Below are 138,131 nucleotides of genomic sequence, written 5' to 3'. Positions count from 1 at the left end.
GTCCAAGGTAAGAGAAACCCAAGTAAGATGGTAGGTGTTGCGAGAGGGCATCAGAGGGCAGACACACTGAAACCATAATCACAGAAAACTAGCCAATCTGATCACATGGACCACAGCCTTGTCTAACTCAATGAAACTAAGCCATGCTGTGTGGGGCCACCCAAGACGGGAGGGTCATGGTGGAGAGGTCTGACAGAATGTGGTCCACTGGAGAAGGGAATGGAAAACCACTTCAGTATTCTTGCCTTGAGAACCCCATGAACAGTATGAAAAGGCAAAATGAATGGATATTGAAAGGGGAACTCCCTGGGTCAGGAGACGCCCAATATGCTACTGGAGATCAGTGGAGAAATAACTCCAGAAAGAATGAAGGGATGGAGCCAAAGCAAAAACAATACTCAGCTGTGGATGTGACTGGTGATAGAAGCAAGGTCCGATGCTGTAAAGAGCAATATTGCATAGGAACCTGGAATGTCAGGTCCATGAATCCAGGCAAATAGGAAGTGGTCAAACAGGAGATGGCAAGAGTGAACGTCGACATTCTAGGAATCAGCAAACTAAAATGGACTGGAATGGGTGAATTTAACTCAGATGACCATTATATCTACTACTGCAGGCAGGAATCCCTTAGAAGAAATGGAGTAGCCATCATGGTCAACAAAAGAGTCCAAAATGCAGTACTTGGATGCAATCTCAAAAACGACAGAATGATCTCTGTTCGTTTCCAAGCCAAACCATTCAATATCACTATAATCCAAGCCTATGCCCCAACCAGTAATGCTGAAGAAGCTGAAGTTGAACAGTTCTATGAAGACCTACAAGACCTTTTAGAACTAACACCCAAAAAAGATGTCCTTTTCATTATAGGGGACTGGAATGCAAAAGTAGGAAGTCAAGAAACACCTGGAGTAACAGGCAAATTTGGCCTTGGAATACGGAATGAAGCAGGGCAAAGGCTAATAGAGTTTTGCCAAGAGAATGCACTGTTCATAGCAAACACTCTCTTCCAACAACACATCACCAGATGGTCAACAGTGAAATCAAACTGATTATATTCTTTGCAGCCAAAGATGGAGACGCTCTATACAGTCAGCAAAAACAAGACCGGGAGCTGACTGTGGCTCAGATCATGAACTCCTTATTGCCAGATTCAGACTTAAATTGAAGAAAGTAGGCAAACCACTAGACCATTCAGGTACAACCTAAATCAAATCCATTATGATTATACAGTGGAAGTGAGAAATAGATTCAAGGGTCTAGATCTGATAGAGTGCCTGATGAACTAAGGACGGAGGTTCGTGATATTGTACAGGAGACAGGGATCAAGACCATCCCCGTGGAAAAGAAATGAAAAAAAGCAAAATGGCTGTTTGGGGAGGCCTTACAAATAGCTGTGAAAAGAAGAGAAGCAAAAAGAAAAGGAGAAAAGGAAAGATATAAGCATCTGAATGCAGAGTTCCAAAGAATAGCAAGGAGAGATAAGAAAGCCTTCCTCAGAGATCAATGCAAAGAAATAGAGGGAAACAACAGAATGGGAAAGACTAGAGATCTCTTCAAGAAAATTAGAGATACCAAGGGAACATTTCATGCAAAGATGGGCTCAATAAAGGACAGAAATGATATGGACCTAACAGAAGCAGAAGATACTAAGAAGACGTGGCAAGAATACACAGAAGAACTGTACAAAAAAGATCTTCATGACCAAGATAATCACGATGGTGTGATCACTCACCTAGAGCCAGACATCTTGGAATGTGAAGTCAAGTGGACCTTAGAAAGCATCACTACGAACAAAGCTAGTGGAGGTGATGGAATTCCAGTTGAGCTATCTATCATGGTTCATTTTATCAACTTCTGGAAGGACAGAAGTTGAAGGTGACATCAGCTTTCTCCTTAGGTGTGTTCAGGCAAATTGTACAGGTCCTTATATTTTTGTGGTGAAAGGCTGGGAGGTTGAAGAGGGAATTGGGGCAGGGCCTGTGTGACTCTCAGGTCCTTGGTGACTTTCAGCACCTGCAGGCCTCTGAGTTGTCTGTGTCTGGCTGGGGTGATTATGAGGAACTGAGATCCCTGTGCGCAGCTGACTCAAAGGAGGTCCTCACTCAGCCCCACTCCTTAAGGTCTTTAAGACAGAGTAAGGGTCTCTTCCTGGGGTTCCCAGTGTGGAGGGGGGAGAGGAGGCACTGCTCAGTTGGTGAGGTCAAGCTGGAGAGGGTAAGGGAGGCATGGAGGACTTCACCATCATCCTGGGGGAGAAAGAAATGGGAGGGGTGAGACAGCAGAGGGGAAGGGGTCCCATCTCAGAGCCACGATCCCACAGCTGATGCCCCACTGACACCACAGTTCCTCTGTCCATCCATCCCACCTCCTCCAAACTTCCCTCTCATCCTTTCAGGCCCTAACTGGAGCTGATTATGTTATTGTTGTATTCTGGTTTTATAATGTTGTCTTAGAAAAAAACTCAAGATGTACTGGAACCAGGTGACCAGGCAGCCAGGGTAGAGAAATGGGCAGGGGCTCCAGCAGTGAGGTCATCTCTAGGTCAGGACCAGGGTCTCAGGGGAGGGTGGGTGAGGCAGGGGAGAGAGGAGGATGCTGAGGGCACCTGTGTGCGGAGGGGGTTTGGGGAGGAAAAGGAAGACCCAGGTGACAGTGGGCGTGATGGTGGCAGGACTTACCTTTATTCCCGGTGTTCTCGTAATTCTCTTCCGTGTTTTTGAAGGACTCCCTGAGTGGGAACAGGAGGGCAGTGATGTGTCAGAGTCTGGGCAGAAAAGAGCTACCACCTGCTTCGGGCTGCTCCTCTCACTGGAGGCTCTGTGACCTGCCTGGTCACACTCGGAGATGAAGGCAGAGGTTTGAGGCTCTCAGACGGAGGCTGTCTGGACAGGGATGAGGGGCTGTTTGCAGTGTAGCCCCGTCCCTGAGAGCTGACTGGGGTGGACTCTTGCAGAGAAGCAGCTTTACTGAGGGGAGCAGGGAGGAGAAGCAGGAGGGGGTGCCCGTCCTCTGCGGCAGCACCTGGGTCCAAACCGGAGCGTGAGAACCAAGGGAGCTTCTCTCTGGTCCCCTGGGTGGTGCTCAGGCCTTGGTCCCCGAGGAAACGCCATTTGGGGAGGGGTCCCGGGAGGACACTGTCAAGAGTCAGGAAGGCAAGAAAGGAGGGAGGGGCTGTGAGAAGGAAAAGCCTGGATGTGGCAGAGAGGATGAGAAAGGAAAGCGGTGGGCGGTGAGGAGGGTGAGAGGAAAAGAAGAGGAGCTGGGGCCAGAGGAGAGGGAGCCAGGCAATGGGCTGTGAGGGAAGCCACTCTGAGGAGAGACAGGGCGGAGCAGCCGGAGGCTCCGTGTCACAGGGCAAAGGACAGAGGAGCAAGAAAGGGGACAGAGCGTGGAGCAGGTGGGTGTGTTCTGGAAGGACGGTGTTCAAGGGGGAGACAAACCAGGATGAACAGAGGGAGAGGCTGAGACCTGGGGATGGAAAGAGGAAAGGCGGGTGCCAGAGACAGACAAAGGGAGACGTTCTGGGAGAGAGTCAGAGAAAGTGCTGGGCCACGGCTCTGACTGTTTAAGGATCAGGAGCCTCAGGAAGTGAAGAGCCTGGCCTGTGGGGACTTGGGAGGATGTGGATGGAGGCCCAGGAGGGGAGGCCCGTGAAAGGCTCCCTGGTGCTGCGCACGGGAGGAAACTTCTTGCTCATAAAATAGCACCGCCCCCCACCCCCCCATACTGGAGGACAAGCACTCACCTGGCTGGGGTCCTGGCTTCAGTGTGCACACCTGCAGGAGGACCAACAGCGAGTCACTGTGCCGTCCACGGAGGCCTGCCTCCTCCTGGCTTCTCTGCCCCATTCCAGCGGAAACCTCCCTGGGAAGGGCCTGGGACTCAGCTGACCGCCCCCGCCCCCGTGGCACCCCGAGGCTGCCTGCACCTGTCCTGCCTTGTCTTGCACACCAGTCAGGAGAGCAGCTCTTCCCGCACCCAGAGCCCCGTCACTCTCTGACACGGTGGTTTTGACCTCCCCGATTCACGCTACCTCGGGTCCACTCAGCCAAACCCTGGACTCATTTTCTTTCCTCTTTCTTTTCAATCACTGGGACTGAGAACTCTGACAGAGCAAACACTAGCATTTTTATGCTCAGCGATCTCTCCTTCCGACTCTCTTCGGTCATCATCCCTTGGTACCTGTGTGTGACCTCGCTGCACTCCTGTCCTGATGGTCCACTCTCTCTCAGGTTACCCAAGGCCCCTGCTGAGCCCTCTCCTCTCCACCTGTGCCCTCTAACGGGCTCCCGGACCCCCTGGGGCCTCCTGTGCTTCTGCCACACTTGCTGACACGTCTCCAATCGTGGATGCTCCCTGAGGCAGGGGATACCATTTATTGCCCCATATCCACTCCTCCTTGTTCGGTTACAGAAACTTTTTATCTGGAGTGGCTGGGTGCGCCCCAACAGACAGATGTAGGATCTATAACTAAACCTAATCTATAAGGGACTTCCCGAATAGTCCAGTGGTTAAGAATCTGTCTTCCAATGCAAGGGACACAGGTTCAATCCCTGGGTGGCGGGGGTGGGGTGGGGTGGGGTGCAGATAACTAAATTCTACAAGCTGCACAGGGCAACTAAGCCCGAGTGCCACGAGGAGAAAGCCTGTGGGCCACCACGAAGACCCTCCTCCCCCCACCCCCCAAAAAATGACAGCAACCATCATTTAAGTGAAAAAAAATTTTAAATCTCACCAATAAGACATAAGGGGAAGTTGTGGGTAGGACTTAACAAAGGCTCTTAAAAGGAGAACAGACAGCTGGGGAATAGTCTTTTTGTTCTTTCATCCTGATTGGATTCAGAAATAATGGCTGGAATTCTAGCAGCCATAATGAACCATGAGGCGGCCTTCGGGAGAGAAGCCAAAATGCAGAACAGTGAACAGAAAGGTAGGAACCTCAGTGCTTATGGATGGCAGCTTCTGCCCCTGGCTCCACATTCTTTTATACGAGGGGAAAAAAGTAAACTCTGTGTTATTTAACTTAACCATTCCTTCTGGATTTTGGTGCTAACAGCTGTACGCAAATTCTAACCAGTAATTCCCAAACGTTTCTAAACCTGTACGCTGTAATACTGCTGGGGGAAGATATAACTATGTGCAATGATGTTTTTACCCATTTGTGGATTCTCATCTGAGCTGATCCTCAAATATCATTTTGCATTTCCACAGTGACTATGTCACATTTTCTCTTCATCTCTGACCCTCATCCTCACTCTCAGAGACAACCACTGTGGTTTTCACTCTGCAGAATTAAAAAACCAATTGGTATGTAGTTGAATTTATAAATATTTTTATTTATAGCTTTGGATATTTTGTCATACTTGGGCCAGTCATCTTCAACTCATGGTTGTAAAAGTTTCACCTGCTTTCTACTAGCACTAGGGTTATTTTTTCCTCATTTATATCTTCAATTTTGGTGCAAATTATAAGGCAGGGAGCTAATATTATTCTTTCTCAGCTGTGACTCCATTATTCCAGAAATACTCATTCTTCCCCCTGGATTAGAAATGCTTCCTTTTAACCTGCTAAATTCCTGCATGTATTTGGATCTCTTTTTACCCTGCTTGTATCTGATTTTTCACTTTTATTCCGTTTGTTTACCTATATAATCCAGAATTACATAATTTTAATTGTTGTAGCTTAATTATTAAGGGCTCATGCTCATATAGTGCTTACTCTATAAGCAGAATCTCTTCTAAATGCCTTTTGTTTGTCATGACAACACCAGGGAAGTACTGTTTTCATTCCCATTTTACTGATCAGTATAGTCCAGGCTCACAGCAGTAGTATTAGTGTGCCAGAGTTTACCAGGCCAGAGTGTGAAGCAGGATTTGGCTGCAGGAATGCCCAATTCTGTGCTTTTCAAGCTCTGAGCTTTACAGTCTGACGGGGCTCATCGCTCTCTACAAATTTTAAAAATTATTCATGTATTTATTTTGCTGTGCCACGTCTTGTTGCAACAAATGGGATCTTTGTTTGTCATGCGTGATCTTCCTTGTGATGCACTGACTGTCTAGTGGTGCGTGGGCCTCAGTAATTTTGGCATGCAGGCTTAGTTGCTCTGCGGCATATGGGATCTTAGTTCTGCCACCAGGGATCAAACCTGCATCCCCGGCATTGCAAGGCAGATTCTTAACCACTGGACCACTAGGGAAGTTCCCATATAGCAAATTTTAAAAAATATATTTTAAATCAGTTTTGCAGTTTGTTGTGGCATAAATAGTTAATGCCTCTAGCCCTGTGGTCTCTTTCAGCTGTAAATGCGTACATCCAAATTTCTGATGGGCATCTCTACTCAGATGCCACACAAACATAAACCATCCCAAACTCAAGAATCATTCTTCTCTCCCAGTCATGGTCCTTGACCGCCTCTGCTCCCTAATTTACTTGGTGGCCTCAGCATGCCTCATTTGCCCCAGTTGGAAGCATGGGACTTATTCCCACTTCTTCACCCTCACACCAATGCAATCACCAAGTCATACTGGTTTTCTCTCTTAAACTTTTCCAGGATCTGGCCTCTCCCTCCATGCACAGAGACACGGTAGGTCCCAAACTTGGTAACACAGGAATGCCACCTGAGGAGGTCACTAAAAATGCAGATTCCCAAGCCCAGACCTCAGGTCCGGCAGGAACTTGTATTTTAACTGAGCACCGCTGGTCATCTGGTGCAGTAGGTTCTGAGAAACACCGAGCTGGGAATCTTGGGGAGAGGTTAGGGGTCCCGGATCACTTACCTTTGCTTCTCTTCCACCAGAGGTACACAGTCAGTCCCATGATTAGGATCTTGAGCAACACAACGCTTGCCAGTGCCAACCCGACTGTAGCTTCCATGGTCAGGGCCCACAGCTTGGAACTCTTTTTGCCCTCTGAGCCCCCGAGGCCAGCTGTGGAGGTGGTGGTAGGACCCCAGGTGATTGTCTTGCTGCCTGAAAAATAGGCAAATTCTTCACTAAAGGGCTGGAGGTATCTGGGTGAAGCTGTCACATCTTGTTCCCTAGTTTGGGGAAAGTAGCAGTGGGGAGCAGGTCTCTGAAGCTCTCCCACAGGGAGTGGAGTAACAAGAGGTGACGCTGGAAGCTCTGAATCCTCTTCACTTCTTTTAAATCCTGACTCTACCACTGCTCAGTGCTATGACCTCAGAACCTCATTTTACCACCTACCCATAGGTGAACTAAATCACAGGATAAAAATTATTTATTGTAGTAAAAAACACATAACATGAAAATTACTATTTTAACCATATTTAACTGTATAGTTCAGTGGCGTTAAGTACATTCACACTATTGTACAAGTCTCACCTCCATCCATCTCCTGAATTTTTCACCTTCATAAACTGAAGCTCTGTCCCCCTATCCCCCTTCCCCTGAGCCCCTGCCCCAGCAGTCTGCTTTCTGGTTCTGTAAATATGACTGTTCTAGGGACCTACTGTAAGTGGAATCAAACAGTATTTGTCTGTGCCTAATGTATACTGGAATCCATTTCTAAGGTTAACTTAATTTCTAAGTCCTACCAATAGATTGTACCTCTTTTAATAGACAATTTAAAAATTACTCAATACCCCACTAAAGGGAAGAAAATCCCAAACTCCAATGAAGTCTTCTGGTTAGTGTGGACCAAATTCATGTCCACTCTTATTAGAAATTAATAATAAAAGTGTAAATACCATCCCTCAACTAAAACTTTCAAATTTAAAAATTATTTAATTTTACTAACATATCAGATAAAGATGATAGGAATGCACGTTAAAAACCCTACAAAACTAAAGCTTCTATAAACTTTCATTATTTTAAATGTGAAGATGTTTTAAATGAATGAAAGATTAGCATCCAAGAAACGAGTCACAAGAACAGCGAGGAGGCAGCTCGAAGGACACTCATAGTTTGAATGAAAACCTAGACTGGATACATATTTAAGGAAATAGAACAGCAGAAGGAATAAAAAATGCAGAGAAAACAAACCAGAAAGCAGACAAGACTCTTATAAATCTAACAGTGTCAAAAGGGTATTGAAATCATACATGCATTGAGAAAATCATTGAGAAACCTACAAAGCTCTGTGAAATGGCTGATTTCCTGAGACAAACACAAATTGAAAAGAATTAAAAAGTAGTAAACTTTAATGGGCAGACAAAGAAGAAATTGAGGACAGTTTTAAAGAACTACCTTTTGTAGAGATTTCAAGCTCAGAAGGTGTAATGGCTAAATTCTTGTGAAAATTCAAGGAGTGGATAATTCCCAGACAGAAGGTTCCAGAATATAGAAATACAGAAAATGATGCAATTCTAATTCCAAAACTTCCAGATGTACAGGCTGGGTTTTGAGGAGGTAGATCATGGAGAAAGTAAGGGAGTTCCAGAAAAACAGCTTCTTCAGGTTCATTGACTACACTAAAGCCTTTGACTGTGTGGATCACAACTAACTGTGGAAAATTCTTAAAGAGACGGGAGTTCCAGACCACCTTGCTTGTCTCTCAGAAACCTGTGTGCGGGTCAAGAAGCAACAGTTAGAACCTGACATGGAACAAATGGACTGGTTCGGAAAAATTGAAAAGGAGCACGACAAGGTTATGTAGTGTTATCCTCCTTATTTAACTTCTATGCAGAGTACATCATACGAAATGCTGGGCTGGATGAACCACAAGCTGGAATCAAGATTGCTGGGAGAAACATCAACAACCTCAGATGTGCAGATACTATCACTCTAATGGCATTAAGTGCAGAGGAATTAAAGAGACTCTTAATGAGGACGAACGAAAGACAAGAATGAAAAAGCTGGCTTGAAACTCAATATTAAAAAATCTAAGATCATGGCATCTGGTTCCATCACTTCATGGCAAACAAAAGGAGAAAAAATGCAGGATACAGCATGCTTGGGGCTGGTGCAGGGGGATGACCGAGAGAGATGTTATGGGGAGGGAGGTTGGAGGGGGGTTCATGTTTGGGAATGCATGTACACCCTTGGTGGATTCATGTCAATGTATGGCAAAACCAATACAGTATTGTAAAGTAAAATAGAGTAAAAATAAAAATAAAAAAAAAATGAAAGCAGTGATAGATTTTATTTTCCTGGGCTCCAAAATCACTGTGGATGGTGACTGCAGCCATGAAATGAAGTTTCCTTCCTTGCTCCTTGGAAGGATAGTTATGACAAACCTAGACAGCATATTAAAAAGCAGAGATGTCACTTTGCTGACAAAGGTCCATATGGTCAAAGCTATGATTTTTCCAGTAGTCATGTACAGATATGAGAGCTGGATCATAAAGTAGGCTGAACAGTGAACAATTGACACTTTTGAACTGTGGTGTTGGAGAAGACTCTTGAGAGTTCCTTGGACTGCAAGGAGATCAAACCAGTCAGTCCTAAAGGAAATGAAGCCTGAATATTTGTTGTAAGGACTGATGCTTAAGTTGAAGCTCCAATACTTTGGGCACCTCACCTGATGTGAAGAGCCAACTCACTGGAAAAGACCCTGGTGCTGGGAAAGATTGAAGGCAGAAGGAGATAGGGGTGGCAGAGGATAAAATGGCTAGATAGCATGAGTGACTCAATGGACAGGAATCTGAGCAAACTCTGGGAGATAGTGGAGGATGGGGGAATCTGGCTTGCTACAGTCCATGAGGTTGAAAAGAGTCAGACTTGACTTAGTTACTGGACAGCAACAAAAACATAAACCTTATGCTAATCTGCAATCATAATCTGGACTGCTTCATACCCTCCTTCAGGGATATTCAGATCAGCTCAGTTGCTCAGTCCTGTCCAATTCTTGGCAATCCCATGGACTGCAGCATGCCAGGCTTCCCTGTCCATCAGCAACTCCTGGAGCTTACTCAAACTCATGTCCATTGAGTTGGTGATGCCATCCAACCATCTCATCCTTTGTCATCCCCTTCTCCTCCTGCTTTCAATCTTTTCCAGCAGGGGTATTAAGGGTTCACATTTATGACCCTTTAAGGGGGTTTGTGAGAGTTGGACTATGAAGAAGGCTGAGCACCGAAGAATTGATGCTTTTGAACTGTAGTGTTGGAGAAGACTCTTGAGAGTCCCTTGGACTGCAAGGAGATCCAACCAGTCCATTCTGAAGGAGATCAGCCCTGGGATTTCTTTGGAAGGAATGATGCTAAAGCTGAAACTCCAGTACTTTGGCCACCTCATGGGAAGAGTTGACTCATTGGAAAAGACTCTGATGCTGGGAGGGATTGGGGACAGGAGGAGAAGGGGTCGACCGAGGATGAGATGGCTGGATGGCATCACTGACTCGATGGACGTGAGTCTGAGTGAACTCCAGGAGTTGGTGATGGACAGGGAGGCCTGGAGTGCTGCAATTCGTGGGGTCGCAGTCAGACACGGCTGAGCGACTGAACTGAACTGAACTGAAGGGGGTTTGTAGCGTGAATTGCTTTCCTCCTGGTTGTCCCTATTGCTGGCTTAGGGTTTAACTCCTGTGATCTCCTGAGTGAGTTACATACATCTATTTCCAGCTTCCCCAATTTTGTTTTTGTCCTCTTAGATCACAAATTTTTTGTTGTTGCTAGTTTTTGTCTTAAAAACTCCCTTCGCTGTCATTCATTAGATTTTGAGAGGGAGTGGAGATAAACATGTGCATATAACTCTCCATCTTGGTCAAAACTTATGCTTTACTTCTACAACTTTAATTATAAAAAGTAAACATTCAAAAGATACTGTTACACACTAATAATAAAAACAAAGAATAGAGAGGAAGTTAGGGAATTAGAAAAGGAAGAAGAGGGATCTAAGGAGGCCAAAAACCTCTCAGAAAATGTCATTTAAGGAAACATGGAGGAAACACAGGAAATATTAATCCAAGCCTGTCTCGGTGAATTCAGATTCTGAGTCACTATCTGTTTGCTTTGAAATCAGCATAGTGGTCAAGAAGGGGCAGTCGTGTTCCAAGGCAGGAGTCAGAGAGAGTGCCCTTCCCAGCCCAGAGCCATCATCCCTTGTGGACACTGTTTAGAATTTCCAGCACAAGTGATTATATAAAACAAACTCTCTTAGTCAATCACTAGTTTTCTAAAAAGTTATAGACAACAACCCCCTTACTGCCTGTGACTGTCAGAGAGAACCCACCCTCGTTGCTCTGAGGACAAATAAATTGAGGTTAAATAAACTGAGGTTCAAGTTCCGACAGCCCATTGAGTGACAGAGGGAGATCTGTTAATGCAACTTGTCCACTGTTAGGTTAAAAATACTCAAGACAACGAAATGACAGGTCAGTAGGTGAGGTTGAGAGGCTCATGGTTTAGAGAAGAGGTTCTGGGATTAAACTGGGGTCAAACCCCACCTGCACCAGGAGTGACTTGGGGCAGGTGTTTGCTGTGCGAGCCTCAGTTCCCCTTCCTGTGATGGGAGGACAGCAGCAGGACCGCTGTACTGGGGGTCTTGGGGAAGGTCAGCTGGGGCGATGCTGCCAAGGTGTCCACCCGGGATGCAGGGCACAGTCAGGGGAGCTGCTGGGCCTGCTGCCTCGTCATGACCAGGACAGAGGGGCATGGTCAGGGTGGACACGGGGACAGGGTGACTGGAACCACATGGGGGGATGCTGGTGGGGAGAGAGGGAAGGAGGTAAAGGGGATGGAAGGAGGGAGAAGGAGATGGAAAGCGAGGAGAGATGAACCGAGGGAAGGATGGTTGAACTGATGTCCTGGGGTTCAGAGCAGAGAAGGAAGGGGAGATGGGAAAACAGGTGATGGGGACATGGGGCCCCTCGGCACCTGCTGTGTGTGTGGGCTGAGCTCATGGCTGTAGGGGGACAGACATGGGGTAGCTGTGGCTCCACACAGGACTCAGGACAAAGGGGAGGAGCCACACTCCGAGGGTGTCAAGTCACCTGGAGGACGTGGGGCGAGGGCAGGGGGCTGGGTGCAGCACAGCTTGGAGCAGGAAGGGAGGACAGCTGGGAGCACAAAGGGTGTGGGGGCCTGGGATAGGGGAGGGGCTGGATCTGGAGGGCGGAGAAGGGGATGGGCAAGGGAGGTGGTCCTGGGTTGGGGAAGATTAAGGTGAAAAGGGTAAAGTTGGCAGAGCCCTGGGGAGGAGTAGGGGGTGGGCAGGGAGAAGAGTTTGAGAGAGGAGAGTCAGGAAGAGGGTGCCTGAGCCAGGCCTGGGGCCCAAGGCACCAGTGGCCTCCAAGAGCCTCAGGCAGGACAGCTGGACTCACGGGGGGTGATGGTGAGAGTGGTCCCCTCGATGGACTGCAACTGCTGCTTCCTGTGTCTCAGTGTGTCCAACTGCACCCGGCAGAAGTACACAGACTGGTCCTCCCTCCGCAGGTTTGAGATCCGGAGGGAGCCGTTCTTCTCAGGCTCTGTCCAGTTTAGGGAGAGCCGGTTCTTAAAATTCTTATGGATGAACAGAGGAGTCGTGTTGTAGATGAACTCCCCATGGAACTGTTTCCATCTCCAGGATATTTTCATGTTGGGAACCTTGGCTAATTCCCAGGAGTGAGAGAAGGAGAAGGGGATGAGGATGGAGCCACCCTCGGGGGCTGAGAGATCCGTTGGTTGCTTCATCTCAGGGTGAGGCTCTGAATTTCTTTGTGACCTGTGACCTAGAGGAGGGAGGGAGAGACTCTGAAGCCACGAGGAGAGACACAGAAGGTGACCCCAGACCATCAGGCACCCTCACCTGCAGGGGGACGTGTGATGGGGTAGGACTGGCCCTCTGGCCTGCGTGATCCCCTCTCCAGGCTTGGGGCAGGCAGGAGGGTGAAGGGTTGGGGGACCCAGCACTGTGGGAGCCGCCCTTTGTTTGTTGGGGGTGGGAGGCCTGGCCGGCTACCCCAGGGGACCCTTCTACACACACCCAGCCGCAGCCCCTCCCTGGGGTCCCTGGCAGAGCAGGACAGTTTCGGCCACTCACCAGCCTGCAGAGACGCCGGCAGCAGCAGCAGGGGCAGCAGCAGGGGCAGCCCCATGGCCTTGCCCTCCTCCCGGGTGAGAAGACAGGCAGAGCCCTCAAGGCCAGACGGGAGGCCTTGGGGGGCCCTTGGGGGAGTCTCAGCACCGGGAGTGAGGACCAGGCTCCTTCAGAGGACGGAGGAGGGTGGGGGCCTTCCCCAAACCCGCCCACCCCGACAGTGACGGGCACTTCCTTTACCAACCTGGCTTCTTCTTTTCCTTTATTGCAAAAGGGCCTCCCTGTGGTCAGTGCACAGGGAGCCGTGATCTGGGGCCCCCCGCCCCCGTCTCCACGCTGAGGGGCTGGGCCTGACCCGCGCCCGCGGGGCCTCCTCCCCCTCAGCCCCTGCCCGCCCCCCTCGCAGCTCCCTGGCAGTCGGCCTCTGCGTCTCTCCTGTCTCTGCTTCTCTGAGCGTCTCTCCTCCCAGGGGAAGGGGCGGCAGCAGGACCAGCTGAGGCTCCTTCAGGGAGAGGTGGGGGCCGAGTCCCTGCCCAGCTGCAGCCCCTCAGGGAGGAGCAGGGGGAGCCGCTGGTGGTCATGCTCAGCCCGCCTCAGACACGGGGCGCCAGCCCACTCTGGGCCCCTCTCCCTCCAGGCAGGGGCTCCCCTGCAGTGTCTCCCCCCTCAGTCTTCAGGCAGAACCAAGGTCCACGGCCAGGACTCCGAGAGTGGGACCAGCACTTGAGCTCCAGTTCTACTGAGCCCACAGAACCGTCTGCTCCCTCTGGAAGCTTCCTCCTGGTCGCACCTCAGAATCTCTGGGCCTCACCCTCTGAGTGCAGAGCTCTGGGAGGTGACTCCCAGGAGGCTGTCGTTAATAACATTCCTAGGGAATCTATCTGCAGCTGTGAGTCCCTGGCTCATCCAGGGCCTTCCTGGACAAATGGGAGGAAGGTCAGAGCAGTCATGGGTCATCCTGGTGACAGTCCCTGGGATCATCTCTGAGGAAGACATTGCCAACTGTGACTGGTGGTGGGTGGGGTGAGAGACCAGGGGCTGGTGATCTTGGTGACCCCAGGGCTGCCTGTGAAGGAGGCTCCGCTCACCACCTCCACGATGAGCTTGGCATTGCGTACTGAACGGACCATGGTGGTGGGAAGACACGGTTTTGACTTCCTTTCTCCTTTTCTCAGTTCCCCCCATGCAGTCCTAGTAGATTTTTCCACACTTCTCTCGTGGCCAGCCAGGCAGCCGTGCTATCTCTATGTACCTGTGTTTCCAGGCTGGAGAGGACAGATTCTGCGCTTCCATGGAACCCTCTTATCTGACTCAGCCCTAAACATGCTTTTTCTCACTTCCAGCTTTAGGACATTCTTTGGTGGATGCATCCTTATATCCCTTTTATCCCTGGGGGAAACTGAGACACAGACCTTAATGTCATAGCAAGTCCCCAACTCTCCCATTCCTATCGTGGGAAGGGAAGATGAATTCCTGTTATCAATTCAGCCCAAACATCTTCAAGATCCACAGAGAGGTCACCTTGAAGGCTCTTGCTTCCTCCAGGACTGGACTTGGGCCACACTCAGGTCTGTCTGCCTTGTGAACTTGGCTCTTACCCAGACTGCCCCTCCCCCATCAATCACCCCCAGTTAACCTCCCGCATGTCCCCTTCCTCCCATAGCCCAGGCTAGAGGGGGTCATTCATTGTGCTCCATTCAGCTGCCCACTTCTCAGGGTGTGGGGAAACAAAGGCAGGAGGGATGTGAGCAAGGTCCAGGCCCAGGCAAGGCAGGATACACGAGGCACAGAAAGATGACAAGAGGTTCTCAGAAGGACAAGGACGGAGGGAGAGGAGGGTCAAGGTCTTGGTCCCTACTCTCTCCCATGGATGGTCTGTGGGCCTCTGCTGACATCAGCACCCTTTATTTCCTCTAGTTTTCCCTGGGGAAGGGGCCCAGAGAAGGCTTGTCCTGCCTTGGTTGGGTGCAGGTGTGCAGTGAGCCCTCCAGGACCTACAGTCCAGCTGGGAAGGGAAGACCCACAGCATGAAACAAGCAGAGGGAGACCCAGGCCCCACAAAGTTAATGTTGAAACAGGCAGGAATGGCATCTCCCACTTACTGTGTGCTGGGTGCCTTGTACTCACATTGACTGTGTTTTCTTATTCACTGTGTTCCTGATGCTCTGACATCTGGGGCCTCAGTGACCAGGGAGAGACTGTCCCTGCCAGGGCTGCCAGTTCTTAGAAGAGCAATGGACGTGCCCAGGAGCTCACCTGTCAAATACAAACCAACAAGTCCAGAGCCCATGCTCCCCACCACTTCCTCCATTTGGCTCTTATGCTCCGTGAGGCCCATATTCTTCTGCCTTATTCACTCCAGGGCCAGGTACCAGGTTACCAGTGAGAGGCCCTAATCCCCAGAGCCTGCAGACGTTGTTCAAACCAGCCAATCCTAAATCTCCCTGCCCACCCTTGCCTGATTTTCTCAAAGAGCCTACAGCAAAGGCTCCTGCCCATGATTCCCCCTTCCTCTCTCTGCTTCCTGACTGATCCTGGTGCTTCCATGCATTGAGTGATGGGCATCTCATTTTTAAGGAGTTGCAAATATAAACTGCTTCCTTCATAACAGTTATTTGTGTGCTTGTCTTAGCATACCTTTTTAAAACAGATCCAGGTTTTATTTTAAAATATAAAAATATTTTCTATTAGTATTTTAATAATATCAATGTAAGTCCTAAAATTATACAACTGAAGAAAAAGAAAACAGGAGAAAGTCATTGAGATCTTAGGCAAAGATTTCTTATATTCAAGGCCCAAAGTATGACCCATAAAAGAAAATATTTAAGAATTAGAGTTCATCAAAATAAACAACTTCTCTTAACTCTCCCACCAACCCCAGGAAGTAGGCAGGGTCTATTTTGATCCTCATTTTGTGCGGGAAGAAACTTGGGCCCCAGGTGAGACTATGAGATTCAACCGAAGTCACACTGCAAGTGAATGTCGGTGGTGGCGTTGGGTCTGAACCCAGAGCCCATGCTCCTGACCACTTCCCCATGCAGTGACAAAGATCAGCAGCCCTCTGGCCACATTAACAACCAATGCTTCCCTTTTCTGTATTGTCTTCCTGCTACACACAGAGATGCTTGAGGATATAATGGGACAGTGGCTCAGGGGGCTTTGGGTCCTTGCCACCCAGCACAGGGTGTGGGGTAGTTGGTGCTGACCTAAAGTTTATGGAAAGAAGGAGAGATCTTTAAAGGACGGGTATCGGTGTGAATGATCCATGTAGATATCCAGGCCGTGTGCAGAGCCCTCTGTGTTATCCTGTCCTCACTGGGCCCCGCCCAGGGAGGTCCTGTTACTACCCCCACTTTGCAGATGAGAAAACAGAAGCTCAGAGGAGGGAAGTCCTCTGCCCCACAGTTGGCTCCAGAGCCTGCATCTGCAGTTCCTGCCTCTGCCACATTCACGAGGTTCATCTCTGTGTGACTAGGTTTCCTCACGTCACTAGGATGCGTTTCAGCTCCTGATCCACCTGACAAATGCTGCTTGGGCTTCCAGGAGATGAGAACAGAGGGCAAAGAACTGGGGAGTACAGGCTGACCCCTGACCTTGCTGAGCTTCCGGGCTGGGAGACGTGAAGGACAATCACAAGAGTGGGACCAGGGGGTTGTTTCCTGCACTTCCCCTCAGAGCAGTGTGCTGGTGAGTGTTCGCCAGTTTTCAGAAAAGGTGTCCTGATTTGTAGGCTCTTACAGTGTCCATGTGTAAATACTCCCACAGAGTCAAGTTAACTATTGTGTGGACTGTGTCCCCCCTACCCCAAATTCATATGTTGAACCCCTAACCCCTCCGTGTGTATTTGGAAAGGACGGCCCTAAAGAAATACTGGAGGTTTAATAAAGTCATAAGGAGGGGGCCCCGGCCCAATAGGATCAGTGTCCTCATCAGAAGTGAGCCCAGAGCAGCCCCTACACTCAGGCCATGTGAACACATGGCAAGAAGGTGGCCGCCTACACACCAAGGGGAAGAGGCCTCAGAGTGAGACCTGCCTTGTGAGCACCAGAGTCTTGGGCTTCCCACCCTCCAGAACTGTGGAAATCAATGTCTCGTTCTTAGCCACCCTGTGTGTGGCATTTTGCCCTGGCAGCCTAAGCAGGCAATACAGCCACCAACAGGAAGTCACTGAACGTGAGTCGGGAAGCAACGTGCAGCACGTGCCACGTGTAGCCTCCCACCACGCAGGTACAGTAAGTAGCGCAGCAACCTCGAAAGCATAGAAAGTAGAGGAATATGATGGAGTAAGTAGGCAGGGATGAGCGTCCCTCATTTTTAATACGATTTGTTTAATTGTAGGGCTTCCCAGGTGGCACTAGTGGTAAAGAACCCACCTGCCAGTGCAGGAGACTTAAGAGACGCGGGTTTGATCCCTGGGTCGGGAAGATCTCCTGGAGGAGGGCATGGCAACCCACTCCAGTATTCTTGCCTGGAGAATCTCATGGACAGAGGAGCCCGGTGGGCTACTGTCCATGGAGTCACAAAGAGTCAGACAGGACTGAACTGACTTAGCACATGAACACATTTAACTGTAAGTTCATATTTTTTCTTGATTAAGATTTTTTGTTATGTAAAATATACCTAGCATAAAATTTACCATTTTCACCATTTAAGTGGCATTAAGCCACGTTGTACAGGTACTATTTAATTTTTAATAAGGCTGTGTTTAACAACTGGCTTTCAACATTCCCACAAATTTAATAATCAGCTCCAGCACAACCCTGTCAATGTGGTCTCCCCACCAATCCTCAGGTTGGTTGACAAATTTAGGATAAAAAGCCATGAAATTATCTTGTTTATGTGCATTTCAAAGAATTCAAATTTATGATGAATTATGATTGACATAAAAATCCTCTTTTTTCTTCCTCTTCCCCTTTTCTTCCTCCCTCTCTCCCAACCTCTCCTTCTTTCTTTATAATATCTTTTTAAGTAAACTCTCATTCTGAACAGCTGAGTGAGAGTTGCTTACAAGGCCTGATTGGCAAATGGATCTCAGCCAAGGTCCTGGACCCCAGATATATTTCATCTCAGCCCACAAAATGTCGTGTTATTGCATGTCGCTGGCCCCTCATATTTATCTGTTTTTGGTTTAAGACATCAGAAATTTGTTCTGTCACAATTCTGGAGGCCAGAATCCACAATCACAAGGCTAGCAGTGCCATATGCCTCCCAACAGCATATCGGAAGAAGATGCTTCCCAGCCTCTTTCAGCTGCTGGTTCTTCCAGCGTCCTCAGCATTCCTCTGCTTGTAGATGCGTCGCTTCAATCTCTGTCTCCCACGCCTCTTTTTGGAAGTAGTATTATCATTTGGCTGCTCTGTGTCTTTGGTGGGGTGCACAGGCGCTCCCTTGCTGCGCGGGGGCTTTCTCTAGGCAGCGAGCAGGGGCTGCCCTCTAACTGCGGCGCACAGGCTTCTCACGGCACTGGCTTCTCTGGACTCGAAGGCGCTCGGGTTTCAGGAGTTGCTGCCCTTGGGCTCTAGACGCGGGCTAAGTATTCGTGGCACTCAGGCTTAGTTCCCTCACGCCTGGTGGGCTCCTCCCAGACCAGGGATAGAGCCCGTGTCCCCTGCACTGGCAGGAGGATTATTAACCAATGGACCCCAGGGAGGTCCCCAGGTCTACTCGAGTGTTACGACTGGGCTTCGTTGCATTCCTGGTTCACAAAACTGGACCAATGGCTCTAGCGTGATCCTCTGAAGGGCAAATCGACATTGTGAGGAAAATAGTTAACCCTGAACTGCAGACAACACAGGCGTGTGAAAGCTGAGGAGACCCGGGGGAGCAGGGAGGGAGTTTGCTTCCGCAGAGACGAGTGAGTGAGGGCAGCAACACCAAGGACCAAGGGGAGAAAGGCTTCTCCGAAGCCCAGGGATGATGCCTGAACGTTGGGAGAGACCCATGAAGTAGCGGCCCCCACACAGCTCTCGCTCCTCCCCCTCAGCGTGGCCCACCGCCCTGTCTCTCAGCGTCCGCCGGTGGCTCAGTGGTAAGGAAGCCGCCTGCCCATGCAGGAGACGCAAGTTCGATCCCTGAGTCAGGAAGATCCCCCGGAAAAAGAAAGAGCAGCGCACTGCAGTATTCTTGCCTGGGAAATCCCACGGACAGAGGAGCCTGGCAGACTACCGTCCATGGGATCTCAGAAGAGTCAGACACAACTTCACAACTAAACAACAGCACCCTGCCCACCCCTTCTTCTCTAAGCACCCCTTTCTTCAGCTCTCTTCAACTGCCTTCATCTGAGAGAGCCACTTGGTTCCAGCCAGGACCCACCCCCCCAACTTCATGACAGAGTCTGAATTCACCGTTGGCCAGTGTGTGGTAGGTAGAGAGAGAGGTGCTCCGATTTTTGTCTTATTTGTTGCTGAAAACCCCCGCTGCACGAGAGCACAATGTAGGCTGGAAAGTGTGGGCAGGAGGGAAAGGGCTCTGGAGCCTCCTGAAGAAATGGCGGCTGTGTTTCTTCAGTCTCAGACCTGGAGCGCTCGGGTACGGCAAACGCGTCCGAGTGTGTGACGGACAGCCCAGGATGCCCGCGGGTGACAGACAGCCCAGGATGCCCGCGGGTGACGGACAGCCCAGGATGCCCGCGGCGGAGCACAGCGGGCGCTCTGCCCTGGGTCCTGCAACGCTCCAGTGCGGATGCTCCTGGTCACAGGCTTGCAGGGCTCTCTGCTCCCATCGGTGACTCAGGGAGCCAGGCTCCTTCCGTCTCACCTTCTCTGGTTCCTTCGCGTCCTCTCTGTTCACCTGGCAAATGGGGGACAGAGCTTGGAGGGCTGCTCGGGGGAGCCTGCACCACTTCCTGTGGAGGTTACATACTTCCCTTCCTTCCACACTGCATCAGCCAGGGATCAGACGCCTGACCGCAGTCTGTGTGTAGAGAGGCTGGGAAATGTGTTTAGATGTGGGAACGGGATTAGGGTGAGGCAGGCGGAGCCCTCACCCCAGACTGAGGGTTTCAGGGGATGCCAAAGAACTCAGTCGGCTTTGGGTGTCTTACTGGTGCTTTCTTCCATTAAAGCCAGGGCTTCAAATTATAATAAATTCTGGTTTTGGTATAAATAGAAACTTGAAACTTAAAATAATGTGAGTTTTAATAGACCTTTTCAATTTTTCAATATTTTTTCAACTCTTTGGTATTCTGTTAAAAGTTATCCATTAAATATAGGTGATGGACTTCCCTGACTGCGCTGTGGTTAAGACTCCCTGCTTGCCATCCCTGGTTGGGGAACCAAGATCCCACCTGCCATGTGGTGTGTCCAAGACAATATTTTTTTAAAGCACATGAAAGCGTGTACCTCAAGGCCCACACTCCTGTGTGTCTGATAGGAAAGGGAGCTAGATCTTAAGGAACACATAAGAGTCTCTGCCAAACCCCCACACTTTATGACTATTCAAAGCAAAATTATAAAATTTGTTGGTGGGATTTTCCATGATTATAGGTTTAATACATATGATAATTACCACAAAAAGTGAATGGTAAAGAAAACTCTATTGTTGTGAGATGTCTTCGTGTCACTTAAAATTGTAAAATATTAATTTTAAGTAAACTAAAAAATTAAGTACCTATTATCATCTTAGAGCCCAAAGTATTCTCATCCTTTACTTATTTCATCTTTCTCCTTTTTTTATTTTTTGGCCTCAACACACCAAATGTGGGATCTTAGTTCCCTGTCCAGGGATCGAGCCTGCGCCCCATGCACTGGAAGCAGCCTTAACCACTGAACTGCCACGGAAATCCCTCATCTTTCTTCTTTGATCACAAATGCCTTTAACTCAGGACACTTTCCTCTGCATACACGCTCATTGTGGGTAAGGTCTTGATGACATGTTGTCCTTCTTACTGCTTCCTGAGAGGTTTGTTATTTCCCTTTTAATTTCTTTTTAATCCCAGAGTTATTTAAGAGTGTGTCTCTTCATTTCCTGGCTTCCCTGGTGGCTCAGCAGTAGAGAATCCATCTTCCAAGGCAGGAGATTCAAGAGACATGGGTTTGATCCCTGGATCAGGAAGATCCTCTGGAAGAGGAAATGGCAACCCACTCCAGTATTCTTGCTTGGAAAATCCCATGGACAAAGGAGCCTGGTGGGCTACAGTCCATGGGGTTGCAAAAGAGTTGGACATGACTTGGTGAATAAACAATGAGAACAAAACAACTCTTTGTTTCCCAGTATATGTAGTTAAGATTTTTTGGTCCCATTAAAACAAAAAATCAGCCTCATGAATGGTGTATAGTTCTATGATTTTGGTATACTACATTATTAGGTTTTAATACTTGTGGTAAAATATACACAACATAAAAATTTTACATTTTAACCCTTTTTTAGAGTACAACTCAGTGGCATTCTTACACTCACAATGTTGTACAGCCATCACCACTACCTCTTTACAAGTTTTCCATTACACCATACAGAGACTTCCTTCTTTTGCATGTAGATATTCAGTTCTCCCAGCACCATTTATTAAAGAAAACATGTGTAGTTTTTAGTAGTTGCTCTAGGATGATAATATGAGTACTTAATTTTTCAGTTTAGTTAAAATTAAAAATATTTTAACATTTCAAGTGACATGAAGACACCTCACAACCATGGAGTTTTCTTTACCATTCACTTTATGTGGTAATTATTATATGTATTATATCTATAATCACGGAAAATCCCACCAACAATGTTGTAATTTTGCTTTCAATAGTCATATATATTTTAAAGAACTTAAGAGGAGAAAACCACCTCTTCTATTCACCTGGATAATTACCACTTTTGTCACCCAGGGATCTAGAATCGCACCAAGTTTCCCTGGAATTTCGTTTCCCTTCCCTGTGAAGAACTTCCTTTAGCATCTCTTTTAGGGCAGGTTTGCTGGCCAGGAGTCCGTTCAGTTTTTCTCTATTTGAGAGCACCTATTTCATCTTTATTACTGAAGGATGTTTTTGCTGGAGGTGGAATCCGGGTAGACAGCGCTTTTCATTTGCACTTTTTTCATTTGCAGTTCTGCTGTCTTCTGTCCTCCACGGCTTCTGATGAGAAATCTGTGGTCATTTGAATCTGTCCACTGTGTGTAGTGCTTTGTGATTTTCTGGCAACTTGTAAGATTTCTCTATCTTTAGTTTTATCTGGTTTGATTATGATGTGTCTGGACATGGTTTTCTTTGAGTTTGTCCGCTCTGGAGTTCACCGAGCTTCTTACATCTTTAAATGGATCTCTTTCAAGCATTTGAGAAGTTTGCAGCCATTGTTTGTTCAAGTGTTTTCTTCTGCATCGATCCCTTTCTCCTCTGCTTCCAGAATTCCAGTGACACATGCGTCAGACCTTTGTATATTGTCCCTTAGGTCTATAGGCTCTGTTCATTTTTATAAATCTTATTTTTCCTGGCTGTTCAGGTTGGATAATTTCTTTTTATTTATTTTTAAGTTTACTGACTCTTTCCTCTGTTATCTCCATTCTGCTACTGAACTCTTCCAGTTAGCTTTTTGTTCCAGCAAGATCCTGTTTGTCAACTTGAATGTTTTCATTTGGCTCTTACGGATTTTATTTTCTGCTGAGAATGTCTGTCTTTCTATTCATTTCAAGACTGTTCACCTTTATTTCGTAGAGCAAGGTTGTCATCGCTGTGTTAAAGTCTTTGTCTAGCAATTCCAACATCTGTGTCATCGAGGTGGGTGTGCCTTGTGGGTTGTTGAGATTTTTCTCTTTATTTCTACCTCCAGTAATTTTGCTTTATATCCTGGACATTGTAACTATTGTTCTATGAGATGCTGGGTCCTGTTACAATCTTTTGGAGAGTGTTGATTTCTGTTTAGGCAATGAGTTGCCCTGAGTCTTCAGCCCAGAGTCCCAACATGCCTGCTGTGGGCTGTGGTTCCAAAGCCATTTCCATTTTCAAACACTTGGCTGTGGAGTTTGTCCTGTGTGTGCACCCACCCCCTTCCTCTCCTTCACCCACTTCTTCTCCTTCACCCCCTGCCCCTCCACTGCCCACGAGCCACCCTGGGACTGGGGTGGGGCTCTACATCACAGTTTAGTTCTCAAAGCCTTTAGTATGTTCTTTAGGATCAGTTCCATTGATGTTTATCTTGGGTGAGAACTTGGGACTCCATATGCAGCTGATGGAATCCCTCTTTCAAGCTTCTTCCTCTTAGAGAAAGAAAGCCCAGGTTTTAGCTTCCTCATCACTTCTTACATGCACTTTCTGTGACTGCATCTGCCTTTCAGGGCAACAGTGAGAGGGAGGGGAGGGAGAAAAGCAAGGGAGTTCCTCTCAGGCTCCTTCAACCACAGGGTCTCCCTTTCTTAGTTTCTGTGGTCAGAGAGAAGAGTTGGTTTTTTTTTTCTCTCTCTCTCTCCTAGTGTTTCTTTCTTTTATATATATATATAAATTTATTTATTTTAAGTAGAGGCTAATTACTATACAATATTGTATTGGTTTTGCTGTACATTGACATGAATCCACCATGGGTGTACATGTGTTCCCCATCCTGAACTCCCCTCCTACCTCCCTCCCCATCCCATCCCTCTGGGTCATCCCAGTGTACCAGCCCTGAGCACCCTGTCTCATGCATCAAACCTGGACTGGCAATTCGTTTCACATATGATAATATACATATTTCAATGCCTTTCTCCCAAATGATCCCACCCTCGCCCTCCCCCACAGAGTCCAAAAGACTGTTCTATACATCTGTGTCTCTTTTGCTGTCTCACATATAGGGTTATCATTACCATCTTTCTAAATTCCATATATATGCATTAGTATATTGTATTGATGTTTTTCTTTCTGGCTTACTTTTGTGTATAATACTCTGTATAATAGGCTCCAGTTTCATCCATCTCATTAGAACTGATTCAAATGTATTCTTTTTAATGTCTGAGTAATAGTCCATTGTGTATATGTACCACAGCTTTCTTATCCATTCCTCTGCTGATGCACATCTAGGTTGCTTCCATGTCCTGGCTATTATAAACAGTGCTGTGATGAACATTGGGGTACATGTGTCTCTTTCAATTCTAGTTTCCTCAGTGTGTATGCCCAGCAGTGGTGGGATTGCTGGATCATAAGGCAGTTCTATTTCCAGTTTTTTAAGGAATCTTCACACTGTTCTCCATAGTGGCTGTACTAGTTTGCATTCCCACCAACAGTGTAAGAGGGTTCCCTTTTCTCCATACCCTTTCCAGCATTTATTGCTTATAGACTGTTGGATAGCAGCCATTCTGACTGGCATGAAATGGTACCTCACTGTGGTTTTGATTTGCATTTCTCTGATAATGAGTGATGTTGAGCATCTTGTCATGTGTTTGTTAGCCATCTGTATGTCTTCTTTGGAGAAATGTCTGTTTAGTTCTTTGGTTCATTTTTTGATTGGGTCATTTATTTTTCTGGAATTGAGCTGCAGGAGTTGCTTGTATATTTTTGAGATTGATTCTTTGTCAGTTGTTTCATTTGCTATTATTTTCTCCCATTCTGAGGGCTATCTTTTCACCTTGCTTATAGTTTCCTTTGTTGTGCAAAAGCTTTTAAGTTTAATTAGGTCCCATTTGTTTATTTTTGCTTTTATTTCCAATACTTTGGGAGGTGGGTCATAGAAGATCCTGCTGTGGTTTATGTCGGAGAGTGTTTTGCCTATGTTTTCCTCTAGGAGTTTTATAGTTTCTGGTCTTACATTTAGATCTTTAATCCATTTTGAGTTTATTTTTGTGTATGGTGTTAGAAAGTGTTCTAGTTTCATTCTTTTAGAAGTGGTTGACCAGTTTTCCCAGCACCACTTGTTAAAGAGATTGTCTTTTCTCCATTGTATATTCTTGCCTCCTTTGTCAAAGATAAGGTGTCCATAGGTGCATCGATTTATCTCTGGGCTTTTCATTTTGTTCCATTGATCTATATTTCTGTCTTTGTGCCAGTACCATACTGTCTTGATGACTGTGGCTTTGTAGTAGAGCCTGAGGTCAGGCAGGTTGATTCCTCCAGTTCCATTCTTCTTTCTCAAGATTGCTTTGGCTATTTGAAGTTTTTCGTATTTTCATACAAATTATGAAATTATTTGTTCTATGAAAAATACCATCGGTAGGCTTGATAGGGATTACATTCAATCTACAGATTGCTTTGGATAGTATATTCATTTTCACTATATTGATTCTTCCAATCATGAACATGGTATATTTCTCCATCTATTTGTGTCCTCTTTGATTTCTTTCACCAGTGTTTTTAGTTTTCTATATATAGGTCTTTTGTTTCTTTAGGTAGATATATTCCTAAGTATTTTATTCTTTTCATTGCAATGGTGAATGGAATTGTTTCCTTAATTTCTCTTTCTGTTTTCTCATTGTTAGTGTATAGGAATGCAAGAGATTTCTGTGTGTTAATTTTATATCCTGCAACTTTACTATATTCATTGATTAGCTCTAGTAATTTTCTGGTGGAGTCTTTAGGGTTTTCTATGTAGAGGATTATGTCATCTGCAAACAGTGAGAGTTTTACTTCTTCTTTTCCAATCTGGATTCCTTTTATTTCTTTTTCTGCTCTGATTGCTGTGGCCAAAACTTCCAAAACTATATTGAATAGTAGTGGTAAGAGTGGGCACCCTTGTCTTGTTCCTGACTTTAGGGAAAATACTTTCAATTTTTCACCATTAAGGATAGTGTTTGCTGTGGGTTTGTCATATATAGCTTATATTATGTTAAGGTATATTCCTTCTATTCCTGCTTTCTGGAGGGGTTTTTATCATAAATGGATGTTGAATTTTGTCAAAAGCTTTATCTGCATCTATTGAGATAATCATATGGTTTTTATCTTTCAATTTGTTAATGTGGTGTATTACATTGATTGATTTACGGATATTGAAAAATCCTGCATCCCTGGGATAAAGCCCACTTGGTCATGATGTATGATCTTTTTTAATATGTTGTTGCATTCTGTTTGCTAGAATTTGTTAAGGATCTTTGCATCTATGTTCATCAGTGATATTGGCCTGTAGTTTTCCTTTTTTGTGGCATCTTTGTCTGGTTTTTGTATTAGGGTGATGGTGGCCTCATAGAATGAGTTTGGAAGTTTACCTTCCTCTGCAATTTTCTGGAAGAGTTTGAGTAGGAACATGGCCCTGAGCTTCAATATACAGGCTGCCCAAAGTCACACCAAACCCACTGACATCTCAAAACTCACTACTGGACACTTCTTTGCACTCTAGAGAGAAGAAATCAAGCTCCACTCACCAGAACACCGACACAAGCTTCCCTAACCAGGAAATCTTGACAAGCCACCCATCCAACCCCACCCACAGCAAGGAACCTCAACAATAAAGAGGAACCACAAACTGCAATAATAAGGAAAGGCCACCCCAAACACAGCAATGTAAACAAGATGAAAAGGCAGAGAAATACTCAGCAGGTAAAGAAACAAGATAAATGCCCACCAAACCAAACAAAAGAGGAAGAGATAGGGAATCTACCTGATAAAGAATTCTGAATAATGACAGTGAAAATGATCCAAAATCTTGAAAACAAAATGGAGTTACAGATAAATAGCCTGGAGACAAGGATTGAGAAGATGCAAGAAATGTTTAACAAGAACCTAGAAGAAATTAAAAAGTCAATATATAATGAATAATGCATTAAATGAGATCAAAAACACTCTGGAGGGAACCAACAGTAGAACAACAGAGGCAGAAGATAGGATAAGTGAGGTGGAAGATAGAATATTAGAAATAAATGAAACAGAGAGGAAAAAAGAATTAAAAGAAATGAGGACAAACTCAGAGACCTCTGGGACGATGTTAAATGCCCCAACATTCGAATCATAAGAGTCCCAGAAGAAGAAGACAAAAAGAAAGATCATGAGAAAATACTTGAGGAGATAATAGTTGAAAACTTCCTAAAATGGGAAAGGAAATAGTCACCCAAGTCCAAGAAACCCAGAGAGTCCCAAACAGAATAAACCCAAGGCAAAACACCCCAAGACACATAGTAATCAAATTAACAAAGATCAAGCACAAAGCAGAAATATTAAAAGCAGCAAGGGAAAAACAGCAAATAACACACAAGGGGATTCCCATAAGGATAACAGCTGACCTTTCAATAGAAACTCTTCAGGCCAGAAGGGAATGGCAGAACATACTTAAAGTGATGAAAGTGAAAAACCTATAGCCCAGATTACTGTACCCAGCAAGGATCTCATTCAAATGCGAAGGCGAAACCAAAAGCTTTACAGACAAGCAAAAGCTGAGAGAATTTGGCACCACCAAACCAGCTCTCCAACAATTGCTAAAGGATCTTCTCTAGACAGGAAACACAGAAAGGGTGTATAAACTCAAACCCAAAACAACAAAGTAAATGGCAACGGGATCATACTTATCAATAATTACCTTAAATGTAAATGGGTTGAATGCCCCAACCAAAAGACAAAGACTGGCTGAGTGGATACAAAAACAAGACCCCTATGTATGTTGTCTACAAGAGATCCACCTCAAAACAAGGGACACATACAGACTGAAAGTGAAGGGCTGGAAAAAGATATTCCACGCAAATAGAGACCAAAAGAAAGGAGGAGTAGTAATACTCATATCAGATAAAATAGACTTTAAAATAAAGGCTGTGAAAAGAGACAAAGAAGGACACTACATAATGATCAAAGGATCAATCCAAGAAGATACAACAATTATAAATATATATGCACCCAAAATAGGAACACTGCAATATGTAAGGCAAATGCTAACAAGTATGAAAGGGGAAATTAACAATAACACAATAATAGTGGGAGACTTTAATACCCCTCTCACACCTATGGATAGATCAACTAAACAGCAAATTAACAAAGAAACACAAACTTTAAATGATACAATAGACCAGTTAGACCTAATTGATATCTATAGGACATTTCACCCCAAAACAATGAATTTCACCTTTTTCTCAAGTGCACATGGAACCTTCTCCAAGATAGATCACATCCTGGGCCATAAATCTAGCCTTAGTAAATTCAAAAAAACTCAAATCATTCCAAGCATCTTTTCTGACCACCATGCAGTAAGATTAGATGTCAATTACAGGAGAAAAACTGTTAAAAATTCCAGCATATGGAGGCTGAACAACACACTGCTGAATAACCAAGAAATCACAGAAGAAATCCAAAAAGAAATCAAAATATGCATAAAAATGAATGAAAATGAAAACACAGCAACCCAAAACCTATGGGACACTGTAAAAGCAGTGCTAAGGGGAAGGCTCATAGCAATACAGGCTTACCTCAAGAAACAAGAAAAAATTCAAATAAATAACCTAATTCTACACCTAAAGCAACTAGAAAAGGAAGAAATGAAGAACTCCAGGGTTAGTAGAAGGAAAGAAATCTTAAAAATTAGGGCAAAAATAAGTGCAAAAGAAACAAAAGAGACCTTAGCAAAAATCAACAAAGCCAAAAGCTGGTTCTTTGAGAAGATAAATAAAATTGACAAACCATTAGCCAGACTCATCAAGAAACAAAGGGAGAAGAATCAAATCAACACAATTAGAAATGAATATGGAGAGATCACAGACAACACAGAAATACAAAGGATCATAAGAGACTACTATCAGCAACTATATGCCAATAAAATGGACAACTTGGAAGAAATGGACAAATTCTTAGAAAAGTATGACTTTCCAAAACTGAACCAGGAAGTAACAGAAAATTTTAACAGACCCATCACAAGCATGAAAATTGAAACTGTAATCAGAAATCTACCAGCAAACAAAAGCCCAGGACCAGGTGGCTTCACAGCTGAATTCTACCAAAAATTTAGAGAAGAGTTAGCACCTATCCTTCTCCTAGTTTTTCTCTCAGTGGTCACGGCTGCTCTGTGACTGGGTCGCCCCTACTGCATGAGTGTGCTTTTTTGGGTCTTACCCCAGGGCAGGGCAGGGTGCGATTACAAAAAAACCACGGTTCTCCTTCTAGTCTGTCTGTTGTAGTCCTCTGATCAGTAAAGGACGGTTTCTGTTGGAGTTTTTCTTCCTGTGTCTGCGGTGCAGTTCTGGGATTCAGGATGCTCTGAGACACGGGAAGATAAAACAAAACCAAACCAGAAACTCACCACCATACCTTTCCATGAGTTCTGATTTCTCTCTCCCAGTCTGCTGTAATTGATTTTCAGAGTCCTCCAATAATTTCATGTATTCTGTCCAAGCCTTTAGTGGTAATCTGGGGGAGAGACAGGGTGGAGTGTGTTTACTCACCTAACTAGACCTGGGACTCCTACCTTGGTATTTTCAATCACAAAAATTAGATATCATGTTACTGTTTTATAAGCTCAGTATTGCTTTTGATTTACCTGCATGCTAACTTATATGCAGAGTACATCATGAGAAATGCTGGGCTGGAAGAAGCACAAGCTGGAATCAAGATTGCCAGGAGAAATATCAATAACCTCAGATACACAGATGACACCACCCTTATGGCAGAAAGTGAAGAGGAACTAAAAAGCCTCTTGATGAAAGTGAAAGTGGAGAGTGAAAATGTTGGCTTAAAGCTCAAAATTCAGAAAACTAAGATCATGGCATCCAGTCCCATCACTTCATGGCAAATAGATGGGGAAACAGTGGAAACAGCATCAGACTTTATTTTTGGGGGCTCCAAAATCACTGCAGATGGTGATTGCAGCCATGAAGTTAAAAGATGCTTACTCCTTGGAAGGAACGTTATGACCAACCTAGATAGCATATTCAAAAGCAGAGACATTCCTTTGCCAACAAAGGTCCGTCTAGTCAAGGCTATGGTTTTTCCAGTGGTCATGTATGGATGTGAGAGTTGGACTGTGAAGAAAGCTGAGTGCCAAAGAATTGATGCTTTTGAACTGTGGTGTTGGAGAAGACTCTTGAGAGTCCCTTGGACTGCAAGGAGATCCAACCAGTCCACTCTAAAGATCAGTCCTGAGTGTTCTTTGGAAGGAATGATGCTAAAGCTGAAACTCCAATACTTTGGCCACCTCATGCGAAGAGTTGACTCATTGGAAAAGACTCTGATGCTGGGAGGGATTGGAGGCAGGAGGAGAAGGGGACAACAGAGGATGAGATGGCTGGATGGTATCACCAACTCGATGGACATGAGTTTGCGTGAACTTCGGGAGTTGGTGATGGACAGGAAGGCCTGGCGTGCTGCGATTCATGGGGTCGCAAAGAGTTGGACACGACTGAGCGACTGAACTGAACTGAACTTGCTTCTTTTTTCTCACCATTCTCTTTTGTACCTCAGAGCTTACTTCTTTCTGTTGTTTCTTATTTTGTTTAGAAATATCTTTATTTTGCTAATGTTCTTGAAAATAGCTTATTTGGGTACATAATTAAAGGTTGGCATAGTTGTTTTTTTTTTTTTCTCAACACTTCAAAGATAATTTTGCACTTTCTTTTGGGTTCCAGTGAGAAGTCTGTTTGTGGTGCTTCTGTAGATACTGGGTTTATTTTGCCTATTATTAACATCTCCTCTTGGTCTTTGGTATTTTACCATTAAACTAGAATGTTTCTGGTTGTGACTTTTTTTATTTGTTATGCTTGGAATTTATTGGGCTTCCTGAGTCAATACTAGAAAATCTATTGTCTCATCAAATACTGTTTATTTCCCAGTTTCTAGAGTCCATATTTCTGAAGTCATATTATTTGACACATCAGACCTTTTTCACTCTGTCTTTTGTTGTTGTTGTTGTTCAGTTGCTAAGTTGTGTCTGACTCTTGCAATCCCATGGACTGCAGCACACCAGGCCTCCCTGTCCTTCACTATCTCCTGGAATTTGCTCAAACTCATGACCATTGAGTCAGTGATGTTATCCAACCATCTCATCCTCTGTTGCCCCTGGCTCATCCTGCCCTCACTCTTTCCCACCATGAAGGTCTTTTCCAGTGAGTTGGCTCTTCCCATCAGGAAATTCCAAGATTTTGGAGCTTTAGTATCAGTCCTTCCAGTGAATATTCGGGGTTGATTGCCTTTAGAATTGACTGGTTTGATCCCCTTGCTGTCCAAGGGACTCTCAAGAGTCTTCTCCAGCACCACAGTTCAAAAGCATCAATTCTTTGACACTCAACCTTCTTTACGGTCCAATTATAACATCTCTACATGACTACTAGAAAAACCATAGCTTTTTATTTTATATTTGTCCTATCTATTTGACTTTTTTTTTTCCTTTGTATTTTCCTTCTCTGTGCATCCAGGCTGCCTTCTGACAATTTTGTCTCCCATTGTATTTAATTCGCCTATTATTATTTCAATTTTTATATTTTACATTTGAAGAGTTTCTATTTGTGCTTCCCCCCACCCCCAAACCTGCCTGGTCAGTTTTATATTCTCTCATTTCATCATACTTCCAATATCTTATTTCTTCACACCTATTTATTGATTTATGAACAGTGTCAGATAATACTAATATTAGCAGCCTTTAAGGTCTAACTCTGCAGTTAATTGTTTCTGTAGTTCTTTTGCTCATGATCACTCGTTTTGTTGTGTTTGATGATTTTTTAAATTTATATTTCATCTTACATTGAACTAGTCCCTGTGAATTCTTTGAGACCTTGGTGTAAGTGCCCTCCTCCAGAGGTGATCTTTATTGACATCTGCTGGGTGCAAATGTACACCCATCTAGGGTCACTTTAAATGACATTTTGGCTTATATTTTTCAACAGCCATTGTAAATTTTGGCCTAACCCCCAACCCCACAACTCCCACAGTGGCTCCCAGGATGCTCTTCTCACCCACGGCGGAGCTGGCGCCCTCTGCAGAGGGACCTCCAGTGAACTCTTGGGTGCCTGCCCCAAGTGACCACTTCCCGGCGGGTGTCAGTAGCGCCACCTAGTGGTGCCCCACAGCTGGCTCTGGGCACCCGGTTCAAGATTCTTCTTAATTAGGTTGGTTGCAAAATAATTGTGATTTCAGACCTTAAATTTTAAATTACTATAACTAGGCTCAAACACATATTTATTAATCAAAATAGGAACCATTAAAATCAACACATTTTTGCCAACAAAAAATAAAGTGATTTATTCCTGTAGTGTAAAAATCCGTGCTTTGGGATTCAACGAACTCGAAATGTAAAGCATTTTCTGCCTCCTGCTGGTTGTGGAAGTGTTTTACCTGCAAAAAGTTGTCAAGATGCTTGAAAAAGTGGTAAATTGTTGGCAAGGGGTCAGGTGAGTATGACCGATGAGTCTAAACTTCATAGCCCAATTCGTTCAACTTTTGAAGCATTGGCTGTGCGACTTGTGTGCGACGCGTGGTCAGACATTGTCATGGAGAATTGGGGCCATTCTGTTGACCAATGCTGGCTGCATTTATTGCAGTTTTCCATGCATCTCATCAATTTGTTGAGCATACTTCTCAGAGGTAATGGTTTCGCTCTGATTTAGAAAGCTATAGTGGACCAGACAGGCAGCAGCCCATCGTCAGTGACCATGACCTTTTCTTTTGGTGCAAGTTTAGCTTTGGGCAGTGATTCGTAGCTTCTTCTCAGTCCAGCCACTGAGCTGGTCATCACCAGCTGTGTAAGATCCACTTTTCAATGAAAAGGTCATGGTCACTGATGGTGGGCTGCTGCCTTTCTGATCCACTATAGCTTTCTGAATCAGAGCGAAACCATTACATCTGAGAGGTATGCTCAACTTCTGTTCGGCTCATGAGGCACACACATATTGAGCTTTTCCACTCTTCCAATTTGCTTCAAATGCAGAATGATCATAGAATGGTCCATGTCGAGTTCTTTGCCAACTTGTCATGTAGTTGTAAGAGGTAACTTTCAATGATTGCTCTAATTGGTCACTGTCAGCTTCTGATGGCTGGCCACGACATGCTCCTCTTCCAGGTTCTGGTCTCCTTTGCAATACTGCTTGAACTACCACTGTGTTGTTCCTGAGCCAATTGCGTTGTTGATGTCGCGAGATGTCTCCAGTGTTTTATGACCCATTTTGAACTCGAATAAGAAAATTGCTCAAATATGCTTTTTGTCTAACATCATATCCATAGTCTAAAATACATGTAAAATAAATAGCAATTAATTAGTCATTAGCAAAAAAATAAAGTGAGAAATGTGCATTAAAATAATGTACAACATAACCACGTTTACTTAAGAGTGTATTCCAATGTCAAATGGCAAATTTCACAATGCAAAAACCCCAATTACTTTTGTACCAACCTAAATACAATACTTTATGTCATTGTGTGATAACAATTTTAATCTTATTTCTATGTAAATGACTTGCTCTCACTTGGAAAGTTCTTAAGAGTTTTCTTTGATGTGCTTATCTTTTGTTATAATGCATTTACATGTTTCTCTTACTTCTCCTAGTTGGTACTCAACAGGGCCTTGAAATCAAGTCATTTCTCTTTTTAATTAAGTAAAGTGACTTTAGTAAATTCTGGGAAATTAGTTTCTATATTTGTAATCAGTCAGGGGAGCAGACAGATGACATTCTCAAATGGAGGGATTGGAGGAGAGTTTAATAAGGGGATCATTTCCAAAGGAGTGGGAAGGATTATGGGATTCCGGCAGGGGAGGTGGAGCACATTGGATGGGCAAGGGTGGAGGCCCTGTTGCCCATATGCTTGAAGGAGCAAAGAGAGGGAACAGTTACCAGAACGGGCAATAAGTAGCCCCAGGTATAGTGAGAGGGACATTGGTGGAGGAGAACAGCAACCCAGGGTGATTCAGTGAGGAGGGTGGTCTTCTCCCCCTGATCAGCAGGTGCCTTCCACTGGCAGGTCCCAGTAGGAAGCCAGAGGGTGAGGGCACCTGGGTGACGTGGTCCACAGGAATGAGCCTCCTGGGGAGTGTAAGGTGGAAAAGTTGGGAGAGTGGATGGGTGGGAGAAGACGCAAATGGGAATCTTAGCATTTTTTTTTCCTCCTTAATTAAAGCAGTTTAATAGACTTTTCTTTTTTTTTTTTTTTTTTGGCTCTGCTGGGTCTTCGTTGCTGCCTGGGCCTTTCTCTAGTTGCAGCAAGTGGGGGCTACTCTCTGGTTGCGGTGCTTGGGTTTCTTGCGGCTTCTTTTGTTGCAGAGCACAGGCTCTAGGGCGTGAAGGCTTCGGTAATTGTGGTTCCCGGGCTCTGGAGCACAGGTTCAATAGTTGTGGTGCACAGACTTAGGCACTTGGAGGCATGTGAGGATCTTCCTGGGTCAGGGATTGAACCCATGTCTCCTGCATTGGTTTGCGGATTCTTTACCACTGAACCACCAGGGAAGCCCTTAATAGACTTCTTTAAAGAGCAGTTTTAGGTTTACCAAATACAGAGAGTTCTGAGCATGAGCCTCAACTTCCCCTGCTAAAAACTCTTTAAGGGTTTCCTATGACGTGAAAGACCAAACCTTTAAAGCCATGGCCTTCAGTGTCCGTGCTTGTCTCACCTTCCTCACCCCTCCCTTCATCTCCCCATCCTTCCCCTTGTTCTCTGGGTCCAGGCAGCCTGCTTTTCCACTTCTTCGCACTTTCATGCAGCTTCCTGCCACAAGGTTCTTGTCTGATGTTTGCATTACCTGAAATGCCTCTCCTCTCTAATCCGCTTTCTCCTGTTACTAACTCCTGTGGTTTCTTTAGACCTTAACACAAATATCACCACCTCAGGGAAGTCTTCCTGATCCCCCAAACCCAATCAGTGTGCCTTGTTATGCACTTGGTGATGTACTTAACATTGACCGTAATTTACCTTTTTTTCCTTGAAGTGTAGTTGGCTTACGTTATGTTAGTTTCTGGTGTACAGCAAAGTGATTCAGTTATACATATATTCTTTTTCAGATTCTTTTCCGTTATACTTTATTGCAAGATTTTTTTAAAAAGTATCTGTGTATTTATTTCTGGCTGTGCTGGGTCTTTGTTGCCGCACGGACTTGCCTCTAGCTGCAGCAAATGGGGGCTACTCTCTAGCTGTGGTGCATGGGCTTCTCATCGTGGTGACTTCTGTTGTTGCAGAGCATGGGCTCTCCAACGCTCGGGCTTCAGTAGTTGCGGCATGTGAGCTCAGAAGCTACAGCCCCCCCGGGCTGTAGAGCACAACAGGCTCAACAGTTGTGGCCCTTGGGCTTAGTTGCTCTGCAGCATGTGGGATCTTCCTGGCTCAACGATCAAACCCACGTCTCCTGCATCGGCAGGCAGTTTCTTTACCACTGAGCCAAGAATGAAGCCCTAAAAGATACTGAATTTAGTTCCCTGTGCTATGCTGTAAGCCCTTGTTGTGTATCTATTTTATACATAGAAGTTTGTATCTGCTAATTCGAAACTCCTAATTTATCCCTCCCTCCTCTTTCCCCTTTGGTAACCATAAGTTTGTTTTCTATGTCTGAGAATCTGTTTTTGTTCTGCAGACAAGTTCGTTTGCATCATCTTTTTAGATACCACGTATAAGTAATATCATACAGTGTCTGTCCGGGCCAGCTGCAGCGGGTGGGGGTGGGGCTGAGGGACCCACCATGAAGTGGTTGGGGGTTAGCGTTGCTTTGTTTCCTGTGGCCCCAAGATGTCTGCTCCCTCCCAGCACCATAACTGCATCTTAGGAGGTCAAGAAGAGAAAGAGAAAAGGGCAAAAGATTCTCCAGCCAATACTCTCTGCCTGTTAAAGAGCTTTCCTGAAGCCCAACTCAGAAATGTCACTGGCTTGAAGTATGTCACATGGCGTAACCCCTGGTTGTGAGGAAGTCTAGCAAATGCGGCTTTTACACCAAATACTTTTCTGAGGGGATTCACGTGCAGACTTTATTTACTTTCTAGCCTCCATAACACACTGGGTTCATCTTACAGAAAATAAAAATATGTGAATTTATAAAATGATCTGAAAGAAGGAACATAATAATTGGATCAGAAATCAGTCCCTAAGGAAACAACCGTAACAATGCTTAACTTTGGAAATGTAATTTTCCCTAATGTAATTAATTCTTGTTTATGATTCATGAACTGTTCCTTAATTTTCTGCTGCAATGCGATTCTGTACCATTCGTGTAACAAGCAGAAAACCTCCTAGCTACCCTGTGTGCATAGAGACTTTCAATAAATATTTCTGCGGTCAGTTTCATTTGCTTTGCCCAGGATTCGTTGGTTGACTGGCGATGCCTTGATTCATCACAGGGCAGATTCTCAGGAAGCCTTGATCATCCTTAATCAGATTCACACTGGGGCTATATGGACACAGTGGCTCCACAGCAGAAATTTTAGTGAAAGTAGGGGACTTCCCTGATGGTGCAGTGGTTAAGGCTCTGCACTTCCACTGCTGGGGATGTGGGTTTGAGCCCTGGTCATGGAACTAAGATCTGGAGAAGGAAATGGTAACCCACTTCAGTATTCTTACCTAGAGGAGCCTGTAGGCTACAGTCCATGGGGTCACAAAGAGTCAGACAGGACTGAGCGACTTCACTTTCACGGAATTAAGATCGCACGTGCTGTGTGACGTAGCCAAAAAGACTTTTTTTAGTGAATGTAAAAATATGGGATCCATTTCTGTTTCTTTCTCTAATATTATAAAATGCCTAGACTTTAATGCTTAGGCAGGGAACGGGAGCCAGCACACCCTAGGGATTCTTCTGTAACCTGATTCTTCAACATTTCATCCGTATCTATTAGAAAACAGCGGCTGTATGGTTCACTGGAGCAACAAGGGTTATCAACACATCATCTATGGATTCCCTGTAAGGAAAACAGCATTCATCTTTCACCTGAGCATATCAGTTCACTCTCTGGATGGCAATCAAAGATTTCCTTGTTCATTTTTTGGTACTTTTTCAGTTTTTTTACAAAGAGCATATGGTTACTATTTACAGTTAGGAGACATATTTTATTTTACAAATCAATATATAAAAGTCTTTATATAGAGAGTCAGGCTTTCCACTTGGGTGGCCTCTGATAACTGAAATGGAACCCATCTCCTATCTTTGCAAGGCTCCTTGATGCTCTAAACAGAAAGACCCAAACGGACTGCCACAGTGCTCATGCTCACTGATGGAGCAGGCGCGGCTTCTGCCCCCGGACTCTCATCCCCTGCACGCGGCTTTTCACATGGGGACAGAAGCTCTTAAGACGCATTGGAGGACTGCCAGGCTTCCTGCATTGGAAGGTGGTGAGAGAAGACATACCGACAGCTGAGGGGAAGGGCTTCCAGGCTTGATCATCCTACCGGTTTCTTCATCCACAGCCCCAGGACAGGCAGGAGCGCTCAGGTGGGGCAGACATGGGAGAGCAGGAAGTCCACCTCGTTTCGGACGATGCACCTACCCGGGTGGATGCTGTCAGGCAGGGCCAGGCTGGAGGTCATTTCCCAAGCATCCACAAAGGCCACACGGAGGTCGACAAAGGCAGCTCGGAGGAGCCGGTTCACCTGGAGGGTGAACCAGTCGCTGCCATACACGGACTTGTAGCCGGTGTTGGCCAGTTTGATGACCACCAGGGTGCCGGGCTCCCGGGCCAGCAGTGCAGCCACAGCAGCCCGGACCCCTGCCAGTCGTTGCACGAAGATGGATGGAGGGAAGGTGGTGAAGTGGGCACCCAGGCTCAGCACCACCACAGTGTGGGGGCCCCCAGCCAGGCCCCCCAGTTCCCGGACCACGGAGTGCAGGGCAGCCACAGGGGTGCGAAGAGAACGCAGGGGCCAGCTGTGTGTGCGCCAGTGCAGCACTATGGCCCGGGTGGTGTCCACGGCCATCAGCGGCCCCGTGTGATATGTGGCATGTAGATCCACCGGCTTCAGGGCTACATGGAGGACAAGAGAGGAGGCTTAGGGGTGAATACAAGACCCTGCACCATCCTCCTGGATGGAATGCTAACGATAGCCCCCACTTCCCAGGACATAAACCTTCTCCCCCCAAGCTCTAGGGCTGCCCCCGGCTCAAGTTTTCAGGGTTGCCAAGGATCTCCGTTATCCATGCAAACTCCTATTCAGTTGGCTTTTAATTCTCTGGCGTTTAATTCCCTATGCTGGTTGCCTTTCTCCTGAAACCTTCCTTTCTTGCCTCCTGTCACACTACATCATCCCACTTTTTCCCTCCCTTTCGGGTCAGAACACGCAGCTGAGTGAACACACTGGGTCTCCAGACCTTCTGGCCTGGCCTGGCCTGAGCCTAGTCACCACTGGGAAAGTGCATAAACTGGGCAACCAGAATCTCTAGCCTGAGGCCAGTCTTTAGGATGAATCCAAGTGGGAGTGCTCAGTCAGAAAGCAGAGAGGGACAAGACACCACAAAGAAGGAGACGGTTCCCAAAGAAAAGTCAATGGCACAAAATGCTCCAGGGGGCCGGGGAGCCCAAGAGCTAGGACTGGGTCCTCAGACTTGGTAGCCAGGAAGTCCCTGGCAGCATTCTAGCTCAGGGACAGCAGACCAGTGCTGCCCTGCCCCCTCGCGGGTGCTCACCAGGCACGGTGTCTCGCAGGTACTCCCACCACTGCCGGACCGTGGAGTCCCCCATCATGTGGACGACGTGGCCAGCCAGGCAGCGCAGGATGCTGTCGGCGGTGGAGAAGGAGCGGCTGGAGCAGGAGAGTGAGTGCCACACATTTTGGTGGTAGAATCCAGAGGGCCTCGGGGCTGGGATCCCAGGGCGGCAGGGTTGCGCAGGCGACAGGACTGTAAGCCATTGTTCAGGAGTGAAACAATCAGTGAGAACACAGGAGGTTAAGGCCATGACCCTGAATCAGGGCTGCCCTTCCCGCCAGCCCCGGGGCCACTCACCCAGACTTCTGTTGTTCTCCTGAGCCACCCAGACTGGAGGAATGCCCTGAGGGAGGGTCTTGTTTGTCACATTCCTGGAGAGAAACCGGTGGGCAGAGGGGAGTGTGTGATGAGAAGGAATCCTGGACTGAGGTGAAGGAGGGGTCCTTGGAGGAAAGGAAGTTTTCAAGGGTGAAGGTCATCTGTCCAGTGTCAGGGCTCCTGGGACACAGCGCGTTAGGGCCCTGGGGAGGGACTGGAAACTGGAGGTCAGACATTTCAGAACCTCAGGGATTGCATCCGTGCAGAAAGCAGAATTATTTTAAAATATACCCTGGGGACTTCCCTGGTGGTCCACGCTGCTCTCAGTGCAGGGGGCTCAGGTTCGATCCCCGGTCATGCTGCAACTGACAATCCCATATGATGCAACTAAGACCCAGCGCAGCCAAATACGTAAATACTTTTTAAAAGGTTGTTGTAAAGAAAACACCTGACCTTGGGGTTGCAAATCCATGTCCACTACACACTCATGCGTGTGTGGTTGCCCGTTGAATGGCTGTCTTCAATGGGCACAGTGTTGGCTCCTGAGGGACAGGGCCCCGCTGCCCTGCTCTCCTGCCCAGGACCCTGGACAGTGTCTGGTACAGAGGCGGTTTCAGGGGTGCTGCTCAAAAGCAGCAAATGCCTGAGAGCAGGTTCTCAGAGCCAACAGGGCCTGCTGTGCTGTCCCTGATCTAAGCACACAGCATACAGCAACTTATTTGAACCTCACCACAACTCGACAGGGGAGGAACTAAAGTTATCCTCCTCTACCAGTGAGAGACTGGAGGTGCAGACAGGTTAAGTAGCTTGCCAGAGATCCCACGAACAGAAGCTGGAGTATAGTAACAGGTGGAGCAGGAATTTGAACCCAGGCAGTCTCACTCCAGAGATGGCTGGTCTTTACCTCAAAAGACATCCTGAGATGGCTCCTGTATTGAATCTTAGACTTATTTCCCACTGATCAATGCAAAAAAGGATGTGTGGTTATTTTCTTCTGACCAAAGGGAGTACAAAATTTGGTTTGGAATGAACCAGGTTTCCTGGTGCGGAATCCTAAATGCTGTGGTTGGTGGTGGTTTAGTCACTAAGTCGTGTCCGACTCTTGTGACCCCATGGACTGAAGCCCACCAGGCTCCTCTGTCCATGGGATTTTCCAGGCAAGAATACTGGAGTGGATTGCCATTTCCTTCTCCAGGGGATCTTCCCAACCCAGGAGTTGAACCCAAGTCTCCTGCATTGCAGGCAGATTCTTTACCAACTGAGCTATGAGGGAAGTCCCTAAATGCTGTGGGAAGTGACTAATCAATGCAGAGAGCCTCTGGCGATGGGTGTCTGGTGGAGCTGGCGCCTCGGGGGTCTCCAGCTTAGCTGCCTCAGTGCTTCAAGCCCACCTGCCTCTCCCGTCCTCATAGAGCCGGTGGGAACCTCCACGCTCCCTGGGCCTCAGAGCTGCACCTCCTCGCACCTGCCCACCTCCACCTCTCCCAGAGCTCCTTCTCCCCCCTCCGCCTCCAGAGTGGGTGTCCCTCCCCATCTGCCCCACCCCCAACCATCCTCTGGGACCCTGTTTTTGCCTCCTTCCCCTACTGTCTCTCCCAGAGACCAGATGCCCAGCTGCTCCTATCTTTAAAAATGCTTATTTCCTCTCTGGGGTCTCTCTAGCCCAGTCCCAGCCTCGGATCCTGGGGGCAGAAGCCAGTCCAGTTTCACTGTCTCCTCCCCATCACTCCCAGTCTTGCCTGTCCCAATCGTCCCCTGGGACTGAGGACGATTTGCAGCTTTGATTTCACTTGGTTTCTAGGCTGCAACCTCTGCTCCACTCTCACTCAGTGGGCTCACATCCATCCCCCCCTGCTCCCTGACCACACCTGCTGGTAATTTTCAACGGACACTTCTCCCTGCAGGCCATCAGCATGGCAGAGGGGCCAGGACACTGCTCTGTGGCAGGAGATCTGCAGGTCTCCTTCAAGCTTCAGCTCACCTGTCACTTGCTCTGACCATCCTACACCAGGTGGGGTACTCTGTTCTGTATCCTTAGACCCCTTACCCCTCAGTGCATGCTCCAGTGCATGTTTTAAAAGGTCCTGTGTTCCCTCACTGAAAACTAGAGGGCAGGGATGCCAACCATTACATAAAAGTTTTCAGCACTTAGCATCAGACCTGGTATATAGTAGGTTCTCGCAAATATGTTTAATAGAAGTGAGTAGATGAATGATAAGGGTACGGACTCAGGCAGAATGACCACAGGGACTGGATTCAGGGGTCAGACATCTGGATGACACTGGGTCTCCTACCGTGCCAGCAGGGCCTCCTCATGTGGTGTGGTCACGTTCCAGTAGCGTCCACTTGAATGTCCTACCAGTGAGTCACAGGGCAGGGTCGGAGGTCGAGCACAGAACCAGAGCTCACCTGAATCTTCATCCCTGTAGTGACAGGTGCCCTCTTCCTCCCCAATTAACAGGGGGTTAACATTGCAAGTCACAGTTTCTTCGTATCCCGTGGGCCCCCGGAAATAGCCCGTGAAATCAACCGTGGCCCATTGGTCTCTCCAGATCCCCCGCAGAACCCCGACTGCCTCGCTGGAGTGGATCAGCCGCACTTGCACCTGGGCCTGCCCAGCCCAGAGCAGGGGGAGCGTCAGCAGGTACGTGCCATTCTCCAGGTCCGTGACATCTCCAGGGACACCTGCCTTCAGGTCAGGACCCAGCAGCTGTGCCCGAAACAGATCCCCACCGTGGGCCTTGGGCCTGCCCTGGTGGTCTCTGGCGATGAGGATGGCCTCCAGGTAGCCTCCCAGGGTGTAGCTGGTCTGAGCAGGACTCCTCAGGTGGTAGGTGGAAGTCTGGGGGCTGGTGGAAGCCAGAAGGTCCCCCCCATCTCCTGGGGTCAGAGGCCAGTGCAGAAGATGGGTCAGGCCTGAGAACCCCTGGGGGAGAGAGCCAGGAGACTTGGGGGCAGGGCGGGGCCCTGGGGGCAGAGGGACAGCGCGGTCAGGCCAGGAAACCCCGATGCAGAAGATCTGTGGGCAGAGAAAGAGAAGCCCATCAGTGGCTTGTGTCTCCTCTCCTTCTGGGAAGAAGTTCTCAGTTCACCAGACTTAGTGCCTGGTGGTCTCAGGCAGAAGTCCCACCTGCCCTGCTTCATGCTGCTCTGACCCGAAGCTGGTGTCTGAGCCACTATCACACACATCTGCAGAAACCACCTTGTGTTTATTTTGTATTTTTTAATAATTTTTATTGACGTCTAGTTGATTTACAATGTTATATTAGTTTCAGATGTACAGCATGGTGATTCTATATATTTATAGATTATACTCCATTTAAAGTTATTATAGGGACTTCCCTCGTGGTCCAGCGACTAAAGACTGCACTCCCGATGCAGGGGGCCTGGGTTCAATCCCTGGTCAGGGAACTAGATCCCACATGCTGCAACTAGGAGTTCACATACCTGTGATTAAAAGATCCTGCATGCTGCAACAAAGATTCAAGATCCTGCTTTTAGGGGGACATTAGGATTTGTTAAAAAAAGAATGCAAAGGAAAAGATGACATGTAAAGGCTGTGATGAAGGAGAGGAAAATGGACTAATCTGAAAAGCATGTAAGAATATTAGAAACTTATTTGAAGCTTTTTGAAATGATTAGGGAACAGTAGAGAGGAAGATAACACCAGAAATAAACCCTCTTCTACAAAGAAAGATGTGACACAGAGAAATAACACGTTACTCCAACACTGGAAAATTCAAAAGCAGAAAAGCATACGTGTTAGTTAGGAATTGCTTTTGGCTGGTAGTAACAGAGACTATAGGACTTCAGTGGTGTGAGCAAAGAAGGGCTTACTTTTCTCACAGTGAGTGTCCGGTTCAGTTTCTTAAGGAAGTCAGGGCAAGGTCTCTGTGATTCTCTTGGCATTTCTCTCATGGTCCCAAGAAGACTGCTGGAGCACCAGCCATCATATTTACTTTTGGAGCAGCAGGAAGAGGAAAAGCAGAGCACCAAAATAGCTTTCAAAATCCCACCCAACAACTTTTGTTTGTAAATCATTGGGCCCCTTGTGCCTGCGAAGGAGTCTGGATGTAGGGCCCTCCCCCTTTTCCCTGCTGGTAAGGAAGAATGGGAGCATATCTCTAAATGCTAAAATGAGGCAAAAGCCGTGAAGCTACAAGATGTACTCTAGAGATCTGCTGAAAGTGAAATCAGTGGGGGCTGAGAGAGAAGCCACAGCCAGGAGGCATGTTTCACGCGACAAAGCAATGCTCTGTCACGTGAAACATCGAAGAGAAGAAGAGGCCACAGCCTTTGAACCGGGCACAGAGGATGCCTACACACAAGGTACGGTAATATATTTGTCTCTGTCGCGCTATTTGCAGAACCCACACCTTATGCAGCAATTGAATGTCTGGACCATGGAAGCTGATGGGGAACAGGAAATCAAAATATTTTAAGCAGACATGACAGTAGGGGACGATGGGCCCCTCAAGTGATCTGATGATGAGGGTTTTGTTAATGCACATTTCCACATTTTTCAAAAAGAAAGGAATGTCCCACACTCCATTCTCTTGTGAAGGAGGCAGCACACAGATGTGGGTTTCCTCTACGACTGTACACTCAGGAAACAATCACTCTCATTTCCAATGACATTTATTCATTTATCTGATTGCGCTGGGTCTTTGTTGCTGCACTCAGGCTTTCTCTAGTCGTGGCGAACAGGGGCTACTCTTCACTGCGGTGCACAGGCTTCTCGGCGCGGCGGTTTCCCTTGTTGCGGAGCACAGGCTTCTCGTCGCGGCGGTCTCTCTTGTTGCGGAGCACAGGCTTCTCGTCGTGGTGGTTTCTCTTGCTGCGGAGCACAGGCTCTGGGTGCACAGGCTTCATCAGTTGCAGCCCGCGGGCTTCAGTAGTTGCGACTTGGGGACTCTACAACGTGGGCTCAGTAGGTGTGGTGCACTGGCTTTAGCGGCCGGCAGCATGTAGGATCTCTCTGACCAGGGATCGAACCCGTGTCCCCTGTACTGACAGGCAGATTCTTACCCACTGCACCCCCAGGGAAGTCCTCCCAGGGAAATTTAGGTTCATAGGTTGTAGGCGTTGGACAACCAGTGCAGGCCAACTGGTGATCGGATGAGGCTGAACCTGAGAAGCTTTTCTCTTCTTTGCTCCTCACCTGGTTTCAGCTCCCTCTGAAGTTCAGCTCCCCTCTTTGGCAAAACAAGAGACTGGGTTGTGATAAGTACTGGGCTCTGGGAACACTGTTTTCTGGGCTAACTGCTCAGAGGGATGGGAATTTGCTATCATTCTCTGACTTCCCGCAGGGTGGGCCTGGGGCAATGATGACTGCAGAGTCCTGCCGACTGCAGCTGGTTCTCGTCCTTCTCTCTCCTGCTCCATCTCTGAACCCTCAGGGCTGGTGTACGTGAGACCGTGATTCTCTAAGTGTGTCTCTTGTGTGGATCCAGGCTCTCCTGCAGGCAGGTTTCCTGGGGTCTAGACTTGGGGGAGCTGTTTATGTCAGACACTGTTGTTGCCTAGCCAAGACCTCATTTCGGTTTGGAGCAGAATGTAGCCACAGGTGACACATTATTATCATGTAATATATTATTATTGGTCTCACTCAGTCATGGCATCCACATCCCACACTTTCCCAATCTTCGCAGTTTCTGAGTTCCAATAAGGCATAAGGAGGGGTCTGATGAGAAATACCAGGGCCAGCTTTCAGTCACCTAATAAAAAGGACCAATGAAGCTGGAACTATATTATTTCCACCTGGGATGTGGATTCAGTGTGTAGCAATGCATCAACCTTCTCAAGATAAGAAGGGAAAGGCCATTTCAAACCTGGTTTCTCCTCCACTGCCCACATGCTTCTGGTGCTGGGTGTCAGGAAACATACATGTTGTGATGGGACCTCTGGCTGTCTCTTCAGCTCATGATGCTGAGTTGGCACTGTGTGGCATAGGAGAGTTCCTGGAAGCTGTTCGTATACTGAGACGTTTAGCTGTAACTGAACTATACACAGGAATGACTGAAAACCATGTTAAGTCAAAACTAAATATTCCTCAACTCAAATTCCCCTTATCAGGCTCTAAAAAAAATGCCTGTGACCACTCCAACATCATCTGACATGGAGGAAGTTGTAATGGAAAGATACATAACCTTAACAGAACAAGGTTAAAATATTTTACTGTTGTAAATTTTACAAAAACACATTGACACATAGTGCCTCTCCCAGGGCCTCAGAAGGGGTCTTTGCAAGGGAAGGACTCTGAACCATGAGCCTCTTGGCAAATATGCCTCAGGTTGTAATCACAGCAATGCCAACTCTGCCCCCAGCTGACTGCAATGTGATATACTATAATTTACAAGACGACGTCTCAATTTCAGAGATGTTCAAATGTGAACTGATTTTAGAACTGATCAATGAAATGTGATGTTCATCTTAGAACTGATCAAATATGGTATTTGCAACATATATTATAACCAAAGGACTCCAAAAATAGGAAGGATGGTCACAAGTCAACACGGAAAAATAGGTCAATAGAAAAATATGCACAGTGTATGAATAGACAATGTACAGAAACAGAACTATAAAGATAAAATAAACACGAGGAAAAAAATGCTCAACTATGTTATACGATCTAGGAATAGTTTAGCTGCAAATTAAAGAAACCCCCACACACAGTGACTTAAGAATGATGGTCTTATTTTTCTCACATGACAAGATGTCTGAAATAGAACATCAAGGGTTAAGCATATTTATTAATTCTAGGAATCTTTGGTAGGTTTCTTGTGGTTTTCTATGTAGAAAATATCTTCCATGAATAGAAAGTTTTATTACTTCCTTCCCAAACTCTATACTTTTTTCCCCTTGCCTTATTGCACTGGCTAAGACTTCTAGTTTCAGCAGTACGTGAACCGTGAACTTTCAGATGTTCAAGCTGGTTTTAGAAAAGGCAGAAGAACCACAGATCAAATTGCCAACATCCACTGGATCATCGAAAAAGCAAGAGAGTTCCAGAAAAACATCTATTTCTGCTTTATTGACTATGCCAAAGCCTTTGACTGTGTGGATCACAATAAACTGTGGAAAATTCTGAAAGAGATGGGAATACCAGACCACCTGATCTGCCTCTTGAGAAACCTATATGCAGGTCAGGAAGCGACATTTAGAACTGGACATGAAACTACAGACTGGTTTCAAATAGGAAAAAGAGTACGTCAAGGCTGTATATTGTCACCTTGCTTATTTAACTTCTATGCAGAGTACATCATGAGAAACGCTGGGCTGGAAGAAACACAAGCTGGAATCAAGATTGCCAGGAGAAATATCCATAACCTCAGATATGCAGATGACACCACCCTTATGGCAGAAAGTGAAGAGGAACTAAAAAGCCTCTTGATGAAAGTGAAAGTGGAGAGTGAAAAAGTTGGCTTAAAGCTCAACATTCAGAAAACGAAGATCATGGCATCCGGTCCCATCACTTCATGGCAAATAGATGGGGAAACAGTGGAAACAGTGTCAGACTTTATTTTTTGGGCTCCAAAATCACTGCAGATGGTGATTGCAGCCATGAAATTAAAAGATGCTTACTCTTTGGAAGGAAAGCTATGACCAACCTAGATAGCATATTCAAAAGCAGAGACATTACTTTGCCAACAAAGGCCCGTCTAGTCAAGGCTATGGTTTTTCCAGTGGTCATGTATGGATGTGAGAGTTAGACTGTGAAGAAGGCTGAGTGCCGAAGAATTGATGCTTTTGAACTGTGGCGTTGGAGAAGACTCTTGAGAGTCCCTTGGACTGCAAGGAGATCCAACCAGTCCATTCTGAAGGAGATCAGCCCTGGAATTTCTTTGGAAGGAATGATGCTAAAGCTGAAACTCCAGTACTTTGGCCACCTCATGCAAAGAGTTGACTCATTGGAAAAGACTCTGATGCTGGGAGGGATTGGGGACAGGAGGAGAAGGGGATGACTGAGGATGAGATGGCTGGATAGCATCACTGACTCGATGGACATGAATCTGAGTGAACTCCGGGAGTTGGTGATGGACAGGGAGGCCTGGCGTGCTGAGATTTGTGGGGTCGCAAAGAGTCGGACACGACTGAGCGACTGAACTGAACTGAAGACTTCTAGTACAACATTGAAGGGAAGTTTCGAGAGCAGACATCCTTGCTGTGTTCCTGATTTTGGGGGAAAGCTTTCAGTCTTTCACTATTAAGAATGATTAAGTAGATTCCTTCTATTATCTTAAGTATAGTCCCTTCTATTTATAGTTTGCTAAGATTTTTAATCATGAATCGATGTTGAGATTCATCAAATGCTTTTTCTGTGTCTATTGAGATGATTATTTGTTTTTAATATGGTGGAATATACTTAAAATCCCTGTTGATCTTTGAATGTTGCATCAGCCCTGTACACCTAGGGTAAACCACTTGATAATGATGTATTCTCTCTGGAAGATTTTTAAACTACAAATTCAATTCCCACAATAGATACAGGACTATTCATGAATTATATTTCTTTTGAGTCATTTTTGTTTTTTGTCTTTCAAGAAATTTGTTAACTGCATCAAAGATTTATAATTTCTTGGCTTATATTTGTTCATAGTATCTCATTATTATCTTAACATCTGTAAGGTATGTATTGATGACACCTCTTGCATCCCTGATATGGATAATTTGTGTTTTTATTCTGTTTTCCTGATTAGTTTGTCTAGAGGACAGCCTTCTCCTTCTAGATGAAAGTAACTGGTTCAGGTTCTGTGGATGATAGGACAGGCGGAAAGACGTATACTTACACAAATTGCAATGACTGATGCCACAGCCACAATCCTGGGCCACTTGAACTGTCTGATGAATAGGTCTGTGGAAGCTTGGAGTTGTTTATTAGACATCTGGTATGTGACCAAGACCCTAGGTAGATAAAAGTGTAAAAGTAAAAGGAGTGAGGTCATAATGATGCAGTGTGACTTTCCTACCATTTCCCCACTGAAGAACAATAGTTTGGCAACCCACTCCAGTGCTCTTGCCTGGAAAATCCCATGGATGGAGGAGCCTGGGGGGCTGCAGTCCATGGGTTCGCTAAGTTGGACATGACTGAGCAACTTCACTTTCACTTTTCACTTTCATGCATTGGAGAAGGAAATGGCAACCCACTCCAGTGTTCTTGCCTGGAGAATCCCAGGGACGAGGGAGCCTGGTGGGCTGCCGTCTCTCGGGTCGCACAGAGTCGGACACGACTGAAGCAACTTAGCAGCAGCAGCAGCAGCAGCAGCAACATCACCCATATGGCTGAGAGGGCTTTTGCAGAAGTTTGGGTGTTCAGTGAAGAAGTTCCAGCACATACTTGGGGCAATTATGATCCAGCAATTCTCGTGTATGTACAAAATCATACACGAGAATGTCCATAGTGAAACAGCCAGTTAGTTTCTGGAGGCCTCTGAAGAGCTCTTATCCTTTATGTCTCAATGCAGAAAAAACTCAGTGAGAGGCAAAGTGGTAGATAAGAAGTAAATTATTAGAACAGGACTCTTGTGAGGCTTACAGGTGGGCAAGTGAGAGGGTACCACCCAGAGAACGTAGTGGGCTACAGTTTTAAAATCAGAGGAAAAGTGTACAAGAGGCAAAAACCACTTTCTTCCTCATTCTTGGGTAGATACCATGCTTCCATCATCAACTCCTCTTCCCGGTGGGGAGGGGAGTGTTTCTGTCCCTACATGGTCAAGCCAGGACTTCCATGGGGCTGTGCAAAAATCATTTCAGGTCTCAGTACAATGAGCGCCTCTCATTTTGAAATGTCACCTTTCATAAATTATTTTTTTTTAAAGTATTTATTTATTTGGCTGTGCCAGGTCTTCGTTGAGGCATACAAGGTCCTTAGTTGTGGCATGTGGGATCTATTCATAGTTCCCTGATCCGGGATCAAATCTAGAGCCCCTGCATTGGGAGCATGGAGTCTTAGCCACTGAACCCCCAGGGGAATCCCCATAAATTACTGTTGTCAGGCGCTTAGAGAACACGCCCTAAGGATCATTAACTTACTGAGCCCACTGGGCATGCGGGGCTCATGCCGCCATTGTTTTATTATTTGGGGCCCTGCCTTGTGCTTCTGTTGCATGGTTTTGTTGCTACAAAAATTTGCCTTTTTTTTTTTTTTTTTGCTGCACTGGGCCTTGGTTGCTGCACACGGACTTTCTCCAGTTGCAGCGAGTGGGGGCTACTCTCTGGTTGCACTGCTCAGGTTCCTCGTTGCGCTCACTTCTCTTGCTGTGGAGCACAGGCTGTAGCGTGTGCAGGCTTCACTGGTTGCAGTGCAGAGAGTTAGTTGCCATTAACTAACCCAGGCTTCAGCAATACGTGAACCGTGAACTTCCTGATGTTCAAGCTGGTTTTAGAAAAGGCAGAGGAACCAGAGATCAAATTGCCAACATCCGCTGGATCATGGAAAAAGCAAGAGAGTTCCAGAAAAACATCTACTTCTGCTTTATTGACTATGCCAAAGCCGCTGACTGTGTGGATCACAATAAACTGTGGAAAATTCTGAAAGAGATGGGAATACCAGACCACCTGACCTGCCTCTTGAGAAATCTATATGCAGGTCAGGAATCAACAGTTAGAAGTGGACATGGAACAACAGACTGGTTCCAAATAGGAAAAGGAGTATGTCAAGGCTGTATATTGTCACCCTGCTTATTTAACTTATATGCAGAGTACATCATGAGAAACACTGGGCTGGAAGAAACACAAGCTGGAATCAAGATTGCTGGGAGAAATATCCATAACGTCAGATATGCAGATGACACCACCCTTATGGCAGAAAGTGAAGAGGAACTAAAAAGCCTCTTGATGAAAGTGAAAGTGGAGAGTGAAAAAGTTGGCTGAAAGCTCAACATTCAGAAAACGAAGATCATGGCATCTGGTCCCATCACTTCATGGGAAATAGATGGGGAAACAGTGGAAACAGTGTCAGACTTTATTTTTTGGGCTCCAAAATCACTGCAGATGGTGATTGCAGCCATGAAATTAAAAGACACTTACTCCTTAGAAGAAAAGTTATGACCAACCTAGATAGTATATTCAAAAGCAGAGACATTACTTTGCTGACTAAGGTTCGTCTAGTCAAGGCTATGGTTTTTCCAGTGGTCATGTATGGGTGTGAGAGTTGGACTGTGAAGAAGGCTCAGTGCCGAAGAATTGATGCTTTTGATCTGAGGTGTTGGAGAAGACTCTTGAGAGTCCCTTGGACTGCAAGGAGATCCAACCAGTCCATTCTGAAGGAGATCAGCCCTGGGATTTCTGTGGAAGGAATGATGCTAAAGCTGAAACTCCAGTACTTTGGCCACCTCGTGTGAAGAGTTGACTCATTGGTAAAGACTCTGATGCTGGGAGGGATTGAGGGCAGGAGGAGAAGGGGACGACAGAGGATGAGATGGCTGGATGGCATCACTGACTCGCTGGACGTGAGTCTGAGTGAACTCCGGGAGTTGGTGATGGACAGGGAGGCCTGGTGTGCTGCGATTCATGGGTTGCAAAGAGTCGGAATCGACTGAGCAACTGAACTGAACTGAACTGAACCCTGGTAAAGAGAGACTCTTCACTGCTGTGCCACCAGGGAATTCCAAGCCTGCTTGGTTTTGTGGTTAAGCAAACCTACTTTCTTGAATAATCATTAATCATGATCATTATTATTAATCATTAATAATCATTAACTTACAGGGGTCTCCCATAATTTTTCCTACTTACAATCCCCTAGTGGGATTAACTATTTAATCACCTACTCATCCCATCAATAGCAGCCTTATTCATAATATTTCCAAATTTAAAAAAAGAAAAATATCCACCAGTGGAAGAATAGATAAGCAAGTCTGGGATATTCGTGCAATTGAATACCACTTAGCAATAAAAAGAAAACAATTACTGATAAATCCAACAATATGAATGATTCGCAGAAAAAAATCAGGTTGAGTGAAAAAAAAACAAACACAGAAGAATCATGTGATATGATTCCTTTAATAAGAAATTCTAGAAGAGATAAGTCAATCTATGGTGATAGAAATCAGAAGACCAGTTGGCACTGGGGGAGGGGGTTGACTGGAAGGCAGCATGAGAGAAACTTATGGGATTCTGGAAACCCCTCTATCTTTAATTGGGTGATGGTTATATGGGTATATACATTTGTCCAAATTAATTATACTCTTAAGATCTGTGCATTTGACTTTATATAAATAAAGGATTTTTAAAAACAGGATAATAGAAAAGACAAATAAGTACATTCATAAAACTATTGCCTAAATTCCAGGCAATATCAACATCTAGAGGCGGTGCATTGGGTACAATTAAGAGATGTGAGAGTATATTAAAGTACTCTTATGGGTTCAGGGAGAAATAGAGAGATATTGATAAGATAAATCAACAGGTGTAAGTAAACATAAGAAACCAATATAAGACTAAAAATAGAATGTAAAATGTTTAAATCTGAAAAACATTTGATTCACCTATTGAAAAGTAGGGAAAGAGGAAAAAAAGAAAGTACAATAAATGGGGAACTTGAAACAAGTTGGAAGAAACAAGAAACTATCATTGCAATAAATATAAAGAGGTTTGGGGGGAAGAACTCCAGTACTCTTGCCTGGAAAATCCCATGGACGGAGGAGCCTGGTAGGCTGCAGTCCACGGGGTCGCGAAGAGTCGGACACGACTGAAGTGACTTAGCAGTAGCAGCAGCAGCAGCGAGAAGAAAAGGGTGTGACATTAGGAGAGTAGCATTGATATATACACACTACCGTGTGTGAAATAGACAGCAGGTGGGAAGCTGCTATATAGCGCAGGGAGCCCAGCTAGGTGCTCTAACTGGAGAGGCGGGAGGGAGGTCCGAGAGGGAGAGGATATGTGCACAGCTGATTTACTTCCTTGTACTGCAGAAACTAACATAACATTGTAAAGCAACTGTATTCCAGTAAAATTTTGTTAATGTAAATGAGTTAAACTAACCAATTAGTCAGAATGCAATCAAGAACATATACTCTTGGGACTTGCCTAGCGGTCCAGTGGTTAAGACTCCGTGCTTCCACTGCAGGGACGTGACCCTGGCCAGGGAACTAAGTTCCCACAGGCCTCAAGGCACAGCCCAAAAATAAAATTTGAAAAAAAAGAAAAAAGAACATATGCCCTCAGTGAACATCTCACTTCCCCAGAAAACACAGAGAAAGAGCCAGGTTTACCATACCCAACCTCTCAAACTAAAAAGTATACTTTCACGGAGGAATTGTTTTCTTCCTTCTTTGAGGCTGGATCCCAGAGAAGGGCAGAATTAAGTGGGGACAAAGACAAGCATAACCCTATGTACTGCCTTGGTGGCTGGTGACATGTTTAAGTAGGGGAGGACCAGGTACTTGAGGAAGGAGCTGGAGAAGGACCTGAGGGCCTAGGAGCAAAGCTAAGGGAGAGTTCAGAGGGCTACTTACATGCGGCATATGGGTATGAGGGCTCTTTAAGACTGTCTAGAACTAGATATATAGATCTATATATGGATATATATAGATCTATATATCCATTGGAATCCTGGCCTGGAGCTTGAGAAGCAGGCCTTCCGCTGCTCATCCTGAGTGGCAAAGAGCTAATGCTGCCAGATTCGATGACAACCTGGCTATTTAAGAGGATGGGGGACCAGCAAGCTGGAGAATAGACCAAGACTCCTTGACCTTCTGCACTGATTTCTGCCTGTCCTCTAATCCAAAGCATCAAAGAACTCTGGGCCCGAGGGTCACACGGCAATTGAGTAGTGTCACCAACGTCACTGTAACTATCCATATAATTGATTCCAGCAGTGTCCCTGTGGGCGCTGAGTAAGCATATAATGCGTGCGTGCGTGCAGTCTCTTCACTCGTGTCCGATTCTTTGCAACCCCATGGACTATAGCCCACCAGGTTCAGTCTATGGGGTTCTCTAGGCAAGAATACTGGAGTGGGTTGCCATGCCTTCCTCCAGGGGATCTTCCCCATATGCCAGCACAATTAAAATTACGAGGTCCCATAAAAATGTAAAGCAAGAGCAACAGCGGTAATACAGTAGTAGCAGCAATACAAGGCACCTGGGCAGATTTTAGCGTCCACCCAAATGAGGATGGAAGGCAGGGAGAAGTGTAGGAAAGAGATCCAGTCCCCCGGCTGCTACTACAAACTCCACACAGGCTCCCGTTTTCCTTCTTGCCTTGAAACACAGGAATCTTAGCTCATAAGTTCTACCCACCTACTCACCTCCCTCACCTCCATTTAAGCACCTAGAAATTTACCGCTGCTTCCTTGTACCTGTAATGTTGGACAGACTTCCTTAAAGAAAGAAAGCCACCCACAGCGCTCTAACAAATCCGGTCTTCCTACACTGTCTGCTTCCAGAATTACAGCATCATGTTTATTCAACATCCTAACAAACCTAAGGCAAATACTAGTGAGAAAATTTAACCTGCGACAGAGCCAGTGGTCTCTTCACCAGATTCATAAAGCAACTGCTACCTATTATTTTTCCCCTTTCAGCCCATCTTCAAGTAGGAAGATTAGGTTTTCCTAAGCATGCACTGGGAAGTAAGAACCCAGGAATCCAGACCATCATCCCTTAGAAATTCCAGCCATCCTACCACTCAGTTGACCCTTTTCACCCCTAGGACTAGGTCGCAGGCCTCATTTTCACCCCAGCACAGCCCCAGGATCGAGGTAGGTACATTGAGCTAGAGAAGACTGCTTGGTTATAAGTGATGGTCAGGGCAGAATCAGTTTGATACTATAACGCAAACCACAAAGGGATAAGCAGCAAAGAAAGCCATCTCCAGGAAGCCTGTTCCGCTGATGGATGAAGTCACTGCCTTACGTAGACCTGAGTTCACTGTTGGAATTTTGGTGGCAATCAGTGTGCATGGTTCCCCAGCCAGCGCTGTGTTCAGGACCATCCAGACACTGCTGTACATCAGGCAGTGGTCAGTAGCAGCCAAAAGGGAAAAGGGAACCGTAGTGTCTGGGTGTCCTACCACCACCCAATGTCACCTTCCTCTTCCTTGTGGCCTAGTTCATGTATAAGAATGAGCACACAGGGATATCATGGCATGGCCTACAGAACCAAGGGTCAGCTATGGGCCTGATGGTACAGCCCCAAGTCAGGGAGGATGCCTTGCCATCATTCCAGACTCTACCCAGTTGAACACTGGCTAGTGGCTTTGGCAGGCAGACACCCAGTATCCCATCCTATGTGCATGCGTGTTATGTCGCTTCAGTCATGTCTGACTCTTTGTAACCGCATGGACTGTAGACGACCAGGCTCCTCTGTCCATGGGATTCTCCAGGCAAGAATACTGGAGTGGGGTGCCATTTCCTCCTCCAGGGGATCTTCCCAACCCAGGGATCAAACCTTCGTCCCTTAAGTCTCCTCCATTGGCAGGTAGGCTCTTTACCACTAGCACCACCTGGGAATCCCTAAATCCCAGATATTCCAAATCTTCTGGAAACAAAAGATCCATCCTACCCCTCTCCCAACCACAAATCTACTTCCAGTTCTCCTCAGGTTTACCAGTGTTAACTGTCATCTCTGAGGTCCCTTTCTCCAGTATCTTTCTCAAATTCTCAGCACTATTTTAAACTGTTGACCACTTTCTCCAACCAGAAGCCCTGCCCAGTTCTGGTTTTCATGAGCACCTGAGTCTCCTGTCTTCCTGACCACTCATCTGTGGATATGACCCCATGTCCTCTTTGTTAAGCCCTGTACATATCACTTTGTCAAAATCAGGCACCACATCTTGTGAACTTCACTGTATCCCACACAACACCAAGGACAGAAATTTGCCTGGATTGTGATCTCAATCCATACTGGTTGCACGACAGATGGACTAAGTGCTCTGTTCCCTAAACCTGATTCTGCCAGGAGTCTACTCCCCCAACTCACATTTCCTTTCTGAAACCTAAGCCCTCTTACCTCATCGCAGGATACCCCTCGACTCTTCTTGTTCTTTCTCTCCGTCCTCTGCAAAACCCCCAAAGTCTTGTTTCCTCTCTTCACAGTACCTCACAGGATAACATCTTATTGATGCTGCGGCCACTGGCAAAGTACGGCATCGCCACACAGGGGGATGATATGGCCAGTCAGGCCCCCAGAATGAGGTCAAATGTAGAGCAAGGGCAGCTGCAGTAGGAAAGAGAGAGCCATGCTCCTTAGCAGAATAAACTCAGAGGCTGAGAACACAGTCAAAAAGGAACGTGGGAATAAGGCTGCAGCAGGAGGAAATTAATCACCATAGAACGCTGTGGTCCAAACCCCAGACAAAGCGGAATGACTTCCTCTTCCCACTCACCGGGGAGCCTTTTCTATTGATGTCTGAGGAACAAAGCAATGCCCTGGGAGAGGGCCATACATCGCTCCTTTCTACAAAGAAACTAGACTTGAAGTCCATACCTAAGTGGATGAGGGAAGTGCAGGGGATGAGATACAGCGCTCTTGCTTGAAGACTGAGTGCTTTCCCCACCAATTTTCATTGTCTTCTGTGTAGCACTCAGTACTAACAGGAGAGAAGTGGCTCAAGCTGGAAGCCGGCAGAAGGATTCCAAACGCTGTGGCTGCAGGAAATGGGGGAGAGGTTGGGAGAAAAGAGACATTTTAAATTCCAAGGTTCACAGAGGAAAACATTATTTCGATTCTGTTTCCAAAAGATATTATGCAAATTATTTGATTAGACCAGATAAGAACGATTTACCAAGAAAAAGCTCAGAGAGCAGAGAGGGTGGTACACAGGCATACCTCATTTTATTGCACTTTGCAGATACTGTATTTATTACAAATTAAAGATTGGTGGAGCCCTGTGTCAAGCAAGTCTGTTGGTGCCATTTTTCCAACAGCATTATATTTTGGTTTTATTTTTTAATACAATTTTTAAAGCTTATACTTCAGTTAACAGCCATGACAAAATACTGGCTATATTTCCCGTGTTATATAATACATCCTTGTAGCCTATCTTACATCCAGTAATTTATACCTCCCACTCCCCTATCTGCCTCTACAATGCTCCCCCTACCCCCACCCCACCACCTCTGGTAACCACTGGTTTGTTCTCTACACCTGTGAGTCCAGTTCTTTTTTGTTATATTCACCAGTTTGTTGTATTTTTTTAGATTTCACATATAAATGATAGCATACAGTCCTTATCTTTCTCTATCTGACTTATTTCACTTAGTGTGAAGTGAAGTGAAGTGAAAGTCACTCGGTCACGTCTGACTCCTTGTGACCCATGGACTCCATGCAATTCTCCAGGCCAGAATACTGGAGTGGGTAGCCTTTCCCTTCTTCAGGGGATCTTCCCAACCCAGGGAGGGAACCCAGGTCTCCCAAGTTGCAGGCAGATTCTTTACCAGCTGAGTACTTCGTGGAATGCCCTGCAAGTCCATCCATGCCACTGCAAATGGCAACATTTTCATTATTTCTTGTGGCTGAGTAGTATTCTATTGTGTATATATACACCGTATCTTCTTTATCCATTCATCTATTGATGGACACTTAGGCTGGTTCCATATCTTGGTGATTGTAAATAATGCTGCTATGAACACAGGGGTTGTGTATATCTTTTCAAATTAGTGCCTTTTTTTCCAGACATATACCCAGGAGTAGAACTGCTGGGTCATGGAGTAGTTCTATTTGTAGTTTTTGAGAGGCCTCCATACTGTTTTCCACAGTGGCTGCACCAGTTTACATCCCAACAGTGTATGAGGGTTCCTTTTTCTCAACATCCTTGCCAACATTTGTTATTCGTGTTATTTATGATGGTGGTCATTCTGACAGGTGTGAGATGATATCTCATTGTGGTTTTTATTTTCATTTCCCTGATGATGAACAATGTTGAGGATCTTTTCATACGCCTGTTAGCCATCTGCAGTTCCTCTTTGGAAAAGTGTCTATTCAGTTCTGCCCATTTTTTAATCGGGTTGTTTGTTTGGTGTTGAGTTATATGATCAGTTTAGATATGTTGAATATTAATTTATTATTGGTCATATGATTTGCAAATATTTTCCCCCATTCAGTAGGTTGTCTCTTCATTCATAAAAACTTAGACAAACACTCTTTGACATAAATCACAAGGGTTTTTTGGATCCATCTCCTAAGGTAAAGAAAATAAAAGCAAAAATAAACAGAATCTAATTGAGCTTGGAGAAAACAGTGAGAAAAAAAAGTTTGAAGAGATAATGGCTGAGAATTTCCCAGAAATAAAGACAATGAGGGGCATGGATCTACTGTCTCAAATATCTCAACAAAGCCAAAACAGAAATTTTTGAAAAACCCATACCTAATAACATTTGATTGAAAATATAGGAAAATCAAATGAAAAAACAGAGAAGACAAAAATAACCAATACCAGGAAGGAAACAGAGGCTATGGCTTCAGGCTCTGCAGACATCAAAATAAGGGAATATTGCAAACAGCTTCATGCACATAAATTTGACATCTGAAATCTATTTCTGCTTTATTGACTATGCCAAAGCCTTTGACTGTGTGGATCACAATAAACTGTGGAAAATTCTGAAAGAGACGGGAATACCAGACCACCTGACCTGCCTCTTGAGAAATCTGTATGCAGGTCAGGAAGCAACAGTTAGAAATGGACATGGAACAACAGACTGGTTCCGAATAGGAAAAGGAGTACGTCAGGCTGTATATTGTCACCCTGCTTATTTAACTTATATGCAGAGTACATCATGAGAAACGCTGGGCTGAAGAAGCACAAGCTGGAATCAAGATTGCTGGGAGAAATATCAATAACCTCAGATATGCAGATGACACCACCCTTATGGCAGAAAGTGAAGAAGAACTAAAGAGCCTCTTGACGAAAGTGAAAGAGGAGAGTGAAAAGTTTGGCTTAAAGCTCAACATTCAGAAAACAAAGATCATGGCATCCGGTCCCATCACTTCATGGCAAATAGATGGGGAAACAGTGGAAACAGTGGCTGACTTTATTTTGGGGGGCTCCAAAATCACTGCAGATGGTGACTGCAGCCATGTAATTAAAAGACACTTACTCTTTGGAAGGAAAGTTATGACCAACCTAGACAGCATATTCAAAAGCAGAGACATTACTTTGCCAACAAAGGCCCATCTAGTCAAGGCTATGGTTTTTCCAGTAGTCATGTATGGATGTGAGAGTTGGATTATAAAGAAAGCTGAGCACTGAAGAATTGATGCTTTTGAACTGTGGTGTTGGAGAAGACTCTTGAGAGTCCCTTGGACTGCAAGCAGATCCAACCAGTCCATCCTAAAGAAAATCAGTCCTGAGTGTTCATTGGAACGACTGATGTTGAAGCTGAAGCTCCAATACTTTGGCCACCTGATGTGAAAAGCTGACTCATTTGAAAAGACCCTGATGCTGGGAAACATTGAGGGCAGGAGAAGGGGACAACTGAGGATTAGATGGTTGGATGACATCACCGACTCAATGGACATGAGCTTGAGTAAATTCCAGGAGTTGATGATGGACAGGGAGGCCTGGTGTGCTGCAGTCCATGGGGTCACAAAGAGTTGGATATGACTGAGTGACTGAACTGAACTGAACTGATGAATAAACCAATTCATTAAAAAGCACAAACTAGGGACCTCCCTGGTGGTCCAGTGGTTAAGAATCCACCTTCCAGTGCAGAGGACATGAGTTGAATCCCTGGTCAGGGAATTAAGCTCCCACGTGCTGGGAGCTTATAGCACAGTCACATAATAAGTAAATAAAAATAAATTTTAAAAGTCAAGGGACAAAACACCCAGATTCCAGAATCGATTTGGCTTTGAAAAAACAATTGCATAAACTCTTAAAGGACAATTGAAGAAACTCAATTATGAACTGGATACTAAATGAAAAGAATCTAGTTTTGGTTATGTAGAATCTACTTTTGGTTATCCTTATTTTTAGAGGTTTATACTGAAATATTTCAGAGAAGGCTATGGCATCCCACTCCAGTACTCTGGCCTGGAAAATCCCATGGACGGAGGAGCCTGGTGGGCTGCCGTCCATGGGGTCTCTAAGAGTCGGACACGACTGAGCGACTTCCCTTTCACTTTTCACTTTCATGCAGGAAATGGCAACCCACTCCAGTGTTCTTGCCTGGAGAATCCCAGGGACGGGGGAGCCTGGTGGGCTGCCGTCTATAGGGTCACACAGAGTCAGACAAAGTGACTTAGCAGCAGCAGCAGCACTGAAATATTTGGGGGTGGAACATCGTGATGTCTGAAATTCACTCAAAAATACTTAAGCACATGCAAATAAAGTAAAGAATAACATGTTTATATGCTGATGGGAATGTGATGAAAAGAAGGCTGTTGAAAGGAAAGATGATTTAGGAGGAAGAGGGAGAAACTGGCTGAGTGATGTTCTTGAGTAGGCACAAGGGGATAAGGTGTAGAGATGAAGTCGCAGATGGGAGTGTGGAAAGTTATTGCTTCATTTTGTTCAAGAAAGTAGGTTAGGTCATCAGCTGAGTGTGGGGATACAGAAGGTTTCAAGAGAGAGGAGAAATACAGGGGCACCGGGGCGGTGGCTCAAACTTCAGTGCACGTCAGAATCACCTGGAGGACTTTTTGAAACAGACTGAGCTCCTCCCCGTGTATGCGCGCTCAGTCGATCAGTCATGTCCAACTCTTTGCGACCCCCTGGACTGTAGCTCACCGGATACTAGAGTGGGTTCCCATCTCCTCCTCCAGGGGATCTTCCAGACCCAGGAATGGAACTTGCATCTCCTGCATTGATTGGCAGGATTCTCTTACCACGAATCACCTGGGAAGCCTCAGCTCCTCCTGATTCTGGCGGTCCTGATTCCAGGATTCCTGGTTCTGTAGGTTTGGGGTGGGCCCTGAGAAGCTGTATATCTAACAAGCCGCAGGTGATGCTGACGCTGCCGGCCTGGGGATCACATTCTGAGAACCACTGTGATTACTGTGCAGCAGTAGGGCCCCCTGAGGTTTGTGGTCAGACTCTAGAGTGAGAACAGTCAGTGAGAAAGTTCAGACAACTTTTTCTCCAAGTGTGTTCCGATGCACAGGTGCAGTTGCAAAAGAGGCAGAGGGCTGAATGAACCAGAGATGATCACCAAGATCATCACAGAGCTGGCTGCTTCTTATCCGAATGCATGTGTGTGCTTGGTCACTCAGTCGAGTCTGACTCTTTGTGACCCCACGGACTGTAGCTCTCCAGGCCCCTATGTCCATGGGGATTCTCCAGGCGAGAACACTGGAGTGGGTTGCCATGCCCTTCTCCAGGGGATCTTCTCAACCCAGGGATCGAACCCAGGTCTCCTGCACTGCAGATGGATTCTTTACCGTCTGAGCCACCAGGAAAGCCCTCTTATCTCTGGGCCCAGCCCAGATGAAACTGCTTCAGAAGCATCTTTCCTGACCATAACACAGGAATCTTTTGTTGTTGTTGGTCACTGCTATGTTCCTAGAACCTAGAAGAATGCCTGGACACCACAGGTGCTATTTACTCATGAAAAGTAGAAAGGAAGGAAGGGAGAGAGGAAAAAAGAGAGAGAGCCAAGGAAACACAAGAAACTAAATGACAGTATTTGTTTTGACTATGAAGAGGAAAATACTTATATAATTATAAAATATAAACACAGATTACTATGTCTAAGAGGCTGGGATGGTTAGATAGCATCACTGACTCAATGGACATGAATTTGAATTTGCAAACTCTGGGAGATAATAGAGGTCAGAGGAGCCTGGCATGCTGCAGTCCATGCAGGTTGCAAAGAGTCAGATACAACTTAGCAACTGAACAATAACAACACAAAATTAATGTAAATACATTAGAAAGATGGGAAGGAGGAGCTAGCTAGTTGCATCTTCTTTTCCTGAAGACAATGCTTCCCAAATTCCCTGTTTGGACCACGAGTCGGCTGTGGTCATTGGAACTTGGGCAGTGAAGATGCACACCATTTTCATGCCTGGCATCAAAACATCTCATGCAACCTTTTGTTCTCTGTCTCTGTCTCTCTCAGCTCACCAGTATGCTGAGTGCGGAGGACCCAGTAGTGACCTCTGGGGAGACCCAAGGGGACAGTGGAGTTGCAGGATGAAAGGGACCTGGGTTCCCATGTGGCAGCTTGCAGGACAGCAGTGTAAAAGCCTGTTCCCAGACACTAGCGGGACTTCAGGTGAGTTGGAAATAAACTTTACTTGTGTCAAACAGCCACTGAAATTCCAGGGCTATTTTTATTACTGAGAAAAATAGAAATGTCAAAAGGTGATTTACTAGGAATTACTAGTGTTTTCATTTATGTTCAATCAGGAGAAAAAGAAATCACATGTTACTCTGAACAGGGAAAGTTAATGTAAAGAATTATTAACTGTAACAGTGTTCTAAAGAACACTGGTGAGTTCTGGAGTAATTCTTAACCTTACTAATTCACTCTAAGGTGATATCCCTTCTGCTATGTATTCCATCCACTGAGTATTCTTAAAGAATATTTCCATTTGCAAGCTCGCTAATGGGTTCTCTGTAGGGTGTAAAGAATGCAAAGTAACATACATGTTAATCAAAATAAAATTGACTCCAGGAGGGATCTAAGTGTCTGTTCCCACATGGCAACAAAACAGCAGGGAAAAATGGAATGAAGAAACACTGGTTGGCACTGCACTCCCCCACCTGACATCAGTAGGGCAAGGTGTGGACCTGAACTTGCACCTTCATCTGAAGGCAACAAGGCCATGAGAACTGGTGCTCCACTTACACCAGGGTGGCACTGGCAGAGCCCAAAGGGATGACACATAGCATTTGTAATATACACAGTTTAATTTTTCAAAAATGTAAATACATATAAAAAAATAATATCCTGTGAGTGCTCACTGAGCTTCTTGACAGTGAGTTCCTTGAAGATGAGGACCTAGTGCACCTTTGAAATTCCGGGGTCTACCTCAATACCTAGCACATTGCTACCTACAAAACTTTTTTCCTATATGCCAAATTGTAATTTATTAATTGCCAAGGATAAATATGTTTCCAAGACTTACAAAGGTGTGTATAATTTGGGGCACCATTTTCTTGATTTTAAATAAGGCCATTCCTTTAGTTAGGGCTTGGAGAATTGAACAGTTTCCATTTAAGCATTCACCTCTAGATCCCCAGAATCTATGCTGAGTTGCAAATTAAATGATTTTTTTCCTACATTGTCCTGGCTTTTCTCCCAGGACTTCCTTCTAGTTTTTAGTTTTTATTTTGGCCTCTGGATCTCTAACTCTGCTCTTGCCCTTCTTTTGAAAAGGAGGGAACAAATCCTGACGTGTAAAATAACATATTTTCATCCATCCCAGAGGCAGAGCTGGCCTGCTCCTTCCTGTCTGAGTCCGTTGCCAAAAGATCACAATACCCCCCCACCCCTCAGCCTAGCAGAGCCTCCTGACTGGAAACCACGCATTCTTTTATTCACCCTTAACTCAACCCCTCCCAGTGCACACGGCTTGTCCCAGAGGACTGAAGGGGCTCATCTCTCAAGTGTTACTCTTACTACACTTCACGTGACTCCGCGCCTGCCTTGTTCACTTGCAAGCTGAGCACTCACAGCTCAGGGCTGTGTGTTTTCACCATTTTATTCCCAAAGCACATGATGCTTACCCTGTAGTCCTTGAAAAGTGCTGGTTGAACTGGTGTCATCAGGGTGAAGAGAACCGAGAAAGGCAGAGTTGATGGCTGTTTGATAGGGTAATAATTGGTTCTAGGAAAATAAGAGAAAAGGAGGTTGTGTGTGACAGGCAAGGAGGTCTAGTTTCAAAGCAAACGACGACTCCCAAAAATCAGAATCAAACAGAAAAAGAATGCAAAGGGAGGCAGCAAAGATGCCAAACCCACAGGAACCAGCCATAAGTTAACCACTGTGTTAGTCAGCGTTCTCAAGAGAATAAGGGGATGGGTTTGGTGGGAGAGAGCATATTTAATTTGAGGAATTAGGTCACAATATGTGGGGACTGGTAAGTCTTGAATCTGTAGGCTAGGCCAGCAGACTGGAAATTCAGGGAAGGGCTGATGTTGCAGTTTTGAGTCTGAAATCTGCTGGGCAACAGGCTGGAACTCAGCAGTGTTTCTGTACTCATGCAAATAGTTACTATGGTGCCTGGGCAGGGTGGGCAGTTTCAATCAGTGTGCTTCCCCTAATATTTCTATGTAATTAAATTCTTGATGAGAATTTCTTCTTCTCCAGAAACCTCAGTCTTTTCTCTTAAGACCTTCCGTGGATTGGATGAAGGCCATCCACATCATGGAAGCTAATGTGCTTTATTCAAAACTGAATATTTTTCCTACCTTAAAAGCACCTTCACAGTGTAGGGGAGGCATTTTTTTTTTAACCTCTACCCTCTTAGGGTTTTCAGCTGGGCCTGAGAATTAACTTGACAGAAGACAGATTAGCAGGAGAAAAGCATACAAATTTACTCAATACAAGTTTTATATGACATGGGAGCCCTCACAAGGAAATGAAGACCCAATGAAATGGACGAATCTACGTGCTTTTTATAGCAGGTAGAAGAAAAAGAGGCAACTGAGGAAAAGTGACTAAGCTGTGGGGAGCCTAAGGAAAGATAGAAATTATTTCAATAAGGTCTGTTTTAGAGAATTCTCTAGCTCTAAGTCCTGTAAATGGAACTCTGCTCTGCATAGCATTTCTCACTGGTCAATATACTTATTTTCTTATTTATTAATTTATTATCTGGGCTCACCCTCTGCCCCACGGCTCCTTGAAAACAATTAAAAAAAAATGTCTTATTTGTATTCACTGCTATTATCTCTAGTTTCAAGAACAGTGTGTGGTACATAGAAGGCACTCAATAAACACTGGTTGAATGAAAGACTTTGCTCCCTTCATAAGTAGCATGTTTCAAGCTGTTTGTGAAAATGAAACAATTCTAGCGATGGCTGCTGAGCATTGTCCTGTGAAAGGTTCCTCTGTGTCAAGAACAATGAGAACCGGCAATTTCTGAGGTAAAATCAAGTGTAACTTCAAAAAAAAAAAAAGTTGGCCAGGGGAGCAATGGAAAAAGCATCAGCCTCAGCAACAGCAGACTTAGACTGGAATCTGGCTGTCATTTGCCAGCTGTGTGCTATGAGCAAGGCTCAATCTCTCTCAAGTTTCCACTTCCTCATCTATATAGTATCTTGGGATATTATTACAAAGATGGTTAATGAGGGTTTGGCCAGTGTATAGATGAAAATGCTTGGAACCAGTGTGTGCTGAGAAAAAAAAAAAAGATTCCACAAGGCCACGGAAGGTTTTGCAGACCAAGCATCTCCACAGAACTTTCTCTCTCTAGATCCCCTTCCAATTTAAATTTTATATTATAATCATACCTGATTTGTAAAAAGGCATCCATCTTCTCTAACTGGTTTTCTCCTCAAGCAACAGCACTTAATTTTATTGATATGATTCACATACTGTAAAATTCACCCTTTTAAACTGTACAATTCAGTGGTTTTCATTACATCCACAAGGTTGTGAAACCATCATAACTCTGTAATTCCAAGACATTTTCATCATCCAACACACCTGTTGGCAGTCACTCCCCATTTCCCCCTCTGCTCACCCCCCGGCAACCACTAATTTGCTTTCTGTCTCTATGAATTTGCCCAGTGTAGACATCTCACAGATACACCCAGATGATATGTGGCCTGGATTGTCTGAGTTCCTTCACTTCAGGTCAGTTCAGTTCAGTCGCTCAGTTGTGTCCGACTCTTTGCGACCCCATGAGTTGCAGCACGCGAGGCCTCCCTGTCCATCACCAACTCCCGGAGTTCACTCAGACTCAAGTCTATCGAGTCAGTGATGCCATCCAGCCATCTCATTCTCTGTCATCCCCTTCTCCTCCTGTCCCCAGTCCCTCCAGGCATCAGAGTCTTTTCCAATGAGTCAGCTCTTCTCATGAGGTGGCCAAAGTACTGGAGTTTCAGCTTCAGCATCATTCCTTCCAAAGAAATCCCAGGGCTGATCTCGTTCAGATTGGACTGGTTGGATCTCCTTGCAGTCCAAGGGACTCTCAAGAGTCTTCTCCAACACCACAGTTCAAACGCATCAATTCTTCGGCGCTCAGCCTTCTTCACAGTCCAACTCTCACACCCATACATGACCACTGGAAAAACCATAGCCTTGACTAGACAGACCTTTGTTGGCAAAGTAATGTCTCTGCTTTTGAATATGCTATCTAGGTTGGTCATAGCTTTTCTTCCAAGGAGTAAGCATCTTTTAATTTCATGGCTGCAGTCACCATCTGCAGTGATTTTGGAGCCCCCAAAAATAAAGTCTGACACTGTTTCCACTGTTTCCCCATCTACTTGCCATGAAGTGATGCGACCAGATGCCATGATCTTTGTTTTCTGAATGTTGAGCTTTAAGCCAACTTTTTCATGCCATGATCTTCGTTTTCTCATTGTTGAGCTTTAAGCCAACTTTTTCACTCTCCTCTTTCACTTTCATCAAGAGGCTTTTTAGTTCCTCTTCACTTTCTGCCATAAGGGTGGTGTCATCTGCATATCTGAGGTTATTGATATTTCTCCTGGCAATCTTGATTGCAGCTTCTTCCAGCCCAGCGTGTCTCATGACGTACCCTGCATAGAAGTTAAATAAGCAGGGTGACAATATACAGCCTTGACGTACTCCTTTTCCTATTTGGAATCAGTCTATTGTTCCATGTCCAGTTCTAACTGTTGATTCCTGACCTGCATATAGGTTTCTTAAGAGGCAGGTCGGGTGGTCTGGTATTCCCATCTTTTTCAGAATTTTCCACAGTTCATTGTGATCCACACAGTCAGCGGCTTTGGCATAGTCAATAAAGCAGAAACAGATGTTTTTCTGGAACTCTCTTGCTTTTTCGATGATCCAGTGGATGTTGGTAATTTGATCTCTGGTTCACTTAGCATGTTTTCAAGGTTTATCCGTGTGATAGCATAGATCAGTACTTCACTCCTTTTTACAACTGGACAATATTCCATTGTATGGATATGCCGCATTGCTTTATCTGGTCTTCAGTTTATGAATATTTGGGTTGCTTTCCATTTGGGGGCGATTATGAGTGATGCTGCCATAACATCTGTGTACAAGTTTTTGTGTAAACATAGTTTTCAGTCCTCTTAGGTATGTATGAAGGAGTGGAATTTTTAGGTCCTATTTAACTTTCATTTATAAATATAGTAACTCTATTTAACTTTCAGAGGAACCACCAATCTGTTTCCCACTACAACTGCACTATTTTACATCCCTACCAGCAATGTATGAGAGCCCCAATGTCTCCAAATCCTCATCAAGCTTTTTTATTAGTTTATCATCATTTTGCCTCACATTAATATTGCAGCAGGTCTAAAAACTACTTAAATTAAAACAAAAAATTTCTAAATGACACTCATATATTTAAAAAATTACCCCAAGGTCATTTTCTAATTATTCCTGGCAGAGAATATTCAGTATTGCAGCTGCCTTGGCTGCTGCTGCTGCTGCTAAGTCGCTTCAGTCCTGTCCGACTCTGCGACCCATAGACGGCAGCCCACCAGGCTTCCCCGTCCCTGGGATTCTCCAGGCAAGAAGACTGGAGTAGGTTGCCATTTCCTTCTCCAATGCATGAAAGTGAAAAGTGAGAGTGAAGTCGCTCAGTCGTGTCCGACCGTTAGCGCCCCATGGACTAGGGAGGTATAATGCTCTATCACACAGTTTCTTACAGAATCCCGGGACGAAAAATCGCTTTGGAACAAATTCCTGTCAGAGAGCTGCCTGAAGTAGGCACAAGAGTAGCATCTGAATAGCTCTCTATCTACGTCTTTTGGCTCGGTCAGGATTCCACTTGCGAGCCACCTAGCCTTGTTGGAGTCTGCCCCCCGCCGCCCCCGTGTGCGCAGGCGCAAACTCTCAGCCCGGCCTCCCTCCGGCCCCGCCTCCAGACCCGCCCCCCGCCGACACGCCCCCCTCCTTCGCGCTCTGGGGCTAAGGGGAAGGGAGACGAATGTTCAAGAGGATGTGCGGCCAATGCGCGAGCGTCTCGGAAGCGGCGCTCCGCACTGGCAGAGTAAGTCTGATGACGTAGCCACTCTCCAATCGGCATCCTGGGGGCGGGACTAAAGTCGGGCAGGGCAGGGCCGGAGGAGGAGACCGCTGGGTGGAAGCACGTGACCGCGGTCTGGAGCCGGAACTAGGTCTGGCTACAAGCTCCCCCAGCACCTAGAGCTGCGATGGTAAGTGAGGACGCATGCGCGGAGTTACGCGCCGCGCCGGCGGTTCCTTACCCCTGTACCCCAATCTCTTTGGTTGCGGGGTCCTGAGCGTGCCCTCCGGCCTCACCTCCTATTCTCCCTGGGACTGGAAGGAAATGGAGAAGGGAGGGGTGGTGACGTAGAAGGCCAAGGAGAAGTCGCTGGGAGGGTGTGTAGAAGCTGGGGACTAGTCTGAGGGGGAGGCGCAGGCCACAGGTGGGTTTGGGGAGGGGGCCCTTGGGGTAGCAAAGGTGACGTGTGGAAAGCTGGTGGCGCCCGGGCGGAGGAGAGGACTGACGGAGGCTCAGGAGCATCAGTGTTGAAGGCCGTGTAGAGGGAAGAGGGTCTGGAAGGGCCCTGGCTGGGTAAAGAGGCCTGGAGCGGGGGCAGGGGGCACTGTCAAGAGAGGCACTCTGGTTGCCCAAGGGCCATCCTTTCGGCCTACTGCTCACTAATTGCATCTTTACCCACCAGACTTCGGCACTGACTCAGGGGCTGGAGCGAATCCCCGACCAGCTTGGCTACCTGGTGCTGAGTGAAGGCGCGGTGCTGGCGGTGCGTTCTGGAAACGGGAGGGGGGTGCTCCAAGTACACATGACTCTAGGATGCCTTCTAATGTTGCCCTGTTTGGCCCGATTGGTCTCTGTTCTTGGTCTTTCCCTGGTATCACGCCTGGCGTGTAGGAATTAAATCAATTAATCAATCTCTGGACTCTCAGTCTTGTAACTATCCTGAGGTAAAAGAGGTTTACTGACTTTACCAAAGTCAAGCAAGTTACAGGTTTGTTGATAACTGACAATCCCCAAGTTACTCTTGAGTATGTCTTTATTTGGTATTTATTGAAGAGGCTTGGTATTTTGTTCTGTAGTACAATACAGTGTCAGCTCTAGAAGTTTTCAATCTAGCTAGAGAGACAAGGCTTAAGGCTAAAAGTTCAAAGTAGTGCATGTGGTTAACGCAGCTGAAGGAGTCCAGAAAGTGAAGGATTCAGCCCTTCATACTATAACTTGTGTTTTGGCAAGGAACCTTCCTTGGACAAGGTAAGAATTCATCTGGGCTTAAAAGATGGATGGATGACAGGAAAGAAAGAATATTCAGAGTTGGGAGGTGGACATTTTGCAGGAGTGTAACACCAGCCTATCTGAATTGGTGATGGGGTTATGTTGAAAAGATTTGGAAACATTTGGGGGAAGAAGAGGATATGGTGAGGAAAGGTCCGATTGTGAAGGACTTTCAAGGCTAGGTTAACACATTTGGATTAATCTTGAAGGGTTTTTGAACAGAAACAAGCTGATGAAGTGATTGAGTAGCATTGTTCTGTTAGGCGTAAAGGTAAGACAGAAGGGGCAGGATTCAAAAGCGGGGATGCTGTTGCCAAAATGTAGGTATGAAACCTCTGGTTGCAATGAGAAGCAAGGAGAGAAGGGGTTTTTAAAGGAAGAATTGGTTTGTCTTTGTAATGACTAGAGTTCAGTAATAAAGGGGATACTTTTCTATCCTGTAAGACTTTGACCTCAAGCCTAGAATGATGGTGCCTTAACCAGCAGGGACTTAAGAAAGGAAGTTGACTGGAGAGGGGGAGAGATAGGGGGGATTTTGATAGTGCAGCTTTAAACACTAAGTTTGATATAGAATAATAGGGTAAACTCCAGGAGTTAGTGATGGACAGGGAGGCCTGGCATGCTGCGGTCCATGGGGTTGCAAAGAGTTAGACACAACTGAGCAACTGAACTGAACTGAATAGCCGTTAAATAGATAATGCCAGGAGCTAATCTGAGCATCTTGCCCCAGTACTCTTGTGACACTCACAAGCACGTAAGATAGGTACTGATGTCCCCAGTTTACAGATGAGGAAACAGGTATAGAATCCAGCAGGAGGGCCACCTTGAGGAGGTAAGAAGTTGAGATCATTACCAGAAAAGAGGAAGCCCAGGCCACTGTGACGTCATTATTCAAGGGCCAGGTAGTCCGAAGGGGTTCAGAGAGAAAAGGGATGTTTATGTTTCAGGTTCTGCAGACAGGGTGACAAATGAGAAATGGGAAAAGATGGAGCCTGGGACTCTAGCTGTGGTGGGTGGGCACTAATCTGTAAGAATGTGATTTTTTTCAAATAAGTGGAGACAGGGAGAGAAATGAAGATTCAGGGATTGGGGAAACAGGGTCAGTAATGGACAGAAATGGATGAGAGTTCCTACTTCCTCAGGGAAGCCCAGTATTTTGGAACAAGATGGCATCAAGAGGGGCAACAATATCATAGGAAAGTTTTAAGTTTTTCCAATACTAGGGGTGATGTTGCAGTGTTGGAAAGTGGAGACAGGTTACACAGAAGGGTTCTTGGAATTGCTTCCCAGTCTGTCCCTGATTCCTGCCCCCCTCCCTCTGTGTGCAGTCATCCGGGGATCTGGAGAATGACGAGCAGGCTGCCAGCGCCATCTCTGAGCTCGTCAGCACGGCCTGCGGTTTCCGGCTGCACCAAGGCATGAGCGTACCCTTCAAGCGTCTGTCGGGTGAGCCCCGGCCTCTGGTAGTGGGGAAGGGGGGTGGGGTGCTGCTCCCCAAGGCCACTCTTCTCAGGGAAAGACACCTGTCTCCTACCAGCTGCCCACCATCTCCTCTGGAATCCTTGTCTTCCCTGTGGTATTTACCCCTGTATCAGAACTATGAGAAAAGCAAGAGAAGGGAGGGGATTTAATGGAGACCTCCCATCTTCTAATCTCTGAGCTTTGACCTGTTGAATTCCTTTGGCTTTGGATCCTAGCCAGTTTGTGTGCGACCCCCACTGAGGCCCCCATAACCCACTAACTCTCTGCTCCCTTCCCTCTCCCGGGCTGGGGGAAGGTGCGTCTCCCCTCCAGTGGTCTTTGGAGAACACACGCTGCTTGTGACCGTGTCGGGACAGAGGGTGTTTGTGGTGAAGAGGCAGAACCGAGGCCGGGAGCCCATTGACGTATGAGCCTGCCCGAGGGCGAGGGGCAGAGGAGGAACCTCTGTGCTGAGAAAGATGGGAACCTCCACGGCCTCTCTCTTGGTGCCACTAGAACTAAAGCTGTCTGCTCACCGGCTTCCCCACCCTGACCTGGAAGGGCAGAGGCTCGGGGACTTTGTACTCTGTTAAGGACAGTGAAGGTGAGGGGACCTCCCTTCTTTTCACCCTGCCTAATAAACATAAGTGTGATATTCCTGGACCTGGGGATGTGTTGTGTGTATTGGGGGAGGAGAGTCATACCCCATGTGTCTTTCAGCTTCCGGGCCCTCAGCCCAGAGGCGTGGGGTGGACAGATAAAACTGGAAATCAGAAGAAAAAAAACAGGTGGGAAGGGAGCTATTTGGTGTACAGGCTGGAGGGAATCTTTCTGAGCCCTTAGGTCTCTGCTGCTGCCACCAACACACAAGTAACAGTCTTTTTCTCCCTCCTGAACAGGCATTTAATAGTCTTATTTCAGTTGGAAGCAGTAGTTGGAGAATAAGTTACAGGGACAGACAGACCAAAAAAAAAAACAAAACCCAAATCAAAAATCCCACACAACTTAAAGTGCTTCAGGCTGCAGACGTAAACATGAGGACGAGGGGAGGCCACCTAGCTCTCTCCCCTGACCTGAGACAGGAGGGTCGTGTCATTGTTGGGTCCCTTTACCATCACCACCCTCTGATCTCAGCCCTGCGGGTGGGAGGGAGGGAGGGAATGTCAGAGGCGGGGAAGACAACGTAAGAGGAACAAGGAAAACACTTTGTAAACTTAGAACCAGGGTGCAAGGCGGGGGGCAGGGGAGCTCCTGGAGCCCCTGCCCTGGCCAAGGGGTGGGGCCAGCCCCCCCAGGAAGTCCAGGAAATACTGTCGGCTTCACGCTGCAGCCATCCCCGGCCATTTCACAGCTTCTTCCCTCGTCCCTCATCAGTAGACACAGACAGGCGGCCCTGTGGGGGGCCCCCTCACCCTTGGTGGGAGGCTCCCCGGGGAGGCACAGCCTGCAGGGAGCACCCGCGCTGGGGGCTGTCCATTTCCCGGAGTGTGAGAGGGAGGCGGCCGGATGGTTTACTTGACCGGCTCCACCACCAGGACCTTGCACTCGCGTTTGGCGATCTTGTCCAGAGAGAGCACAGCCTTGTCCGGGGGCAGGTAGAGGGGGCGGCCGACAGGGGAGGCCACAGGGGGAGTGATGGCCCGGCGCTCCATCACACTGCCCGACCTGGAGGAAAGTGGAGGCTGTGGGCTCTGGCCGGACCCCAGGGTCCCGTCCTCTCCCTTCCCGATCCTGGCCTCTACCAAACCCTCGGGGTCCTCCCCATGCAGTTCCATACCTCATGAGGTGGCTGCGGGAGGGCTGTTGGTGGGAGAAGGACTGAGAGCGGCCCAGGCTGGCCTGGTGCCTCTCCACCAAGTCCCGGACGGCAGGGCTGCTGGGGCTGCTCTTGCGAGAGAGGGGTCGGGCCTCGGGTGGCGGGTGGGACACGCTGGCAGTGAACTGCAGCTTCAGTTTCATGTGCTGGCTCAGCTGGGGTGGGGAGACATAGATCAGCCGGCCAGCTCGGCTGCCAGGCCCCCGACCCCCTTTCAGGTCATCTTCCCCACGTGACAGGCCGAAGTCAGATCTAAAGCCTACCTTCCCTCCACCCGGCTTTGTAGCACCCACCCATTTATGCTTCAGCATAGAAGCCAGCGGCCCTGACCCCTCCCACCCCGACGCTAGGCCTCACCCAGCCCACCTCGAAGAGCCCAGTCCGCAGAGCCTGGAAGGCCACACTGAAGGTGAGCGCGCTGCCCTTCCGGGAGAAGCCGAGGTTGTTGAGGGGTGTGTGGCAGACGATGGAGTCCAGGGCTGCCTGCATGGCCCGGCGCTCCTCCTCACACAGCTGCTTTCCTGAGGGGCAGAAACAGGGCCGGGAAACAGCTCTGTGCAGCCTTTCTCAGTCTGCAGAGGGCTTTCATGAGCACAGTCTTGCCTGATGCTCGGAGCCACTCTGTGGAGTAAACTGAGTATATGCTATTGTTTGCTAAACTTTATAAACAACAGTAATAGTTACTGTGTACTGAGATCTAGTCTAACCACTTCACACATATTAACTTACTAAATTGCTATAACACCGCCATGAAGTAGTATTTCCTCCATTTTAGAAATGAGAAATCTGAGGTCAGAGAGGTTAAGTAACCTACTAAAGGTCACATAGCTAAGAAATGGGAGATATTCAAGTCAAACAGGGAACCCAGCATCAGTGTCAGTGCCCTTAAAATCTCTGCCCATGGCCTCTCTAAACTCTCCGTTATGACACTGTGGAGACCATCCAGGTACACAGCTGACGCAGCCTGGCACAAGTCACCTGCCTCCATGACATCTTCCTTTGCCCTCTCCTCCTTGGGCAAGCCTGGCAGCTACCTACCAGCCTGGGCGTGCTCCGGGGTCCACACGAGCCTTACAGCAAGGAAGTCTTGGAGATTGTTGAGCAGCGTATAGGTAACAGTGAAACGCTCATAGGTCCGAACAGGGGACTCACAAGAAGCAGTCATCACAAAGCACGGGCGGTCCAGGCGGATGCTGGGCAGGCTAGAAGCCGTGAGAGAGAGGAAAGCAGGATGTGTGTGTTTCGAAACAGAGATGAACAGGATGGTGTCCAGCAGGGAGCTTGGGGGGGTGTCCCACAAACTCACCGGTAGTGGGTATAGATGCTCTGCGTGAAGGGCAACTTCGGTGTGGACCACTGAACCACAGCAATCAGGGGAACCTCTAGGCCCTGTTGGAGGGACAAGCAGAAACATCACCTGTATGTGATGACCTGAAGGAGAGGTTCCCTCTCCCGTTAGTCAACTCCCTGGCCTCTCTCTTCCCATTGCATTTTCTCAGCCTTTCTCCTTAAACACACCAGTCCCTTGTACTCACCTCCTTGGCCCCTGGAGGGGGCTGCTCACCCGCTCTGAGCTGAAATAGGAAGTTATGTTCCTCCAGGGCACTAAGTGGGCAGGGGAAGCAGCCAGAGGTACCAGGGAGCCGGCAGAAGGAGCCCATGGAGACTTCCCCAGATTGGTGACTAGTTGAGAAGAAAGGGACCAGAGCTGAACTTTCCCTGCCAGAGCCCTGGGCCCTGCGACCATGCCCAGCACTCTGCGGCCCCGCCCCTCCCAGGACCTCACCAGACATTGTCCACCAGCAGCACAGAGCCGTCGGGCATGACAGGTAGATAACTGGCATTGAAGTTTGGGAGAATGCGGATATCCCAGACAGAAATTTCCTCCTGGGAGGAGCTGTTCAGCACTGTGGGAGGTAACCAGCTCAGCTAAGAGAATCTGAACTCCTCAGACCACACCAATTCCCCCCCCCAAAATGGATCTATCCCCACCATATTGTCCAGGGCCACCCAGCCAGTGCCCTTGCTGCCACCCAAGACAGGAGCCTCTAGTCTGCTCACCCTTGAGCACCGTCAAGTGTTTTCCAGCCACAGTGAACTGGCGGCACTTCAGAACCGGAGGGGGCAGCAGAGTCAGCAGGGTGCTCACTGCAGGAGAGGGCGGAGGCTCCAGATGACGGACTGGGCACACCTCACCTCCAACCCACGGGTCCAGTCTTCCTCTCCTCGGATCGGGCACTTGCTGGTGTCACCCCCTCCACCGTCCCCACAAAATTCAGACACTAGCAGGTCCTGTCTGCATTCTCCTCCCCACCTTGGGCCTTGAAAGCGCTCTGCTCGCCCCTGAAGGTCTCCCCAGGAGATCGAGTCTGCAGCAAGCGCAGGTAGCCTTGATCTCTGACCTCTGGTGCCTCAACCTCCCGCTTCCACACGGTTACTACAATCTAAGCACAGGGGACACGGGACCACAGTCAAGAGAAACAGCCTCAGAAAGGGCGTCTCAATTAAGACAGAGCTCCACCCCGTGCCAGCCTTACCTTGGCTTTAGGTGTCCCTGGGGGCAGTCTATCCAGTGAAACGGTGAGTGGGAAGATGACCTCATCTGTGGACACAATTGGTTCCTCCACAGGCAGCTGGGTTGCCAGAGGGGTTGAAGAGGTCAGGAGAGTCAAGGCCGCCCGCCGCGCCCGCGTCCCCTTTAAGACCTACGGTACGTCGTTCTCGCCCTCCCCTCTCCTCATCCGTCATAGGCCTCCAGCTTCCCGCTAGCGTCCCTCTCCCCTCCGATCTTGGGAGCCCAGCAAACCGCCCCTCCGCCCTGTGTCGTGGCGCTCTGGGCTCCTCACCGTGGTCGCTCCCCCTGAGGTAGCAGGGCCCGGGCCGTGGGTGAGGAGGGGGCTGCAGCCTCGAAACAACCCCCCACCGCCAGGGTCCCCGCCCCCCGGGGGTTCGGGATCCTGGTCGCCCGAGCCACCGCCCCCGGGCGCCCCGCCTCCGGCGCTGACCGAGGCCAGGGCGGCCAGGGCGGTCGCCAGTTCCGCCCAGGCCCCTCGGGAGCCCAAGCCTGGGCCGCCCCCGACGCCGGACCCCGCACCGCCCCGGCAGCGCAGCACCAGCAGGAAGCGAACCGTCTCCCCTAGGTAGAGGTGGTTGCGCCGGGGCAGCGCCCGGTACCGGCCCGGGTCCCCCGCCAGCTCCGCGCGCGGCGGCAGCGGCACGGCCGGGAAGTACATCGAGTAGTCGCACTGGGACTCCATGGGCGGCGCGGGCCGGGGGGCGAGGTGGGCCGGGGACGGCGCAGGGCGGAGGGGCCGCTAGGGTGGTTCCGGGAGCCCCAAGTCCCGACTGGTGCTGTGCGCGGCCGGCCCGGCCCGACAGACCAGCTGGGGCCAGGAACCGGGGCAACAAACCCGGAACCGAGACCCCACGGGGCCGGAACCGGGGTGCGGGACCGAATGACTGGTGAGAAACCGGAAGCGGAAGGGAAGGGGCGTGGCTTCGGAGGCGCCGGAATTTGTAGGTGGCTGGACTTTGGAGGAGAGAAGGGGGTGCGGCAGGGGTTAGGCTGCTGCAGAAGGCTAGGGTTCTTGGACTACGGAAAGAACCCCCGACAACCCCGTTTCTCCCAGGAAGATGCTCCATCCCCTTCCCTTGCCGCTCTAGAGCAGGTCGAAGTTTCAAATTGTTTATTCATTGAACTTTTCATTCATAGTGAAATGAGCATAGCCCAGTAACAAGTGTTTCATAGAGAGGTGGACGTATTATTCCGATCCCTTGTGTCCCAGGGTTTCTCTGTCGTACTCCATGGTTAGCTCCTCCAGAAGGCCTTCGAAAGTGCGGCTTGAACCTTCAGGGATGGGGGTGGGAAAGGGGAAGGGGCAAAAATGGGAGGGAGCCTGCTTCTCGGTCTGGGATTCCTTGGCACGGGCTGGAGGATGTAGGACCCATATTCTTGCAAAGTTCCACTGGTCCTCTGGGGAGCAGACATGCTTTCTGAGGGAAGCCGAAAGGGCATCTGGCTTCCTCACACTCATCACTGGCGCCCTATGGCTTAGCTGCTCTTCAGCCTAAGACAGTGGTTTGATGCCTAGGGGGAGGGTCGCCTTGAAGTCTTGAGGGGCAGAGAGACTGTTGGGGGGAACTGCTTGGCATCTAGCTTATCCTTGTACTGCAGCTCGGGGGTAGCCAGGCGCTCACACTCCTCCTGGTCTTGGAGGCTCAGCCCACTGCGGAGCACATAACCCAAAACCTTACCTGACCCAAACTGGAAAGGGCGGAATCGCCGGTCAGTGATGTACTTGGGGTCTAAAGCCTCACCCCCCACCAGACAGTGTTTAGCCAGGGCCTCTCGGCGAGCCCGGAGCTCTGCCACAGCACTGTCCAGCCGGCTCTGGCCATACTGCTTTATCCGGGCCCACAGACTTCGGTTGAAGTGAACATAGAGAGCCCAGTCCAGGTTGTTCCAGGATCGTGCCCGGGCAGTCAGCTGCCTGTCCTCAGTGGTCAGTCCACCATCGTCAGTGGTGCTTCCGCCCTGCCCACCTCCAGCCTGGGCGTTGTGCATAAAGCCCACCACATCATCTAGACCCCAGCACAGCGCATCTGCCAGCAGGACCAGTGACTCATCAAAGTACTCGGCCACCAAGACCAGGTCAAAGACAGAGTCCAGCCAGGCCAGATTCCACTGGATGAAGGATGAAGACCCCAAATTTAAAGAGGCAGGGCTGGACATCTGGCTGTGACCATCAGCAACAGTGGGAACAGGATGGAAGAGAGCATTGGGATCCAGGGTGTGGGCTGGAGGGCCAGCGCCAGAAGGCAACTGGGGAGGGTTGGGGTCTCTGGAGACACGCGAATTCCCTCTCTTGGTCCTCATCTCTGGGGGGAAGGGGAGGCCAAAGTCAAACCATAGCAAGTTGCGTGCATAGTGGTCCCCCCGGGCCCCGGGTCTGTAGAAGGCTCGAGGATTGGCCAAGAAGGCAGCCAAGGATGGTGCTTTGCGGAAGGCTGATGATGTGGATTTATAGTAGGAGAAGGCAGAACGGGCCAGAGCCGCTGGGTCTCGGACAATGGAAAAGAAGAAGCTGTCAGAAGGCATGACCTGAAGTACCTGGGGAGGAGAGGAAATGGGCATAGAGAGAGTGAACTAGGGAGGAGGAAACTAAGAGCAAACCCAGTGTCCACTGACCCCCCCGGCCTCTTCCAGCCTCCTCCTGACAGCTCTGCTGGGAACTCCCAGCTTCCTTCATTAGCTGCACAGATCTTGGTAAGGTACTTGACATCTCCGAGACTCCATTTACGTATCCGCAAAATGGGGACCATCATACCTTCCTTCCCAGGTGATTATGGAGGTTACATGAGATAAGGATAGGAAGGAACCCAGAATATGGGGAGCTCCTGGAGAACATTAATTTCCTCAGGCCTTTCTGTTTGCTTTGGTTGGTAACACTTCTAGGAATCACGCCTTGTGTTCACTTCTCCAACAAAAACCTATAACATGTCCACCCTGGGATTCTTGGTCACACCTCCAAGAAAGGAACTGGCTTCAGGCCTCCTCAGGAGGATCACTGGCAGCAAGTAGATAGCAACCATAATTCTATCTCAGGTACAAGCGTCAGGTGGGCAGGCCCAGCCCAGAATGGCTGAAGGTCAGGGCACTTGTGAGGCTCCTTGGCATCTTGGAAAGCAAGAGACACCCCTGAAATGGGCACTGGGGAGCCATGGCCAATCAATAAGGAGCTGTTCTGAGTCTTGGGACGTAAGATCCCACTTCTTGGCAAGAAGGAAGGTGGGCATTGGGCTGAGCCACACCCTAGTGTGGTCCAGCAGGCAGATCCACACCAGAATCCAGGTCTGGGACTCCCTGAAGGATTTCTGCCTCTGAATGTGACTGTGGTCATTGATCGTGACTCCCTGACAAGTCCTCCAGTCTGTTCTATGGATGTGGGCATGCCTGAAGGACAAGCCTGTGAACTGTGTCTTTGAAGGCGTAGGGGAAGAGTGCAGAGAACAGTCCGTGGCATCAGAGGGACCTGGAATAAAATTCCAATTCAGCCATTTACCAACTGGTGTAACTTTGGGCAGGTTATTGTACTTCTCAGAGCCTTTATTCCTCCATCAATAAATCTGGGTTAATACTCACTCTGAAGAATGTGGAAGTGCAGGGAACATGGGAGGCAGCAGTAAATGGTGGTGACAGTCATCCTAAACTCCAGAGACGCCTGCCTCAGTGATTGCTGTCCTTGCTTAACCCTCAGCAGTGCCCCTCGCTGCCCGTTAGATCAGTTCACGCTGCTGCTGCTTTCTTCAGCTCCAGCTCCAACAGGACTGTCTTTGCAGCCACCGCTGAAGTACTGTCACACACATACACACACACCCCACTGCTACTGTGTCTTTGAGATGTTTTGCTCTGAGAACACCCGATAGTTCCTTTACTACAAAGTCACGTCCATCCTTCCCTATAAAACCCACCTCTTGAGAAAACCCCACCTCTTTTGATGAATATTCTCACCACAATTCCAAAAAACAAATACACGTTCGTGCACACACATACAACAGAAGGCACTTTGGAGCAGCTGGACCTGGGTTCAAATGCTAGTCTGCAGCTTCCTGTTAACAGAGGCCAGTCCCTTAGCCTTTCTGAGAGTGAATCTCCTCATCTGTGTAGTGGGGACGCTTATGCCTTCCTGGCAGGGTGACGGTAAGATGACTACCCAGCACTCAAGACGTGTTCAGTGAAAGTTCGCTCTTAACCTGTGTGTTTTCATTTGCCCACTGATTTTCCTCCTCCGAGAGCTCTGAGGTTCCTGTGTGTGTGTGCAGATGACACCTGAGTGTGTGCACTCATCTCCCCGTTTAGAACTGAGGCTGGGGGCAGGGAAGGGAGACCGGGACTGGGCTAGAGTTTGGCATATAGCTGATCCTCAGAATCTGGCAGACATGGTGAAGGGAGTGAGGGGAAGATGGCTCCGAAGGCAGTGACTGCAGGGACCCTGGTGGGTCAGTGGGAGAGGCCAGGAAGGGCCAGGGGCACCTGGAGGGAGGGTTGGAGTGGGGTGAGAGTTGGCAGGGCACTGATGCCAGCAGGCTAAATGGATCAAGGCAAGGGACTCTAGTAAATTCTAGATGGGAGAAGGCAGAACTTCAGGTGCCAGAAAATTCTGAGGAAGGGACAGCTGAAGAGAACAGGACTGCCACCTTTGTGGCGCGCCCCCCAGCCCAACTTTTGGGTAAGGAGATGCCCGGGGAGCCCCCAGGCCTGGGGTCTCCTCCCCTGGTGGTCTTGGCTACAGGGCCGAGCCCATTTCTCCCCAGTCCCTCCCACCTCCTCAACACTCCTCACCTCTTTCAGGTTGAACCTCATGTGATGACAGAGGATGTGGAAAGGGGGCTGGGTGCCTCCACTCTGAGGCCGGTAGCCTTTGACCCGAGAGGCCTGGAAAAGTCTTGGGTAGCCGAACTGGTAGCGGGCGGGGAGGGCGAAGCGCAGCCCGTGTCGGTCCCCATAGCGGTGAAGCAGACTCAGCACAGAGCTGCTCCCGGATTTATGTGTCTTCAGGAACACAAGGCGCTGCCGCGGTGGGCAGGACGGAACTGCCGGTCCCGGGGATGAGGCCCAGAAATGTCGGAGCTGCAGCCCGGGTAGCCTGGGGAGAGATGGGAGGGGAAGCGTCCTGTCCCTCACCAGCAGGTGGATGGGTGTCTTGTGGAGCCAGGAAGGCATGGCATGTTCTCTGAGTCCCCAAGAGTCACAGCCCCAGGTGGGACAGACAAGAGCATGTGGGGCATCTGGGGGCCATTGGGACAAGATGGGAACTCACCTCCTCTGGAAGGGACCCCCCCAGAGCTGGAGGGCAAATCCGATGGTCATGAAGACTCCCAGAGCCACCCCTAGGCTCCGGGGCCCCCAGAGGCGCATGGTCCTGCTGGGAGACAGAACGCCCATGTGGCACAGGGAAGGGTGACACTAGAGAGGGACAGGGCAAGGGCCAGGCACAGAGGCAGAGACAGCTGGAGACCGCCGTGCAGCCGCGGAAGGCGCTCGTTCGAGTTCGGGGGTTCATTCCCCAGGCCTGCTCGCAGCCCCGGTTGAGTCTGCCCCCTGAGTTAGCAGATTTTTGCCTCCGTCAGCGTCTAGAAGGGAAATGAGGGGGAAGGAGGGGAATCTAAGGAGCGGGTAAGAGCCTTCGCTCATGCTGCTGGGCAGCCGCGACCTCATTGCAGGCAGGGGGGCAGGAGGGGAGCCGTCTCTACACCCAGAGCTTCCAGGTGCCCCATGACTGCGGCTCTGCTGTCAGCTGCAGCTCCCTCCAACCTCCAAGGACAGTTTCACCCCAAGCCCCAGGGATTTGGAAGTGAAAGGGAGGCAGATCAGACCAGTCCACTCATACCAGGGAGATGGACATCTCCAGGCCCCGGGCCGCCTCCTCTGCCCCTCTGACTGTGACAGGTCTGGACGTGGCGGCCCCCTCTGAGGCTGAGAGGGGAAGCCTTAAGGAGGGCCTGACGGGGCACACGGCTTAGAAACGCGGGGAACTGAGACCGCAGGAAGAACTTTGTAAGGAGTAAGAGTCGACTGGCTCATTTAAGCTCAGGCATCCTTTCCCTCCCTCGGCGGCGCCGCGGGCAGACCCCAGTGTGTGAGAGCGACCTGGGGGGTGTAGGGTTGCTTAGGAAGCCCAGATCCCAGCCATAACCACCCCCCAAAAAAACACACCCCCGTTCCCACTTTCCAATCCCAGCAGGGCACCCAGAGGGGATTGAGAGGGTGGGGCTGGGGAGAGAAACTTTGACACAAAGGTAACAAGACAAAAAAAGCGGACGCTGAGCTTTGAATTCCTTCTCAGGCCCCAGCTTCCCAATCACTTGGGAGTCCGGACCTGCCCCTTCATTCCAATCCACAGCCGCGGGCCACAGCCTGCTTTCCAACAAGCCCTGACAGCCCCCCTTCCAGGATGAGCCCAAAGCGACCCCAGGCAGAGAACCCACACTTGCTACCTAGAGACCCGCCCCCTCTGGCATCACCTTCCCCCCGGCTTCCTCCCCCAGCCCAGCCCCAGGGTCCAGCCCCGTACCGCACCCCCTCCCAAGTTTAGATTTCTTGTCTTCCTTCCATCCATCTCTGTCTCCTCCCACTGCCTCCAATTCCAGCCCTCGGACCCCTCCAGCTTTGGGGATTTGCTCAGTCTGTTGCCAGCCCTGGGCTGGCTCCCTCTGGGGTTCTCTGTGAAACCCCTCACGACCCCTCCCATCAATTCTAGAGTCCTTCCGCTGATCTAGGCCTCAGCTTCGCTTGCCGACTCACCAGGCCACCTGAGGAGCAGCTGGGAAATCCGGGTCTGGCCCTCCTGCCCGCCCCAGCCACCGCCCGGTTCCTCGTTCAGCTCTACTTTCTCCATAAACTTTCTCGGCGCCCAGGCTCCTCCCCCTCCCTCCCTTTGTCCCGCCAGTCTGTGCAGCTGATTCGGTTTTGACCGAATTCAGCGTCTCTGGGTCTCTACTTCCCCAAGTCTTTCCTTCTTTTTTAGGGCACCCAGCCTGCTCTTAGGAGACACTTCTACCCTCCTTTTGCAATTGTACTTTTTCTTTCAGCTTTCTGCAGAACAGAAGACTCATTCAGGCGACTGAAAGAAAAAAAGAAAACAAGACGGTAACAGAGTTGAAAGCAGACTTTATCAAAGACATGACAAGGTAGCCAGAGAAAACTTCACAGAGAAGAATGAGGTGGGGGCCGAGGGGGCCCACCCACCCTGAAGGCAGAGAGCGGTAGTATGGTGATATTAATGATGCCTTGGGTCCAAAAGAGTTTTGCTAGTCTCCAGAATTCTCCCCATTTTGCAGATAGGTATTCAGACTCAGAGAGTGGACAGCTTGCCCAAATTCAATCCCAGGGGACAGGTTCCAAGATAAGGAGGCAGAAAATGAACTGCTGGTCACAGAGACTCTGGGGCTAAAGGTACAGAAAGTCACACACCGGGTCCAACAAACTAGCCATTTATTGACAGGATAAACACTGAGTTGGACACTGACACATGAAATGGGGATGCTTGTGAAGGATGTGGGTGGCAGAGACCATGAGATGTGGGTCTTTGTTTTTTGATATTTTAGTTTAAGAAAGTGATACTGAAAAACTCAAAAGAATCCAGGCCCATAGATCCTGACATCCTATTCCCCTGCCCTGCACCCCATAAGCGCCCAGCTTTGTCTATTTCTGAGTTTCTGAGACCGGGTGCCCCACCCATTCCACCTTCAACTTCTTTCAAACCCCACCCCTCCCAACTGCAACTCGAAAACTCCTCCCTTTTTCCCTGTTGGGGCTTACCACCAACCTAACCACGGAGGCTGGGTTGGAGAGACCATACCTCCTTCCTAAATAAATACCCCCAGTCCTTCCTCCCCAGATAGCAAATGAAAAAATAAATATTGTGAACACCCACCCCCAACCCACCAATGGAAATCTCCTGGATTTGGGGCCCCAGCCATTCACCCAAAACGTCCCTCTCTATCCTCTCTGCAGCCGCCTTCGACTCCTCTCTCCCAACCCAGCTGATGGGGGAGAGGGGAAGGGCCATGAACCCTCCCGATGCCAGGGCACCCCTCCCCTGTTATCGAGGTCCAAGCAGGGCTAGGGCTAAGAGGAAGAGAATGAGGAGGGGTTGTGTGTGAAAACCAACAGACGTCCCTCCAGTCCTGGTTCGGTCCTGGCTGTGGCGGATAATGACACCTCCTCCTTTGCCCCCAGCACCTTCCCTTCGAGGAGGGCGCGGAGCTCGCGCTGGGGGGGCCACAGCTGCCGCGCCAGCCATCCAGTCATCTGCATAGTGTTGTCCCTCTCCAGAGCCGCTAGCGTCCTCTAGAGGGAGAGCGAGGATTGGAAACAGACAGGGATGGTGAAGAGAAGTAGCGTGAGAAGGTGCAAGAAACAGCCACAGGCAAGGCGGAAAAGACAAAAACAGTGAAAGGTTGGGGCAGGGGCAGGCAGGGTGAGAGGAGAGAGAAAGTGAGTGACAGGAAGGCGAAGAGAGAGATCAGACAGACATGGAAATAAGGCAACGAGACACAGGAAGAGACGAGACAGAGACAAACAAGAGCGACAGATGGGGAGAGAGGATAAACAGGAAAAGACAGAGAAAACAGACACAGAAGCAGCGAGCAGACGGGAAGAGGAGTGGGGGAGGAGAGACAAAGAGAGACGGTGGGAGTGAAGGGAAAAAAATGTATGTCAGTGCCTTGCATCTCTGGCAAATTCTACTTTGGGAAGCCAGCCCTGTGGCACCCGCATCCCACTTCCCCGCCTCCCTGGATTGCCGTCTCTTCCCACAGCCCACCCTCGGGAGCTTCCCACCCCTCCCTCTGTAAGAATGCTTTGGTGTCTCCCCCAAGGGACCGTGAACTCAAGCGTAGAGATCTCCTTGGTCTTCCACTCCCTACCTTTGAGGTAAGCGCTCAATACCGGCGTGTGAACTGCGTGAGTGAATGAATGAACGGTAACTGAGACGCGAGGGGAGGGACTACAGACGCAGGGGGCGGGGCTGCGGGTTGGCTTGCGTCCAATGAAAGCGCGGCGGAGCGAGGTCCTCGGGGCGTCCGCGGGTCTCACCCCAGTCTTCCAGCTCCAGGTCGCGTCCCAGGGCGGCCGCTTTCATCCTGGTCGTGGTGGCTCGGAGCTGCAGCCGCCGCCTCCGCGTCTGGAGGTCGGGGCTTGAGGCTTCTGCATCCAGCTCTGGGTTGTCGAGCTTCCCGGCCTGGAAGCCGACCACGGGCGACAAGTACCTGCGAGCAGAGCAGCCCCGGAGGTTCCCGCTCCACTCCGGGCCCGGAGTCAGCCTCGCCCGCCCACGCGCCCGCAGCCCACCGCCCGGCTCTCACCGGCCGGGTCCAGCTCCGGTCCAGCAAGGCGCCGCCTCCTGCGAGAGGTCCGCCGCCACGCGGGGGTCCCCGCACACAGTCTGGGGCAGCCCGGCCCAGATGCCCCTCACCCGGCCCAGACGCTCGCGGAGCTCCCACACCTGGACGTAAAGAGAGCCGGCCAGGCGGAGATGGAGCGCGCGCCCCTGTCCCCCGCTCTTGCGCCCCTGTCCCCCGCTCTTGCGCCCCTGCCGTGGCCGCCCGCCACTCACCAGCCGGGGCAGGCTGGCGCCTGCAGCCGTCGTCGGCCGCTCCTCCTCCGCCGCCGCCGCGGACCAGAAGCGACCCACCTCCTCCCTTGGGGCTGGGGCACGGCGGGCGCGAGCCCGCGCTGGCTGGGGGCTCCCGCATTCCTGGAATACCTTCGGCACCCGGAAGAGACCCCACACACAGTCATCCCGCGGTAAAACCCACACCCCAACACGCCAAGCGTCCTTGACACCCCAGTTTATCCAGAGACCCTACAGTGTCTCCCTAACACCCCACATGTCCTCCCACCCCAGGGCCTCCCCGCCATGCTTCTCCCTCCTGTCTTCCCACCAGCTCCCAGTCTGACACTCCCACTCTTCCTGTGGCCCCTGTACCTGGGCTGACACCCCTACACTGTTCTCCTGCAAATGCATCAAGCCTTCTGAGATCTTCACCCCGATGGACTGGGCTGCCAGCTCAAAAGAAAAGGGGCCTTGGATCTTGTCGGCTAGGAACAGGAGACCATCTTGAAAGAGGGTAAGACAGAGAAAGGGTTAAATGACGGGCTATCCAGGGAGGTACTCACTGAAGTGGGATGTTGCCACAAATCCTGACCCAGGCCTTGGAGGGGAGCAGCGGATCTTAGATTGGGGGGAGGACTGACATGAGAAGAGCCCCCCTCATCCTCTCCACTCAACACTGCTGAACACTCCCTCCCCAGTCCACCCTGCCCACCCCACACAGACAGCCATCTCAGGCTTTCCTGAATCCCCTCACCCAGATAGGGCCCCCAGTCAGGATCCAGTCCTTGGCTGCCGATACAGCCATAGGCCACGTTGAGGCAGAAGCCCCGGCAGGGTGGCAGCGAGGGGACCCCCCGGCAAAGGGGGCAGCCTGTCAGACGCATCACAGCCCGCTTGCAGCCTTCGGACAGCGGCATCTGGGAGCAGAGAGCAGGGCTGTGTCATCCACAAACACTTGGCTGCCCTCAGCCAAGCCTGGTGCTGGGCACAGAGAGAAATCAAAGACCCCGTCCCGCCTTTCCCAGGCTCTAAGTGTGGAGCTGGATGTGAATCTCTAGGGTTGATGACCCCACGCAGCAGCAGGAGTGACCCCAGGACTGAGCCAGACCTGAGGAGGGAGGCTCCTAGGGGCCGGGCTGCACATCCTGATTCTTGGGAGAGATGGACCAGAGGGGCAGTGAGGGGCCTGAGAAAAGGTTCAAGGACAAGAGTGAGCCCATCATGGTTGAGTGGAGAATGAGGATGCAGGAAGTAAGGCTGGGAGGCCAAGGAGAGAATGGGCAGTCGAGAGAGGGCCTTGAAGGCCAAGCCAGGAATCTGGCCTCTAGGAAGGAGCCACTGAGGGGCCCTGGAGAAAACCAGGGGGGCCAGTGGGCCAATCTCAGAGAGGCTATGGAGATGAGCAGGTCCCAAGAGGCTAGCAGAGGGTAAGAGTCATCAGAGGGCAGAAGAGGGTCAGAGGTGGGAAGAGTCATGGGTCATCATGCAAGAAAGACTCCAGTCTTCCTGATTTACCCAGGATGCCAGGGCTTCATGGCTGATAAGGGAAGGCCGGGCCTCTCCTGCCAGCTGGCACCTGACTCTTCTTCATGGGGCCTCTCCCACTTCTCTCCCTCCCTGGGCCCCACCCATACTCAAGGCCCTTCTAACCTTAAGTGTTTCGCTGACCACATTTCTTCCAGTCTCCAGGCCTTGGACAAAGGCCCGGGCCGCCACCAGGGCCCGGGTTATCTGGAGGAAGGGAAAGGTGAGAAAAACCACCAGACTGTTGAGGGTCAGTCAACACTGGGGCCAAGAGACTGCACCAAAGGGATGAGCAGTGGGGGCAAGGTTTGTAGGTTATCTTTGGGTGATTAGGAATGTCAGGTGGTTCCAGGAGGCATGTTCAAGAATATCAAAGAATTCAGAGTCTGGCAGGACCAAGGGGAACTGGGCTTGGGAAGAGGTGGAAGGGATTACATTTTACAGGACTTGGAGATAGAGGGACTTATATTGGAACAATGCTTAATCTGAAGCCAGGAGACCTGGGTGTGAAACCTAGCTCCACCCCTTACTGGCTGTGAGACCTTAACCTCTTCAAGGTTCAGTTTTCTCATCGGTAAAATAGGAATGTGAACATCTACTTCATAGAGTTATGACGATTAAATGAGACACTATAAATGAAAATCCTTAAATAGTGTTGAACCAGCGTTCAATACACTCACAACTCACACTCATACTACACAGCTGAACCAGAGGAAATCAAGATATTGGGAATACGGATGAGTTATCAGAAAGGGATGGGGCAGGGAGCAAAAGCAGATGAGTGGGTGAACCACTAGTATGAAACTAAGACACAGAATTGGGAGGTGGGGCTCCAGTCAAAGGAAACCAAGGAGAACTGGGTCAGGCAGAGGTGACTGGGGCTCCAGATAGGGATCATCAGGTCAGGGGTGACTGGGGCATAAAAAGGGGGTCACTGAGTTGGAGGTGAGCGGTACACAGTTCAGAGGTCACTAGGTCAAAGGTGGCTGAAGCTCAGGCCTTGGGGCCCCTCACCTGCAGGCGTAGGCGGCGGGGTGAGTCCCCAAAAGGCTTCAGAGAGTCATCAGCAGAAGAGGCCAGGCGTGTGAGGCAGAACAGGTAGTCGGGGGAGAAGATGTACTGTGGGTGCAGCAGGGGGAACATTTTCTCCAGGAGCTGAGCCCAGAAATCCACCAACGCATCATCTAACCCCTCACCGGACCTCTCATAGTAGTCCCGTAGCCGAGAGAACAGACCACTGAACAAGGGGGTGTGCTGGGCATACAGGCGGCCGAAGGAGCGGTGGGAGAGCGTGGACAGGGAGTGCTCGGCTGAGGAGAGCATCTCCCGGAAAACCTCTGTGGCAAGTGCAAAGAAAGAGATGTGAGGTGGGGTGAAGCCAGGGTAGGACGGAAAAGTGAAAAGGCAGAGGCAAGAAGAAATGGGCATGGGGAGAAAAAGGAAAGACAAGTGAGTTAGAAATTAAACAACCCTTAGAGGTCTGGGCAGACGGGGGGTGGGACAGTACCCTGTGAGAGCGTAGGGTGGGGATGTGGGGGCTAAACTGCGGCTGGAGTGCCTTGGGGTTGAGTCAGGAGTAGGTACAGGAAGCTTGTGGGGGTCATGAGCTCAGAGAGAAGGTATAAAGCCAGGTTTGGGGGCGCCAGTTCCTCACCATCAAATTTTCTGTGTCGGGCAGCCAGTGTGTGAACCAAGAAGGAACCATTCTCCTCCACCAGGCCTCGGAAGGTGGCCTCAGTTTCCCAGGTCAGCCTCTGCTCTATCTCACTGGAACAGCAAGTGTACTCCTGGGGACAAATCCGGAGGTGTTCACCTGGACACAAGACATGAAGGAATGGTGGGAAGTGATGTGAAATTCCTTCCTTCTCCTGCCCATCTCCGGGGGCCATCCTTTCTCTTCCAGGTGTCTGGTTTCTTTTCTATTGTCTGCCACCTCATTCCTACCTGGTCCTACCCCCTCCTTATTGTCCCCTCACCCATCCCAAGTTCACTGCCTTTAGGCATGGGATCAAATAGGAGTGGGCCAATTTAGTGATCAGAGGGTCCTCAGGTAGCCTGCCTAACATCACACACCCCAGGCCTCAAAGGACATACAGATGGTTTCAATGGGAAGAATGGGGTTTAGAGGGGTGGGGCTACCTGGTAAGAAAGCAAGCATTATCATACAAGGGACTCATGGAAATAGCGAGGGAAACAAATTAGGCGGTGAAGAAAAAAACACAGAGGGGTTGCTAATTATTAGAAAGGGATTCCTGGGGTGAGGGTGGAGTAAGAGAGCTGTTATGTGAAGGGGAGTGTTATTGTGATCCTGGTAAGTTCCGGAGGAGAAGAGACATTATTACCGTGAGAGGAAAAGATTACTATAACGGCCACTCTGAAAGGGAAGAGAGTTATTGTGAGATGGGGAGAACCGGCCCCCGCCCCCTCCCTCGCCCCCAATTCTCTAGTCTCCCTCTTTCTCCTCACCTGAGATCAGGGCGGGAGGGAGTACGCTTAAGCTATATCCCCGGGCCCCCAGAATCTGCCGGGTCTCAGTGCAACTCCGGGTGATCTTTGCCTCGATACCGGGTCCAGGACCAGGACCGGGACAGAGGGGCAACAGCAGAAGCAGAAGAGAGCGCAGCGCGTACATAGCTGCTGCTGCCACCTTGGGACCGCAAAGCGGGTCGTAAGGAGGAAAGAAGAGCCGCCCGAATTCAGAAAGCCGGTTCTCTGCCACAGGACCGTACCGCCGGCCAGAGAAAGAGCGCGACCTCCGAAAAGTGGACCGGGAGCACGATCGCTGGACCAAGGCGGCATCTGCCGAGACAATGGGAGCCGGGAGCCGGACAGGAGGCGGGGCCCGGGGCGGGGCCCCGCCAATAATGGTAAGGAGCCGAGTTTAGGGGCGGGGTCAAGGAGAAATTAAGCCAATGTACTGGGGAAGCTCGGCCGCGGGGCGGGACTCGGCAGGACTAGGAGGTTAGGGGAGGGGTGTGGTCTTCCTCTGAGGCGTGGCTATCTACATCGAAAGGCGGGGCCTGGGTGGAACCCAGCCTATGGTAGTTGAGAAGCCAGACTAAAAGAGTTACTACTAGGGCAGTGTGAAGCCCAGCCAATGGAGGGGGAATTTGGGGGCTGGGCTGGGGTGGAGCCAGGAGGAGCCGAGTTAAAGCAGGTGGCCAGCGCGCGGGAGCCCACGTGATACGGCTGCAAGCTTGAGAGCTCGTGGCTGCACGAGGCTGCTGGAGTGGCGTGGCTAGAACGTGGTGAGCACGAGCTAGAACACGCTCAAGTCTCGCGACAACTTGCAACCCTAGGACGAGCCGTTGGGCTAGCGCCTGCGCACGACACGCCTCGCGCCTTCCCGCGTTTTTCTGGATTCGTCTGCCACCCAGCGGGACGGGGGCGTGACCACAGAGACCTGAGGGACCGGAGACGGTGACTTTTCCTCAAAGCTGCTCGGCCAGAAGTCGCTGTCCCGGGCTGTCACAGTGAGGCTCCCCTTTCACCCAGGCGTTCTCCGTCCCCCGCACTGAAGCCCTGAAAGAAGACCCTCCCTCCCCCATGGCTTCTTCCACAGAGGCCAGGAATCCCAGCTCCGGAAGACAGATAATCACTCTTTTGAGCGGTTAGACGGCTCTGTAACCCAAATAAACTAAACCAGGGTGGGGTACAGAGCCTCTTCTGGAGAAGTGAAGAACGCGAGCTTTCCGTGACTCCTTCAGCATTTCCGGCCACGTTTTGATGGCGCCTCCAGCCCCAAATCGTTAAGCGCGTCCCAGTCTGGTCCTTGTCAGGGGGAGGTTCTTACCTTGCAGAGATGGAAGTTTATGTGCCTTTGTAGGGGGATGAGGGGTTATTTTCTTATTTTTCTTGTCTTTTGTTTGCCCCGTGGGAGCTGGTTCCGTTTTACAGGCTCCTCTGAATCGTGGGGAGAGAAGGGTGTGTTTTAAACTACCCTGGTGTGTGCCTTGCTCGAGGCTTGGGGAACATCTTCAAACCCAAGGATGGCGGTGGCGTCTTGAACTCCCTGATGCCTTGGGTCAGGAAGCTCTCGGTGGTTTTTTAGGCTTTTTTTTTTTTTTTAAACGTGTTGTGCCAATCTCTGCTGTACAGCAGAGTGACTCAGTTATACACAGACATGCATTTTATTTTTGCCGTGGATTATTTTTGAAGTCTTTAAAAAATAATTCGTTATTTATTTTTGGCTGGGCCTTCGTTTCTGCGAAGGCTTTTCTCTAGTTGTCGCGAGCAGGCGCTACTTTTTAGTTGCCGTACCAGGGCTTCTCATTGCGGTGGCTTTTGTTGGGGAGCACAGGCCCTAGGCTAAGTGGGCTTTAGTAGTTGCGGCTCCTGGGATCTAGAGCACAGGTTCCGTAGTTGTGGCGCATGGGCTTCGCTGCCCGACAGCATGTGGGGTCTTCCTGGACCAGGGATGGAACCCATGCCACCTGCCCTGGCTGGCGGATTCTTTATCACGGAGCCACCAGGGAAGCCCCATTTTTGAAGTGTTTTTTGGTAACAGTATTGCTTCTGTTCTATGTTTTGGTTTTTTTGGCTGGGAGGCATGTGGTATCTTAGGTCCCTGACCAGGGATAGAACCGCTGCCCACGCCCCCACCCCGACCCTCATTGGCAGGTGAAGTTTTAACCACTGGACCCGACGGGAAAGTCCAAAACATACACATTAAAAAAATTTTAGTCTTTTCCGTTATGGTTTATCCATAAAGCTGTGCTTTTCTGTTTTTTTTTTTTTAATTGACGGATAGTTGATCTACAGTGTATTATCCCTCTTATTTTGCGCCCCCACCCCCACTCCCTGAGTTCCAGAGCCATTCCCATGTAAAGAAGGGGGATCATTGGAGCTGGGAATGGAGACGTGATGGGTCAGGACGCCTTCCTCCCTCTTCCCTCTTCCCCGAAGCTGGACCACCATGCCCACCCTTCGGTCGTCGTCCTCCCGGTACCAGAGCTCCTCCTCCCCAAGCAGCGCGTCCTCGCCGCTGCGCAGAGCGGTAGCAGCTGGACGGAGGAGCGTGTCTGCTGCTTCTAGTTCTTCTATGTCTGTCGCTATGCCCTGCGATGACGGGGACTCGAAGCGGACTTCAGAGGGGTGAGTGGAGTTGGTGAGAAATGGTTGCGTCGTCCTCGGCTTTTGCATTTTCATTTTCCAAACGAGCAAACTGGCAACACGTGTGTGACTGTGAAAAGGTAGGAGATGCTGTGCTGGTTCAGAACAGTGACCCACGCCTGCCCCCAGCTCTGCTGGGTGCCTTTCAGCTGCCCTAGGTGTTGGAATCGTCAAGAATAATCCATCCTGTTACAAAGCCATGATCCATCATGTCTAAACTTTTCTTGAACACGTCTGTGTATGTTCAGCAGGGACAGCCTCTGGTAAGGGCCCAGACATGGGGAAAAGGGAAAAAAGTTCTTTATTTGGTGCCGGAAAACTAATATATCCTTTTTAGTTGGTGTCCTGTAATTCCTTCATTTAGGGTTATAGAAACAAGTCATCACCTGTTAGCATTTATGAGCTTATTCTGTGACAGTTATAAGAGTACATCCTCGGTTAAAAAAAATTTTTTTTTTTAATCTTTACAGGAAAAAAAAGTCTCATACAAGGTCTAATTTATCCCCTGGTAATTTTTTTTATTGAGGTATAGTTGATGCATGATATTATATAAGTTTCAGATATACAACATAATGATTCATCATTTTTTAAGTTTATATTTCAGTTATAGTTATAAAAATATCCCCTGGTAATTTTAGTTTCTTGTAAAATCATTGTGCTGTTTAGGACCAGGTTATATATATTCTGTACATTTTAATCAGTAAGAGGTGAATTTGTTTTAAGGGCTGAAATTTAGCACCAGACACACATTAATCTCCTGTTTGTGTATTAGTATTAATCAAACACGACTTCCTGACCCATGCTAATTTTTCTCTACACAGCAGTGATCTCCCTGACTGCCTATGTGAATATCTTTATCTTTTCTTTTTAATGTGGATATTAGGAAAGAGTTTGGAGAAGGAAATGGCAACCCACTCCAGTGTCTTGCCTAGAGAATCCTGTGGACAGAGGAGCCTGGTGGGCTGCTGTCCATAGGGTCACACAGAGGCGGACATGACTGAAGCGACTACGCAACAGAAGCAGGAGTTTTGCTTCATCTCCCTCAGTGCCTCATTCTTCATTTCCAATGCTTTCTTTAAGTGAAAGTTTTCTTTTAAGACATTGTCTCTACTTCCTGGCAACAGTCAGCTCATCTCTCCTTAAAATCTGAATATATTTTTCTCATGGAGAGGAGTGTACAATTAGAGAAATTATAATTCATTTACCCTTTTATATATAGGGACTAGGGTGTTGTATCTAAGCAGAACCACACTCCTTCATAGGGATAGTGAATCTTTGTCAGCTGGTGAAGGCAGTGATTTCGAAGACAGCTTGAGACGAAATGGGAAGAAGAGAGCAGCAAAACGTCCACTCAAACCAACCCCAGTGAGTCAGTTTTGTTTTTGAACCTGGTCTGGGAAGCAGCAAAAGAAAACCTAGAAGAGGCTCAGGTGTTATGCTTGATGAAAGGACAGGGCTTAAAGAGTATTAAGGGACAGAAGTAGAAAGCAGGCAGATTTTGAAGAGCAGAGAATACAGTATTAGGGTATAGAGGAACAGGAATTGGGTTACAGAACTTTTAAAAGGAGATAAGGCTAGAAATAATAAAGTTGACAATATAAAAATCCTTGATTTCTAAGCTGAGTCAGTAACTCAAACTCTGCTGTGGAATTGGCAGCTTAAGCCTAACTGATTTTGATGAGAGTAAGTGTTAATGTCACTTTACTTTTTAAAAACATTCATGATTTCTTTATACTAACTAGGCAAAACTTCCAAAGAAGAGGTCCCGAACAGTACGTGCTCATGGTCAGAAAGAGTCAGAGCCACCAGCCAGTGATCTCTTTGATGCTGTGAAAGGTGCCAAAAGTGACATGCAGGTAAAACAGTATCTCACCTCCGTTTCTTGATACCATCACATTCCTTGCTGGGTGGGATGATAAGAACAAATGTCTACAAACTTGATTTAGTGAACATAACTGGTATCAAGAAAGGCAGATTAGGCCACAGGGTGAATCCGTAGAGTGATGTAAGGGAGATCTTGCATGAGGGGCAATGTTCCTTTCCTAATAGTATCACAGATGAGGGTAGGTCTTGCCTTTATTGATTGATGGAAGGGACATGGTAAGGCATTGGATAATTTAGAGAAGCAGCTTGGATTCTGGTGGCAATGTGTTCACCCCTGTCACTTTTAGCTCCACTTTGACAATTATACCTATCCATTCTGCCTGTGTCTCCTTGAACAAGAGAGATTGATTTATATTTATTGTCAGTACTGAGATATTTCCATTTATTTCTACCATCTTATGTGGTTTCGCTTTATCTTGCCTTTTCTGTTTCTCTTTCCTCTTCTCTTTTTTTCCTTTTGAATGTTTTATTTCATACAAGAACCTAAGCACATTTTAATTCCAGTTAGACCTTACAGTTTACATACTGTTTGGGTTTTTTGTTGTGTTTTTTTTTTTTTTTTGGCAGTGCCAAATGACTTTCGGGATCTTAGTTCCCTGACCAGGGACTGAACCCAGGCTGCATACAGTGGAAATGCAGAATCCTAATGACTGGACTGCCAGGGAAGCCCCCGTACATGCTGTTTGTTGTGCAGGGTTTTAGTTCTGTCCTTTCCTTCTCTTCCAAGTAGACATCATTGTTTTAAATAATGTTTGTTTATACTTATCTACATTTTAATCACTTTTTGTTCATCATTTCTTCTTTTAAAAAATACTTATTTGACTGTGCTGGGTCTTAGTTGTAGCTCTCAGGATCTTCAGTCTTCGTTGCAGTATGCAAACTCTTAGTTGCATCATTTCCTTTCAAATCTGAAATCTTCCACACAGAATCATTCTCTTGCTGTCCAAAGTTTATGTTTTAAAATCTCTTTTAGATAGAGTTTATTAACAAACTCATTGTTTGCTTGTATAAAATATCTTTTACCCTTGTTCTCAAAAGGTTTCTGGGTATCAAATTCTAAGATGATTTTTTTTCTCTCGGCACATTAAAAAGATTATTCCACTGCCTTCTAACTTCCTGTATTGCTATTGAATGTCAGCAATCAGTCTAAGCGCTATCTAATACAGCAATCTCTAATGATGGAGGTGTCTGTATCACTGTTGTCTGGTACAGTATTCCACCAGCCACACATGGATTTTTGATATGTGGCTGGTGTGACTGAGAAACTACATTTTTAATGTTTGATTTAATTTAATAACCATATACGGCTGGGACTGTTTTTGTGCATGTCTAACTTGTAAATGCTTTTGTTTGTAAATGTTAAATGCATGTCCTTTGTAAGTAATTTATTTAGTTTAACAGTTTTCAAGACTGTTTTGCTTTTGTGTTCTTATGTATTGTCAGATGTTCAGAGGTATAAACTTTTCTTTTCATGCTTGAGATCAGTTAGGTTCCAGGCTCTGAGGACTGGTGTCTTTTGACAACTATGCAGAATTCTTTTTCAATGTTGCCTCTTTCTCATTCTGTGAATCCCCTTCTGGAATTCAATTAGACATCATTAGAAATTCTCTCTCTTCTCCATGTCTTAATAACTTTTTTCCTTACTTTTATTTGTCTCTCTGGGCTACATTTCGGATACTTTCTTTGACTTAATCTTCTACTTCACTCATGTTGTGCTGTATCTAATCTGTTTTTAATCCATTCATTGATGTTTCAAATTTTATTTATTATATTTTGCACCTCTACACATTTTGTTTGACCCCTTTCCAAAGTTAATTGTTCTTTGCTTGTATTTTCAAGCTTCTCTTTTATTTAATCATGGAAATAATAATTTTATAATCTGTGATAACTCCAGTGTTTGAAGCCTGTGAATGTAATTCTGTCTGTTTTTCGGCTAGTTGTTAGTTTTAGTGCCTTGTTTCTTTGTTGGGGTCTTTGTTGCTGTGTGCAGGCTTTCTCTAGAGGTGGCAGGCAGGGGCGGGTCTCTAGTTGTGGTGCGCAGGCTCTTCATTGTGGTGCCTTCTCGTTGCAGAGCACGGGCTGTAGAGTGCAGGTTTCTGTGGTTGTGGCATGCATAGGGTTATTTGCCCCATGGCATGTGGAATATTCCCAGACAAGGGATTGAACCCACGTCCCCTGCATTGCCAGGTGGATTCTTAACCACTGGACCACCAGGGAAGTCTGAAGAATCACTTTTAATTAAATTCTGATTGAAATTATTTTTATTTTATTGGTAAGGTGGATCTGGACTGCAAATCCAGATACAGGAACTGGCTTATGGTTATGAATCCTGAAGGAACAATTCTTTTTTTCTTCTACCCCACACTAAGGTCATAACAAGCTAGTTGTCTTGCTTCCCTTCTGACCTGTAAATCTATTTCTCATTCTTGCTCTCATGAAGGTATGCCTCTCTGCAGGAGCCTCCTTTTGGACTACTCGCTTTGGAAGCCCTTTAGCCTTTGTCTCCTGTGCTCTACATTCTGTGCATCCATCTGGACAGAAAGTTAGGGTTCCCGGGGTTTAGTAGACCCTCAGCGAAAGTCAGCTTGCTTATCTCCCAGAGTTGCTACCTTCACTTCCATTTTTGGTTTTATGGAATTCTACCTTTCATTTAAAAGATGTTTTTAATATTTTAATCAGAAGTTTAGATGTGTCAGTTAGGAAGCTTATACAGAATTTCTAGTCTATCATATTGCCAGAAATAGAAATCATCCATACTGTTTTCCTAGTCTTTGGTAGATGAGTGGCTGGATAGCTACAAGCAAGACCAGGATGCCGCATTCCTGGAGCTCGTTAACTTTTTCATCCGGTCTTGTGGATGTAAAGGTGAGGAAACTTTACGCTTTTCTAACCCCCAGCCTTTTTCTTTTATAAAACTTTTTCTTTGTGAATATGAGTAGAATTAGGCATTCCTATAAAGAGAGGGTAAAGTGTAAGAAAAGTTTCCCTTATTTAACTAGTATCAACTACACTGTTGATTGGTAAATAGGGAAGTGATCCAGTAATGAAATGTATTGGTTTGGAGACAGAATCCTTTGGAGAAAAATAGACATACTAATGTGATGATGTTTACAGATTTGGACCATCAGACTTTTCTTTTCTCTAATCTTTTATTTTCTTATCCCTTATTTCTCAGCCATTTCATGTCATATTTCTCTGCTTAAACTGTGGCCCCAGGTCCCCAAAGGCCATGACCTAATTTGCTGGGGCAGATAGTCTTATAAGACTGCAGGTTGTATTATAAGAACCTGGTATAGTTTTCTTGCTTTCTTTTTGTTTGGATTTTTTTTTTTAACTGTAGTTTTCTGCTGTTTGATTCCCTGGGGTTTTTTAGACAGGTTGCCTTATATCAGATATTCTAGTTAGATGGTAGCACATTTATGACTAGGATTCAGGTCTTCTGATTCCCCACCTGATCTCTTTTCAATATATTTTTAAGATCATCTTCAAATGTTTATGTAAATGGTCATGGTATCTGTTATTTTCCTTCTAAGTATCTCATCTCCTCCATTCCTCAGGCACTGTGACCCCTGAGATGTTCAAGACGATGTCTAACTCAGAGATCATCCAGCACCTAACTGAACAGTTTAATGAGGTGGAGGAAGACTGTCCAGGATCCTCTAGCCACTGTTATTGCAAAATACAAGGCCCATTACCCTCTTCTTTTCGATTCTGGGAAATAGGATAGCTTTCGGAAGGAGGGGTTTAATCTCTTGGGAGCAAAAGGGACCTATATACATTATCTAAAAATGCCTACAGAGTTGAGAATAAGATGTACATTTTACTATATGGTTGGGTTTTGACATCCAGTCCCTATGACTCCATGGATCTGGTAGTAACTCTCCCATCTTTTTCATGAACTCTTCTTTAGGATTCAGGAGACTATCCTCTGACAGCTTCAGGCCCATCCTGGAAGAAGTTCCAGGGCAGCTTCTGTGAATTTGTGAGAACATTGGTCTACCAGTGCCAGTACAGCCTCCTCTACGATGGCTTCCCCATGGACAACCTCATCTCCCTGCTCACTGGCCTCTCAGACTCCCAGGTCCGTGCCTTCCGTCACACTAGCACCCTGGCTGGTAAGTGGTCACTGTTAACTCTGTAAATGTTCTCATGGGGGTTGGTAGAATGTCCTTCTGTTCTCTAGTCCTGGATCTTCTTTCCTGCCTGCATTCTAGCTGTTTATTTCCAGGTCATGCTTATTTTGTCCTGAACCTTCATCCAGTTTCTCACTAGTGGGATTGTTAAAAAGGGTAGATCATAGTGACAGTTTCCAGCTTTAACATGTTTCTCAGAGCTCACTGAGAACAGGCTAAGGATTAAAAGAAGCCCAAAAGAGGGAGAGAAAAAGCCCACTCCAGAACAGTGAGTCTTAGGATTTTAGGGTCACCCTGCTGTAGCTTTTCTTTTTCACTGCCCCTTTTTCCTTCTTTTTTGAACATACCATCCCTCCTCTCACTTAATGATTTTCTTATCTTGTTCTTACCGACTCAAAGCCATGAAGCTGATGACCTCCCTGGTAAGAGTTGCCCTCCAGCTGAGTCTGCACAAGGACAACAATCAGCGTCAGTACGAGGCTGAACGGAATAAGGGCCCGGGACAGAGAGCACCTGAGCGGCTCGAGAGCCTGCTGGAGAAACGCAGAGAGGTGAGACGTTTCCCTGCCTCCTGCTCCGTTCTCGCTTCCGTCATAGCTGCTTATCATACCACTTTATCAGCCCCCAAGCTTCTCTCTCCCCGGCACAGTGCCCAGGCAAGCTTTCAGACTGTGAATGATGGAGTCTGGCAGTAGTTTAATAGACCCATCCTGTTGGAAGTCATTGTATGTTCAGCTTGTTTCTGGGATGTGGGTTCGAGAGAGCATCTCTAGTTTAGAGTAAATTTTAAAAGTTCTCTGTAATTCCACTTTTGCTCAGTTTCTATTGTCTGCATTCATTATCACGAGTGTTTAAGTGTTGTGCCTGCATGTTGTGCAAGGAATTGAGCATTGACTTTTATCTCAAGTGTATGGTGTGCAGGAGTGCTGGGAGGCCAGCTGCTGGTGGAGGAAGCCAAGTTTTCAAGGAATGGAAAGGACACAGGCCTGTCGTTCACTCCTGGATTTAAATTCTGTTCCAGTTAGCTACTAGCTCCATGGCCTTATGTAACCTCTAAGCTTCAGTGTCCTTTCCTTTTAAAAGGAGGTAATTGTTTTTGTGACGACTAAATGAGACAAGTAAATTGCCTACCTAAGCACATAGTAGGTACTTGCCTTGATTCCTTTTAAACCTGAAGAAGACCACCAGAGGACATAACCCCCCCCAAAAATCTCTTACACTGTGCAAACCTTCAAACAGCTGTGTATGTCATGAAACTTAACACTGATTTTCCCCTTACTTCTCCAGAGTATCTGAGACCTCCCCATCCATGAGGTTGGCAGGACTCACCATGTCTAACTGTGCCAACTGACAGTTTTCCAGCTCTCATCAAAGAACTCTTCCATGCTAAATCATTAGAGGAGGGAACGTTCTACTTCCCGGATTCTCTTTTGCTGTTTTCACTGTCAGTGTGATCTTAAACAGTATATGTATTAAGTCTGTCTCAAATCTTATATACACGTGTGTGATTATTTTATTTGGACTTCTCTGGCTCTTGTTTCATCAGTTGTAGTTTTACTTTCTGTCTTTAATTTCTCCCTCCCCACTGGTTTCCCTCTCTCCAGTTATAAATGTATATAAGCGTTTGAATCTATCCTTAATCCTTCTCTATAAGTTACTCCATTTCTATCCTTTTAGTATTTCCTTCTTTCCTTAATATCCAACTGAATCCTTTTTGCCACCTAGCTTCTATCCCCATTTTTTTCTTTCCAGTTGTTCTCTCCAAACCAGTAACTTCTTAATCCCTATAGCCAATGGCCTTTTTTCAGTCTCCCTTTTTGACTTACGTAAAATTTGGTATTGATAGACCACCTTTCTTCCTTCCCTCTCTTTCCTTTTCCGTTAATTATGAAAATATGCAAATGTTCAAAAAGATATATTGGTAGAATGAACACAACATATGAGCTATCTGGATTTAACAACTATTATTTCGTTCAATCACTCAGTCATATGTTTCACTATACTTCATCTATTTTTTTTTTCCCTTGATATTTTTTTACTAAATTGTGGATGTGTATGTGTGTTCTCAGTCATGTCCGATTCTCTGTGACCCATGGACTGTAGTCCTTTAGGCTCCTCTGTCCATGGGATTTTCCAGGCAAGAATACTGGAGCCAGTTTCCATTTCTTACATCAGGGCATCTTCCCAACCCAGAGATCGAACCGCATCTCTTGCACCTCCTGAATCGGCAGGCAGGTTCTTTACCACTAGCGCCACCTGGAGATATTTTAACCTAAAGATTTGAATATGTCCTCTAAAAAAACATGTTCCTGTATTATCCCAATACTATTTTCCTATCCAAAAACATTAACAGTGATTCCCTAATATTTTCTAATCCCAACTCATATTTTAAAATTTCCATTTGTCCCCAAAATGCCTTTTCAGTTCAGCTGCGTCCAACTCTTTGCAACCCTATGGAGTGCAGCACTCCAGACTTCTCTGTCCATCACCAACTCTCGGAGTTTGCTCAAACTCATGACCATCGAGTCAGTGATGCCATTTAACCATCTCATCCTCTGTCGTCCCCTTCTCCTTTCTTCAATCTTTCCCAGCATCAGGGTCTTTTCCAATGAGTCAGTTCTTTGCATCAGGTGGCCAAAGTATTGGAGTTTCAGCTTCACCATCAGTCCTTCCAATGAACACTCCGGACTGATCTCCTTTAGGATGGACTGGTTGGATCTTGCAGTTCAAGGTACTCTGAATAGTCTTCTCCAACACCACAGTTAAAAAGCATCAATTCTTTGGCGCTCAGCTTTCTTTATAATCCAACTCTCACATCCATACATGACCACTGGAAAAACCATGGCTTTGACTAGATGGACCTTTGTTGGGAAAGTAATGTCTCTGCTTTTTAATATGCTGTCTAGGTTGGTCATAGCTAGTCTTCCAAGGAGGAAGCATCTTTTAATTTCATGGCTGCAGTCACCATCTGCAGTGATTTTGGAGCCCAAGAAAATAAAATCTCTCACTGTTTCCATGCCTTTTATATCTGGTTAGTTCCAGCCAGACTGTGGCTTCGTTAAGGACTGTGCATTTCACTTGGTCTTTTGTGTTTCTTAAGTCTCCTTTAATCTTGTACAGAACCTCTGCCCCGGCCTCCACTTTCCCCTCAGGATATTGAATTATTCAGTTGGGTCGGTTGTCTTCAAGAATGTCGCCTTGCAATTCTGCTTCCCTGTTACCTGTTAGGGTAACAGATAACATCTGATCTCAACAGTGCCATTTAGGAGGCTGTCCTGGCATTGTTTCAGCATATGGGCTCAGTTGTGTCCAAATCCTTGCCATACCATGGATTGTAGCCTGCCAGACTCCTCTGTCCATGGGATTTTTCAGGCAAGAATACTGGAGTGGGTTGCGATTTCATCCCCCAGGGGATCTCCCATCCCAGGGATCAAACCCGCAGCATACCTGGCCTGTATCCACTAGGTGGCGGTAGTACCCAGGCCGTAATAAACAAAACTGTCTTCAGACTTTGCTAAAGTCCTGTGGGAACCCCAATTGAGAATCACTAATCTAATTGCTGTGGCCTAGTCAATAAAGCAGAAATAGATGTTTTTCTGGAACTCTCTTACTTTTTCCATGATCCAGCGGATGTTGGCAATTTGATCTCTGGTTCCTCTGCCTTTTCTAAAACCAGCTTGAACATCAGGAAGTTCACGGTTCACGTATTGCTGAAGCCTGGCTTGGAGAATTTTGAGCACTACTTTACTAGTGTGTGAGATGAGTGCAATTGTGCAGTAGTTTGAGCATTCTTTGGCATTGCCTTTCTTTGGGATTGGAATGAAAACCGACCTTTTCCAGTCCTGTGGCCACTGCTGAGTTTTCCAAATTTGCTGGCATATTAAGTGCAGCACTTTCACAGCATCATCTTTCAGGATTTGAAATAGCTCAACTGGAATTCCATTACCTGCACTAGCTTTGTTCGTAGTGATGCTTTCTAAGGCCCACTTGACTTCACATTCCAGGAAGTCTGGCTCTAGGTGAGTGATCACACCATCGTGATTATCTTGGTCATGAAGATCTTTTCTGTACAGTTCTTCTGTGTATTCTTGCCACCTCTTAATATCTTCTGCTTCTGTTAGGTCCATACCATTTCTGTCCTTTATCGAGTGCATCTTTGCGTGAAATGTTCCCTTGCTATCTCTGATTTTCTTGAAGAGATCTCTAGTCCTTCCCATTCTGTTGGTTTCCTCTGTTTCTTTGCATTGATTGCTGAGGAAGGCTTTCTTATCTCTTCTTGCTATTCTTTGGAACTCTGCATTCAGATGCTTATATCTTTCCTTTTCTCCTTTGCTTTTCGCTTCTCTTCTTTTCAGAGCTATTTGTAAGGCCTCCCCACACAGCCGTTTTGCTTTTTTGCATTTCTTTTCCACGGGGATGGTCTTGATCCCTGTCTCCTGTACAATATCACGAACCTCCGTCCATAGTTCATCAGGCACTCTATCAGATCTAGTCCCTTAAATCTATTTCTCACTTCCACTGTATAATCATAAGGGATTTGATTTAGGTCCTACCTGAATAGTCTAGTGGTTTTCCCTACTTTCTTCAACTTAAGTCTGAATTTGGCAATAAGGAGTTCATGATCCGAGCCACAGTCAGCTCCCGGTCTTGTTTTTGCTGACTGTATAGAGCTTCTCCATCTTTGGCTGCAAAGAATATAATCAGTTTGATTTCACTGTTGACCATCTGGTGATGTCCATGTGTAGAATCTTCTCTTGTGTTGTTGGAAGAGGTTGTTTGCTATGACCAGTGCATTCTCTTGACAAAACTCTATTAGCCTTTGCCCTGCTTCATTCCGTATTCCAAGGCCAAATTTGCCTGTTACTCCAGGTGTTTCTTGACTTCCTACTTTTGCATTCCATCCCCTATAATGTAAAGGACATCTTTTTTGGATGTTAGTTCTAAAAGGTCTTGTAGGTCTTCATAGAACTGTTCAACTTCAGCTTCTTCAGCATTACTGGTTGGGGCATAGACTTGGATTACTGTGATATTGAATGGTTTGCCTTGGAAACGAACAGAGATCATTCTGTCGTTTCGGAGATTGCATCCAAGTACTGCATTTCGGACTCTCTTGTTGACCATGATGGCTACTCCATTTCTAAGGGATTCCTGCCCGCAGTAGTAGATATAATGGTCATCTGAGTTAAATTCACCCATTCCAGTCCATTTTAGTTTGCTGATTTCTAGAATGTTGACATTCACTCTTCCCATCTCCTGTTTGACCACTTCCAATTTGCCTGGATTCATGGACCTGACATTCCAGATTCCTATGCAATATTGCTCTTTACAGCATCAGACCTTGCTTCTATCAGCAGTCACATCCACAGCTGGGTATTGTTTTTGCTTTGGCTGTATCCCTTCATTCTTTCTGGAGTTATTTCTCCACTGATCTCCAGTAGCATATTGGGTACCTACCAACCTGGGGAGTTCCTCTTTCAGTATCCTATCATTTTGCCTTTTCATACTGTTCATGGGGTTCTCAAGGCAAGAATACTGAAGTGGTTTGCCATTCCCTTCTCCAGTGGACCACATTCTGTCAGAGGATGAGATGACTGGATGGCATCACCGACTCGATGGATGTGAATTTGAGTGAACTCCGGGAGTTAGTGATGGACAGGGAGGCCTGGCATGCTGCGATTCATGGCGTCGCAAAGAGTCAGACACAGCTGAGCAGCTGAACTGAATTGAATTTAATTGCGTCCTTCTCTTTTTTTTGTTCCATTTCTTTTATCAAACAAATTGCATTTATTAAAAAAAAATTTCCCCAATTAATGTTTGTAAAAAACTTGTATAACCACCAGCTAGGACCTCTAAATAGCCAAAGATGGTAAAATAACAAGACACAGAAGGGATATTATTTTTTCAAAACACAAATCTCTCAGGCATTAGTTGACTATACAGCTTCTTCCAGAATTAGAAGGTTTAACCTTTTTCTATTCTGATAACTTATTGGCTACATTTTCTTTTTCTCTGCTTTAGACTGATTAGCTTAATTACTTTCATTTGCCAGCTTTCTCATCAGCTTTGTGTTTTAGAGGTATCTTACTGCCTAACTTCACTGCGGTATCCACTATCACGTGTGGATGAGTGGGTGATATTCTTTTCCAAGGTATCTAATCCATACCCTCAAAGGAAAGAGAGAGAGTAGCTTGTAACTTTCATACCTTATTTATAGATGTGTATTTTTCATGTGGAGAAAAAAGTGATTTGGGGAGATAGAAGTATTGTGAACATGTGGGAAATAAAGCCACATGACCTGAAAACTTAAAAGAAAAGCTTTAAAAGGGAACATAGGATACAAGAGGTTCAGACTGTGCCCTGTAATTAATAGGAAACAGGTGAATGTCATATTTTTCTAATATTTTTGTGGCCTTATACTGCTGGGGGACATGAGAGATTGACCTGTTCCTCCCCATCCTCCAGCTTCAAGAGCATCAAGAGGAGATTGAGGGGATGATGAATGCCCTTTTCAGGGGTGTCTTTGTACATCGGTACAGGTGAGTTACTGTGCTCCTCTCATTGAAGCAGCTGGGTCCTCAGTTACGGAGTCTGTAGAAATAACAAGGTCCCCTGCTAACCTTGTTATCTGGTTAGTCCCACAGCTCGGAAAAAACTCTAACAAATGTTCCAAATTAGGTTTAATTTATTCCTGCCTACAAAGGGTTGTATAAACTCTTCTGGGAGGGAAGATAAAAGCATCAGGCATTGATGAGTATTATTCTGCTCAAACTTTGCCTAAGACCTCCCCTCCCCCATCTTCCTGGGGCTTGAGCCTTGAGAGGACAAGAGGAGAGAGCCAAAAGCAGGGCCTTTCTGAGGGTGTACAGCTCTACAGGCCTTTTCCCAGCCCACTTCACCCTGCCTTTCACTGTGCTAAAGGCAGGGGAGTTGTATACTGGGTAAACAACTGGTAGAATTAAGGAGTGTCCGTGAAGTGGAATCCACACACACACGTGGATATGTTGTACAACATAGAGAATATAACTCATCGTCTTAGGATAAATGAAACATAGTCTTTAAGAATTATGAATCACTGTTGTACACCTGAAAATTATGTTGTACATCAGCTGTATTTCAGTTCACCACACACGCAGTTTGGCCGATAGTTAAGATTCCAAAATCAGTTTAAAAGGGGCATGGAGGATAAGTTTTAATGATTGGTTATAGAAGGGAACTGTTCACTTTTTAATGTATTTTATTTACATTGGGAGGAGGAAGTGAAAGAGCTAGTAATTGATGTTTAATCAAGAAAATAGACTCTTCTGTGACAAAGAGATAATCTGCTAGGATAGAAAGTCAGTTTGGAGAGAAGGTGAAAAGGGTCAGTTTTCTCTCTGTGCCTAGGGATGTTCTTCCTGAGATCCGTGCTATCTGCATCGAGGAGATTGGATCTTGGATGCAGAGCTACAGCACCTCTTTCCTCACTGACAGCTACTTAAAATATATTGGCTGGACCCTGCATGATAAGGTGAGAGTTGAGTCAGTCTTCTTCCCTGCCCCAGGATGCTTCAGCTTTTCCTGATCTTGCCACTTGGGTGTTTCACTAGTGATCAGTGATGAACTCATCAAGACACTGAACCTCAAAACTCCCCTAGTACTGGGGAGGGTAAGAGAAGTTAGGGGAAGGAAGGGTATATTTAGGGGAGTAAATGCCTTAAAACAGAGTTGAGGGGAGAAAGACTTTCCCTATGAAAGGGCAAGAAAGTTATTGATAGGGTGGTAATACAAGTGCTGGGGTGGTAGCCAAAAGATCCTCTTAATCAGGATTGCTTAATTCTGCTGAAAAGGAGAGTTTGGGGTTTTAAGTGAGAAGACAGTTGTTCATTCTCTTTGAGACATCTCAGAGACTTCAATATCGAGGACCCCAGGCCCAGGATAAGCAAGCTGAGGGGGAACGATGGGGATCCAGCAGGGGTAAGGAGAGGAGGAGTCATTCATGTTTCCATTCTCCTCGGTAGCATCGAGATGTGCGTCTGAAGTGCTTGAAGGCTCTCAAGGGGCTGTATGGCAACCAAGACTTGACTGCGCGCCTGGAGCTCTTTACCAGCCGCTTTAAGGTAAAATCAGGACCGTGCTCCTGTGCTTGGCTCTGTCTGTGGTTCCCATTTCCTCACCTCATTTTCCCACTTCTATTGCTTCTATGGATCTGTGGCTGTCCCACTGTCTGCTTCTACACCCTCTCTTTAGGAATCTCTCAAATTCTAAGAGGATGGTGTTTGGGGATGGATACAAGGAGGTACTAAGTGATGTTCTCCTTACAGGACCGGATGGTTTCCATGGTCATGGACCGGGAGTATGACGTGGCAGTGGAGGCCGTTAGGTTGCTGATACTTATCCTCAAGTGAGTCCTGGGAAGTGGAGAGACAGGCATCTCAGGGTTTTTTTCAGTATCAGACAGGCCCTTCCGGAGTCTCTTTCCCTTCACCCATTGTAGGTTGACTCCTGTCTGTGTACAGGTTGAAAGACTGAGATCATCCCCAAGTTGCAAGAGCTCAGGGGGAAATTTCCTGTCTTCTCTAACTCCATATCCCTCTGTCTCCCATTCTTCTATTTGCAAGTTCTTTGTGAGTTAATCCTTGTTGGCTTTGCCTCCTTTCTAACCTCAGTTGTGCCAGAGGACAACATCGATATCCACCTGCTCGTTCTGCTTTTCTCCCGGCAGGAGCATGGACGGGGTGCTGACAGATGCAGACTGTGAGAGCATCTACCCTGTCGTGTACGCCTCTAACAGAGCCCTGGCCTCTGCTGCAGGGGAGTTTCTGTACTGGAAGTGAGTGGGGCTCCTTTTCTTTGTTTCTTTAACACCGTCTTGGTTTCTCTCCATCATCTGCTGCTGCTCTAAGCTCCCCTCCCCAGCCCCTTAGTCTCCCTTGGTGCCTCCTTCCCTCCTCAATCCCTGGAGATTTCCCTTAGCTCTGTGTCGCTTTCTCCGTTAAGCCCCTCCCTCCGTGGTAATTTGGACTCTTCCTTTCTCCTTTGCTGTGCCTTTTCCCTGTGTCCCTTCCACCAGGCTCTTCTACCCTGAGTGTGAGACAAGAGCGCTGGGCGGGAGGGAGCGACGCCGAAGTCCACGCCCCCGGAGGACTTTCTTCTACCTTCTGCTGTCCTTTTTTGTGGAGAGTGAGGTGACGTATGGAAAGGAACTGTTGTACTAAGATGTGCAGGTAGAGAAGGATGGGAGCTGGCTCTACATAAAGGGGAGAAATGATTCATCAGGAGCCACTTCTAGCGTGTTAACATATCACTTAACATCTACCTTCTCCCACAGCTCCATGACCACGCCGCATACTTAGTTGACAGCCTGTGGGACTGTGCGGGGCCTCTGCTGAAGGACTGGGAGAGTCTAACAAGCCTGCTGCTGGAGAAGGACCAGAGTGCGTGCCAGCTGATAGCCAGGGAAGAGGCCCTCTCCCCTCCTTATAGGAAACCAGGAGAGATTTCTCTCTTGACTTGTAAAAGGCATAGGTCATGGGTGATGGGGGTGCTTGAGGGGGTTCTTAGGGATCGGGTGTGGCTAATCTATGAATCTATTTTCCATCCGCCTGCCAACCCAGACCTGGGCGATGTACAGGAGAGCACGCTGATAGAAATCCTTGTGTCCAGTGTCCGGCAAGCTTCAGAGGGCCACCCACCTGTGGGACGGGTCACAGGGAGGAAGGTACAGCGTGAGGGGTGCGGGGGTGAGGGGTGTTGGCAGTGTTAAATCCAGGCAGGTACTGTCTGTCCTCATCTTTTGAGAGGCAGAGGAAGGAGCATCCTTAGGGTGCTCCTTCCTCTGCCTCTCAAAAGATTTCCATTTCTAGCAAAAGAAATCTGAAGGGAGCTGCTTATCTTCCTAGGAAGATAGGATTATCACGCAGAGGAATACACATACATACACCTTTCCCCCATCCCAAATGATTAATTTCAGGGCTTAACCCCCAAAGAACGTAAGATCCAAGCCGACGACAAGGTGAAGCTGACTGAGCATCTCATCCCCCTGCTCCCCCAGCTCCTGGCCAAGGTAGAGGTGCCTCATCGCTCAGCCACTGGGAAAGAGCGGGTGGAAGGAAGTGGCCTCCAAATTAGCAGTGTGGCAGGTTGTAAGCAGGCTTCCCTCTGAATCACCGCAGTTCTCAGCTGACGCAGAGAAGGTGGCTCCCCTGCTGCAGCTTCTCAACTACTTCGACCTCAACATCTACTGTACCAGGCGTTTGGAGAAAGTGAGGGGAGAGGACAACACATTCCCTCTGGCTTGCTGCTTTTGTCCCAGAGCCAGAGAGTCCACTGCCAGTACCTGGTTTTTCTTAAGGACATAGATTCTAGAAAAACCAATAAGCCTTCCTTCTCTTAGGCATCTTATCCTTGAAGTTTAATGTCAATGCTGTTTCCTTTCTCCTGTCTCTAGTCCCCTCAGGAGGAGTTCTCTTCCGCAGCTACCCCACGACACTGTTCTCCCACCTTTTCTCTCTCAGCATCTGGAGCTGCTCCTGCAGCAGCTCCAGGAGGTGGTGGTGAAGCACACGGAGCCTGCGGTGCTTGAGGCTGGCGCTCACGCCCTCTATCTGCTGTGTAATCCTGAGTTCACGTTCTTCACCCGGGTGGACTTCGCCCGCAGCCAGCTGGTGGATCTCCTGACCGACCGCTTCCAGCAGGAGCTCGAAGAACTGCTTCAGGTTGGAAGTAGGGCCACGTGACAGGACTCCCCAGACTTGTGTGGGAGAGGCCACGAGATATGGGGGTGTGCATCCGCGAGTTCTCGGGGAAATGCCACGTGGACCTCCTTTCTTCCTCAGTCGTCCTTCCTAGATGAAGATGAGGTATACAGTCTGGCAGCCACTCTGAAGCGCCTCTCTGCCTTCTACAAGTGAGCAGCTCCCCTCCTGCTCCCTCTTCTATTGCTGCTGGTGTCTGTTGGAGTGTAACATTTCCCTCTTCCTGCCTCCACCCCCCACCAAGTGCCCACGACCTAACCCGCTGGGAGCTTTATGAGCCCTGCTACCAACTCCTCCGAAAGGCTGTGGACACAGGAGAGGTTCCTCACCAGGCAAGTAGACAAGTTGGAAATGTGGAAGCAAGTGGAGTTGTAAGGGCCCCATGTCCTAGGTGGCCACCTTGCAGGTGGTTCCAGCCCCAGGGACGTGGAGTGGACAAGAGAGCTCCGTCGTGCATGTTGTTCCTCTGTCCCACTCTTGGAACGTGAATGTACTTTTCAGCACCTGAAAACAGTCATTCTCTTTGGCTCCTGGGGAGTCAAGAATAATATTGAGGGATTATAGGAGACTTTAAATCAGGAAGAGATGGCATTCCTGCTCAGGATAGAATCCTCTGAAGACTGTCCAGAATCACTTTTTTCCTCACCAGAAAAGGAAGTAGGTCTCTCCTCATCTCATTCTCTCTCTCCTGGTCTGCTTTTTTCTTCCTTGTTTCCTTCATGTGTATCTGCCTATCTGTGTCTCTCCGCGCCTGCCCGTTACTCTACTGATCTTTGCTCTTTAACATGTGGTTCTTACAGGTGACCCTGCCAGCCTTGACTCTGGTCTATTTTTCCATTCTTTGGACACTAACCCACATTTCTGGATCAGATGCTTCCCAGGTGAATATGGGTCTGAGGAGGGGGAACAGGAATGGAGTACCAGTGTTTTCCTTCATTCCTTCCCCTGAAGTCATTGTCTCCACAGAAGCAGCTGTTGGATTTGAAGGGCAGGATGGTGGCCTTCTGTGAACTCTGCCAGAGCTGCCTCTCAGACGTGGATTCTGAGATCCAGGAGCAAGTGAGCATTTGTCAAGGATGCATGTCGTCTGTAGCCCCACTCCCATGGTCTGAGGAAACCCATTCTGAGGGGAAATTAGCAATATAATTTCTGTTGTGGTCAATTTTCTGTCCTTTTTAAGCATTCTTTTTTTCCCCTGACAGGCTTTTGTCTTGTTAAGTGACCTGCTTCTCATCTTCAGTCCTCAGATGACTGTAGGGGGACGAGAGTTCCTTAGGCCTCTTGTCTTTATTCCTGAAGCCACTCTGCAGTCTGAGCTGGCCAGCTTCCTCATGGACCACGTCTTCATCCAGCCTGGGGAGCTGAGCAGTGGTACCGGGGCTTGGGAAGGGGTTGAGGCTCAGGCCTGCGGCCTTGGAGGGCAAGAGGCCTGAATTGTGATTCTGACGCTTCCACTCTGCACTTGCGGGGAGCCAGGTCATTCCCAGGAGGATCGCTTACAGATTGAGCAGCTGCACCAGCGGCGCCGCCTCCTGGCTGGGTTCTGCAAGCTGTTGCTTTATGGGGTGCTGGAGATGGATGCAGCCTCGGATGTTTTCAAACACTACAACAAGGTACAGCATGGCGCCAGGCTGAGAATGGCTCTGACCCCTGACCTCAGACATTGTAGTGCTATAGAAAGGGTGGGGGAGATGATAGTACCAAGCTTAAAGGAGAAGTCAGGGGAAGGCCCGTAGTTTAGAATAAAGGGACAAAGAAAAGAGACTTAGTAGTAAATAATTGTGGAGAAAAAGCTGTTAGGAAGAAATTCATTGGAAGGAAAATACCTTAATCTTCCTGTCCAGAAATTTTTCTTTCTGTGAGCCTAGTCTGTGGAATGGGGTGATGTAAGAAGGGGAATAAAAAGAACAGAAGAGGGTTCAGTCCTTCCAAGGTACCTAGATACCTACCTTGGTCTCCTCAACCCACCATCGTGCTGATTTCTGTTTATTGAGTACCTAGTATCCCAGGCACTAAGGGCTCCTCAGTGAACAAAAGTCAACTGTTCCTGCCCCCTGGAGCCTCTGTTCCAGGGGAGACAAACAGCGGAGGTTTCAGTGCGGTAGCAGTGTGTTCTGGCAGGTTCCTACTCTTCTCTGAGAAATGGACTCCAGGCAGGGTTTCTTCCCTTCATTTTTTGCCTAAACCGTGATTTCTCTGGGGCTTTGTCCCTACTGGCTGGAGATGTGGTCTAGTATGAGTTGTTTCATGCTTAGATTCATATTCCCTACCTCAGGTCCTTTTGGAAGGAGGTAATAGGGCTGTGAAGAAAAAATCAGAACACAAACAGTCCTTTCCTGTGGTCAACATCATTTTCTCTACTTCTTTCCCATCAGTTCTACAATGACTATGGTGATATTATCAAGGAAACATTAACTAGAGCAAGGCAGATTGACCGAAGCCACTGTTCCCGAATCCTGCTGCTCAGCCTCAAGCAGGTACCCCTTCTGCCTGGGGGGCCTCAGACCTTCTGTCCGCCCTCTGTGGCCCACCCCTAGCTGTTCAGAACGTGAGCTCTTTCAGAGCAGGACGTTTCTAACTTATTTTGACTTTTATTTCACATGACAGTCTCCTTCATAACTAGTAGATCCATAAAAAGTAATTTATTTTAACTGTCGGGGCAGTTTCTACCCCACTCCCATAGAACTCGTATGTGAGTTAGTACCTGGGAGCACCAGCAATAAAGTGATAGCCAGTTCCTGATTTTCTTCTAGTCTGTTGTCTCTCAGCTCCTTCAGTTACTACAGACATTTTAATTTATTGTTACAGAGCATAGTGAAGCCTTCTCTGGTGCAAGGCAGTCAGGGATATGGTCAGTGTCCTCGGAGGAAAGAAAGTAAAAACAGCAGATGGCGTCCCAAGCCCTTTAGAATTTCTGGACAGAGAAAGGAATGCTGTACTTGCTTGTTCTATCTTGTTCCTCCCTTTCCGTGTGCCATGTCTCAGTTATACACAGAACTGCTGCAGGAACAAGGGCCCCAGGGCCTGAATGAGCTTCCAGCTTTCATCGAGATGAGGGACCTGGCCAGGAGATTTGCCTTGAGCTTTGGACCCCAGCAGTTACAGAACCGTGACCTTGTGGTCATGCTACACAAGTAAGGAAGTATTGGTAGAAGGCAAGGTACTTGAATCTTCCGGAGTCTGTGTACAGGACTGGCTGGGAGTGAGGTCTCAGAGGGAGGGTCATCGGGTCCCAGGAGTAGCAGTCACACGGGTGAGCGGGTATCCCTGGGGGACAGGCTGGGTCCGGGGGGAGGAAGAAGCACTTGGACAGGATGCCTCAGCCCTGGGAGAGAGTTGGGAGGGGCCTGTCTTCCTAAAATGATTCTTCTCAACCAAGGGAAGGCATCAAGTTCTCCTTGTCTGAGCTTCCTCCAGCTGGCTCCTCCAGTCAGCCCCCAAATCTGGCATTCCTGGAGCTCCTTTCGGAGTTCTCCCCCCGACTCTTCCATCAGGACAAGCAGCTGCTGTAAGTTAGGAGTGGGTGGATAAAGATGTGGGTGAGAGAGGAAGGGTGTGGTGAGGGCTGTGACCACTTCAGCCAGGCTCCATCCCGCCTCTCTCTTAGACTGTCCTACCTGGAAAAGTGTCTGCAGCGTGCCTCCCAGGCACCTGGTCATCCCTGGGGTCCAGTCACCACTTACTGCCACTCCCTCAGCCCCGGAGAGAACACGGCAGAGGTCAGCCCTCAGCGCTACCCCCGCTCCAAGAAGAGGCGAGTTGAAGGTGAAGTGCTCTGAGCGTGGGTGTCAGGGTGCTCAGCTACTGCCTTGATTGCCGCTGCTGAGCAAAGCAGCACGCAGTCGTCTTCCTCTTTCACAGTCTTGCGTTTGGTCAAATATTCATGGCGCCCCTACTATCATTAAGGCTACTCATTTTCTTCAGGGTTTATCTAGCCAAGTAAAAATAGCCAACTTCTATGAAAAATTAAATAGAAACTAATGATAAAACCAAAGATTGAACTAAAAAATCTGTACATTTATGATGCCTCTTGTTGACATATTGTTATTTTGCAATTTTTAAAAATTTTATACAGTATTCATGATTTTTATAGTCTTCAGATCATTACCTGTCATATTTACATAAGTTTTTTCTTTAAAGTGATTTTTTTCAAATACAGTTTCATCTTGTGATAATACCCTAGAAATCACAAATTTGAGGTGTAAGTTAGTTTTCTAGTGTACATTTTAAAATACTAGTAGTCATACCCCATTCCCCCAGGTCTAGGTAGTATACTTACCTATTTCTTGTCTCTGGGTTTGCTTACTTTGACATTTTATGTAACTGGAATCATAGTCTGTGGCCTGTGTCTTCTTTTAATGAGCATGTTTTTAGGGTTCACCCATTCTTAGCATTTATCAGTACCTCATAACTTTTCATGGCTGAATAATATCCCATTTGTATGGAAATGTCCTTTTATCCATTCATCAGTTAATTGACATTTAGATTGTTTCAACTTTCTGACTGTAACACATGATGCTACTGTGAACATTCATGTGTAAGTTTTCTCATGGATGTAGGATTTTACTTCTCTTTAGATATATGTAGGAATGAAATTGCTGGATTATATGGTAACTCTATGTGTAACTTTATGAGGAATTACCAAACTGTTTTCCAAAGTGCCTACATTGTTTTGCAATTCCTACAGCAGTTGACAAGGGCCCCAGTTTCTCTACATGCCAAACTTGTTATTGTCTGTCTTTTATTTTATCCATCTCTTAGTGACTGAATTGGTATCTCATCCATTTTAGCTTAAATTTGTATTTCCTTAAGTACTAATACTGTTGAGCATCTTTTCACATGCTTATTTGCTATTTGTATATCTTCTTTAGAGAAATACCTATTCAAATTCTTTGCTCATTTAAAAATAGGGTTGTCTTTTTATTGTTGAGTTGTCTCTTACCAGATAAACAGAAAAAATTTCTCCCATTTTTTGTCTTTTCATTTTCTTGATGGTGTCCTTGAAATACGAAAGTTCTTAATTTTGATGAAATTCAACTTAGCTGTTTTTTTGTTGTTTGTGCTTTTGATGTCATATCTTAAACTTTCCTCATCTAAAGTCAAGAAAATATATTCCTGTGTTTTCTTCTGAGGGTTTTCTAATTTTAGCTAATACATTTAGGTCTATGATCCATTTTGAGTTAATTTTTGTGTGTGGTGTGAAATACGGTGTGAATTCTTTTTAAGGTCTTCTGTATACCACCTAAAGTTATCTTTCATACCACTAGGAAACTCTGCTTTTAATCAGTAAAGTAATACTTGTTAAGGACCTACCATACGCAAGATACTGTATTAGGTGTTTTAGAGGCCATGACAGATTCTCAAGCAGCTTACCATCTAATAGAAAAGAAAGAAAATACATTTATAGAAAATCTGAGCTGTGAAGTCACCAGTAAGTGATAACTTCCCCGGGGTTGGACAGATGACTGCTATAGAATTCAGAGAAGAAAGGTATCATTTTATGTTCAGTTGATCTATGAAGGCTTTATCAAGAAGATGGTATTTAAGCTAGATATTGAAAAATGGGTAAGATTTATATAAGCTGAACAGAGGAAGAATAAGTACCATGGACTAGCAGAACAGCACAAGCAAAACAGGTCAGTGTTTGCCAAAGCACATGAATAGATAGATTGGTTTACCTAAAACAGAGGGTTTGTAAAGTTAGGATAAAACTGAAAAAATTGGTTCCGTTGCTCATTCATCATACTTACTGCACGCCTTGCATTCAGTCGTGCTTGGAACCCAGGAGTGAGCTTTCTTTGGAATAGTGTCAGATAGCGATGTGCTGTGGAAGAGGGTGGGGAGAGTCTTACAAAAAGTGATCGGGGAAAGCCACAGAGAGTATGAATGCAGGGCAAAAACTGGACAGAGTGAGGGGGGTGCCTGGTGTCTATCAGAATAGCAGATGAGGACTTAACCTGGCAGTCCAGTGGTTAAGACTGTGCTTTCAATGCAGCGGCTGTGGGTTCAATCCCTGGTCAAAGAACTAAGATCCCACATACAACACAGCCAAAAAGTTTTAAAAAAAGGGGCAGCTAAGGGAATAGCATACAGGCGGGTGCAAGTAGTCCGGAGACCATGGTGGGGTGTCTCTGGCTTGTTCAAGGAATAGCTAAGAAGGCCAGTATTGCTGAGTGGAGATTGTGTAGGATACAGGACCAAAGAGGTTGTCAGGGTCCCAAGCGTAAGTCAGAATAAAACCTCTGGCTTTTACTCAGAGTGAAGTGGGTAAACATTGAGGGATTTGAGCAGAGGAGTGACAGGATCCGCCTTATATTTTAAGGGGTTCCTGGGTGCTGTGTGGAGAACTGACTGAAGGAGAGGCAAGGCTTGAAGGCAAAGAACTGCTGAGGAGGCCTGCTGCAGGGGCCCAGACAGCAGGGAGCGGGTGAACTGGGGAGAGACAGATGTGAGAAGTGACTAGATTCTGGACATATTTCCAAGCTGTCACTAACAGGGCCTCGTAATAAGAGAATGTAAAATATGAGAGAAAGGAGTTGTGAGAAAGAAGTTGTGGATGACTCCAAGGGTTTTGGCCTAACAATTGGAAGACTGGAGTTGATAGCAGCTGAGATGGGGAAGTCTGTAAGAAGTGAGACCAGGACTTTGGTATGTTACAGGTGGAGATGCTGGAGACAGGAGTCTGGAGTGCAGGGGTGGGGTGGGGGCAGAAGCTTGAGATAGATGCAGGAGTTGGTGCTTAAAGTCATGAACCTGAAGGGCGAAGAAAGCCACTGAGGATGGAGATGGGGAGAGGTCCTAGGGCTGAATCCTTGGACATTACACCAGTTAAATAGGCTGGGAGATTAGGAGTCATATGGCGGCTCAGGTTTATTCTCGGAAGACAAGCTCACAGGTGTGGCTCTTCCCTGTTTAGGGGATGTTCTGCTTTACACCAGAAGCAGCTCACTCTCTGGTTATTGGTTTCAGAGTGCAAACAAGGCTGTGGGGAAGGAGACAATAGGTGTATGAGTATTTCCAGTTGATAAATACTAATATCAGTTTGACTTATGTTTTAAAATAGCATTACCTGGGTTTTCTAAACGTTTTGGCTTCTTTCTCCTTTGCCTTCCTCAGTCTCTATAAGAGACAGTCCTTAATATTTTGAGCCCCAGGTTTTCCTTTTATCCTTCATATTAGAACTATGCTGACATTACGGTCATTTCATTTTTTTTCTGGCTTTTAGAAAATCCAGTCTTTCATTTTTCTGTTTCTCCTTAACTCTCATGCTTCCTGCCTAGTTTCAGGCCATTCTAAACTTTTTCTCACTACAGAAACCTTGAATGAATGGAATCTCAGATTTCTTCATTGATTACCTGAGACCTCTCAGTCTCAGCGACTCCAGCCTTCTGTCACATTTGTGTTTGTACATTACTGTTTATCTGTGGAAGGTATGTCTCTTTCCATCTTGTTTTCTAAGGTGTGTATGAATTTCTCCTGGACAAGCCCTTGATACAATTCTATAACCCCTACTTTTTAATACGTAGGGCTGTGCTCAGTTTTAGTCATGTCGTAATGAGACCGTCTAGATTTTCTGTTGCCTTCTTACTTAACTTTTTCTTACCAAATCCTGAGCAGATCTTGAAAATCTGAAGTGTCTAGTGGTACCTGGTCTCCAGTAAGCATGTGCCTCTGCTGCTTTTCAGGGCCCTCCAGGCAGCACAGAGAAGACGTCTCTGCATCCCAGGAGGAAAGCCTACAGCCAAACAGCATCCCAGCCACACCTGCCCTCACCTCCACAGCTGTGAAGAGTGGGCAGCCCCTTGGGGTGTCGGAGGAGATGGAAGAAGGCAGCAGCTCAGAACTGGCATTTCCCCAAGGGTGTGTCCCCCGGGGAAGCCTGGCTCTGATTCCCCAGTCTAGTGTCTCCCTGTCTGTGTTGTGTTGTTGCCTGCCACAGGACCCCCTCATTCTTGGTTCTTCTCAGGTCCTTTCCCCGTTTTTCAGCTTTTCGTTTTCTCTTTTCCCCTCCACTCTGAACTTTGTGCTGGCTTTAATGCTGGCCACTTTACCTCCTCTTTTTACCCTATATTTTTATCCCTTGTCACTGATCCAACTTCATTCCCAACAGCCTGTACATTTTAGGCAACCCAAGGTCAAGGTCCTTGAGTCCACAGCATTTCCAGACTCCGCTCAACCCTTCAGGTCCTGGTCTGGGCAAGCAGCTGACCCGGTGAGCTTTTCTCGTCATCTTCTGTCTTCACTTCAAGTCTGTCCCCCGTCACGAGGGGATTCTCCCTCATCAGTGCTGCTGTGCTGGTGCTTTCTGGACTGGCTCTAACCACACAGCACTTCCTTCCAGTGTAATGTGGAGCCCTAGTGTATAAAATGGACAGAAGTAGAGCTGCTCTGATGGGAGCAGGGGTGCGAATCTGGACCCCTGGTCTGCTTACTGCCCTGCCCCTGCTTCCCCATTCCCCTGGGGTGCCCCATTCCTCTTGGGTCCTTGAAAACCTCTACTCTTGGCCACTGCTTCCAGGCTCAGCTTGATGGAAGAGGATGAGGAAGAATTAGAAGTTCAGAACGACTCGAGTGAAGATTGGCAAGGTTCAGGCAAGGTGAGTGGACCCAGTAGTCCCTTCTCCCTTTAGAACTGGAAGCAGATGCGAGGGACAGAACCTAGAGTGATTCTCCTTTGTCCTGTGATGCCTTGTCCCTGGAAGCTGCCCCAGACGCTTTGAAAGAGTCATAAAAGAGTAAGGGTTTGTAAGTTTCTGTTCACTTTGCTTGGACTTTAAGTACCAAAAAGGACTGGAACCACACTCCCATTCTCAGTCCCCATGTAAGTATTTTGTTTCTTAATTGCCCCAGAATTAAAGGAAGCCCTCAAGCTAGAGAGAAATGGGAGGTTACCCAGTGCTTGGAACCTGGCAGCAAGTCTCTCGTGTCCCAGCGCAGGCTCAACCAACCTCTGCTCCTGAGAGGGCTGCCCGAGCCCCTCCCCAACTCATTCCACTGCTCTTGCCTGCCTGTTTCCGCAGGAGGAAATGCTGCCAGTTCAGTAGGAAACACATGGAATTCAAATGAGATGTCTCGTACGAGTCCTAGGTTCCCCTGCTTTATCAAGTTAACTCCATAACCCCTCTAAGCCTCATCTTTAAAATGGACCTTTACATAAGATACAGAGAAAAGGCACCTTATAAACAGAAGAGGATTGTGTTTCTGCTGCTGTTCCCTTCTCTGCTCTTTGAGGAGGAACGGGCATAGCGGAGCGGGGTGGAGGTTGAGGGGGTCTTGTGCACGAAGGCAAAACCAGACAAAATGCTCCACCCAGAGCCTAGACAGCAGGACCTCTGTTAGGTGTTTAGTGCTAAAGTTCCCCCAGGAAAACCCAATCTCTGGTTCCAGAGCTGAGCAAATGTAAGGTCTCCGGCAGGCCAGGAGAGGGGGCACTGCCCTGATGACTCTCACTTTGCTCCTCTGCCCTCCCTGGCTTCAGGGACCCACTCGGCCTGAAATTTGCCACATGAGAGGGAAAGGACCCTCTGTTGTCTGCAGGTGATGGGAGTGGGGAGGGACTGTTCTGACATTTGACCCCGTTCTCTCTAGTCCTCCTCCTCCAGTGAGCACAGGCTGGACCTTTTAGATTCTACAGAGCTGAACATGGAGGTGAGTGTCCCCAGAACAGACTGCAGAAGGCAAGTTAAGAGGCCGCAGCCTTGGGGCTGCCGTCTCAGTCGCCTGGGGCTTTAGCGTGTCCTGGGGGAGGGGCAGTACCGGAAGAGGAGAGTTTGTCACCTGGAGGACGTTGCAATCATCTCTTTGACCTCTGGTCCATTGTTAGGTCTCTGTAAATTACTTTCCTCTTTCTCATTACAGGATTTCTGATGTAACCCTAGGTCCTTCCCCATCTCCAGGACATGACCACTTAGAAAAGGCCAGCAGAAAAGATGGAATGAAAGGAATCATTGCTTCCCCACCCCTGGTCTCTGAGGGGAAAGAGTTGGGCTGTGCCTTGCTACCCTGGCCTTCTCTGGCGATGCTAGACTGGAGCAGTCACAAGCTCCTGTCCTTCCTAGGGCTCCGTCCCTTTCTTTGAGCAGAGTGCCTATTTTCTGCTGTTTGGATTTGGCGGGGGACATCACCTCAGTTGTGGAGAGGGGCACCGCACACCTGTGTTGAAAATAAGGAGCCCATATATTTTTCTGTATTGTGGGAAAGTTTCTGAGCTTCTTTTGTGCCCTATTGATTTAGCTCAATAAACATGTATGAGTCAGTTGCAGGATGTGGCTTGAGACTGTTAAACTGATGGGAGGTCAGGTTCTTTGCTGGAGCCTTAAGCAGCTCTCCCCAGCCCTGTGGTCCCATGTACAGGTGCTGGTGTTGCCCCTGCCCCTGGCAGGTGCTTTGTGCACTGGCTCTCAGGGATGTGTTGCTTAGTCAATGGGAGACTGGCTGCCTCCGAGCAGTTTGCCTGGTGGAACGAGTTTAGGTCGAAGAGGGAAGGTAGGGGAAGTATCCCGAAGGGCGGACCGTGTGCCTCCACTGAGACCAGGCCAGTTTCCATGTCTTGGTAGCCCTCACCCATGTGCTTCTTTCTAGGGATAATTTCATGCCCTCATCCCAGAGACAGCTGTTGTAACTTGAACTTTTATTACAGAACCTCAGTATCTGAGAGTTGGGAAGAAACTCAGAAGATATTCTGAATGTCCAACCCCAAACCCTCACCACCACCCTCTCCTCATCCTTTCATTCCCCAGCTAGTTCCTCACCAAGTCCTGGCAAGTCATTCTCCAGAATTTCTCTGATCTCTCTCCTGTCAGTGCTGCCGTCATCTCTCACCCAGACTCCATAGAATAGCCTCTGGCTACTGGACTTCTAGGAACTGACTTGTTCTCATTTTGCTTCTTGAAACACTGTTCTCCATTCCCTCTAACAAGTAATCGAATACCTGAAAACTGTTGTCACTTTTTCTGCTGTGACTGCTTCCTTGTGTGGTTTAAGGAACTCTTCAGCCTCTCCTTTTAGATACAACTTCAGTTCTTCCCCGTCCTCCCCATCTGCTGTAATCAATCTCACGTTCTCGCTGTGTGGCGTCCCAGGGTGGACACAGTCATCCAGCCAGTCCAGTGGTTTCTGCAGAAGGATGCGTGGTTTCCTGTGATGAGGTCACTCAACCAAACTAATTTCTTCCTCCTTCTCCGTCCCTCCAGATAAAAGCTAGAAGTTGGGTTTGTGAGTCCCATTTTAGAAAGGCAGAGTGCCAGTGCCCCGGGCACCTTTACCTGTATTCAGTGGAGCGGGTCCAGAGAGGAGCCTTTTCTGAGGGGTCTGGGAGCAGAGTGGGAAGACCAAGGTGAAGATACAGAGGTCACTAGGGGTCTAGGAGGAGAAAGAATCCCAAGTTACTTAAATACCAGTCAAGCTGGTATTTCATGAGATCAAAAGAAAGTTGGAAGCTCTGTAAATGTGGAGATCTTTATGCAGCCAACAGACCAGTGTAGGAGGCTGAGTCCCAGCCTTAGAATCTGTGCATGCTTTACATCATGTTCCCCAAATTCTTTGCCACTCTCCATATATTGAGAGTTTGCATCTACGTCCTTTTCCTTTGAACATGGGCTCTGTGAGTGCTAGGTAAACAGAATATGGTGGAGTGATGCTGGGCCAATTTCTAAGCCCAGACCGTGAATAAACTGGCAGCTTCCACATCCTGTTTCTTGAGATACTCACTCTTGGTGCTCCAGCAGCCACGTGGAGAGGTCACATGGAGTTGTCCCTCCAGCAGCCCTGAGGTCCTAGCCTGTACTGAGCACCAGTCGCCAGACGGGGTTCAGATGTGAATCAGGTGATTCTAATGCTCAGCTTTTGAGTCTTCTAGTTAAGGTCCCAGACATCAGGGAACAGAGACAAGCCATCTTCCCAGTACCTTTTCCAGATTCCTGACCCACAGAATCCAAGAGCATAACTGAACAGTGGTGTTTACACCATTTTGGGGGGTTCATTATGCATCATTAGTAACTGAAACAGAACCTTAGAGTCACAAGATGCTTTGGACATATTTGTCAGTTTAAAAATTATTTATAAAGTAAAAATGTACCACCTCTTTTATTATGCATTCACATGTAATGGATGAATTTATGGAATGTTTTAAAGTATTTTATTGGTTAACAGTACAAAAACCCCTTTTTTGCTCTAAAAGAAACATTATACTGAGCACAGTGAGAAACACGAGGAAGCATTTTGATTGCAGTTGCACCCCTCCTACCGTCTCCTTGTGGTTACTTGGTCTTTGGATGCAGGATATCTTTGGTAGGTCCCAGCGTTTGCCACTGGCTGTTTAGCAGTTCACTGCAATTTTGGTATTTTTATAAGAGGAGGTAAACTCATGTCCTTCTCCACCATCTTATCTCCGCCCCTGTTATGAGAAACATTTTTTAAATCATGGCTTATTTTCTGAAGTTCTAGTTAAAAGTGTGTTTAAAACTATCAAAATAAACAACTTTTTTTTTAATTTTTATTTTTACTTTATTTTACTTTACAATACTGTATTGGTTTTGCCATACATTGACATGAATCCACCACAGGTGTACATGCGTTCCCAAACTTGAACCCCCCTCCCACCTCCCTCCCCATAACATCTCTCTGGGTCATCGAAAAGAGTATCTTTCAAACAGATTTAAATCCAAATGGAACGAGTGCTGCTTTGGCTGCATCTGTTACTTTTTAAACAGATGAATCAAAACCCACTGAGATTCTTCATTTGGAAGACTTGTCAACAGGTGAGAAAGTGATTTCCAAGTTGAAATAACAGCATTCTTAGAGGGAGAAACACATTGTTTGGGACAAAAACTCCCTACATCCTGTAGCACGTTAAGTTGCAGTTGGTCATGCGAGCTGAGTTTACTTCTCTGACCTCATGATACTGCCCTTGTTAGTGGTGAACCGTGGCAGGTGTACCCAAGTGAGGGCACCAGTGTCACTTGAAAATACAATGAAGTTAACTTTTTATTAGTTATCTTTAGAAATGTCCATTTTTCCTACGTGACACCAGTGGATATTTTGTACCACCTGAGTTTGCAGGCACCCCACCTTGACAGCTGCAGCTCTGGAGGGTTCTGTGCCAGTAAGCCCCATGCTGGCTCAGGTAGGGCTGGGGCTTCCTAAGCAGCAGCTCCAGACAGTCAGGCCCAGGTCAGGATGGAACCATAGCTGAGGCCAGTTCGGGCAGGAGAGGTGGAGGCCTCTGCACGGCTGAACCTTCCCGTGTTGACAGTGACACGAATGTTTGCAGGGGACTGGCGTTGCTGTGCCTGGCCTGTCTGCTGAATCACTGCTTAAATCATTTTAAATATTTTTCAGTAAGACTTTTTCTTCCTTTGCAACCATGAACTCTGCCAGAAGGTGAGTTGTTGAAAAAGTGTCAGTCATGTCTAGCTCTTTGTGACCCCATGGACTGTACAGGCTCCTCTGTCCATGGGATTCTCCAGGCAAGAATACTGGAGTGGGTTGCTATGCCCTCCGCCAGGGGATCTTCCCAACCCAGGGATAGAGCCCAGGTCTCCTACACTGTGGGCAGATTCTTCACTATCTGAGCCGCCAGGGAAGCCCTGGAAGAGTTGGTGTTCTCTCCTAAAGTGAAGAGGGTTTTTCCAGTTTGTTGAGAAAAGCCTTCCACTAAGAAACATTTAAAGTTTTCACTTTGTCCTTTGAACTCCAGGCAACACTGACCCTGGGGGTTACAGGATGTAAGAATTTGTGCTTGGGTGACGTGAGAGAATGGGACGGTATTTTCATAAATACATTTTAAGGCCTTCTCTGTAGTTCCTTCCCAGGGAAAAGGGGGGAACATCAGGATCCTGAGAAGAGGCCACAAAGCAATTCACTCTCTAGCTCAGATTCCCTGAAAACCCTGTGTGTGGAGTGGGATTGCTGAGAAATAGGCCCTGAAGAGTGCTCAGGCAGGAGGGGAGAAATGGAAAGCCAGCAAACTCGCCAAAGATGAACCCAGGGACCTCAGGAAACTAGAGGGCAGGGGCTCAGGATGCTGGGGAGACCTAAAGGACAGTCCATTTACTTCAGGAGATTAGACCGGTCATGGGCTGAGTGGTGTGGCAGAAGCAGAAAAACAGGGTCGTGCGTTGGCTTCCCCCATCAGGATGGCAAGGGCACCTGAGGTGGGGACTCAGCACAGGTTTTCTGCTGAGGTGGCAGATGCCGCGGCTTTCGGGACAAAAACATTATTCCACTTAAATTTTTCACTGGGACGAGCTGCTGAGCGTAGTGGTTAGAGTCAGTTTGGGAACTACAACTTTTGTTCACTGTGTACTGCTAGCTTTGTGATGCTGGATAAAGTAGTTGCTCTTAAGGCAGTTGTTAGGAGCAATTCACATATGTTAGTTTCATAGTTAACAAATTTAGCACATAGTAGCAGAGACATTACTTTGCTGGCTACGGTCTAGTCAAGGCTATGGTTTTTCCGGTAGTCGTGTATGGATGTTAGAGTTGGACTGTGAAGAAGGCTGAGCACCGAAGAATCGATGCTTTTGAACTGTGGTGTTGGAGAAGACTCTTGAGAGTCCCTTGGACTGCAAGGAGATCCAACCAGTCCATTCTGAAGGAGATCAACCCTGGGATTTCTTTGGAAGGACTGATGCTAAAGCTGAAACTCCAGTACTTGGGCCACCTCATGCGAAGAGTTGACTCATTGGAAAAGACTGATGCTGGGAGGGATTGGGGGCAGGAGGAGAAGGGGACGACAGGATGAGATGGCTGGATGGCATCACGGACTCGATGGACTTGAGTCTGAGTGAATTCCAGGAGTTGGTGATGGACAGGGAGGCCTGGCGTGCTGCGATTCATGGGGTCACAAAGGGTCGGACATGACTGAGTGAACTGAACTGATACACTCAGATATAATATTTTACATTATTTTGATGCAAGAACTTAAGTGGCCTATTATACACATTTTAAATAGATGTAAAAATGAGTCTGTCTCTACAAACTCAAAATGAGGATGGTCGTCATTGTGGATGGTCACCAGGATCCACTGAGGGCTGGAGCCTGTCATGGGCAGAGTGCTGCCCCTGCGCCATTCACCTGGTCCTCCAGTCACACTCAAGCAGCTTTCCCGCTGCTTTGCCTGATCGTGAAGACCTGGGAAATCCTAGCCCCAGTTCAAACCCTCGAGGTTTCCAGAGACTGATCACAGGCGCTGCTTGCTCTGCAGGAAGACTAGGGCTGTGACCACAGGGGTTTCACCAGGAGATGTCAGAGCAGGAGGTGGCCAGTACCAGACCTGTGTTATCTAACCTGTACCTCCAGGCCAGAGGGCAAAGGCCAACAGTGGTGTGAATACAGGGCTCACTGTACTTAAGATTTTAATGACCTCTGTGTCTCCAGAGCGCAAAATTCTGGAGACTTCAGGAATAGCCAAGAAGTTCTGAGAAAGGATGAGCACCTTCACATACATCAGAACAGAAAAGCATTCTACTTAGGACCATGTGATATTGACACTGGAATAATCAAATCAATGGGTAGATGAGGAAAGAACCCAGAAGTAGGCCCCTTTGTAAGAATTAGTGATTAGGACACCAAGAGACCGAGGGGACTTGGCAAGATGGAGTAGAAAGACCCTTAGTTACCTCTTCTCATGGGCACACCAAAATTAACCACAGAAGAATTAATGAGAAAGACCAGAAAAGATCTACAACTAAAGATATAAAGAAGGAACCACAAAATGGGTAAGGGGCAGAGTTAGGACAGAGTCAACCCAGAGCAAGCAACCCTCAGATACAAAAGTAACTACGGTTGCAGAGGCTCTCCCCGTGGACCATGGGGTTGGCGGCCCACATCAGGCGCCAAAGCCATTGGGAAGATGGGCCTGCAGAATGGCCTTGAAGGCTGGTGGGGCTTGCTTGTAGGGGCCAGAGGGCTGTGGGAAATGGACTCCACTCTTAAAGGGCACATAGAAACACACGGTGGGGGACTCCGGGCAGAAGAGTCTGAGGCAGGCCACCTCGGAGAGTCTCCCAGAGAGGCAGGGGGCAACCGGCATCCACCCTGGGGATATAAGTGCTGGCAGAAGAGCTTGTTCTACCACAAGGACACTGGCGCTGGCAAGTCCCATGTGGACTCCTCCCTCTGGGACGCAATTCCACCCATCAGTCAGCAAGTACCAGCCCCAAGACCCCTGGGCCCTGGGTCCAGCTAGTAGCGAGCTGGCAAGCCCTAGCCCCACCTGCCGACAGGTAGATATTAGCCCCAGACCAGCGCTGCCCCATAGTCTGCCATAGTGGGACCCAGCCCGCCCATCAGCAGGCAGGTAGGCACCAGCCCTGGCATCCCCCTGGACCCTGCTCACCAATTCTAGGACACCTTGGGCCCCTTGGCCAGAGAACTTGGGATTTAGCACCACCCAGCAAGCAGGTTGACACCAATGTCAGGATCCACAGGGCCCAGTAACCAGAGACCCTGGGACCCATCTCTGCCCACCAGTAAACCAGCACTGGTCCCAGGACCCCTGGGGTTCTGCAGTCAGCTAGCTGCCTTGTGATCAGGCCCCAACTAGGAACTGGTAGACTGCACAAGACAGGGCCTAGAAGCCAGCGCAACTAGGGGCCAGCTATGCCTACCAGACTGCCCACAGTAATTAGCCTGCCACCATAACCCACACAGGGCCACCCCTAGAGCGTGTATCCCTGGTGACCAGAGGGGAGTGCGCTGCTGGGATACATAGGACGTCTCCTCCAAAGGCCACTTCTCCAAGACCAGAAAACGTAAGCCATCTACCAGATGGTGTGTTGGTCACTCAAGTCATGTCCAACTCTGCAACTCCATGGGCTGTAGCCCACCGGGCTCCTCTGTCCATGGACTTCTCCAGGCAAAAATACTGGAGTGGGTTGCTATTCCCTCTCCAGGGGATCTTCCCAACTTAGGGATCCAACCCAGGTCTCCTGCACTGCAGGCATATTCTTTACTGTCTGAGCCACCAGGGAAGCCCAGGAATTCCAATACATTCATGAAAAAGAGTCTGGCCCTACATAGAAATAAAAACAGCAAATTAAGCGGAGGAAGGTGACAGACACAGCAACATGTTACAAAAGAAGGAAAAAGACAAAGTTGCAGAAGTACGTGAAGTGGAGACAATCTACTCAGTAAAAAGTTGAAGGTAATGGCCATAAAGACGAGCAAAGAACTTCAGAGAAAAATAGAAAAGCAGAGTAAGAAGTTAGAAGTGTTTAAGGAAGAGTTAGAAAATATAAAGAGGAACTGAGTAATAAAGAGAAAAATACACTAGAAAAAAACAGATTAAATGATACAGAGGAATGGACCAGAGAGCTGGAAGACAGCAGTGGAAATTGGTAGAGCTGAACAGAAGAAAATAAAAAATGAGGACGGTTTTAAGAGACCTCCAGGACAACATGGAGCACACTAACATGTACATACAGAGGTCCCAGAAGGCGGAGAGAGAGAGGGGGGGAAGGGGCAGGAAACATATTTGAAGACATAAGAGCTGAAAACATCCATAATCTGGGGACAGCAACAGACATTCAGGTCCAAGAAACACAGAGTCCCAAACAGGATCAACCCAAAGAGGACGACACCAGGACACACTGTAATTAAACTGGCAGAACGAGAACATTAAAAGCAGTAAGGGAAAGCAACCAGATTCATACAAGGGAACTCTCGTAAGGCTATCAGCTGAGTTTTCAGGAATTTTGCAGGCCAGAAGGGAGATGCGTGATATGGCGGTCAAAGAGAAAAACCTACAACTAAGAATACTTTACCCGGCGAGGCTTTTGTTCAGATTTGATGGAGAGATCAAAAGTTTTATAGACAAGCAAAAAGCTGGACGAGTTCAGCACTACCAAACAGAAACCTGAAAGGGGCTTGCCCAAGCGAGAAAAAGCTAACTACTGGAAACATGAACATTACAAAAGGAAAAACCTCATTAGTAAAGGCAAGTATACCGGAAAAGTAGTAAGTTAACCACACACAAAGCTATTAGTAAGATTAAAAGACAAAAGTAGTAAAAATCATCTATACTCACAATAAGTAGTTAAGAGATGCACAACAAAAAGATATTAAAATGTGTCTGAAATCAAGAGATCAGCAACTTAATCACATATATATATAGATTGCTATGCGTAAACCTCATGGTAACAACAAACCAAAAATCTATCACACACACACAGAAATTCAAATACTAAAGATAGTCATCAGTTCACAAGGGAATAAGGCAAAAAAAGAACAAAAGAACTACAAAAACAAGCAGAAAACACCACTTGGACTGGAGACACATTAATGCCACAGGTGTTAGTTTCTGCAAAAATCCCCCAGTCAGTAATGCGTTAATAAAACAGCAATAAGTGCATACCTATCAGTAATTACTTTAATGTCAACAGACTAAATGTTTGAATCTAAAGACATAGAGTGGCTAAATGGATACAAGACCCGTATATATGCTGCCTGCAAGACTCACTTCTAATCTGAGGAGAGACCAAGAGAGGGGATGGAAAAAGGTATCCATGCAAATGGATCAAAAGAAAGCTGAGGCACCAATACTTAATGGCAGACAAAGCCAGCTTCACAATGAAGACCGAATAGGAGGCAAAAGAGGGCATTATGTCATGATCGAGGGGTCACTCCAAGAGCAATAACTGCAGATACACATGCACCCGGCACAGGAGCGCCTAGACGCATAAACTAATAGCCACCGGCATAAGGGGGGAGGTGACAGCATCACAACAGATGGGCCTGGAGGGCACGAACGCTCAGCGAAATGAGCCAGAGAGAGTCAAGTACTGGGCAGTACCGCTTATAAATGGGATTTAAAAAACGCAACAGACCAGTGACTATAACAAAAAAGCACTCATGGAGAAAAAAACTAGTGGTTACCAGTGGGGAGAGGGATGGCAAAGGGGTAAGACAGGGGTGGGCGACTAAGGGGTACAAACTACTATGAATTAAATAAGCTAGAATGATATTAGTATGTAATACAGGGAATATAGCCAATATTTTATAATTAGAAATGGAATATAACCTTTAAAATTGTGAATCATTGTTGTACACCTGAAACATATAATATTGGACATAAACTATACCTCAATTTAAAAACATAAGGCTACAAGGTTTGTACAGCACAGGGAATATAGCCAATGTTTTGTAACTTTAAATGGAGCATAATCTATAAAAAATTTAAATCACTATGCTGTATGCCTGAAACTAATGTTATAAATCAACCACCAATAATAATTTTAAAAGATTGCAAGTGACTATTCAACAGGGGCTTGGGGACATTGGCTGGCATCCTAAATTGTAAAATAACACCAGCTCCAAATTAAAATTCTTCATGGATCAAACATAAACTCTCATAAGAGTTAAGCATAGAAACAAAACTATGACATTATAATTTGGCCCTCCTAAGCAATACACAAAATCTAGAAACAATAAAAGATGGACATTCTTAACCTTACTGAAAATGAACATACAGAGGGAAAAGGGAGTGGGCGGCTGGCGAAGAACAGTAACGTTCTCTACTTTTCAAACACAACCACCACCACATGTGGAGTCCGAATCCCACACGATGAGAACCTACTGGGGACGACGTGACTTACAAGACTGAAAAAACAGCAAAAAGCTGGTGAATGGCTAACTTTGTGCCGGGGCTTTTCATTCATCCGTCACCCAGTATTGAGCTCCCCTATGTACTTGGACCGTGTGGAGGCTAATAAAAGAGCCACCACCCAGGGCCCGCCATCTGGGCGGGTGGCTATCCGTGAAGGAAAAGCACTCTCGAGACAGCTTCCTAGAGTGGGGGGGCTTCCTAGAGTTGGGGGGGCCTGACCTGGGCCTCGCAAAGTGGGGAGAAGAAAAGGATCCTCCCGGCTAGAGAGGCTGAAGTCCGCCCCGTGTGCCCTGGTGCTCGGCACTCGCGCTGGGCTGGGCCTCAGTGAAGTGGGCGAGCTCTGCACAGGTCTCCCTCACCTCAGGGGAGCAGGAGGGGAGAAAGCGGGTGAGAGAGCAGGTCTGAGTCAGGTCTGGAGACCGGCACCCAGCCTGAGAGAAGGTCGAAGGGTAAGAGAATGCACGCCAGCTGGGCTGGGTGCCATGAAGCGACGGGCCTGGAGGCCCTGCTTATTCTGGCTCCCCGGTGTGGATGTGAAAGACTGGGGGGCTGATGGCTGGCACCACGGAATCTGAAGAGATGCTGAATCAGGGGCATGTGGGCAGGGCAGGCCTCGGCACCACTGCCCTCTGAGTTGTCACCACACCCCGGACAGGAGTCCTCCACACAGACCCGTGGCTCTATCCCTTAAGCTCAACAAGCCACTCTCAGCCCAGGTGCAAGTTCAGCGGAAGACAAGACAGGACACAAAGCATTCTGAGCACCTGTCACTGGGACAGCAGCCCTCTCGTCAGTGTGTTCCGTAAAGGAAGATGGACAGGAGAGCGACCCAGAGCGATTCCGAGGGGGAGAGCCGGCTTGAGCCCGAGGCAGGGTTGGGGTGAGGGTGGTTAAGGAGAGGCCAGGTGGTCAGGATGGGAAGCCTTCAGAATTTCCTGATGGGCTGGAGATGAGTGAAGAGTTGCAGACAACTGCGCCTTTGGCCTTAGCAGCTGGAAGCCAGTTGCCCTCAGCTGTGGGGAGGAAGGCGCAGATGGAGCAGGGCTCTGCAGGCAGGTCACAGCCCAGCTGTGCCTGGTGGGCTCCGCTTCCTCTCCCCAAGTTCTGCCACATTCCATTCAGGGAGGTTGGGGGTGGTGGTGTGTGTCTCAGCCTTCTTCCTAAAGACAAACCAGGGGGTCCATCCCTCTCCAGGGAAGGACATCTTCTCAGGTCCCCCTGAAGCATATCTCCCCCCAGGGCTGGTACGCACAGGCAGGGCAGGGCTGGGAACCTGAGCCCCCGTCCCGCTCACACAGGAGCTCAGCGTGGGAACAGGGAAAACCTTGTCACTGTCACTTTAAATTTCTGGGGGGGGGCATTCCTCGACCCCAGATTCAGAGAAGGAAGTGGGGCAGGTTTGCAGAGAGTACCCAGCAGCTGCTCCCAGGGCAGGCTCATCCTCATACGTAATACTTCCTGCGATGACACCGGAAATACAAGTGCTGTCCCCACGACCACAGCCCCCTGGAGCCCGGGCCAGAGGGGAGCCATGGACAGGCCCCGGGCCCTGGGCCTGCTCTGGGCACTGCTGACTCTCTGCCTCACTGCTGGTGAGTGGGGGCCGCAGAGGAGCAGAGGCCCTGGGTGCGGGTGGAGACCCAGGCCCAGACCTTGTCCCTGCACCTTCTCCCGCAGGGACTCCGGAGGTGTGGCTGCAGGTTCAGAGGGAGGCCACCGAGGCCTCCTTCACCGTCCGCTGTGGATTCCTGGGCTCGGGCTCCATCTCCCTGGTGACTGTGAGCTACGGGGGCCCCGACGGTGCTGGGGGGACCACGCTGGCTGTGCTGCACCCCATATTTGGCACCAAGAAATGGACAGCTGCCTGCCAGGCCCGCTGGGAAACCAGTACCAGCGTCTCCCTCACCTTGGAAAGGGCTCCCACGGCAGGGAGGGGCTCCAGTTCCAACACCACCTTCTGCTGCAAATTCACTTCCTTCCCTGAGGGCTCCCAGGAGGCCTGTGGGAATCTGTCCCTCAGCACAGACCAAGGTGGGGCGGATGAGGAGGGGGGCCGGCGGGACAGGGAGGGACTTGGGGCGCCAGCCACCTCACTGGTATGTCTCTCTGGGCACAGAGCTCCCTGCTCCCAGTCCAGCCCCCGTGCTGCGGGCCGACCTGGCTGGGATCCTGGGGGTCTCAGGGGTCCTCCTCTCTGGCTGCATCTACCTTCTCTACCTCCTGCGTCGGCAGAGGCACTGGTGAGACGCAGCCCCCGCTGAGCCCAGTCCACCGCCCCCATCTCCCCCCATCCCAGGCCGGCCACACGCTTTGCCTCTGACCACCCTCACTCTCCCCAGGTCGGTCATGAAGCTTCAGCCGCCGAGACACAGCAGCCCCCAGACAGACCGGAGAGCCAGTGTGAGGATGGGGGCTGGTTTCGGAGGGGAACGGAGGGAACTGCAGCTGGGGGGCCAGGAGATAGAGCCTCACTCGGGCCTCCGTCCCCATCACCCCTGCAGGCAGCCGGCCAAGCCTCCCTGACCTCCTTCCACGTCCCCTCCGCCGCCGCCGCCGCCGCCGCCACCGCCGCCACGACCACCAACTACTTCAGCCCGGCAACCCTGCACCCGGTCCCCCCACCCCAGCCACTGCCCGGGTGGGTGCCGCTCCCCCCCTACGCCGCGCGCCGACCCCAGAGCCCCGGCGCCTGGGCGCCCCCGCCGGCCTCCGCGCGCAGCAGCTTCGTCTCGGTCGAGAACCGACTCTACGCTCAGACGGAAAAGCGGCCGCTCCACGCCCGCGCCGACCGCATCCCGCTCCCGGACCGTCTGGGGCGCAGAGCCGCTTTGGGGCCTTCAGGAGTGCGATGAGAGGGACCCCGGGTCATCTGCCTTTCTCCTCTCCGGGCCTCTGGGACGCCCCCCTCTGCTGGATGTCTGCGTTCCGGGGGCCACCGTCTTTGCACAGCTTGTTTTATCCTTAGGCTTCCAGCGAGCGTCTCCACACAGACCCCGCGGGCTGCGGATGTGGGCAGCACGTGTGCAAGCGTGGGCACGCGGGTGTATGTGTGAGGTGACAAAACCCCATCCCACGTGGTTTCCTGTTTTTAAGTCCTCAGCTCCCCAGGTGAGGGCGATAACTGTCAACAAAAATGGTTTCTCTGACCTGGGCCTTTTCTTCTTTGGGGGTGCGGGTGGTGTGGGGGGGCAGGTTTGTAAGAGCTTAGCCGCGTTTCAACCCCTGTGAGGGGCCAGGTTAGGACCGGAGGGGAGGGGGTGTCAGCATGGGGACCTCTCCTCTGCCCCACCCCCGGCGGGGGTAGCGGGTGGGGGTGTTCTGGCCCTGCAGGTCTGGCTGAGGAACGCCAGGTGGAAAGACAGGTTGGGGGTCTGGTGGCCCAACCTCAAATCCCACTATGTTCTGGGACCGCAGCAAAGGCTTCTGGGGCTTCAACCTCAGAAAAGTGCCCGGGTCAGGGGCTCCCCGAGATGGCCTGGAGGTGGGGCCCTGATGCCCTTCCTCCAGAGCTGACATTCAGAGGCAGGGGACCCACCTCAGCTCTGCCCACACCAGCTTCCTCTGGCTCCTCTCTGGTACCTGGGCACCAGGATTGCTCCCCACTGGCCTCCTTGAAGGGTGGTGGGGGCAGGCAGAGGCCGCTCAGACACGGCCTGAATCCACGCTTCCCCGCCCCCCGCCCCGCCCCGCCCCAAGCAGTTTTCCTCCTGTAAACGGGCCCAACGGCCCTCAGCTGGGCCTGGGCCTCCTCACACCTTTCCCACAGGAGACATGGTGAGAGCCCTGTAACCGCAAGGACTCACCGGCCGTGACAAATTCTGGGTGGCAGGGTGGGGGGCCGCAGAATGGGCCTGGAGCCGGGCTCGGACAGCACCCAGCCAGGCGGGGGCACCTGCTGCTTGGCCCCTTCCTGGGTCCTGCCTGTGGGAAACCCCAGGAGCACCACCTCCATCCCAGGAACCGCCTCCTCTGCCTGGCTCAGAGGCTACGACCACAGAATCTTCCAGAAACCTCACTTACTCCTGCAGGTATTGTTCAAGGAACCCATAGGAGCCCCACCAGCCAGCAGCTCTACACCATACAGGGGAGAGGGTGAACCAGACAGGGCGAGGGGTTAGTTGAGGGTCATCGGTATCCTCTGAGGAGCCCGCAGCACTGGCCTGGTCAGCTCAGTGGTCCATGTAGGATTGGGGGCTCATGGGCAAGAGGTGGGGGTGCTGAGGAGGTCCCTGATGGTAAGCCAAGGTAGAGAGATGTAAGCAAGGGAGTAGCTTGGGGCCTGGCAGCCTTGGGACCACATCAAGACCAAGGACAGAGGGGTGGGCAGTGGGGCTGAGGGGAGGCCTTGAAGGAAGGCTCACTTGCCTAGAAGAGACTGTTCATGGGAGGAGAGAGCCACTCTGAGGGCTCCTGGGCCCCCAGCCAGGCCACCAGCCCATCAGAGTCAGGAGAGTCTGCCAGCTCAGGAGGCGATGAAACCCTCATCCTCGGGACCCAGGAGGTCTGGGCCTCGGGCCTGTTCCTAGCCGGCCCGAAGTCAGAGCCAGGGGTGGGGAGGGGCCCGGCTGAGAGCCGAGATGTGGCTGCGCACAGTCCCCTCAAAACCCAGCCTTCGTTCAACATGCGGGGTCCCTGAGGCCCAAAGGGGCAAGGACTGGCGCCAGGGGACAGGACTTAGCCAGCCCCAGCACTTCCCCTGGGCATCAGGGACATGCCCTCAGCCGATCCGGAGTAAGGCTTGGGTTCTGACCCCAGACGACGCTCCCCGCCTGGGAGGCCCGGGGGGCTCACTTCACCTCTAAGAGGCTCACTTTGCGCCTCCCGGGGAGGTAAGGCCCGAGGGGCATGAGGAGATGGTGAACCAGGCCCAGGTACTAAGCAACTCCGCCCGGAGCATCCTATTTACTACTTTGAAAACACCTGCCCCTCGGGGTGTTTAACAGCCCACTTAACAGATGTGGAGCCAGAGCCCCAGGTCCCACAGCTGGGAGGCAGAGGCGTTCTTAGTGGGAAGAGGGGAGACGCCCGCCGCTGGGCTCGGGGAGCGGCAGAAAGCCCGCGGCGGAGACGCGGGCCGGGCGTGCGGGGGCCACCAGGTGGCGCCACTGACGCGACTGTGCGGCCACGCGAGGCGGCCCGGAGGCCCCTCCGCAGAAGCCGCCCGCCCAGCCCGCGGGAGCGAAGGGCGGACTCAAGGCGAGACAGAGCTGTGGGCCCAGCGCCGACCCGGGACCCCATCCTCTCTAGCCAGCCCCGCATGCCTGGCCCAGGAGCCCGCCCCAGAGCCTGCGACCCCAGCCCAACCCTCAGCCCTCGGGACCCTTCCTCCCCGTGACTGCCTGCCACCCCCGGCCACCGGCTCCTCCTCCCGCCGCCATCCCACCACAGCGGGCAGGGGCCCCTGGGGGCGCACCCCGACCTTCTCCCCCTCGGCGACCCACAAGCTCCCCTTCTGCAGTTCAGCCCCACCCAGCCCCGGGCTCGCCCCGCGGCCCCGCCCTGAGACCGCCCCCCGTCCCCAGCGCTCCGGAGCACCACCCCCCCCCCAGCCGGCCTGCCACCCGGTGCGCCGCAGCTCCCACCCTCCCTCCGGGGAGCCCACGGCGAAGGCTTTTCTGGGCTTCCGACTCTCGGCTGCCAGGGCCCAGTGCTGCTGCCCGCCCAGACGGAGCGCTGGACCCTGGGCATCACCACCACCTGCCGGGTGTGACCTCGGGCTTCCTGTGGGTCCGGGGAGCCTCACACCCTTGCTGGTTCGCTGCAGGGGCTGGGCAACGTCGTGGCCTCGCCCCCAGTCCAGTCCAGGCGCCCACCAGCTGGGGTTGACCTTAGCAAAGGAAGGGAGGGGTCTGGGACCTAGGGAGCAGAAATCGGACGTGGTGTCTGAGGGCTTAACCAGCCCCAGCACCTCCAGAGAGAAGGGCTGGCCTGGATGAGCCGGGGGCTGGAAGGGGCAGAGTTGAAGAGTCAGGGGAGCCTCTGGCCTCCCTGCTGGTCTCTGGGCCTCTCCTAGGCCCCCGGGGAGTGACTCTCCAGAGAGAAAGCACAGGCTGTGCCCCATCCCCAACACGGGGATGCCCCAAAGCACAGGATACTATGTCTGCTGGCGCAGCCAGGGGTGGGAAGGCTCTCCAACCTCAGGTTCCACTCAAACCCTGCTGAGGGTGGGCATGACATCTGGAATTTCCATTAGTGACCCCTCAACAGCTTCATTTCAGCATCCATGAAATGGGTCAAAAAGCTATTTGGATAAAATAAACAGACATTACAAAAGATTGGGATGCTCTGAGGAGGAGGAGGAGGGCTCCTCTGGGATGACCTTTTTCCCCAATTTTTTTTTTCTTGTGGCAAAATATAGAAAATTTACCACATGAGTCATTTTTAAGGGAAAAGTTGAAATGCAGTTGAGGAACAATATTACGGTAATTCCAGGTGTACTGATTGATGCTTTTGAACTGTGGTGTTGGAAACTTTTGAGAGTCCCTTGGACTGCAAGGACATCCAACCAGTGCATCCTAAAGATCAGTCCTGGGTGTTCATTGGAAGGACTGGTGTTGAAGCTGAAACTCCAATACTTTGGCCACCTGATGCAAAGAGCTGACTCATTGGAAAAGACCCTGATGCTGGGAAAGACTGAGGGCATACAGCAACTCTATCTTTAATTTTTTGAGGATCCTCCATACTGGTTTGCACAGTGGTTGCACCAATTTACATTCCTACCAACAGTGCCTAAGTGTTCCCTTCTCTCCATATCCTTGCCAACATTTACTATTTGTTGTCCTTTTGGTGACAGTCATTCTGACAGGCATTAAGGTGGTATCTCATAGTCATTTTGATTTGCAAGATGACATTTAAAATAAAACCTGAGGGACTTCCCTGGTCCCTGGTTGGGACTCCACGATTCCCAGGAAGAGGGCACAGGTTTGATCCCTAGTTAAGTGTAAGTAAGTGTAGTCGCTCAGTCATGTCTAACTCTTTGCGACCCCATAGACTGTAGCCCACCAGGCTCCTCTGTCCATGGGATTCTCCAGTCAAGAATACTGGAGTGGGTTGCCATTTCCTTCTCCAGGGGATCTTCCTGACCCAGGGATCGAACCTGGGTCTTCCACATCACAGGCAGATGCTTTACCCTCTGAGCCACCAGGGAAGCCCGATCCCTGGTTAGGGAACTAGAATCCCACCTGCCACACGGTGCAGCACCCGCCCCCCAAATTAAAATTAACCCTGAACACGAGTGGTAGTTCTCTATCCAAAGATTGTGGCAAGATCATTCCAGGCAGGAAAAAGTACGTACAAAGGCGCCATGGTTAAAAAGAGCTTGGCACTAGCATGGCCCAAGGCAGGTCAGGAAATGAGGTGAGAAAGAGAGCAGTAAGCAAAGCCCAGAACAGGGATTTGGATTTTACTGTTAGGGCAGGAGTCACTCCTGCTGGGCTTTAAGCAGAACAGTAAGATGATCAGAGTTACATTATACAAATATCATTCTGGTGCTGAGTAGAGAACACTTGCATGAGAGGGAGAATAAAGAACAATTAGGAAGCTACCACATAATCTAGGTAGGAGATGGAGTGTCTGAGTCAAGGATGGTGAAAAGTAGATGGAAAGATTAAAAGTAGTGGATGGATTAAAAATGTGTTTTGGAGGCAGAGGGTTGTTCCCGGCTGTGGAAAGAAGGGATCGGGATGGTCTTATGGGTAAAGCCCAGTTTTCCAGCTTGAACAACTAGGTAGGGCGAGATGCCATTCACTGAGATGGAAGATCGACAGCAGCACGTCCCAGGGAAAGGGTGATAAGGGGCCAATAAACACTTAAGTTGAGATAGCTGAGATGCCTCAGCTCAAACTGGGTGCAGGTATGTCAGCGCCTCCTAACAGCCCAGGCAGCATCTTTGGAAGGGACAAGAATTACATGCAAAATGTTGGAAAGAAATAAAAGTTCTAAGTAAATGGTAAGATATACCATGTCTATAGATCAGAAGACTCATTGTTTAAAGACTATTTCTATCTAATGTATCTACCGGAGCAGGAAATGGCAACCCACTCCAGTGTTCTTGCCTGGAGAGTCCTGTGGACAGAGGAGCCTGGTGGGCTGCTGTCCATGGAGTCACATAGAGTCGGACACGACTGAAGCGACTTAGCATAGCATGCAACGTATCTACAGAATCAAAGCATTCGTAATTGATATTCCAGCAGGCTGCATTGTAGAAACTGCCCAGCTGATTTTAAAACTTAAAATGTATTTGGAAAATACAGAAGTAAAATTCCTATATCATGTGGCAATTATATCTTTAATTTATTTGGAAAAAGTAAAACAATTCTGAAAAAAACGAAGTTGGAGACTCATATTATCGAATTCAAAACTTATGTAAAGCTAAAGTAATCAAGCCAGTGAGGAATATTGGGGGAAGAACAGATGTAGATTAATGGAACAGAATAGTCTTAAATAGACCCCCTCACGTGTATGTTTACAGTCAGCCCTCCACAACTGCAGATTCAACTAACTGTGGATCAAAGGTATTTGGAAAAAAATTTTAAGAAATTTCAACAAAGCAACAGTTGAATTAGCCACGTGTTTGCAACTCTACATAACATTTATATTGTATGAGGTATTATAAGTAACCCAGAGATGATTTACAGTGTACAGGAGGGAGGTGGCCAAGACGGTTGAGAAGAAAGTATAGAACAGGAAAGAGTCTACAAATAATAAATGCTGCAAAGGACGTGGAGAAAAAGAACCCTCCTGCACTGTTGGTGGGAGTGTAAATTGGAGAATATCATGAAGCTTCCTTAAAAAACTAAAAACAGAGCTACCATACGATCCTTCAGTCCTGCTCCTGGGCATATATCTGGAGGAAACCATACTTTTAAAAGATACATCCACCCCTATGTTCACTGCAGCACTACTCACAATATCCAAGACATGGAAGCAACCTAAATGTCCATCAACAATGAATGGATAAAGATGCAGGACATATACACAATGGAATATTACTCAGCCATAACAAGAATGCAATAATGCCATTTGCAGCAACCTTGATAGACCTAGAGATTATCATACTATGTGAAGTAAGTCAAACAGAGAAAGACAAATATCATATGATAGTGCTTGTATGTGGAATCAAAAAAATGATATAAATGAACTCATTTATAAAACAGACTCAGAAAATAAGCTTATGGTTACCAAAGGGGAAGGGTAGAGAGAGATAAATTAGGAGTTTGGGGTTAACAGATACACTTTATATATATAAAACAAATAATCTACGAGGACCTGCTGTATAACGCAGGGAACTATATGAAATATCTTAGAATAACCTATAATGGAAGAGAATGTAAAAGAAGAATATATGTATTATTTACACATATAATTGAATCACCCACTTCGCTATACATCTGAAACTATCACAATAAAAATTTGTAAAAATAAACTATACAGGAGAGAGGTGACTGAGATGGTGGAGAAGGAAGACCCTGAACTCACCTCCACCCATGAATACACCAGAATCAAAACTACTTACAGAGCCACTATCTATGAGAATGCACAGAAAAGATTCCCCACAACTAAAGACAAAGAAGGAACCACACTGAGCTGGATAGGAGGGGCAGAAACGCAGTACAGTCAGGACCCAGACCCCCAGGCTGACAATCCACCTATGGAAGGAATATCACAATCCTGGAGGTCCTCCCCAAGGAGTAAGAGGTCCAAGGCCCACATCAGGCTCCCCAATCCCAGAGGTCCTACACGGGGAAGACGAGTCCCCCAGAACAGCTGGCTTTGAAAACCAGTGGGACTTCTGTTCAGGACAGCATGAAGGCCATAGGAAAGAGACTCCATTCTTACAGGGCAAGGGCAAAACCTCACACTGAGTCCCAGTAGGGAGGCAGATATACAAAAATCTACATCAGACCCACAAGAACTAGAAAGGAATACAACCACACCACTAAAGAAAACCAGCCAAAGGGGAAGAAACAAAAAGAAGAACAGAACTACAAAAACAACCAGAAAACAAGGAACAACCAGAAAACAACTGACCCAGCTCGAAAGGAGCCTGGGTCAGTCCCACGCACTGATCTTGGTGAGCCGTCTAGAGAGGCTGAAGGCAACCGGGTCTCCCCCTAAGGACAGAGATGCTGGCAGCCGCCTTTTCCGGAGTTCACTCCACCAGGGTAACACGTGCGCTGGCGGGCACCTTTTTGGAATCCTCCCTCTAGCCTACGAGCACCGGGGCCGAGGCCCTGTCTGCCAACAGGCCAGCAGCGGCCTTAGGCCCTACCCCAGGCCAAGAGGCCAACCGCAGGATACGTCTCCCCCACCCGCCAGTGGGCCTGGTAGCCGCTGGGCGGGGATGCTGTGCCGACCAGCACACTGCAGTATTTTTGCTGCAGTGGAAGGGCCCAGGCGTGTACGTAGGGGCCACCCCAGAACACACAGGTCTGGTGACCAGAGGGGAGCATGCTGCTGGGCCCCACTGAACATCTCCTACATATGGGAATTTTTAAAATGTAGATCTTTTAGGATTCATGTGAACTTGAATGACTACCAGTTTAAAACAAGTGAGTCTAGTTATAGGTCAACATATATGAACTCCGGGGGACCACAAGTCAAAAATCTACAACACATACACAAACACTAGAGAGAAAGGAATACAACCACCCCACTAAAGAAAACCAGCCAAAGGGGAAGAAACCGAAAGAACAGAAGTACAAAAACAACCGGACAACAAGGGACAAATGGCAGTAAGTAACACAGAGCAGCAACCACTTTATGCAGAAGGAAATGGCAACCCACTCCAGTATTCTCGCCTGGAAAAGTCCATGGCCAGAGGAGCCTGGCGGGCTGCAGTCCACGGGGTTACATGACTGAGCATGCATGAGGGTGGAGGGAGACGGGTTGGTAGCAATAAACTGGTAGAACGAAAAAAAAAAAAATCACTTTAAATGTCAGTGAATGCTCCAATCAAAGAGTGGCTGGTTGGATTTAAAAAGACTCATCTATATGCTCTTTATAAGAGATTTGCTTCAGAGCTGAAAACATTCAAATTGAGTGAAGGAACGGAAAAAGATATTTCAAGCAAATGGAAATGACAAAAAAGTAGCGATACTCACATCAGACAAAATAAATTTTAAAACAAAGTCTATAACAAAGGACAAAGAAGGGCATTATATAATGATAAGGGGATTAACACGAGAAACTATAACATTCATTAACATATATTCATCTAATATAAGAGCACCATTTATACACAGCAAATATTAAACTTAGGAGTAGAAACTGACAATATAATAAGGAAACAGTAGGAAACTTTCAACACATCACATCAATGGACATTCTGTTCAAACAGAAAAATAATAAGGAAAGAATGGTCTTCAATAACCTCAGATATGCAGATGACACCACCCTTATGGCAGAAAGTGAAGAGGAACTAAAAAGCTTCTTGATGAAAGTGAAAGAGGAGAGTGAAAAAGTTGGCTGAAAGCTCAACATTCAGAAAACAAAGATCATGGCATCTGGTCCCATCACTTCATGGGAAATAGATGGGGAAACAGTGGAAACAGTGTCAGACTTTATTTTTCTGGGCTCCAAAACCACTGCAGATGGTGACTGCAGCCATGAAATTAAAAGACACTTACTCCTTGGAAGGAAAGTTATGACCAACCTAGATAGCATATTCAAAAGCAGAGACATTCCTTTGCCAACAAAGGTCTGTCTAGTCAAGGCTATGGTTTTTCCAGTGGTCATGTATGGATGTGAGAGTTAGACTGTGAAGAAATCTGAGCGCCAAAGAATTGATGCTTTTGAACTGTGGTGTTGGAGAAGACTCTTGAGAGTCCCTTGGACTGCAAGGAGA

At 48.0% G+C, this 138,131-nt stretch overlaps 8 protein-coding genes and 1 long non-coding RNA gene across 14 annotated transcripts in view; 3 read left to right on the top strand and 6 right to left on the bottom strand.

Annotated features, from left to right (window-relative positions):
- LOC138429525 (paired immunoglobulin-like type 2 receptor beta) overlaps positions 1-13,186 on the bottom strand; it is a 14,684-nt gene extending 1,498 nt beyond the window's left edge. Inside the window, exons 1-6 of the mRNA XM_069571141.1 lie at positions 12,921-13,186; positions 12,220-12,609; positions 6,777-6,968; positions 3,746-3,776; positions 2,679-2,728; positions 1-2,246 (exon numbers count right to left, since the gene is read on the bottom strand). The exon at positions 1-2,246 is cut by the window's left edge and continues 1,498 nt beyond it. Coding sequence (XP_069427242.1) covers positions 2,242-2,246; positions 2,679-2,728; positions 3,746-3,776; positions 6,777-6,968; positions 12,220-12,609; positions 12,921-12,975 — 723 coding nt within the window. The 5' untranslated portion in view covers positions 12,976-13,186 and the 3' untranslated portion in view covers positions 1-2,241. The remainder of the gene's footprint in view (positions 2,247-2,678; positions 2,729-3,745; positions 3,777-6,776; positions 6,969-12,219; positions 12,610-12,920) is intronic.
- A 23,505-nt stretch (positions 13,187-36,691) lies between these two features.
- Positions 36,692-54,858, bottom strand: LOC138429516 (NXPE family member 3-like). Its single transcript, XM_069571133.1, has 6 exons — positions 54,570-54,858; positions 47,411-47,525; positions 40,916-41,640; positions 38,601-38,674; positions 38,283-38,495; positions 36,692-37,623 (listed from the first exon to the last, which is right to left on the bottom strand). Exons 1-6 carry the CDS (start codon positions 54,572-54,574, stop codon positions 37,091-37,093), a joined length of 1,665 nt encoding a protein of 554 aa, XP_069427234.1. The 5' UTR covers positions 54,575-54,858; the 3' UTR covers positions 36,692-37,090.
- Positions 54,859-66,559: 11,701 nt separating this feature from the next.
- Positions 66,560-70,022, top strand: LAMTOR4 (late endosomal/lysosomal adaptor, MAPK and MTOR activator 4). The gene is made up of 4 exons (XM_069571138.1): positions 66,560-66,819; positions 67,312-67,392; positions 69,227-69,344; positions 69,693-70,022. The coding sequence occupies exons 1-4, from the start codon at positions 66,817-66,819 to the stop codon at positions 69,788-69,790; spliced, it is 300 nt and encodes a 99-aa protein (XP_069427239.1). The 5' UTR covers positions 66,560-66,816; the 3' UTR covers positions 69,791-70,022.
- Positions 70,023-70,238: 216 nt separating this feature from the next.
- Positions 70,239-74,653, bottom strand: TRAPPC14 (trafficking protein particle complex subunit 14). Of its 2 annotated transcripts, none has more exons than XM_069571132.1 (11): positions 74,022-74,653; positions 73,713-73,808; positions 73,490-73,619; positions 73,237-73,323; positions 72,962-73,082; positions 72,711-72,858; positions 72,482-72,564; positions 72,214-72,377; positions 71,542-71,696; positions 71,137-71,330; positions 70,239-71,024 (listed from the first exon to the last, which is right to left on the bottom strand). In XM_069571132.1, exons 1-11 carry the CDS (start codon positions 74,430-74,432, stop codon positions 70,871-70,873), a joined length of 1,743 nt encoding a protein of 580 aa, XP_069427233.1. In that variant the 5' UTR covers positions 74,433-74,653; the 3' UTR covers positions 70,239-70,870. The 2 variants fall into 2 exon arrangements, with proteins under 2 accessions (XP_069427233.1, XP_069427232.1); XM_069571131.1 differs by having other exon boundaries at positions 71,533-71,696; positions 74,022-74,615.
- Positions 74,654-74,846: 193 nt separating this feature from the next.
- GAL3ST4 (galactose-3-O-sulfotransferase 4) lies at positions 74,847-80,619 on the bottom strand. The gene is made up of 4 exons (XM_069571135.1): positions 80,480-80,619; positions 78,996-79,308; positions 78,518-78,821; positions 74,847-76,285 (listed from the first exon to the last, which is right to left on the bottom strand). The coding sequence occupies exons 2-4, from the start codon at positions 79,118-79,120 to the stop codon at positions 75,263-75,265; spliced, it is 1,452 nt and encodes a 483-aa protein (XP_069427236.1). The 5' UTR covers positions 79,121-79,308; positions 80,480-80,619; the 3' UTR covers positions 74,847-75,262.
- Positions 80,620-81,152: 533 nt separating this feature from the next.
- Positions 81,153-87,649, bottom strand: GPC2 (glypican 2). Of its 2 annotated transcripts, none has more exons than XR_011252823.1 (10): positions 87,285-87,649; positions 86,473-86,631; positions 85,833-86,155; positions 84,945-85,025; positions 84,049-84,211; positions 83,667-83,797; positions 83,295-83,444; positions 83,044-83,183; positions 82,606-82,947; positions 81,153-82,027 (listed from the first exon to the last, which is right to left on the bottom strand). XR_011252823.1 is itself a non-coding variant. In XM_069571134.1 (10 exons), the coding sequence occupies exons 1-10, from the start codon at positions 87,448-87,450 to the stop codon at positions 81,780-81,782; spliced, it is 1,734 nt and encodes a 577-aa protein (XP_069427235.1). In that variant the 5' UTR covers positions 87,451-87,636; the 3' UTR covers positions 81,153-81,779. The 2 variants fall into 2 exon arrangements, 1 of the variants encoding a protein (XP_069427235.1); XM_069571134.1 differs by having other exon boundaries at positions 82,775-82,947; positions 87,285-87,636.
- Positions 87,650-88,223: 574 nt separating this feature from the next.
- STAG3 (STAG3 cohesin complex component) lies at positions 88,224-116,941 on the top strand. Of its 3 annotated transcripts, none has more exons than XM_069571129.1 (34): positions 88,224-88,291; positions 89,724-89,912; positions 91,193-91,295; positions 91,673-91,786; positions 94,583-94,679; positions 95,372-95,448; positions 95,725-95,929; positions 96,347-96,498; positions 102,410-102,483; positions 103,331-103,454; positions 103,945-104,043; positions 104,248-104,327; positions 104,649-104,756; positions 104,997-105,111; positions 105,255-105,360; positions 105,541-105,644; positions 105,897-105,989; positions 106,099-106,188; positions 106,441-106,641; positions 106,762-106,832; positions 106,925-107,012; positions 107,481-107,561; positions 107,647-107,739; positions 107,883-108,051; positions 108,157-108,293; positions 109,056-109,157; positions 109,666-109,814; positions 110,060-110,188; positions 110,288-110,445; positions 114,366-114,540; positions 114,791-114,892; positions 115,199-115,277; positions 116,269-116,328; positions 116,539-116,941. In XM_069571129.1, the coding sequence occupies exons 2-34, from the start codon at positions 89,734-89,736 to the stop codon at positions 116,545-116,547; spliced, it is 3,723 nt and encodes a 1,240-aa protein (XP_069427230.1). In that variant the 5' UTR covers positions 88,224-88,291; positions 89,724-89,733; the 3' UTR covers positions 116,548-116,941. The 3 variants fall into 3 exon arrangements, with proteins under 3 accessions (XP_069427230.1, XP_069427229.1, XP_069427231.1); XM_069571128.1 differs by having other exon boundaries at positions 107,632-107,739; XM_069571130.1 differs by lacking the exons at positions 88,224-88,291; positions 91,193-91,295 and having other exon boundaries at positions 89,108-89,912; positions 107,632-107,739.
- Positions 116,942-118,793: 1,852 nt separating this feature from the next.
- Positions 118,794-127,446, bottom strand: LOC138429522 (uncharacterized). The gene is made up of 2 exons (XR_011252824.1): positions 127,051-127,446; positions 118,794-119,074 (listed from the first exon to the last, which is right to left on the bottom strand). It is a non-coding gene; the product is annotated as an uncharacterized lncRNA (long non-coding RNA).
- Positions 127,447-127,669: 223 nt separating this feature from the next.
- Positions 127,670-129,432, top strand: PVRIG (PVR related immunoglobulin domain containing). Of its 2 annotated transcripts, XM_069571136.1 has the most exons (5): positions 127,671-127,878; positions 127,964-128,317; positions 128,403-128,526; positions 128,626-128,686; positions 128,788-129,432. In XM_069571136.1, exons 1-5 carry the CDS (start codon positions 127,818-127,820, stop codon positions 129,136-129,138), a joined length of 951 nt encoding a protein of 316 aa, XP_069427237.1. In that variant the 5' UTR covers positions 127,671-127,817; the 3' UTR covers positions 129,139-129,432. The 2 variants fall into 2 exon arrangements, with proteins under 2 accessions (XP_069427238.1, XP_069427237.1); XM_069571137.1 differs by having other exon boundaries at positions 127,670-127,878; positions 127,964-128,526.
- Positions 129,433-138,131: the final 8,699 nt, after the last annotated feature.

The sequence above is a fragment of the Ovis canadensis genome, chromosome 24 (genome assembly GCF_042477335.2).
Source record: "Ovis canadensis isolate MfBH-ARS-UI-01 breed Bighorn chromosome 24, ARS-UI_OviCan_v2, whole genome shotgun sequence".
NCBI classification, from domain to species: domain Eukaryota; kingdom Metazoa; phylum Chordata; class Mammalia; order Artiodactyla; family Bovidae; genus Ovis; species Ovis canadensis.
This window is presented reverse-complemented; position numbering and strand designations above follow the sequence as displayed.

Coding starts and splice junctions, on each gene's coding strand:
- LOC138429516 (XM_069571133.1), bottom strand. Junction 38,675..40,915: donor GAGGAGGCCCTGCTGGCACG/GTAGGAGACCCA, acceptor GTTTCTCTCCAG/GAATGTGACAAACAAGACCC. Junction 37,624..38,282: donor CCTGCGAGACACCGTGCCTG/GTGAGCACCCGC, acceptor TCCTCCATGTAG/CCCTGAAGCCGGTGGATCTA.
- LAMTOR4 (XM_069571138.1), top strand. Junction 67,393..69,226: donor GTGAAGGCGCGGTGCTGGCG/GTGCGTTCTGGA, acceptor CTCTGTGTGCAG/TCATCCGGGGATCTGGAGAA. Junction 69,345..69,692: donor ACCCTTCAAGCGTCTGTCGG/GTGAGCCCCGGC, acceptor TCTCCCCTCCAG/TGGTCTTTGGAGAACACACG.
- TRAPPC14 (XM_069571131.1), bottom strand. CDS start 74,432: ATGGAGTCCCAGTGCGACTACTCGATGTACTTCCCGGCCGTGCCGCTG. Junction 73,809..74,021: donor CCTCAGGGGGAGCGACCACG/GTGAGGAGCCCA, acceptor CTGGCAACCCAG/CTGCCTGTGGAGGAACCAAT. Junction 71,331..71,532: donor GGCTCTTCGAGGTGGGCTGG/GTGAGGCCTAGC, acceptor TCCCCACCCCAG/CTGAGCCAGCACATGAAACT.
- GAL3ST4 (XM_069571135.1), bottom strand. CDS start 79,120: ATGGGCGTTCTGTCTCCCAGCAGGACCATGCGCCTCTGGGGGCCCCGG. Junction 78,822..78,995: donor GGGGGTCCCTTCCAGAGGAG/GTGAGTTCCCAT, acceptor ATCTCTCCCCAG/GCTACCCGGGCTGCAGCTCC. Junction 76,286..78,517: donor TGAGGTTCAACCTGAAAGAG/GTGAGGAGTGTT, acceptor TCTCCTCCCCAG/GTACTTCAGGTCATGCCTTC.
- GPC2 (XM_069571134.1), bottom strand. CDS start 87,450: ATGTACGCGCTGCGCTCTCTTCTGCTTCTGCTGTTGCCCCTCTGTCCC. Junction 86,632..87,284: donor CCCTCCCGCCCTGATCTCAG/GTGAGGAGAAAG, acceptor TCTTGTGTCCAG/GTGAACACCTCCGGATTTGT. Junction 86,156..86,472: donor CCGACACAGAAAATTTGATG/GTGAGGAACTGG, acceptor CACTTGCCACAG/AGGTTTTCCGGGAGATGCTC.
- STAG3 (XM_069571128.1), top strand. CDS start 89,734: ATGCCCACCCTTCGGTCGTCGTCCTCCCGGTACCAGAGCTCCTCCTCC. Junction 91,296..91,672: donor GTCCACTCAAACCAACCCCA/GTGAGTCAGTTT, acceptor TATACTAACTAG/GCAAAACTTCCAAAGAAGAG. Junction 109,815..110,059: donor CTTGTGGTCATGCTACACAA/GTAAGGAAGTAT, acceptor TTCTCAACCAAG/GGAAGGCATCAAGTTCTCCT.
- PVRIG (XM_069571137.1), top strand. CDS start 127,818: ATGGACAGGCCCCGGGCCCTGGGCCTGCTCTGGGCACTGCTGACTCTC. Junction 128,527..128,625: donor CTGCGTCGGCAGAGGCACTG/GTGAGACGCAGC, acceptor CACTCTCCCCAG/GTCGGTCATGAAGCTTCAGC. Junction 128,687..128,787: donor AGACAGACCGGAGAGCCAGT/GTGAGGATGGGG, acceptor TCACCCCTGCAG/GCAGCCGGCCAAGCCTCCCT.